Raw genomic sequence first — 140,182 nt, 5'->3', positions numbered from 1 at the left:
TTTGTGATCGGGAACATTGGCAACTGCAAGCTGACACGATATCAGTGGGCAAAGTTGATGGGCACCATGAAGGTGAGGCTGATGTCTCTCCTGGCTTTCCTCCCTCTCACCATCTACCATCGCCTTCATCAGTCTCAAACTTTTTTTTTTATTTTCTTTTCTCCTACAGAGCAAGCAGATATTCCCATTTTTTGATATTCCCTATCAAGGTTTATCCACAGGTGACCTGGAAGAGGATACTAAATTCTTACACTACTTTGTGTCTGGAGGCTTTGAGTTCTTCTGCAGCCAGTCTCTGTCCAGGAATTTTGGCATTTATGGTATGGTATGGACAGAATGAGAAAGGAGGGGTTCTGGTGCTAAAGTGGTGCCATGTCCATGGCAAAATGATGTGTTTGACATCCACCCTATGCAGAGAGCTGAGACCTCCAGCGAAAGCAGTGTGGAGGCACAAGGGAAGAGCTAGACATCAGGTTCCATGGTATTGTCTCAGCTCAGCTACTAAAACTGGCTCCAATTAAATCGCTTTGCCCCCTTAGGCCTCTGTTTCTTCATTGATAAGATGAGGAGGTAGGATTTAGTGAAATTTCAAGTCCCTTCCACCTTTAAGATTCTTATTTATGGCTACTTTTTATGAAAGAAGAGCCTATGGCAACTTCCTGGGGCCTGGATATCAGCTTGGCTGGGCCGGGATGAGGACCCTGTAGGTCATCCCTCTCTTCTGCAAGGCTGAAGGCAGAATTATAGGAGAAGGCCCTGGTAATGGTGGAGGACACTGAGAATGAGGCTGTCTGTCCCAATGCTACAGATGAAGGAGTGGGGATCCTAGTTGTGGTGGCACTCAACAACCAGCTCCTGCTGTGCGCCCTCTCCCAGCTGATGAACTTCGCTCAGGCCCTGTGGCTAACCCCTCCTACCACAGGTGCTCGCATTATCACCTCCATCCTCTGTAACCCTGCTCTGCACAAAGCATGGTAAGGGTAAAGCATGGGAACAGAAATGGATGGGCAGAGCCTTAGGTACCTACAGACTTGCCGATTCACAGCATTCGGCTGGGCGCATCTCTTCCTGCCCATGTTGCCTCTTTACTCCATTCATTCATTAGCATTTACTGAGGATGCACTGTGTTCCAATGGCAGTGGCTGTACCAAGGGTTGCCCTGCCTTAGGGGCATGGGTAATAAGACATTCTTTTTGGACACAGGCTGATGAATTATTTGAACTCTTCCAGATTGCAGGAGGAGATTAAGAAACATCAAGGGCTTGCTACTCTGGCAAAATCTGCCTAAGAGCCTACTTGGCTCACTTAAATTAATGCCGGCTGAAACCCCTCTTCCATTCACAACCATCCCAGATCCCAGGCTCCACTGGTGCACCCTCAGGCACTCTGGTTGAGGAATTTTGAAAGGAAAAAAGAGTGGACTAGAAATGAGGAGGTTGGGAGTGGGGAGAGATCTCACATTCTAATTTCTTGCTGTCTTTCCTTTGGCAGGAAGCAGAGTCTGAAAGGGGTTGTAGAGAACATCATGCTGATCAAGGAAAAGGTTAAGGAGAAGCTCCGGCTCCTGGGAACCCCCGGCTCCTGGGATCACATTACTGACCAGAATGGGACCCATAGCTATCTTGGACTTAACAGTAAGTGTCTAGGAGGGAGTAGCTCTCCCCTTTCTGAACTTGGGCTTGTATTTGAGCGTTAAGCCTCACAGAGTAGGTGATCCCTAACTTCACAGCAGATAGAGATTTTTGTTTTTCCTGAGGAAAGTGGAGCTGCTTTAAAGACCCTCTAGACCCCCAGAAATGCTGGGCTACTTAGAGGAGACTTAGAGGTAGCTACCCCAGGATCTGAGACCTTGTGATTATCACCAGCCAAACAGGTGGAATATCTGGTCAAGAAGAAGCATATCTACATCCCGAAGAATGGTCGGATTAACTTCACCTGTATCAATGCTTGCAACATAGATTACATCACTGAGAGCATCCACGAGGCTGTCCTCTTCACAAAAGGCTCAGAGAGACGTTTTCAGAATGTCAGTGACTCCCAGTTAGAATAAAAACTTTAGTTTTTGCAAAAATCCTGTGCTGATTATTCACTGGTAATATTCATTTCTCTGCAAAGCATTCTCTCTCTCTCCTCCCTCTCTCCATCTATTTATAAAGCATTGGTCTGGCCTCAGCAAAGAAGGGGAAAAAGAAGAGAAAAAGAGAATGCCTACCTTCACATACCATCTCATACTTATTGAACACATACTATGTTAAGGCCCTGATATGGTGTCTTAGTTCGTTCAGGCTGCTATAACAAAATACTATAGACTGGGTGGCTTATAAATAATAGAAATTTATTTCTCATATTTCTGAAGGCCGGGAGGTCCAAGACCAAGGCACCAACAGATTCGGTGTCTGGTGAAGGCCTACCATCTGGTTCATAAACCTCACATGGCAGAAGGGGTGAGGGATCTCTTTGTGGCCTCTTTTATGAGAGTACTAATCCCATTCATGAGGGCTCTACCTTACCCTCATGATCTAACCACGTCCAGATACCATCACACTGGTGATTTGGTTTGAACATGTGAATTTGGGGGAATAGAAACATTCAAACCATAGCGTCTGGACAGTAAAGGGAATGTAAACACATAGGTACAATCCAGTCCTTTTTCTCCAGAACCCTAGTTGGGAGATGGCTTTCATCACATGAAACAGTTAAGTAACATTTTGAATCTGAATGTAATAAAAAGTCACAATAGATTATATAGACGTGATGATTCCAGCCCCCAACTTTCATGTCATCCCAGCTAACTGAATGGAGCCAAGATGAATTGTCCTGCAGAAGCCTTCCCAAATTACAGATTCATGAGCAAATATTAAGACACAAAGTTTTGGAATGATTTATTACACAAGTTTAGTTAACTAGAACAATTATTTTGTCTTTTGTGTCTCTTTTAATCTATAGTTTCCTTCATATTTTTTCTTATAATTCTTTAAAAACTACAGAACTGGGTTTTTTGTCCTGTAAGGTTTCCCATAGACTGAATTTTGCTAATTTTATCCTCATGCTATCATTGAATATATTCCTGTGTCTCTGTTTACTTTGAAAATAAGAATTTAAATGAGAGGCTTGATCAGATTTGGGTTCGTTTTTCTTTGTCTTGGTAAGGCCACGTCATAGATGGTGTTGTGTTTCATTGGGAAGCATGGGATGCTAGTTTTTTACTGTGATGTTAGTAATCATTGATGATCATTGCTGAGCTCCATTAATTCATTAATGTGGTAAACTGATGATATTCTAATTCTAACATCATTTATTCACTTATTAGCTGAAATACTTTTATAAATAGAAATTTCTCCTCGCTGTGATTTGCTTTATGTGAGGTACATTTTATATAGGAAAGGCAGAATTACTGCTTGACTTGTTCTCTTAATTTACCAGTTAAAAAAAGATCTTTATGAATTCATGATTTTAAACTAGTCGATATTTTATTCTCCTGCGTGCATTATCCTTATTGATGTTTAAAATGTCTCATCTTTGACTTGTATGAGGCAATTAAAATTAATTTCTGAGATCTTTTGGTGTAGCTCCAGTACTCTTTGATAGCTTCTTGACTTTTTGGCACAACAAAAAGGTCTAGGAAAATTTTGAACATTTTCTGCCCCAGACCTGGAACCGATCGTTTCTCAAAAGAGTTCTAATCACTTTTAGCAGGTGAAAGTATTTATACACCACAATCTGGGCTCTTAAGGTGCTCATTGCTACTGGATTGGTCATTATTTACAAGTCTTTCCAGTAAGATAAAACACATTGAGTGCCTCCCGCCTTTGCAGCCTAGCCTAGGGCACTGGAGGCATGGGGACTTAGGTTGAGTAAATTGTCAATAAATACAGCTGACTTTTCTAGACTATAAGAATGACCATTGTTACTATTACAGCTAATGGTTGTTGAGTGCTTACCTGGAGCTGTACTGTTCTAAGTGCTTTATGTCCATCATCTCCTTTAATCCTCATAACAATTCAAAGAGTTAGGTTATTATTATTATCATCCTCATTTTACAGTCTTGGCGAGCATCAGTAACCTGCCCAATCAAGATCGTACCCAAGGTAAGGGGTGAGGAGTCCACGTGCTTGGTGCCCTGACTCCTGCTATGGTGCTGCCTTCCTCCATCCAGGCTGCTCCCAAGACCCCTTCATTCTCGCCCCAAAAGGCCTCTTGAACCTAATCCTGAGGAGGTAATAAGTGCCCAGAGCAAACCCAGAGAGAGGACGCTTGGCCACAGAGGAGCCTCCAGGGTATGTGTGCGCCGGAGCTAACGGTGCCGCCTGAGCCAACGGTGCCGCCTGAGCCTTGCAGAGAATGAAGAGCTGCAGAACTTCGTCCCCTTGCGGGAGAGGAAAACTTGCCCACAGTGGGGCTGGTACTCACGAGGAGATGAAGGGACAGGTAGCAGGGTCGGAATGGTAGATACCCTTTCTTATGGCAGGTAAAACCCCAAAAGGACATGCGGAGCCACCAGTTGCTCAAGGGTAGTGGTTGGCCTGCGTGGCCGCAGAAAGGCCAGGTGTCGCTGCGGGGGCTCCAGGCGGCTTCTACACAGACACTGCGGATTCGCCTTTTTGGGAGTGGGTTGACAGTCAGATTCCCCCCTGTCACTGTTGACAGGCGGCCGACGTGGACCCAGCTGGCCGACGTGGACCTGGCTAGCCCAGACTTCTTCTAGAGTCTGGTGTGTGTATGCTGGGGAGGAGGGCTCCAGAATGCAGTTAACAATGCCTGGCGACCCGCCGCGACCTGCCATCAAGGATCTCGGTGGTCAAGAGAATCTGCTCAGAAGCTGCCTGGGAACTCCAAGGTTCTGCCCGCGGGGACACACTGGGACTCCAGAGGGTCCCAGAGGATCCCAGGGACTTTGCGTCCACGTGTTTACCCACGGGTGCAGGTGCCCGAGCAGTTTGTGAGTGCGCGCACCAAGCTTTACCCCGCGTTTCTTCCGCTGCCTTCTCCCCTTTTCAGTTGACCTTGGGTCCCACAAGATCTAGTAGTAAAAGAAAGGGTTGGGGTGGGGGTGCGGGGCGGGTAGGTAGGCCCCACCAGGTTGGCAAGTGGCTGAGGGCGAACCACAATCCCAGGCTCCAGACGCTTCTGCCACGACATCCGGTTCTCTGCTCTCCGCAGGCAAAGATGGCCCCAGGCTTGGCTCCAAATCTGGTGTTTGGGAGGGAGGTATCCTGGGTGGGGAGGACGCCCCAGCCCCATCTGAGAGACAAGTCGAAGATGGTGTTCTGTGGCGGGCCAAGCTTGTGGCCTCCTGGACAGGAACTGGGGGTGCTACCCGTGGCTGAGTTTCCAACCGCGGTGGGAGATTGGGGGCCAACGACCAGCCTGCTTCGTAGGTGGGAACCCAGGGGTTGGAGAAAAGCATTCTCTACCTAGGCATCAGCCTGTGGCCCTGGGCTAGGGCTGGGGCTCCCGTCTCTGGGACAAGTACTGCAGGCAGAACCGCGGAGGAGCCCCCGGCTGACCTCGGGTGGAATTGGGGTAGGGGTGCAGGTGGAGAATGAACTTGGAACTGCTCTGGAGCGCTCCCAGCGCGCCTTCGCTTTTATCCTGGCTCTAGGGTCTTCCTGGGCAGCCAAATCTCGTGTCTTTAAGTCCTGCTCTTCTCCCATGGACATGCAACAGGGACCCTAACCCTACTTTATGATTTAAAATTTAAGCGCCATTCTCTGGTTTGCCCACCACATCCCAGCCACACCGGTCTTCTTCTGGTTCCTGTCTCCGGACCTTTGCACGTGCTGTCTCTTCTGCCAGGAGCACTTTCTCTGCTTTTCGCAAGGTCAGCTCTTTCTCAACGTGTGGGTCTCAGCTCTCAGCTTAAATATCTTTCCTTCAAAAAAGCTTTTTATCTATCCCTCCTACAAAGTAAAGTGTTCCCTTCTCCACACATATTTATTTCCTCTCTTTCTGGTTTCCTTTATATCTCTTGTCATACTTTGTATTTATTCTATTTTATGCTCTTACTTTGACCATTTAAGGTACAATTGGGCAAGGGATATATTTACCTTGATTGGCACATAACACGTTCTCAAATTTTTGTGATAGCACTTTTATTAAATAATTGACTCCTTGCTCCATAGGACAGTAGAGCCAGAAAATGCCTCTAGGAATAAGGCAGCCTATCCAGTTGTTCAGGAATCTGTGCTGCTTGCAGCAGCTCCAGCCTGTCAAGGCATGGGGTTGGCCAAAAAGTGTAGTTTTCATTCACTGGATCTTCCCTTAGAGACTTAAGTCAGCTATCTCTGCAGGACTGTATTCCTGGGCCCTCACACAGAATCTTGTACTCAGCAGCTCAATAAATGTGGGAGACTGAGTAGGGGTGGGCTCCCGCCAGCAGCCTTGGCTCTTGCCCATTGTCTCTTTGAAGCAAACTCAGCACATCACCTTATTCCTCTAAAACTAATCTCACACCACAAAGCTTAAGCTGTCATGGGGACATGGAGAGGTGAATTTATCCCATATTGCCAATTTAGTAAAATCCCTGTTAGATCTCACTGTTCTTCCACTGAAGTCCTGCATGGGCTACCAGCTGCATTGCTTTCCTCTCCTTCCTCTTGCCTGTTTACAACTGAGTGGTTCAGTTCAGACCCCAAGCTTATATCTTTTACTCAGCATAGTCCAGCCTTTAGAAGGCAGTTTAGAGAGTACCTCATGTTACTGGAGCATGCCCTTGGGATGTTGCCTCTCCTACACGCACCTGAACAGCTTATTTAGTATTTCTCCAGTGAAAATGGATTTCCTTGGACAGGGTTAGGAGGAGGGAGGGTGTATTCTGTCCTTAAGGAAGATTAGCCTTTCTCCATTTTATTACAATGTATAAAATAAGGATAGCTTGGTTAGGAGACTGAGCTTTGGAGTGAGGCAGACCTGAGTTTAAATCCATGCTCTGCATTTATTTGACTTTGGGAAAATTACCTATTATCTCTAAGGCTCTGTTTTTCCTTCTGTAAAATAGGGTTTAAAATACCCACTTTCATGAGTTGTGCTGAGGATGAATAACACTATGTCTGTAAAGAACATAAGTGCTCAATAAGAATTATTATCAGAAGTCTTCTAGAATGTTCTGTGGTCACTCAAGTCCCCAAGAAAGAGCTCAAAGAACCACCCAAGGCCATGGTGGGGTGTGAAAGGCCTCTGTGCAGCCTCCTCATGTCTCTGACTTCCCAAGAATGTCTGCACATTATAACCCTTCCCTCGCGATTCCACTTGAATCTTTCTTCCTAGCTCTTTGCTCCAATTTTCCTTTTGTGACATCCTTCCCACTCTGTTGTCCTCACTCGCTCAGTCCACAACTGTGGTCCCATACAAGGCAGAGATGCTGTTGGGCATCATGTGGTTCACAGCCCTTGATTATTCAAGGAAAGATCTAGATAAATGAAAGCCCCAGATGCTAATCTTCAAGGGTGGCTGCAGGTGGCTCTTAGTGTTTTCTGGGTCAAGGATGCCTTTGAGAATCTGAGGAAAGGTAGAGAATGTTTCCCTAGAAAAATACATATTTTCACATGCACATGAAATTTACATGCAATTTCAGGGGCTCCAGGACTCAAGGAAGCCCATCCAGCACCCGCTAAGTATCCTTGGGATCCAGGCAGCCCAGACGACAATTCTTCAGTCTATTGCTGGTCAGTTCCTCGCAGAGCTGCAGCAGCAAAAAAAAACAAACAAACCTCAACTCTTTTCATTTTCCTGCCTTCCCTTTGTCAGGAGGTGCCAAAACCAGGAAATAATAACTGCTTTAAGGAGTGTGTGTGTGTGTGTGGGGGGGGGGCACAAAAAGCAAACAAATCAGTGTTTAAAGACAGCCTGTGGGAAATTGAGAAATGGCTAAGCTAGTGGAGTGCATTTTGTGAGCTCCATGAGATTCACAGCGTCAATGGAAAAAAAAAAAAAAAAGCAATCGAGAACTTGAGATATGAGAGGGGAAATGGCTAGAACTGGGGTGGAGAATGGCATTGAAAATGTTATTGGGTTTCAGATGAAAAGAGTTCTGGAGATTGTTTGCACAAGAATGTGAATTACTTAACACTACTAAACTGCACACTTAAAAATGTCAATTCTATGTAATGTGTGTTTTACTATAATTAAAAAAAAAAAGTTATTGAGCAACATGCCCTGCATGAGAACTTTTATCCTACCAGACCCTGAGCAGACCAGGCCCCTTCCTACCAGGAAGTGCAGAAGCTCCATGGCAGAATTTGGGTTTAGGACCCGTTTTATCAATGGTAAGCTGGTGTTGGAGGGATCATTGATGTAGTGCTGGTGGTAAAATTAGCATAAAGCTCTGAGAAATTGGTGAGTTTAATAGAGGAGGCATTGGAGTGGAGTAGGCAGGGGCCATGGAGTAGAGGGCATAAAGCCTATCTGCAGGATATCCTGTCCTCCGTTTGCCTTTTGTGAGTCTCAGTCACAAAGGGAGGGAAAGTTCCATCCTAAATGTGAATCTGTAAGGCTGACACATACGTGGGCTTTCTCTGGTTTCCTGACTTTTGAGACAGCAGGTGGTGCTGTTTAGCAAACTTGGGAGCCCAGAGGATGAAACCTGAACTTTAACTTGAGAAGTGGGGCACCTCTACCCTGGTAACTCTCTCCCTTCCATCGGCCAGAGCAGAGTAGGGCGTGGGAGATAAGAGTCTTCTGCCTCTTTGCCCTCTAAAGAGCTACTCAGCTGGCCCCAGAGAGGAGGGACAGCTGGGATCTGTTCTTGTGTGTGTTTCCCACGTGTGTTGGTATCCCAAACGTTTTTGGAATGTGGCTCAGGTGAAATCCTGGGTGGTAGCCATGAGTAGCTTGTCTGGGAGGGGTAAAGAAATTTGGAGCCATTCTCACACACCCCAACGTCAGCCAGGGTGATTCACTCTCCACCCAGCCTGGGGAACTGCAATGCCTTTGTCTGTTTCTGCTGCTCCTAGAACCAACGCTCCCCCCTGCCTCCCCCCTTCCTTAGAAAGCTCTATTTTGCTCTGAAGAGTCTGGGACTCCACAGCAAAATAGACCAAACGCTTGGAAAATATCTCTGTAAACGTATTTCTAAATTGCAGGCTTATCTGGTGAGCTCAGGTCCCAGAAAGCATACATGGGGACCAGCTGGTGAGCTGTGGAGCTTTCCATGTGGGTTAGGGCATTGGATTAGGTAGAGGTCTCCTTCTAGCTTGTGAATCTGGATTTGATTGTTCCACTGGGCTTTGTCCCCAACAATGATAGGATTCTGGGGAATGAAAACACAACACTGGTTTGACAGCTTCAGCAAGTTTTTAAAAACCCAACACACCAAAGCCCAACGTGCCTTTGGAACTTCGCAGCGTGCTGGTCTCAGTCTCTGCACGCTTTCCCGATCCTGCTCTTGTTTTTCCTCTGCCTCATCTTTCTCATGGTGTTCTCATTTATGTTCTCATTTAAATCTTTTTTGAAACAGGGCAGGGTACAAATATATAGAAAGAAAAACACAACTTTAAAAGGTTAGATGTTTTGATACCGGCTAAACCTTATGCTACTGTAAGAAAATCACCACTTCCCTTAGTGACTGTGACATTCAGAATCTTCCAAGACTGATGGTAGAGAGATCTTCTCATGAAAAAAGGTGATAGAATCACATAGCCTTGACTTTTGTTCCCTGGCATTCCTGATGGCTTCCCCTGGCATCTTTCTAGGGTTGCTGCTGTTACCACCAAGCTTCAAGGTGCAGTGGGGGCTGGGGAGGCTGAGTCCCTTTAACCATTTTGCCATTTTGGACTCATGTCCTTTCCCTTAACAGTTCCTGCAGAGGTTCTAAAGCTCTAAAATCATAAGGCTGGAACATTTAAAATGACTTCTTAAAAGACTAAAAGTGTAGAAGAAAATAACATGAAATTAGGTCATCTAAGTGATAGTTTGTGATTTTAAATTTTGTTTTCCATTATTGAGGTCCCTCTTCCCTAGCCTCTAGCCTGCCTCAAGATAGTGCTAACATCTTAGGATATACCCAGAAACCTCTTCCAAGTCTAGAGCTGAGAGAGCAAGGCCTGGGCAGAAATAGGAACGTCCCTGTCTGTCAACATTCCCAAGGCCCCTCTCCTGATCTAGTTTCCATCTGAAGATCTGCTTGTTTTCGAGATGATTGAAACCTGTAATGGCTCTCCTTCCAGGGTTGTCCGTATCATAATTATATATCATGTGGTGACCTCAACTTTCATACAAAAGCTGATAAGGGCAGTGGTCATTTTCTTACATTAGTTACAAACCTAAGCAGTTCATAGACTGTGGGACCTCGCTTTCCCTTTCCTCTACAGAGTGGTCCTTCCAACATACCTTCCTAAAGCCACTTTCAAACCAGATGATGTTTCTTAACATCCAGCACCAACCTTGGCTTTCAGGTATGACTCACACTTTTCCCCCCAATCTTAGAAGATGAAAGTAGCCATGCCAAATACTTAGAAGTATTTCTCTGCCTTCTCTGAGCTGTTTCAACCAAAGGCCTGTGGTCAGAGGCATCTAAGTATTGAAAAGTTATTGTTACTATTGAATTGGATTTCAAAGGATTTTAGAGATGTAAGAGACCATAGAGATCTTGCAGAGTACTGAGGCTGGAAGTGATTAAATGACTTGCTGAAAGTCCCAGAACTAAAGAGTCTAAACTAGGATTTCTGCATGTTAATTCCTAGACCACTGTTTTTCTCACTACAATACCCGTATTGGCCTCTTTCACACTGAAATGGATGTGTAATCATGACGAACTTTCCTTATATAGAAGTAGATATGTGTGTGTGTACATATATACACATAAATACATATACGTATATATACACATCTACTTATGTGTGTATACACACACACACACACACACACAAACACATACATGTATACACATGCAAGATAATAGAATTAGTAGTTAAAGTCATAGAGGAATGATTATTCGCATTATGTAAACAACTTTACTGTTTGTGATGGATGTCTTACAATATGCACGGAAGCAAATCTAGACTCATAAAAGATCAAATGAATGAATGAGTCTGAGGGAGAAGAAAAATCTAATTAAAGCCATTGACTACAGAGCTCTAGAAGAAACAGTGAAATTTAGAGATGGTCTTACCCTTTAGCAGTTCATGAAGGGTAGACATATGATTACATAATTCTAATATAAAGCAGACTTTGATTAGCACTGTCACAATTTAATAGCTCAGGATTGCTATATGTGAAAAAATAGTAACACAAATAAAGAAACATATCAGTAATATACAAGCAAATTATGTGTGTACAGGCATGTAGCGGGTATGTATATACATGTATTTAGATATGTAGTGGCTGCCCATTCGCACATGTTATTTTTTCACTGCATTATAAGTATCTAGTAAACAAGGATGGTGGCAGAGAGCGCCAAATCCTAGCCACTAGACCACTGGGGAGGCAACGAATGGTGGCATTGAAATAAACTCTTGTACAACTTCCAGCTCAGCTTCATGTATACAAGATATTTTAATGGTATGTCTCTTTTATCTTGGTTTGGTTCTGTGGTCTGATGAAATATATTCATAGTCCAGACCTCTGAGCTTCAGACCCATATACCCAACAGTCTATTCACATCCTCTTGGTGTCTCAAAGGTACTCAAAGCTCAACATGTCCAAAATGGAACTTGACTCTTCTTCCAGTGTTCCCCATCTCAGTTAATTGCATCATTGTTGCATAGTTATGCAAGCCAGAAACCTGGAGCTAGAACATAATCTCCCTTAGGGTAGGGATCTAGCCTGTCTTGTTTTCTACTGTATCTTTAAGACCTAGAACAGCACATGGCACAGCATGGATATTGAATAAGTCCTATGGCTGGGAAAATGGTAGGATACAGACCATGCCCTATCACGGCCTGCAATCTCTAGATTGCATTCATTTCCCTCCTTCTCTACCACTACTCAGTCCAAGCTGCTGTAACCTCTCACTGGCACTACTGCAAAACTGTCTAACTCGTCTCCCTTCACTCATGCTCAGCCCTATTCAGTGTCTACTCTTTAGCGGGTGATCTTTTTACAACATAAATCTGATCCAAAGATTTATGGCCTTCGAGGTTGGGCATGGTCTGTATCCTACCATTTTCCCAGCCTTATCTTATACCATAATTGTCCTTGCTCTTTGGATCTAGTCTTTAGCCTTTTTACAATGGCTCCCATCACTGCTCTCTCCTGTTACAGGGCCTTTGCGCATATTGTGTTCCTTGCTTGGACCATTCTTCCCTGCTTCACTCATTTAACTTCTACCATCCTCCAGTTTCACTCTCAGAGAAGCTCGGGGTAGGTCCTGCTGTCAAATGTATTTGACAGAGATGTCATAGTCAAAACAACTTGAAAAATGCTGACAAGAGATACCTTCATAGTGCTTGTCATGGTTTCATTTTCACATTTGTTTGTGTAATTATTTTCTGCATAAAACTTTTCACAACTTGTAAGAAGTTTTTGTCTGTCTTCCTGTATGAAATCTAGTTAAGGACTGTTAAAATATGTCACTATTTCTCTCTTTCTTCATGTATTTTTGGAAAGTGCTATTAAATATTTTTACCTGTATTATTTTTTCTATTGCATACAAATCCTCAGAAGATAGATTCCACTCTGTTTTTGAATTAAAGCTTGCAAATATTTTTCTCCAGTACAATATGAATATTTAATAGTTTGATAAAAATACCCCTGATGATAGATTGTGAGGTCCTCCTTAGCTCATGAATGCCTTATGGAATTGGTTAAGTGTAGTCCAGGGTATGGACTTTTAGAAGTCTTTTCTGACCCTGTGCTACCAGGTTTCAGTAAGATTGAGCAAAGAGGGGCCTTTCCAAGTTATCTTTTGCTACCTTCTTTTCTCCAGAAAGTATAGAAATGAATAAGTTGACTGACTCTTACATAATAAGATGATTAGAATCATTCAGGCAGACTGATTCAAACAGAACGTGCATACAGAAGAATTTATTATACAATAAAGAAGGATCGTAAATCCAATAAAGGTGAGGTTATTCAATAAATTATGTTTTAATATTTAATTAGGACTTTGTGGAAAAAAAGTAAAATTTATCTCCATACCACATTATATACCAATATAAATTCCACAGAGATTAATATATAAAATAGTAAACATTCAAGCAAAAAAAAAAAAAAAGGCTATGTAAAAATGTAAGTGAATATGTGTCTGACATCCAGAGGGAAGGAGACCTTCTAAGCTAAACAGCAATGGAAAACATTACCTCCTCCCCACAAAAAAAAATATTTTTGGCTATACAAATATGAAAAACGAATGATGAAGGATAAATGACAAAATGTAGGAAAAGGTAGATTATCAGAAACTATATAAAAAGCCAATATCTACATATGGGTGTTTATAAATTAGTAAAAAAAGCACTAAGACCCATAATAGAGAAATTGGGCAAAGGATGCAAATGGACAGTTAGATGTAAAATAAAATAATTGACACACATGCAAAAATATTCAAATGCTAGAAATCAAATAAATGCAAATTACACTATTTTACAGTTGCATAAGTGCAGGAATTACCATTTTAATCTATCAAATTAATGGATCTAAAAAGTGTATAATATTCAACATTGGTGAAGGTTGTGTGAAATAGCTTTTCCAATACATTGTTGAGGGGAGTAATATTTCTCATTATGTATAATAAACATTAAGAATATTCACAGCTTTTGACCCGTTTTCCAGATTATATCCTAAGGAAAACATTAAAGAAATAAATCTGAATATGGACAGTGTTTTATGCGCAAAGATTTTCATGTAAGTGTTATATATAGTTATTATGTTCAATAATGGGGAGATGGTTAAAAAAACTAGTGTCCAGTTACATAATGAAATTAAGCAATCATTGGAAATTAAATATATGAAATTGTCTAATAAAATGAGAAAACATGGGAAAAAGAGGATACAAAATTGTATATTTTGTACACAGGATAATCCCAACTACATTTAAAGTGTATATAGAAAAAATACTGGAAAACATATACTTAAACAGTAAAAGTTGTTATTTTTTCAAGGTAGAGTATAAGTCATATTTTAAAACTTTTTTCTTCTTTTCTATATTTCCTATGAATGAATCCTCACTCCTTTCCTAGATGAAAACTGAGGCAATGCCATAAACATAAATGAAGTACTGTTACCTGCTAAACCTGGATGACCCTTGAAAACACTAGGCTAAGTGAAAGAAGCCAGACATTAAAGGCCACATATAGCATGATTCCATTTATATAAAAGGTCCAGAACAGGCAAATCTATAGAGACAGAAAGCAGATTAGTAGTTGCCAAGGGATGGAGGAGGAAGAATTGGGACTGTTTTCCATAGTGGCTGCACCAGTTTGCAATCCCACCAACAGTACAGGAGGGTCCCTTTTCTCCACATCCTCCTCAACATTTGTTTGTTGATTTATTGATGATAGCCATTCTGACAGGTATGAGGTGAGGAAGCCCTGTTTCTTATTACCGGTGGGCTCGAAGGACCTCACTGGGTGGGTGGTGTGTACATCAGAGAAGGAGAGGAAGAAGAAGAGCAACACACACATTGCTCTGTGTTTTGCAACTGATTGGCTTCTCTTATGATCAGAGATGTTTTACGAATTACAAATGGCTATTAAAAATGAGGATGTAAAATGATACTACTTATAATAACATCAGAAACATCAACTACATGGAAATAAATCTAACAAAAAACATATAAGACCTTTACATAGAAAACTACATTGACAGTAATTAAATTAAAAGAGGACATACCTTGTCCGTTGTTTGGAAGACTCAATATTGTAAAGATGTTGAATTTCCCCCAAATTATCCTATAAATTCAATCCAATCTCAATAAAAATTTGAGCAGGTTTTTTCTTAGAAATTGACATGTTGATTCTAAAATGTATATGAAAATGCAAAGGGCCAAGAATAGCCAGGAAATTTAGATGGAAGAAGGACAAAGCTGAAGGCTTTACATTAGTAGATATAAAGATATATTGTAAAGCTCTAATAATTAAGACAGCATGGCAGTGGTTCCAGAAAAGACGAATAGACCAATGGAACAGAATGGGGTTCATAAATAAACCCACACATAACAGTGACATTGAAGAGCTGATAGAAGAAAGCTGGGTTTTGCAATAATTGGCACTGGATCTGTGGGATATACTATGAAAAAAGAAGGAGAAGGAGAAGGAGAAGGAGAAGGAGAAGGAGAATCCTGTCTCCTATCTGTTACTGTATGGTAGGAAAATTTTTGTGCTTCAATGGAAAACAGCATTTTCTGTAGCACACCTTCTGGGTTATCCGATTTTGATTTTATAGCAGCTATTTTATAACTCCGTAATGTTTAGATAACTGAACAATGCAAAATTCATGAAAATAAATTCTGTCTGGTGGAGGACACCCTTCCCCCAATCATGGAAAAACCAGTTTTGCCTCAATTTGCATATCGTTTTAATATTCCTGATCTATAAATGCATCGTTCTTTGGATTCACCTTTGAACAAGTTGAAACATCTTGCTAGTTTTCCTTCTTGATAAATTAAATTCTTAAGAAGTTAAAAAAAGACCTGTGTTCATTTTTGTGTTTGTATGAGAGTACCGATTCTATCTTTTTATTGGAAAATTATCTTTTAGCAATACATAAATTAATTCCAGATGAATTGTTAACCTAAATGTGAAAGATAAAGTAATAATGCTTCTAAAAGATTATAAAAAAAGAACGTATCAATGACTTTGGAGCAGTAGAATTTTCTCAAACAGAACACAAAGGCACTAACCATAATGAAAAGATTGATAACTCAGATTTAATTAAAAGTAAGAACCTCTTTCACCCCAAAACAGCACCAAGAGAATGAGAAGGCAAGCCACAGTGTGGGGGAAAATATTTGCATTACATTTTTTGGACAAAGAAAACATTTGCATTACATTTTTTGGACAAAGGTATCACATATATTGTATAAATACATATTACGAATAAATAAGAAGACAGAAAACTAAAAGAAAAAATAGAAAAAAGAAATGAATAGGCATATCACAAAAGACCATATTCAGATGGCCAATAAACAAGCACACATTCTATCAGTTATCAGGAAAATACAAATTAAAACCCCAGCATATCCACCAGAAGAACAAAACAGAAAAGACTGACAATGCCAAGGTTGACAATGATGTAGAGAAACTGGATCTGTCAAGCACTACTGATGGGAGCATAAATTGGTATAACTACTTTGGAAAATTGTTTGGCAATATCTCCTAGTGTTAACCATATATCCACCCTATAATCCAGCAATTCCATTCTTAGGTGTGTGTGTGTGTGTGTGTGTGTGTGTGTGTGTGTGTGTGTGTGTGTGTGTGTGTGTGTGTGTGTGTTTATGTATACATACCAAAAGGTGTACAAGAATGCATAGCAAATTTATTCCTAGTAGCCCTGTATTAGTTTCCAGTGGCTATCATAACAAACTACCACAAAATTGGCTGCTTAAAACAACAGGCTTTATTTTCCTGCCATCAGTTCTAAAGGCTAGAAGTCTGAAATTAAGTTGTCATCAGGGTTGCACTCCCTCCAGAGGCACTAGGAAAGATTCTATTCTTTGTCTCTTCCAGCATTCCTTGGCTTGTGGATATATCACTCCCGTCTCTGCCTCCTTCTTCTCATGGTCTTCTCCCCTTCTGTCTGTGTAACCTCCCTTACCTCATTCTTTTAGGGACACTTATCATTGGATGTAGAGCCCACTTGGATAATCTAGGATGATCTTCTTATCTCAAGATCCTTAATTACATCTGCGAAGACTTTTTTTCTAAACAAAATAACATTCACAGGTTCCAGAGACGAGGATGTGCATATATCTTTTGGGGCGCCATCATTCAGACCACCAGAAGCCCTAAACTAGAAACAACCTAAATGTCTATCAACTGTAGAATGGAAAATAAATAGTGGTATAGTCATATCATGGGATCATATAAAACAATAAAAAGGAACAAATCACTGCTACACGAACACCACTGGTGATGCTCATAAAGATAATACTGGGTGAAAGGAGCCAGACCCAAAATAAATGCCTACTGTATGATTCATTTGTATAATGCTCAAAAATAGCAAGACTGATTTATGGGGATAGAAGTTAGGATAGCAGCTATCTTTGGAAAAGAGACCTAGTGACTGGGAGAGACTCATGGGAAATTTGTGGAGGTGCTGATACTGTTCTATTTCTTGATCTGAGTGGTGGATATTCACCAAGCTGAATATTTTTGTGTACTTTTCTGCATATACTGTTTATACTACATTTTTCTTTCATCTTCTTTTCTTTGTTATAGCTATATTATAATGTTATAATAAAGTTTGTTTTAAAAAAAACCATTCCTATGTTTTACAAACATTTTTCTTGTTTTCTAAATATATTAGATTTTAATGCATATGTTTATTAAAAACTATGAAGGATTACAACAATATTTGCTTTCTCGTTATGAGTTTAGGTGGTACCATCTCTCAGGAATGTTTATTTTTGAGACACATGTAAATATTTTCAGTCTAACCAGTTTTGAAGAAAACTTAAAGGACCCAATTGTGGCATGGAACGAATTGTTTTATAATTTGTTCCTAAACTGTTCTGTAAGATTTTAGTGTCACTGACCTTCCTTGCTGAAATTTGCAGTGTGGGTGGTTGGGGTGGTGATGGGAAGTGCTACTCCGGACTGAATGATTCAAACTTAGGGAAGGTGTGATGCAACTAGAATGGGTAAGGGGTAGGTTTTCCTGAAGATGGGCAGAGATTCATAAGAGGGACTATAGGGGAGGGTAAGAAGAGAGCACTTAAGGAAAGAACCTAGTGTTGCCTCCTAGAGGGGACCCCTAGGTAAAGAGCTTTATTCTGGTGCTCTCCCTTGGACTTTGTAAAATCATGTTAGGCTTGGCTTTAAGCTTCCAGGCCTACATTGTAATTCCTTAGGGTCAAAAGTCAACATACCAACCAAACAAAACAGAAACAGACTCATGGAGACAGAGAAAAAAAAAAACCTGATGGTTGCCAGAGGGGAGGGGAGTGGGGGGATAGATGAAGGAGGTGAAGGGGAATAAGAAGTATAAACTTCCAGTTATAAAGCAAATAAGTCATGAGGATGTAACATATAGTATAGGGAAAATAGTCAACAATGTAGTAATTAACTTGTATGATGAGAAATAGTTACTAGACATATTGCGGTAATCACATCATAAGGTATATAAATGTTGAATCACTATGTTATACACCTGAAACTAATATAAGATTGTATGCCAACTATACTTAAAAAAAAAAAAATCAACGTACCTATCAGCCCTGTGCCATATACTGTATTATCAAAAGGGAAGAGAAGTAAAGGGATGGTGGTCTAGTCATACCTACCTCTTGGCCAGCTCTTCTGAACTGGGGTCTCAGCTGTTGAGGAAGTTGAGGCTTATGGCATGTATGCAAGAGGCCAGAAAGAGACACTGAAGGGGAGCTTCCCATGGAACAATTCAAGGAGGACTAGACACTCAAAATTTCTGCTTTCCCCCTGTGTGTCACGAAATGAATTCTGGACAGGTGGAGTATGACTTGCATATACAATGAACACATATTTCTCTTATAATCAGACAAAATAAACCTTATATTTTTTAAAAAATGGTTATACAGGGTAGTGCTAAAGGTGGCAGTAGCAGGGATGAATGAATTAATGCTGATGGCTTAAGTCATTTCTATCTCTTCTACTTAAACTGCCTTCTATTTGCAGGAAATTGAGAGCTAGAAATGGCGAGGACTATGTTTCCTGCCTTTGAGATATTTAAAAGTGAATAAAACAATTGCTAAATCAGAGTACAAGAAATAAGCTAGAAAAGAAACAATTCTGAAGGGAGAGGTAGAGGGAAGGCTTTGTGCAGAAAGTGAGAAGATAAGAACCCTATAGGCTTTTAGTTATGGGGCTCTGGGGCCTTCTTGAAGGAACTAGACAAGTTGGAAAGATAATACCTTTATGTCATCTATGATGCAAGCTTTGTAAACAAAGCAACACTGTCAACAAGATTGTAGGGGAAATGGTGAGCCATTCCTCTGTCCCTGAGGCAGGAAGCCCTCACTTTTAGAGCCTATACCTAGTCTCCTTGGTCAGCCAAGTGGGCCTGGAGAAGCCAAGGACCTGGAGAGGCCAGAGGGCTATTTATCAAGTACCCCAGTAAATGAGTCATATGTGGACTTTTGTCACCACACCTCAGAGTCTGAGGCAAAGGAAAAAACAAGCAGCAATTCCTCTCTCCTTTCTTCTCATTTCTTGGGATAGCTCATTAGCTCGTCCAGAGTCCCCAGAGATGATTTTTGAGTTGCTGTTCCTGCAGTTAGGGAATACTGAGGAGCTGTGGGCAGGAGTGACTGGCAGTTAGCCAGGTAGTAAAAGTCCCTCCCTTGGTATGCCCTGGCTCTCCACCCCTAGCATCTCTCTACGCAACATCCTAGAGGGGAATTCTTCCCAGCTGCGCCTAAAAGACAATCTGTGCTCACAATCTAACTGCACAGGTGCAAGATGCCTACTGAGAGGCCCAGGGCCAGGCTGGTGGCTGGGAGTCCCTGCTCTCTGCTCTGTTGCTTTGGGAGAGGACAGGTGGCTAGCTAACTTGTCCAGTCTAACCTGCCCTGCGCCTTGTCCACGTGCTCAGAGTTGACTGAAACTCTTTTCCTCTTACAATTAGAGCTAGAGGCGGGGCAGGGTGAGAGGAAAGAGCAGTCATCTGGCCCACCCAGGCTGTGGAAGGTGTTTACAAACGCTCCTGGAATTCTGTGAACTTATGGGATCCACTGACCCAGGACCATGGACTGTGGGTCTGTAATATGGGGAGAAGACATACTCTTAATCCAGGGGGGTCAGTGAGTGAGTCTTGAGGGACAGACAATGTGCTCTGGCTAGAGGAGGGGAGAAGAGGACGACCTAGGCGTCCAGGGAGCAGTAAGCCAGCTCCCAAATATGTCCTGTTCTGCGGCTCCTGGTATCTCTCTTCTCTGACAAATGTCCAATTCTTGCCTCTAGTGAGCCTTGCTCTTCTGAGTTATCCCCTGCCAGTGTCCAGTATCTAGAGAGAAAGACCTTGATCTCGATTTCTCTGGGGTGGCCAGGCAGCCTTGCCTTCCTCCAACGTACCACCTCTGCTTTAACCACAAAGCCTGTTTGTGTCTGACAGAAACTCAAACACATGAGGTCACAAGGTACTCATAATTCTCCCCCTCTTTTGTCCTCTAGTCTTTTTCACGAATGGAAGGAATGCTTCTTGTCATACTCAGTCTGTGAGGCTGTCCAGTTAGGTTTCATTCCTGGCTCTCTTTATCTTGGGGGCTCACACTAACAGTGTGAATGTGGGGAAAGAGAGGGGGCCATAGCTGCAAAACTTTATTCCCAGGGTCAATTTTGACCCTGAATCTCTGACTTTGTCCAGCTAGGATGGAGTGAAGAAATGGACAGGTAGGATAATCAGGAAGGAAGTATGCTTTATTTAATATCAACATAGTATAGACACAAAGGTTAGGTAAGGGCTAGGACAGAATAGGGCTGCAGGCAGATGTTCCCAGGTGAAAATGAAGGAAGGTATCTGGCTGTGACCTGCCATGATATTGGCTGCTGGGCTATTTCTGCTCATACCTGCCTTACAACTTGAAGCACAGCCTGATCAAACGACTGCTTAAAATCCTCTGAAGTCTGGCTCATCTGGTCTAACATGTTGGTATAAATTCCTTAGACTCGTGTTCATAATCTGCATACTCTGGGCCCACCGCCCTTGGCTGTCTTATCTCCACCGCCGTCCCCCAAGGCCCTCCTAAAATATCCCACATTCTAGCCCCAATGGGATACTCAACCCCCAAACATGCCATGAACTCTCTGGACCCCATGCCTTTGCTTAGGCTGTTCTGTTCTCTTCTCCTGAAATGCTCTTCCCTCATGTCCCCTTTCCTGCCCATCAAATCTGGTGTATCCTTTGGGATCCAGCTCAACACTATTCCCTTCATAAAAATCCACTTGCTTAGAGAAATCACTTTCTCCTCAAAACACCGAAAGCATTTTTATTAACACAAGACTTACTGTATAACATTTGTCACAGTGTGCCTTGGAACTGGAACTCTTTGTGCTAGAGAACTTATTTGCACTAAGTAAGTTCTCAACAAATCTTTACAGAGCCATGACGTTGAGTGAGGTTAATAGATCATCAGGAAGGGAAAATAGCACCAAAACAACAGAGTTCTGTTAGGCTTTTCTGCCACTTACATGTCTGGTGCCTCCTTTCCTTTTTCCTTCCAATCACCATTAAATATTTACAACATACTAACTAGGCTTTTCCCACACTATAGCCACTCTCAGTTGCAAACCTGAGGCATAATGTCTGTGTTGTAATTTCCTACATGGTAAAAGAAAACACTGTGTATTCATGGTTGGCTGGAATAACTTGCAAACTCTTCAATTCCACAGCACTTCCGAAGGACCTGATTTCTGCCAGGGGCTGTGGAGGTGACAAGTTAAATAAGTCACCACTTGGTCCCGGCCCTGAAGGGGGCTATCAGAAGCCAAACCTTGGAGAAATCTGCGTGAAGCCTTGCAGTGGGTAGGACTTGGGTAGGCAAAGAAGTTGGCAGAGCAGCCACAGGACAGCCAACTGGTAAAGGCCTAGAGGTGGGAAGGTTATCTGGGATACAGTTTGTTCTGAAAAGAGAGGAGAATGAGTCAGGGAAGGGCCCAAATAAGAATGCTTTGAAATCTCTAAGTCTGAAGTTAATGCAGTTAACGCAGGTGAGGCAACATTGTAGGATTTGGAGAAGGTTAGTTAGTGCAGCAATGTGCAGTGTGGACTGGAGAGAGAATTGCCTAGAGATCGGCGTAAACTAACAGCAATCTAAGATTGGGGTTCTGAGGATTGGAAGAAGCAAAGAGTGCAGCAAAAGCACTGGATGGGAATCAGGACACCTGGGTTCTGGTACTGGCTCCTGTCTCTGTTGTGGGGCATCGAACCAGTCACTTCTCTGCTCTAGGCCTTTCCTTAAATATAAAACCTAAAGACTTTTAAAGTGACCTTTCCAATGTAATGATCGACAGTCGAGACTTTGAAGTAGGATATTGGGAATGGACATTTGGAACAAGGAAGTGACGAACTGGGAGTCCCGGGATAAAAAGCAGGGGGAAACCAAGAAGATCAAGCCAGGAGAAATGGGGAACTGGGGGTGGGCGGGGCCTCTGCTCCTGACGTCTGGTTTGGCAATCCCGTTTTCAGTTCCTTTTTTCTTTCCTTTCTATAACTTAAGTCTCTTAGCCTCACCTTATTTGGTGAGGACAGGGCAAATAGAACACCCCACACCACCTCAGGCTGGGCCCCCCCATTTACCTTCCCCTTTTCAGGCCGTCAAATGATCCTCCTTCTCCACTCACTTGGCACCATCCCAGAACTCATCTGCCTCCAGAGTAATCACCCCTATGTCAAAGTAGAAAGAGCGGGGAATTTAGGATCATGTTCATTATCCCCTCACAGCTACCGTTTATTGAGAACCGCGTGCCAAGATACAATTCTATTTTACAGCTGTAGAAACTGAGACCACAAGATATTAAGTAACACGTGCAAAGTCACACACATGCCAGTGCGCGATGCCAGATTTGGAAATGAGGTGTGACTCTCAAGGCACTGCTTCGGCCAGTTCCAGTAGGGCGGTGCGACCTGTGGCAGTTGAGGATCTCACCCCTCACCTACCACCTCTCAGACCAGAATTCTTCAAGCCCCGCCCCTGCCCTCACCGTGCCAGCGCTGTCGCGGCGCCCTGGCGCCCTGCAAGCCCTGCGCAGAGGAGGCGGGGCCGCGCAGGTAGGGACGGCGGCGCGGGAGGGGCGGGGCTGTGTCCGGAGAGGCGGGCCCTGGCGGGGGCGTGGCCGGAAGCCTTAAAGTGGCCAGGGCGGCGGGGCGGGCCGTAGAGGCCGCGGGTTGCGGCAAGCTTCTCGGTGTTCAGCGGACTACTGTGCGGTCACCATGTCCCTGGCGGCCTCGGCGGGCCGGGGTCCGGGGGCCGTGTGGTCTCCAACACACGTGCAGGTGACGGTGCTGCAGGCGCGGGGCCTCCGTGCTAAGGGCCCTGGGGGCACGAGCGACGCGTATGCCGTGATCCAGGTGGGCAAGGAGAAGTATGCCACCTCGGTGTCGGAGCGCAGCCTGGGCGCGCCCGTGTGGCGGGAGGAGGCCACCTTCGAGCTGCCGCCACTACTGTCCGCTGGGGCCGCGCCCGCGGCCGCCGCCACCCTGCAGCTCACCGTGCTGCACCGGGCGCTGCTCGGCCTCGACAAATTTCTGGGCCGCGCCGAGGTGGACCTGCGGGAGCTGCATCGGGACCAGGGCCGCAGGAAGACTCAGTGAGTGCGGGACGGGGGAGAGGACAAGGAGCAGAGACGCGGGAAGTGCAGGGTGGCCTGGGCGCTGAGATCCTTTTAGAGTGAGCGTGGCAGTCAGGGCGCTGGTGTGACCCTAGAGGAAGTACGGAGAGATGACTTTCAAAAGGAATCCCCTGGACCAGTAGTAGTATTCTCACCTAGCTTTAACGACTTTCGCTGTCCCGCCCCAGCTCTCACAATATGTGGGCTCTGAAAACAGGGAGGGTACCTGGGGCGTTTTTGCATCTGCAGGACGTCACTCGGCGCCTGGAACTTAGTAAGCGCTTTATGAATTTTTGATGAATAGAAATTAATGTGGGCTGAGAATTCCTGCCATTAGTGTAGCTAGTGTGTATACTCGATATACTCATTAGCTTATGTGGAAAGCCTCCTCGGTATTTCACTGGACCGAGCACTGAGATGAGAATGACTGGGCCAGGGCGGCAGAGAGGATTAACTGGAGGAGTGAAACCCACTGGCACTCCCTGGTCCTAGAGGCTGACCAGCGACGGAGCAGGAGCATCACAGTGCAGGGTGGGTGGAGGTGGGGGCCGAGGAATACAGGTTGCCGGGTGATGGCTATCTCTCACCTATACCCCTAGCCTAAAGGGCTGGTGAAGGGAATTTGCCCCTACTCCCTCCCCCAAAATGCTAGAACAGCGTGGTCTTAACTTTCAGACTGAAAAATATTAACCCTGTTTGCCCTGGGCCCAAAATTAGGATTTCTCAGTGATGACAGAGCCAGGGGCTGCCCTTGGCCAAGCTGAACTGGGAGATAGGCATTGTTTTTCTTTGGAGTTTGTCAGGTTCTCTCTGGTCCTACTTGCGGGGTGGGGTGGGGGGGGGCAGCGGCGGAGAGGGATGGTTGCTCACCTGTAGCTCGCTGTCAAGAGTTCTGTATTAAAGTATCTCACTCCTGCAGGGAAAGCTGGGCAAAACCCAGTTTACTCCAAGGTCTTGCCAAATTATTTGTTCTTTTTCACAGGTGTTTGGAATGGACCGTTTGCTTATGGAACATTTGATTATGCTCATCTAATATACTAGCCTCACTTACCTTAAGCTAGCCTCACTTACCTTAATTGGTTGCTTTGCTGGACCTTAAATATGCAAGCCAGTCATGGTACCACCTAGCCCCTACAGTTTATGAAGCACACTGATTCGCATTGTGTATTTTAGATATAAGCAGTATTTTAGCTTTCCCTTGTGAAGGAGACAAGAAAAACCAGAGGATTTGAAGTTACCAGACTCCCTTTTCTGTAGGGTGGGTCTAATTTCAGCATAGATGCTTGTAAATGTAATACCTGATTCGCTTATCTGGCCAAAGGTAAATAGGCATTTCTGAACTCGAGTCAGATAAAAATAGATAGACTTGAGGTAAGGATGGATGGGATAGCTTCATGGCATCAGCTTACAAGCCATAAGGTGAGCAGTGGCTTTGCTAAGGAGGGGCTGAAGCAATGCTAATTTTCCATTTGATTAAATGCCATTTGAGGCCTTGGATTGGCTTCCTTTCCAGCTTCAGCTCGGTGCAGTTAGCAGTCCTTTGTCTGGTCCCAACCTAAGATCCGTGGATATTATCATTCGTCTCTGCCATCTATTTCTTATAGGAACATTTTATTCCCTTGAAATAGAGATCACATCTTCCTGCCAGAGATGGGGACTCTAGGTTCCTGGATCTGGTGCCCACTTTTGTCCTGAGTCATTGTTGGGCTTCAGGCTGCTCGGTCTCTCAACACTCGAGTTTCCCTGTTATAAATGGAGCTTGTTGCCTAACTTAATTGATGTTTGTAAGATGTTTCTGGGTTCTTGGATTAATGGGGCCCGTGTATAGATTCAAAAAGTGCTGTTACTGCTTTGTGAGGAATGAAAACCTCCTGAGGCTCCCTGTTTCAGGAAGGATTTAGTCTCTGCATCTTCATTTTCTCACCCTCTCCAATGTAATCCTAAACTTAGATTGTTATTTCTATCTCTATTATGTGAGCTGATTACCACTTAGTCACAGTATCAGCTTATAGGAAAATGGTGCTTAGTTGATGGGTTTTTAATAATTGCAAAGGAAGCCTTCTTTGCACCTCTAGCAGTAGGTGAAACTGCAAGGTTTCTGTCTATCACTTCCTGGGACTTTCCAAGGTTCTGGGGGGGAACCTAGTTAAACTGATGCCTGGGTATATCACTTGGGCGCTCAGGATGGCCGAGATTTGGAGAATGAGATATACACAGAGAGATGGAAGTTTAACAGAAAGAAACTGGTTGGGCTAGGAAAGTCATTTGAACTAGTTATTAATGGTTTGACTCCACCTTACACATTAAAAACCAGAAAAAAACAAGAGCTCAAATTTTGGTGTATAGGTTTGTGTGTGTGTGCATGTTCATATAGCAAAGAAGATTGTTTCTGCAGAGTATAACTTTTGTCATGGATCCAGAAGCTGAAACTCAAAGCATTAAGAGCTAACTGTGCTAATATTTCCATTTGTTCTCTTGATAAGCCCCCATCTATCATGTATTTGGAATCAAGAGAATATGGTTTTTATAAGGACTCAGATTTTGCGATCTTGAAATTTAATGTGAAGACAAATATCTTTAAAACACCAGACAGAGGCTGACATATAGATAGGATATATTAGCTTATGTGGAAAGCCTATATTTAATAGGGAAGAGTACATAGCCCCTTTAGTTAAGAAATAGAAATGAATTGGTTTTGGCATTTGTTCTTGTTTGTTAAAGACGTGGGGTTCCAGTTTGGCCTTGGCTAAATGGGAATCAGTTAAGTCTCATGGTCATAAAACAGACATGAATCTGAGAGGCAGAATCAGGTGACTAACATGTAGGATTCTCTGCTCAGCTCTCTAGTCTCATGTAGTTTGGGATCCTAGATTGATTTTTTAAAAAAAATCCTTATAGGATACTAAGAGCATCAAAATTTGGGGAAATTATCTTTCGGAGAGAGATTAAAATAAATATTCATTCAGGCTGGTAACTGGAAGGCTGTTGTGTAATTAAGTTTCACGAAACTTAATACTGTAATAGTCTTCCAGATATAAAGACAGTGTGAGTGATGGAAAGTCATTTTCTTATATCTCTTTAACATTTAAGAGGGAATTTGGTTGTATATGAAAGGATTCGGATATTAATAAAGGTTAGCTATTTTGAGGAACTGAAGGAGTAATAAGATGCTGTCATAAGTTGCCAAAGGAAATTTGAATTATTAAAAAGCAGTAAGGGCTAGAGAGTTGTTTTTCTGGGAGAGATGGATACAGGGAAATGCCTTAGAGATGACCGTAGAGATATATAATTCACAAATTATAAACGGTTGTCAATGTTTGTAATTATATCTTTAGGTTTTTAGTAACAGACTGGAAAATTTGAGCAATGTTGGTACTGCTTAAGTTTTTTTTTTTTTTTTTTTTTTTTTTTGTCATCATTTGTTTCGTTTTCATTTTTTTACATTCTACATATGAGTGAAATCATATGGTTTTTTTTTTTTTTTGTCTTGGGATTCCCCTTTAAGATAACATTGGGCCTTACTGGAAACCCTCCCACTTTTGACCTGGTTACAGTCCCCTCCCACTCCAATGTAGGTAACAGATAGCTCAGTACCTAGAACAGTTCTTTGTCTGCTCGGGGATAAACCCTAACCTGCTTATGGCTATGGAATGAAGTGACTAAAAAGAAGGAAGATACTCAAAGTCACTGTTTCAGTCTTGTGAAAGATGTTTCCTTGTGTTTTTCATGCTGTTATTTGATTATGATTTCATTTGTAAGATATTCAGTTAACATGAGGAAAGTTCTAACTGCTTTTTTTCTTTAAAGTTCATACTTTTCATAAATATTTTTTTAATACCTACTGTGTGCCAGCTACTGGTATACAGTATAAACAATGGTGACCAAAACAGACACAATGAACTCCCTGCTTTCTGGAAGCTCAGAGCCTTGTGGTGGGCGGGGGAAGATAGACATTAAACAGATGAACACATAGATAAATAATCATGTACGATGATAAGTACTGTGGAGGAAGAGAACAAGGTATCATAAGAGAAAAGTGCAGGAAGGACATGCTTTTAAAAATAAGATTGCAGATAGCCTTTCTGAGGCAGAAACCTGAAGAATAAAGAGGAATTTTTCTAGTGAAAAGTAAAGGAAGGGGGCTAGATGGAGAGGGAGCACCTGTGCAAAGGCCTAGTGGCAGGAACACTTGGGAAGCTGGAGAGATTGTGTAGATTGAGGCTGAAGAGGAGGGCAGGTCTTTATTTAAGAGCAGTAGGAAGCCACTGAATTATTAAGAGCAGAGGGGTGCTGTGATCCACTTTGTCAAAAATCACTGTAGCTATTGGACGGAGAATGAATTTGAAGCAGGCCTAGTCTGGAATCAGACAGGTAAAATGGGAGTTCGTTGCAGTAGTCTAGATGACCAATGGTGGGCTTGGACTAGGGTGATAGCCATGGAGATGGACAGAGGTAGGTGGATGTCAGAAATATTTTGGAGGCTCAATTGGCCTATGATGGATTGGATGTGGGTGGGGATGAGTGAGAGGAAGTGATAAGGATGAACAAATAAAATAAGGAGAGCTTGCTGTTGAAAATGAACCAGGAAGTGGTGGCTGCTTTCTTTCCCCAACAGTCACTGTGATACTAGGGTGAGGTCACCATTACAAAGGCAGTTTTGGGCAGTGACACCTATGCGTTGAATCTGCTGTTGGAGTGAATTAGTAGAAAACACCATTAAAACTAGGGTGTGTATATGTGTGTCTTCAAGTATTTACAGTTTTAAAACAGGCTAGGTCTTTGTTTTGTAATAGCGTAGCTAGTGTACTCTTACTGGTGTGCTCCAAAACAGCTGATGAACTCACTGCTTCAAGGAATATAGGACTAAGAAAAGGAAAAATAATTTACAACATTAGGAAAAATAAACCCATAAATGAAAAATAAAACTCTGGAAGCAAGTAACTCAGCCATTTAAATGCTTTTCACATTAAAGAAGGTAAATGTACAAGAGCCTTTTTCCTTTTGCTTAAACTTCCTTTTGGTTATAGAGATTTCTATTGTATTTCCATAACTACCATCAGTGGCAGGTTTTTATAAATAGTATCTGATATGTCATTTTAATTATAGTGATTAACTAAAAAATGTTATAATTACATTAAAAGCAATACCTGTGCTAATTAAAATGCCATCAACTCCAACTTATATTTGCTGACATCACTCTGCCTCCCCTTTAACAATAATCTTAGATATCCATTAAAATACTACATTCTAGAAAACTGCTTTTCACCCTATACTTTTGGACAGACACTAGCTCTGGTTTAGTTCCAGAAGGATTAGGAAGCCCTAACCCAAATGCAGAGAATGATAGGAGGTCATTTTAGGCCTTATCTTTACCTCAGAGCAATTCCCTGGGTGGCCTTTTGGTCTGGTGTGGATTTCTATACTTCGCAGGCCTTTGAATTCCAACAAAATCAACTGTCAGATCCTTGTATTAGCCTCTGAAGAAAATTGGTCTGCTGCCAAGACTGTTTGTCTTGGAAAAAACTTGGCAAGTGGGTTGTACTCCTACCTTAAGGTGTCCTGAGTCAAATCTCATGCCCCAGCTGCCTCAGGAGGAGACCAAGCCTGACTTTTGCCTTCTTCCTGGCCCAGGGATCACTTTGGTCTTGTTGTTGCTGTGTGACCGAGCTCAAGACTTATAAAGTGTCCCTGTGAGTGAGTGCTTATAGTCCCTTAGGCACGGGGCAGGTAGACCTTTGCCTATGTGGTTGTAGGGAACTGTTTAATCTTACATTTAGCCCAGTGGATTAGAGACTAGCGGTGTCTGAAGTATGAGGTCAAAGCTCTGCTTTTTCTCTGTCTCAGTTTTGGGTACGGCTCGTTTGTCCATGAACATTGAAGAGGCAGGTTGCCTTCTGCAGCTTGGTGGCTAATGATGCCTTTGGCAAAAGAGCCATTTTTGGTTGCTAATGAGACAAGAAATTCCTTTCCTACAGGGAGAAGTCTGTAGATAATCTATCTGTTAGAGAAAAATCACTGGGCTTTAGTCTCCGGGGTGTCCCGAGGGACACATTTAGGAATGTGCCTGTGGAGAGAGAAAAGGCAGTGGTAATTAAGTGTCTTCTCCTGAATGCTGGGCTTTGAATGGAATAGAGGGAAGGCATTTATAAGAAATCCCAGAAAAATGTTTCTAGAGGTGTGGCTGCTGCATACTTCACTTTTTAAATAAGTACTCTTTTATTAAAAAGGCTAACCTAGGTAGAACAATTAAAGCTTCCAGAAAGCCTAGTCTGAAAAGGACTCTTGTGATCATAAAGAATGGGTGGCCTGTGTGCAGGGCACCAGTGGCAGGCTGGGTCCTGGGATATTTCTTCAAGGGTGTTGCCTCCTACAGTACCAGTCCTGCAGGGTTTTCATTTTACACCAATGGAACTTTTCAGGTTTATAAATCATTTGTTGTTAAAACAGGATTTTAAAATGTTCTTGGTGTGAGTTTTTTTTTCCCCCTTCTTTTTGGGACTTAACCTTGATTTAAAGATAAACCATAGATACTCTGCTTCCTTGCCAAGAACTCTCATAGAGAGGAGTGTGTGAGTCTGTTTGTGGGGTATAGAATAAGGTGAATGTTCTTTGATGTCTGTCATGCTGAAGTTTGTTCGTTTTATTTTGTCCTGGTCAAGAGATAATGAACCAAATGGTGAAGTCATTAAGAAGTACAAATTGGTAATTACAAAATAGTCACAGAGATGTAAAGTACAGCATAGAGAATACAGTCAATAATATTGTAATAACTTTGTATAGTGCCAGTTGAGTACTAGACTAATCGGGGGGATCACTTTGTAAATTATATAAATGTGTAACCACTATGCTGTTCACTTGAAACTAATATAAAATAATATTGAATGTCAACTGTAGTTGAAAAGAAAAAAAGAGATGGTGAACCAAACCATTGCATTTTCTTTTTACATCCTTAAAGTCTTTTTGCATGAGTGATTAAGGACCCCGTGAGACTATCCTTTGTCAGACCAAATAAAATACATCAGTGGCATTTACATGTGGACAGGAAGTGAGATACTTGATCTGATGGTAGAATATTAAGCATTTGTGACTTTTTGAGATATAATCAAGTAAAAACAATTGGCCAATAAATGATCGCAGGTATGGACTTACATGGTTAAAAAAATGTGTTAATTTTTCTAATTCTTAAAGAATCTTAATACTGATACTTGCTATTGTTATAGAACAGAAAAAGTTCATCCATCTGGTGCTAGCAGAGCCAAACACTAAACACAGAAAATTGCAATGGAGCGATATTACCATTATTGATGAATGGTGCCACCCAGGAGAATAGGAAGCTAATGCTCAGAAGTCTGAACTCAATGGCTTGTAGGTTATAGATCGTGTAAGGCAAAATCACAAGACGTTGTGGATTGGGGTTTTGGGGTTGTACTGGGAGTTGACTGGTCGGAGGTGAGGTAAGGGTAATGAATCGTTTCTTCAGGTCTTGAAGACAGTTCTGAGGTCCGTTCCAGTGTCCCCCTGTCAGGTCTCATGGGAAAGTAGCCAGAGAGTCGTTCTACCTTAGGGCTGGGGGGAACTGAAACATAACTTAGGTCAAGATGTCATCTTCAGCCTCCCAGAGGTTACTGTCTTTTGCTGCCTCTGGGGTTGCTGAGTATTGGTGCGGGGCAGGGAGAAGGCTAGGTCTCTGAGCAGAGAAGTAGAGAGAGGTGGTGGGGAGAGAGAGAGAGAATGAGAATGATTTCTAGAGCTAGGATTTAAAACTAAATTTCATCAAAGTCATAAGGACCCCCAGTTTTACTATTTCCTTTAGTCTTTACCCACAAGGAGTTTAGTACTGCTTTCGACTTAGAAAATATGTCTTGATCCTTATACGTCAGTCAATTATGCCATTTTGGCATATCTCTGAAATAGTTTGGAAGCACTCTGTTTTTTGTCTTTCCTACCTATGTAGAAACCCTGAAGAGTTCTATCTGAGGATTATTAAATCTCTCAATAAGTTACAGAAAATATATACTGATCATGATGTTTAAAACATTTTTATATACTTTTTAATTTTGGAAAATGCGTATGTAATACAAACTAATTTTGTCATTGTGTCTTTTCCGATTCCCTTCAAATGTAAATCATTATTTGTATTTGATGGGTAAGTTTGGATACTTAGGAATACAGTCAGTCAGAATGATTGATATCTTAAATTCCCTTTTGAGAACTATCTGAAAGGGTAAACTTTGATACATATGTACTTTACATAGACTATCATACAGTCATTAGAAATTATGAGTTTGGAGGCTGTAAGGCATTGATGTATATATAACATGCTATGAATAAAATTGCATGTGTACTCTGGTTACAACTAAGTAATAATTATAGCTAACACTTATTGAATGCTTATTAATACCAGGCACTGTTCTAAGAACTTTACATATATTAAGCCATTTAATCTTCATAACATCCGTATGAGGTAGGTACTTTTAACTCTGTTTCAGAGCAGCAGCCTGAGCCACAGAGATTATGTAACTTACCTAAAGTCTCTCAGCAAGTCATTGTTAAAACGTACAGGAAAAAGACTTTAAGAAAATACGTGAAAAGGTAATGGTCGGATTAGCATGAGAGTGAGTCAATTTTTTTAAAGTATTTTAAAAAATTTTTTCTATATCCTGTAATGATTATTTTCTAAGAGGATTTCTATAGAGCAAATAATATAGACAGGACCAAAAACATTTTAAACCCCCCCTTTTTTTCTATTATCTCTCCTTTACCATGTCATTTACCAGCTTTTAGGATTGAGTTTGGTGGCTACAGATAGCCTTTTGGTGCCACTAGAATGGCTGTTTTAGGAATTTGGATCAAAAATGATCCATTTGTCACTCTCATGATTTACTACAAGTTCTTCTAAGCAGTTGACCAGTGGGCAGAGGAGAAGGTCAACCTAGGGAGGTTGACTGACTGGTAATTCTCTTTTCAGAGTTAGGTCATGTTGACCAGCCACCTTGGTCAATAACAAAACTGGTTAAACTACATAGCTTCTGCAGGATACATACCGTAAATGTTTTATAGGTCATAAACATTTCTGTCCCTGTTTGCTGTGCTTCTTGGCTACTAAGAGAAGAATCTAAACATTTTACCCATATGCAATCACTTCTTTTCAGAACTCTCTTAGATGTTCTCAACTGCTAACCTCACAGGATTTTTCAGCCTTATTTTTATTCCCTGGGAGAAGACAGTTAATGAACCGCTTTTTAAAATTTCTTCATCTAAGAAAGATCAAGTGTATTTTCTGTCTCAAACACCACATCAGGTGCTGTTCTATTCTTCCTGCTTCTTTCCTCACCTGGGGCCATAATACCCTGTGTCATGATGCTTGGTATGGTGAGATGACTCAGGCTGCAAGTCATGGTTGAGATTTTGGAGGGAAAGGGAAACAGGCAGTCCAACACTGACCCTCAGGTCCAAACTGGACCCATAGACAAGGCTCCCTTGAAATTAATTTAATGTAATTGATACATTAAAATGTTGAAGTAATTCAAACAGCTGTGGTCTTTCTGTGTTCAATGCAAGGATACAATATTAATTCATTTTGTTGGGTCCCTAAGTAAGGTTCTTATAGCCCCTTGGGGTCTAAATTAGCTGAGAACAGTATTTGTGAGAGTCCTCATTTGCAATGAAACTGTAATTTTAGCAGGAGTTTCTTTTCATGTCTAATTATTTTCTCATGCTTCAAAGTTAAAAAGAAAAGGCAGCAGTTGTCCCAGTGTCGCAAACACTTTGCAATGGTGTTTGTAAGCCCACTCTCTATCCCATTAGAGGGTAAGCTTTTTAGGGCAGATCTGGCCTCTTCATTTTGTATTCCCAGTGCCTGGCACGTAAAGATATTTGAACCGAATCCTTGAAGCCATCATTTCTTTGTATGTATCTGCCCTCAGGAATGTTTTAAAGGGAAAACATGTTTGCATCATCTGCAGAAAGATTATTTTTGAGACATACCAGTCAGTCCTTTACAAGTGTAATCCCAAATGCCTGCACTTCTCATTTCCCACGAGCTGGAGCCACACTGCCCTCACCCTACCACATTCTGATGGAAGGCCCCCTGGGATCAGCTGTACCTGTGTTTGAGAAACTGTACATTCTGAGGCAAATCAGCCCTGGGAATTGGGCATGGTTGGATGGTTCAAGCTGTTCTCGAAAGGACTGTTTCAAAGCCCAGGAGATTTTACAATGCAGATCCAGGCAGCAGCTCCCCAACCCGGCCACACGGCCACACGAAGCGGGTGTCGGGTAGACCCTGTGTCCTATATCCTGCTGCTTTTCCTTCCTGTACCTAGTTCATTCTTTTTTATATTCCCTACTGCTCTTAATAAGACATCTTTTTTTAAAGTGTAGAGGACTTAAATGAATTTTTCTGTTTTTACCTGTTGCCTTTCTTATGTTTGACCCCCCCAGACCCCCCAAACAAACAAACAAACAAACAAAAAACCGCTCCAAAACAAAACAAGAAACACACCAAAACCCAAACCCCCTGCAAACAGGAGGGCAGCTTGTTTGGACGCTATGCATTTTTGCTTGTTTATGCCCAAGACCATCACTTGACTGAGGGGCACGCAGGGGTAGGAAGACTGAACTTTTCATTCTATACCATTTTGTATGATTTGAATTTTTACCCTATGTTTGTTATTACTTAAAAACATAGTTTATGTAAGTTTTCTGTCACTTCTATGTATTCAAAGATTCTTTTCATTTTTGAGGAACTGAGTTTTAATTCTAAGTAAAAATCATTATTTCCTTATAGGAGGGATCATTTGATTTTTTTGATAGGTTACAGGGTTTTTCCAGAATGGGCTTAAAAATAAACCTACGACATTGGGATTATGGCTTTCTCTCTGTTCGCTGCCCTTTGGACTAGGAAAATAACCCAGCCTTGATTTCTGAGGTAATGCAAGCTTTCTGGGCTTATGTGAAAGGTAATGCTAGAACACACCTAAACTGATATCGTATGCTGGGGCTTTATTATTTATGAGCTACTTCTCTGAGGTGCTCGAATTAAGTGAACTAAAAAGCAAATGGACAGAAACACTTAAATATTGAATTGATGCTTAAATGTCAAAACCCACAAACGTGTTCTGGTTTGGGATTTCTTAGGGTGAGACGTTTATGGATTGTGGCTCTTACTCTCGTTATCAAATTATGCTGTGTCAAATATCCCTTGCTTAAACTTTTTGAATTTAATGGTAAGGATAATATTGATAGTGGAAGAAACAATTCCTGTTTGCCTTTCTAGCTTTAATAAACCCAGCACAGATTTTTAAAAATTCTGATCATTTGCATGGAATTTGCGTGCTTTCTTGCCTGTGATTCTGTCTGCCCTGTGACGGCTCTTGCCTACCTGGTGTTTGGTTTTAGGTTTGCTTGTGAAAATAGGAGACATGACCAGTTGGCAAAGTTTCTCTTCACACCTCCTAGTGGTGTTGGCAGTTTCCAAAACAAATCCCACTTTAGCACCTGGGGATTGAACCTGTGCATCAGGGAGTAATAGGTCCTCAGGGAGGATTCTATAGTGGTTGTAGCTTCATTCAAAATAAACAGACTTTGGCACTGATGTTTTTGCAAAGGTGGGCATGGTCCCAGGAACTGTCAAGTGGCATTCTTTGAGGGTCTGTACTGTCTTCGAATCCCCTGGGCGGGCTAACAGAAGAAGGCTGTGTGGAAGGGCTGGGAGAGAGTCCTGACCAACTCTGACTCTCCTCCCCTGGACATGGAGAGGTGAAGCTCTCTGTTTGTGGCTGGTGTGGTCATCTGAGCCTCCACATTCAGCTTTTAGCAACTTCCCCTTTTCAGGGGCCTACAATTGGTATTTACAAAAGCTAACCACCCTTCATCACCAAGGCTACCATTTAGCACATGACTGTCAGAAGAGAAAAATACAAATAATCCTCTCAACATCTAAGTGACAAATATGCAAACTATGCCAGGCCAGGTCTTAGAAAATGTATTGGAAAGACACTAGGCTGGCAGTAGGGAGGCTGTCTCTAAGGACCTTGCATCCACCCTCCCTCTCCTGCTGTGAATTGTGGTTTTAAAAACCATAAAAGATTTCTCCTCAAGGTCTAAAATTATAGCTCACATCATTTTCTCAGATCTATTTTGATAATGCAGTTTCAGTTTTTCCTGATGACTTCGTACACTGGACTTTATGAAATCTTATGATTTATGACTGATGGCCAGCTACGGTGGGTTTTCCCCTTCTTCTTCTTCTTCTATTTTTTATCTTCAGACATTTAAATTAAAAGCTTAAACTTTTCTCAAAAAGAATTTAAATTCAAGCTTTCCTCACTGTTGTCGAAAAAGGTGGCCCATCAAAGATAAGTTAGGAGAAGGGTGCGAAGCAGAAATCTTGGTCTATGAGACATAGTGTGAGCGAGCTCTGGAAAAATGCAGAGCTGATTCAAAATCCAGCTATGTCCCTTAATAGTTGTAAGACCTTGTACCATTGACCTCTCTTGTGAGACTCAATTTCTTTATCTCTAAAATGGGTGTAATATCTCATTTTAGAGATAAAGAAATATTCTTGTGAGATTAGTGAGGGTGTTTCTAAGTGTGTATAGTGCCAGCTGTGCTGTAGGTGTTACTTAAGCGTCAGGTTTCTACTTCCCTCCACTCTTTTCCGCGAAGCGTAGAATGAGCTGACATAGTGGGGGTAGTGATCTGCCCTATGAGCAAGACAGGCTGAAGGCGAAAGAGGAAATTGTGCTTATTTGGGCAAACCGATCATTTCCTTAAAGCCCATGGCCCTCAGCTCTTAAATAGGTCATGAAAAAGAATGTCAGAATGTGGGCTGTGAGTTTGTGAGGGTGACTGGGGCTGGCTGTTAGGAGCTGTTTGTTCTGCAGTGGTCGTGCTACCACTAGGCGGGCTCACATTCTTGCAGCTCACCAGCTGGAGAATGCTGGGAGGAGATTTCCTTTTTCTGAAGTTTGTCTTTCAGTGCAGTTGGACTGTATGATATCATTTGCCGTATCTTGAAGTAATTTACAAAGGACCAAGTGAAATACTTGAATAATGTTTGAAATATTCCTCTTTCTGATTATTAAGCTAGGGAAGAATGCCTGCTTTCGATTTCTCTCTTTTTAAATTGTGGTAAACAATCGTGGTACATAACCAATGTACCACTTTAACCAAGTATACAGTTCTGTGGCATTAAGTACATTCATATTGTTGTGCAGCCATCACCGCCATCCATTTCCAAAACTCTTTTATTTTCCCTAACTGAAACTGTACCCATTAAACACTAACTCTCCATTCATTTCTTCCCCCAACTCTTGGCAACCACCTTTCTCTCCTTTCTATCTCTATGAATTTGACTACTGTAAGTACCTCATATGAGTAGAATCATAACAGTTGTCACCTTGTGACTTATATCACTCTTTAAAAAAAATATGTGTACATATGTATTTTTTTACCATCTTATATTTTCCATTACTCCCTGGCAGGGACTGTTCTACAAACTCTTGCTTTTCTTTGAGGTTTACTTGTAAATTTGCATTCTACCTTCTTAACTATTTGTGTATGTATGATCTTTGCATTTTTACCTTATTGAAGGAAAATACCAGTCATAGGAAATGATTTGGTGGAATGTTTATTTTATTTATTTTTAGAAATAGCTCCTTATTGAATCAAGAGTTTAGCTGATGATACACTAGGTACTGATCAGATCCTCTCTTTGCCTGGTGGGTGTCTTCTCAAAAATACAACTGCAAGTTCTGCCCTTGTCCCCCGCCCTGCCTTCCACTCCCCAAAGAAGAGAGGTAATAACAGAGAGGAAAAGCCAGTTAGTGGGGATTGTGAATGTTGTTTTAGGCTCTTCAATTCAAAGGTAACCTCTCAGCCTTTCTCTTTGTAGATGGTACACCTTGAAATCCAAACCAGGGAAGAAGGATAAAGAGCGAGGAGAAATTGAGGTTGACATCCAATTTATGAGAAACAACATGACTGCTAGCATGTTTGACCTTTCCATGAAAGACAAGTCTCGGAATCCATTTGGGAAACTGAAGGACAAGATCAAGGGGAAGAATAAGGATAGCGCATCAGATACTGCTTCAGCTGTTGTCCCCAGCATGACACCCTCAGCCGACAGTGATGATGAGTCTTCTTCAAAAGACAAGAAAAAGAAGTCAAAGATTAAGACCTTGTTTTCCAAGTCTAATTTGCAGAAAACACCGCTTTCCCAGTCCATGTCTGTTCTGCCTACTTCAAAGTCTGATAAAGTTCTGCTTCGTCCTGGAGACTTCCAGTCCCGGTGGGAGGATGATGACAACGAGGATGAGTCCTCCTCTGCCTCTGACAGTGAGTTTCCTCCTCCTCCTCCTTACTTAGCCTCTCTCCTTCTGCTTAGCTTACTTTGCTTTGAGAGAGAAAAAACAAATCTTAAGAGAAAGATTTTAATTCAGCCTCTCAATTACTAAAATGATGGTGATGGTGGTGACAGTGGTAATGGTGATGGATTATCTTGGTTAGGAAGACTTCTCTATTTCTAAGCCCTCTGATTTCTAAGAATATATAAATTCCTTTTCCAAAATGTCTGGCTCTGTAACTGACATACATTAGTACCAGCTTCTGGAGCTAACAGAATGAGTGCATCCAGGTTTTTTTTTTAAACTTAAAGGTAAAACCATTGAACATTACAATAATTCTGATATTTTATTAATTCATCAGGTATTTTTTGAACTCCTAATAATGGGTGTAAACCTCATGGGCTACATCCCTAATAAAGCTAAGGAATCCAGTTCCCTTAACTCTGAATTAACTGTGTATTTGAACTTAAATTTCATTGGCCAAATACCTACTGTTGGCCAGATTCTGCTACTCTACCAAGAGCGCTGTCCTTTTCATTGCTTAAATGAAAGGTTTCTCAGCCTTAGCACTACTCATAATTTGGGCCTGATGATTCTTTGTTGTGGGGAGCTGTCCTATGTGTTGTGTGACCTTTAGGAGCATCCCTGGCTTCTACCTGCTAGATGCCAGTAGCACACCCCCACCTAGTTGCGATGACCAAAAATGTATTCTGACGCGGACAAATGCCACCCTCCTTGCAGTTGTGAACCACTTGTTTAACTTCTGATTCCCTTTGCTTTGATTTTCTTCCTACAGTCGTGTCTCACAAGAGAACAGTAAGTACAGAGCCAAAGCAACTGAACCAGGTCAACTTCAACCTTCCCAAGAAGGAAGGACTCTCCTTTCTCGGTGGCCTTCGGTCTAAGACTGACTCCCTCTCTCGCTCTAATGTCTGTATCAATGGGAACCATGTTTACGTGGAGCAGCCGGAGGGCAAGAGTGAGAACAAGGACAGCACCCCTTCTTCTTCCCCATCCCCCCAGGGCTTCAGGAAGAAGCATTTGTTCTCATCTACAGAGAACCTGGCTCCTCGATCTTGGAAGGACTCTGGAGAAGGAGGAGCAGTGTCTTCTGACAGGAGGCTCTCTGAGTCTTCTACAAAGAACTCTTCGAAATCCATGTCTCTGCCACCTTCCTGGCCACCGGTCAGTGGGGACATTAGGGAAAACACGGCTCCAGTGAAATTGGAGGCTGTGAAAGAAACCAAAGAGAACAAGAAGCATGAGAACAGAAAGTCCTCTTTGCTTTCTCTGGTGACCGGAAAGAAGGACATGGCTAAGGGCAATGAAGGTGAAAGCCCTGCTACCATCCCGGAGAAGAAGGAAGGCACACCTAGGGAGGACAGGCCAGGGCCAGGGCCTGTCGAAGACCTTGCGAAAAGATCTGAGAAAGATACTACAGCTGTTGTCTCCGGACGGGGTAAATCTCTGAACCCCTTTGAAGAAGTGCAGATCACAGACCCGGAAGCCGACCTAGAGCCTAAGTCAGAACTGACGCCACCTGTTGCCTCTGCAAGGGCTCCCCAGACCAAAGCCGTGAAACCTCGGTGAGTCTTGGTCCTTCTCATGCAATACTCAGACCCCAGGGGAATGCCATGGTGTGTAGCAAGTTCTGAGTGTTTTAAGTTGGGATTTCCAGGTTTCAGTTGTGGTACGTGCAGGATCTGTGTTTATTAAGTTCACACATTTTCCTTTGAGGCTGATGTTATCTTTCCTCCTTGCACTTTGATACTGGTTTACTATCATCCTCATGAGGATGATAGTCCCTTTCGAGTACACCTGTGACAGTTCTCTGTGTGTTTACTCTGCACCTTGTTGCAAGAGCCTGAGTCCTTGGGGTCTCTGCTTTTCAGTGTGACTTGCATTTACTCACAGTATTTCTGTGGTCTGGAGTGGGAGAGAGTTGTTTTTGAGATTCTGCTTACTTTGATTTCACACAGACACATAAACTCACATAGACACACACAAAATCTGTATGTGTTGCCTTGTGGTGCATCTTCTCCTGCTTTGAACTTTTTAGATGCTTTTTATGTATCACTAGAAGAAACTGTAGGCTATTGCTTTACCTGGATCTTTCTGTTTCTGTTACAAAGCTCTTTGTCTGGCAAATGTGCTTGATGATAAAAGTGTCTCTTTTATATGTTAAATATTGGTGTTCCTTCTTTAACTTCTTAAGGTTCCTCCCCAAATATAAAAATAAGTTCTTCCTTTTTGAACAACTTTATCTTTACATGTTTTTTTGCCTCTCATGCAGCATCTGCAACTGACCTGCAGATTTTATTTTGTCCTTTTTGCAGACTGGACGTGTCTCCAGAGGTTCAGCCCACAGCCAGGCTTCCTTCTTCCCCTGACTCGCCTCTCTTTTTTTCTGCTGTCTCTTCCATTTCTGGTCAGACACCTGTCCCTTCTCAGCTGGGGCATGAGTCAGAGACACAGTCCTCAGAATCTCCTTCTGTCTTTTCTGCTTTCTCTTCTCCCGTAGCAGCTCCTGTTTCTACATCCACTCCTATTAAAAGCTGGCCTTCCATCGACCAGGGTCGGGCTGGTTCTGAAGAACCATCTTTGCTCCTTGAAGCAGAGTTGCAAAAGGAGAGTTTAACACAAGTTCCAAACACTGTTTCTTGTGCCTTGGGATCACTTTCCAAACAGACACCCATTCCAGAGCGTAAAGGGCCAGAAGATTCTCCAGTGGGGAAGAGCAGTGAGGTAGACATGGAGAAAAATACCAGTGGTGATGAGTCAGAAAAGGCTCTCCTGAATCATTCTGAAATGGGGCAACAAGAAGAAGAAGAATTTCTGAGGTTCCCTCCGCCAAAACAAGACTATATCCCTTCATCCGAAGAAGCCCAAGAAGTAACGTTTGCCCTTTCGGTGAGAAGGGGCAGGGTGGGAAGCTCAGCTGGGAAGCCTCCGACGGAGGTAAACACAGACTTAGAGGGTCAGTCTGGGTCTTCTGAGGAGAACAAAGTTAGGGGTGGCGGAATGACTTCCGCAATTAAACAAGTGGTACCTCCTCTTCAAGTAGGAGGATCAGTCCCCCTACTTGACTCCATGATGCAGAGACACGAAGAGGTGGGTTTGAATGTCAGTGAGGGCCAAAAGAAAATCAAGAAGCATGTGTCATTTTCTGAGCAGCTCTTTGTGGAAGAGGAGGTGGAGAGGTCTCCTGGACTGGTCGAAGAGGATAAAAGTAATCCTCGGGAGCTGAGATGTGTAGGGGCTGCTGCTGGCAATGTGTCTGACAGTGAGCCTGCTGAGTCTCCCCTCATAGAAGACTCTGAGAGGGAAGTTGTGATTGAACCCAGAACACTGAATTCTGGTGTACCAGCTGCCATGGCCGATCACCTTCCTTTCTCCTCTCATGAGGAGAATGCCTCAAAAGGCCCAGTGAATAAAGCAAGCTCAAGTAAAGACATTCTACTCTTTAACATTGAGGAAGACGATACCCTTATGGCTCAAAATCAGAGCAAAGCCAGTGATCATGAAGGTCTGTTGTCTGATCCTTTGAGTGATCTTCAGCCTGTCTCAGACGACAAATCTCCAGTCATAGCTGATCTGGACTTAACCCTTCCTTCCATTCCTGAAGTCGCATCGGATGATGAAAGAGTAGATGAGCTTGAAGAGGATGGAGAGACAGCAAAGGTGGCAACTCTGGAAGCAGGAGCTTCTTCCTTGAGCATGTTATCTGTCCATCCTGAGAAGGAAAAGGCACTGAGTGGCAAGGCAGATGCGTTGGCAGTGCCCACAGAGAGCCTGCATGACCTCGGGTGGAAAGCACCCGCAGCATCTGATAGGCCTTCTTCAGAGCAGACTACAGCTTTAGAAATTCATAAATCCCATCTTGGCAAGAGCTCACACTTGGATGAACAGCTGCCAGTCCCTGGCAATGGCAAGGAGGAAAGCCTGACGGGAAGTGGGAGGCCAAGTCAGCCTCCTGGTGCGGCCCTGGGTCCCCCTATCTCCAGCCCCTCCTTTTCTGAGATCTTTCCTGCTACACACTCTTTCCCCAGCTATCCACACTCTGACACTCACCACACCAGTACAGCAGAATCTCAAAAAAAAGCAACAGCAGAGGGCCTCCCTGGTAAAGTGGAAAAATCTGGCAAGAGGAAGCCGCTTCTTCAGGCCTGGGTCTCACCCTCGGAGACACATCCAGTCTCAGCTGGAACTGGGTCAGCCAAGCACAGGTGAGAGTCGGGGAAGATTGTCTTCATAAATGTGAGCAATGTCACCCTTTGTTTTTGCTTGCAGGTTATTATTAGGGCTTTCTAACTACACAGATGTTTGTTCTGATGGTGCAATCCACCTGTTTTGCTGATACAGCCTATTTTAAAAGGGCTGTCTCCTGTGGTGGGAATACCTCAAGACACTCCTGTGTTTGTAGCAAGAATGTAGTAGTAGTCTTCAGACATAGTTTAGGAATTATTCTGCGCAATCAGGTTTGGAGCTCTCAAATTGCAGAGATGTACTATGACCAGTATCTTTATGGTCTTAGAAACCAGCTGAGATTGAGTGATAAAAACTAGCAGTGTCTAAAGCTTCCTTTAATCACCACCCAGTGTGAAGCTGGCATGTTTGTTCCGAGCTCTTTCTTTGCCACCGAGGAACAGAAGGCTCTGCAGGGACTCCCACAGTGGAGACCTAGGCTGTAATTGCCTCCAAAACTAAGAGACTGTCTTTAATGTTCTCCTGACACTGATAATGAGGACAAGGGGTTTGTGATAATGCCAGGACACCTGGCTCTAAGGGCGTGCTTTGTTGGCTTACATATGGCTGCCTAGTGCTGACCGCTTTCATTTCCACAGGAAATTGGCGTGTGTTAGACCGGAGATGTGAATAGAGCATGTCACCATTCTCCCTCCTTTTCTCTCTGGCTGGCTGCCATCTTTGAGATGGGTTTTGCCATTACAGAAAAGTCTAAGAATCCTTTCCCCTTTCTCTTTAGACTTCATCCTGTGAAGCCAATGAATACAACAGCCACCAAGGTTGCTAACTCCAGCTTGGGAACTGCCACTATCATCAGTGAGAACTTGATCAATGAAGCCATGATGAAGGTATGTCTTCTCCAAGAAGTAGTAGGCATGTTAGTTAGGGATCTATAAAAAAACCTATTGCCAGAGTCACCGTTGTATATGTCTCATTGGGCAGCAGGTAATCTAGGAGTAACTTAACCATATATCTCAGGTCTTTGGATAATCTTTGGAAGCCCCTATGTTTTCCACTGAATAATTACTTTTCCCTTTTAGTAATTTGGTTATAGTTGAATTTTTTGTGTCTCAAGTAATGTGATTGACATTAGTACTTTTCTATAATGAGAAGAAAATGTCACCCACCATCTGGCCCATTCAAATGAAATATTTTCATTTTTCCATGTAACTTTTTTTTATCTTTTGTCAAGAATGTAAAATTCTTGTAGTTGTAATCATTGCACGGATAACTTTCTTGTAACTTTATTCTGAAATAATTTCAAATTTTAAAAAAAGTTGCAAGAATAGTACAAAGAACTCCTGTATACCTTTCATCCCAATTCATCAATTGTTAACATTTTATCAGATTTGCATTTTTCATTCTCCCCCTTCTCTCCTCCCTCTTTGTTCACTCTTTGTATATTCATAATTTTTTTTTCTGAACCATTTGAGAGTAAGTTGCTTATGTCATGCCTTTCTTACTCCTAAATGCTTAAGTGTGGAAATCAACCTCCTAGATGATTTCTGCTTTAGAGGGTTTTTATCCTGCCCTTTCTGGTTCTAAGAATAAGGACTTTTATCAAAATCAAAAAATTTATCATTGATATAATACTCTTTTCTCATTAATAGTCTATATTTCAATTTCACCAGTGGTTCCATTAATGTCTTTTTTAGGGTTCCACATCCAATCCAGGATCACTCATGTTTAGTCATCTTGCTTCTCTAGTCTCCTTTATTCTGGAAGAGTTCCTCAGCCTTTTCTGTCCTTCAAGACATTGCCATTTTTAAGAGTTCAATCAGTTGTTTTGTAGAATTTTCTTCACTTTGGACTCTTCTGATATTTCCTTCTGGTTTGGTTGAGGTTATGCATTCTTGACAGGAATTAATTATATAAAGTGTCCTTCTCAGTGTATCGTATGAAGAGGCACATTATATCAGTTTGTACCAGCAGTGGAAGTGTTAACTCTGATGACTTAGTTCAGGTGGTATCCACCCAGTTTCTCTTTTTCCCTTTACAATTAATAAGAAATTTGCAAGGAATTAATTTCAGACTATGTAAATATCCTGTTCCTCATCAACCTTTGATTTACAGGCTTTAGTATCCATTGATGACTATGGTAGTTGCAAAATGATGATTTTCTAGCTCCATCACCAGCATAGAAACACACAATTCTCTTTTTCACTTAGTGTATCATAAGTATTTTTGCATGTTGCTACTTAATTATTTTTTGAAATGGTTATACCCATATTCACTTAACCACTTCCCTATTATTGGATATGTAGGTTGTTTTCTGTTTTTCTTTGCCTTTTTTTAATTAAATTTACTGAGATAACATTAGTTAATAACATTATATAAATTTGAGGTGTACAGCTTTATAATGTTTTCTGTTTTTGAAGATGAATAACACTATAGTCAGCAATTTCTTACACAGAACCTTTCCCCTTCCTTTAGATTATTTCCTTAAGCTAAATTTCCAGGAAGAATATTGCTGGATTAGAGGGTCTCTTGTCTTTAAAAAGCTTAGGCTAACATTAAAAAAAATACAACAACCTCTGAACAAAAACACAATCAACCTCTTAGATGATCTCTGCTTTAGAGTGTCTTCATCCTACCCTTTCTGAATCAGAAAGGATTTGTTGCAGACCTCTGGTCTTTGACTCATTATCACATGGAGTGGAGGAGAATGATTTACCAAGTGATTGGTGACCATTAGTGGGCAAGGATGTGTTGTGTTTCAAATATGTGGAGAAGAATTTCTAAGTGACTACTGGGGACCGTAGTTGGCAGAAAAACCCCTTTATTTCTCTTTTTGTTCGGGGCATCTGAAAGTTTCACTTAATCACAGATTTTACAGTCCCGTGGACTCCAGGACATCAAATAGTTTTTGTGTTTTTAAAAGAAAATTTTTTGCTCACATCTCCTTCACTCCTGCAAGCATTTTTAAGAGCCGGGTGGCTGTTATTGCCTGCCCTCATTGCACCTGTGCCACCAGGAGTTGGGCTAAAGGTTCACTGAAAGCTGGAGATCTGAGTTTCAGGTAAAGAGGCTAAGTAATAATAATGAATTGTTGCTGAAAATAGGTTAGCATCTTCTAGCCATCTTGCCTTCTCTTCCTTTGTCGTGCATGCTGACAGGTAATTCTCAAAATTACCAGCTGTAGCCAGAACTGTGTACCTACTATGTTTTAGCCCTCACTAAATATGTACCATAAATTGACCAGCTCAGCTGGCTTATGTGGTTGTGTAGAAGAGGCAGCATTTGTCTTCCTGGAGTTACCATTATTTACCAGGAAATTGGGCAAAAGAACAGCATAAAAGGGATTGACTGTAATGAAAACTAGAGTCCTTTAGTGGCCTCCCATCCCCTCTTCCTTTTACTGTGGAATGCAGCTTGGCTCCAAAGAGAAACAACACCTAGCTTTCGGGAAGTGAGCAAAGCCTTTGGCTCCCATTTTATTTACTCTTCAAAGCTTGTTTAATCAGGGGCTTATCTCCTGGCCCTGACTGAGAGAATAACTTGCCTTAAAACAAAGGCAGCTGCTACTTATTTTGCTCATGATTTGTAAGTCCCACTGCTGCCCCTTTGCCTGCCTGAAACAAATCTCTTGGTCCTGAACCATACCTAGTAAATACTCTGAGTAAATATAGAAAGTTTCTTGGAGATTGCTGTTGACTGCCCCTATAATAGACACTTTGTACTAAGGCATAAACAATATTTATAAAAATGACTACTCTTTGGAATGTTGAAAAGTAAGAGAGAGGTTAGAGAAAGAAATTGCATAACTAAAGTTATGAAAAGCCAACCAGATCATTACTATAGTGGATGGGGGCGGGAATTTTTTTTTTAAGGCCTCCATCCTTTACAGATGATTTATAACTAGGGGTGTATTATTTACTCAGGTGGCTTTTAACACTTCCATTTAAAAATAATACGGCCAACTACATCCAAAAATCATCTATCATATTATATGGAAAAAGTTGGATACAATTTGAATATATATCATTATTATTACAGCGATGTGGGGGAAAGCCAATGTAAAAATCCTGGAAGGAAATATGTGACAATAGGCACTGTCGTTTCTTGAATTAATGGGTATTTTCTTTGCACCTCTTCCTCTCCATGGCTGTTGCTCACTTTCTGTAATGCCGAATTATTTTATAGTTTTTTAAATCATCAGATATCTAGAATGATTTAACAGTCCTACATACTTTTCCCTTTGGATTACAGAATCTAAATTGAATAGCTGTTTGACAGTTTGTAAGAACTACCTTACATGGGCATGCCTTTTTAATTCTATGCATTTACCCTAAGGAAATTTTTAGAGATATGACCAAAGATTTATGTTAACAAATTTTCATTGAAGTGTTATTATATAATTGTGAAATTGAAAACAACCTAAATACCCAGCATGAGAGAGATGGTTAAGATATATTGGAATTTTAAACATCCATTAAGAAAGCAGTTTTTGCTAAAATTTGCTGGGAAAATGCTCACAAAATAATAATTTAAAGAAGGTATAAAAACATGTTCTGTATGATGTTAAAGTTGTAAAACATACCATAAAGAAACCCAGGAAAAATAAGAAAGAGGCCCAAATGTTATATGTTGGAGTGATAGGTAAAAATTTTTTCCCTCTTCTGTATTTGAGATTTTCCATGGTGAGCAAATACTTCTTATATAATTAAAAACAAAATCCTGTTATTTGGGGACGGAATTCCATTGTAATTCATCTCCAAGGTCTAGTTCAGATGTCACTCCATCTTTGAAGCTTGTGCGTCACCTGTGTAGCAGGGGTCTCCTGTTTGTTTAGCTCCTAGAGCATGTTGTACCTCTCTGAACTCTAACTTCCTGAGACTTAGATTATGGTCATTGAGCCCCCACGTGTGTCAGGACCTGTGGGGACCTGGCCCCTACTCTCGAGAAACACCTGCTTGGTGCTCCCTCCAGGTGTCAGCTTCATCTGTCTCCCAAACTCTCTTGCAGAGTATCTTATGTAATCAATATTCTTGACTAAATAACGTTCTTATATGATGGAAGCGTATTCTAAAAACCCTTGAAGACGTATTTTTGGCTGTTTACCAAGACTATTTTTTTTTCTCGATAGGATATATAAACAGACACACAACTTTTTTAAAAGATTGCTTTTTAAAAACTTTAAATAGAACATAAAATTTGCCATCTTAACCATTTTCAAGTGTATATTTCAGCTGTGTTAGGTACATTCACATGGTTGTACAACGAATCTCCAGAATTCTTTACCAGACATGTAACCTTTTGGTTGAAGATTGTTTTTGGAAATCACAAATAGAACAGTTGTGGTCCAGAAGAGGTACCCTGTGAATGTATATCTTCAACAAGTAAAAAAAAAAAAAAAAAAGATTAAGGCAGAAGCAGTTTTTCAAAAGTGGTCCAATATCTCACTTATTTCTGTGAAGTCTAGTCTGTTAGGTTAAAACCTTCCCTGTATATGAAAATATCAGTGTCTGTTTCTAAGCTAGTATTGTAATCATTGTGCTTTTCTTCCTAGCCAGGACATGAGGATGGGAATTCACTCTGAATTCTGGCTCGTGTAGGCATTTTTTGTCACTGGACCAAACAAGGCCTTCTGTCATGTTGTGACAGTGTTGACTATGCTCTTGACCTAGCTTCTTCTTGACCGGTTCTGAGCCATTAGAAGGGGTTGGTAGAAGGTGGCCTTTTAGCCTTTCTAAGTGAAACCATTAGACCCTCAGGGCAGTGAAAATGTGATTGCCTCAGAGTTCTGCAGGGAAAATTGTCTTGAGGTTGTCCAAGGACCTTGTTTCTTCAAACTTATAAATCTCCTGAGCCACAGATTTCAGGAAAAGTTAGTTTTGTTTTGTTTTTCCTTTTCCTGGAGACTTGGTATGACATGTTACTTTTAATATAATCCTTATCTTCTGTTTCCTTGTAGTTCCTGCCTGGTCAGTTTGCAGGTGGACTCCAGTCATCCCAGATTATAAATACTGATGATGTAACTCCTATGAGCCAAGTATGGGTTTTACATTTTTAAAAGGTCATAAAACAAAAAAACAAATGAACAACAAAAGTGAACATGCAATGAAGGCCATACGTGGCCTGGAAAGCCTAAAATATTTACTCTCTGGCTCTTTACAGAAAACTTCCATCAGTCACCAACCTGTTTTCCATGTCTGTTGAAAACAGGAGACTCGGATCACTAACAACAGCTTCCTCTTTTGTATTTCTTTTAGATATTTTGACTTCTTTGCTGACTTTATCACTTTTTTCTCCCTTTTTTTTCTCTCCAAAGAAATACAACCCCTCGGACCCTGCTTTTGCTTATGCACAGCTAACCCATGATGAGCTGATCCAGTTGGTCCTCAAACAGAAGGAAACGATAAGCAAGAAGGAGTTCCAGGTCCGCGAGCTGGAAGACTATATAGACAATCTGCTAGTCAGGGTCATGGAAGAAACTCCCAACATCCTCCGAGTTCCAGCTCAGGTCGGCAAAAAAGCAGGAAAGATGTGAATGGCCAGCATACAACACTGATGAGTTTGTTTCAACCTCCTCCTGCGGTCAAGGACTCGGTGTACCTGATAACCAGCGCACAGGCTCCAAGTTAGCGTCTCCCTTGCATGTTATCTGGCAAGAGTCAATTCCACTAATTGAAGCCAGGTTAATTATTACAATGAATCTTTTACTGTACGTTCCCAGGGTTTTATTTTCAAATGCCACTGTGCCTTTAACTATGTTGTAAATATTTTATACCCTGACCAAAGACATGGTCATAAGATCTGATCCTGGTCCAGAGAGTCACATGATGCCAGGGGTATTCATATATTTTAACATTGGGGTTTTCTTTCTTTGATATTGAGATTCTAAAATACATGTTGCCCAGTCATTAAAGCTTGGGGTGAAATGAGAAAGACCATACAATTGCTGCTGTGTTACACACACTTTTGGCTTTTGATTACCTCAAGCATGGCTTTTTGGCTATAAATGCTAAACTTTGAGACCACGTCAACCTTCAGAGCTTCTTAGACTTGGTCTAGTTGTTTGACTGGAGTAGAGGAGTTTAAGAAAAGCTTCTCAATGTGCCATTTAAATTTTAAACGAGCTGCCTTTTCTAAACATCGGCTTCCACTGATCTCTAGCTTTAAAATGTGCCCTGTACAGACCCATGGGGCCTTGTGTGGAGATATGAGAAGTAGAATAGGGGACTGAGAGAGTTACTTTGTACTCAGGGGGAACTGGCCAAAGTCCCTTCTCTCAGGAGAGCAGGGTTCCTGCTGGCTAGAATGGCCCCGTCAGTGCCTTGATAAGGGGTTGGGTGACCTAAGCACTTACTAAAAATGGTTCCACCAGGTATGGAATGATTTTAGTAGGGTTTCTGTGGCCTTTTCCCCCTGTGCCTTGGCTTGGGCCCTTGGTTTCCTCGTCAGTACCTCCTGGCATTCCCTGCTTGCCATTCTAAAATTGCGAAGAGCAAGAAGATGATCCTTATTTTTGGATTGCTGCTGTATTTTTAAAACTAGATTAATATACTTTTTTCTTTTTTTTAACTAAGACACTTGCTCCCTTCTTAACTATTTGCACCAGTTCAGATTCTTTAGGTAATTAGTAATCTAATACTGGAATTAGGATATCTCTGTATTACTCATTTTTTTCTCTTGGTTGTGACAGAATCCCGTGAGATCTTAATCTCTTTCCTGGGGGAGGGATATTATAGGCCAGTAGGGTGGGCAGGTGTCGATCTTAACAGTTATAAATTGGGGAAATCTATGTACATTCCTGTTTTATTGAGGTTAAGAGGCAAGATTGTTGGCAGTGGAATTCCTTTTCAGGATCACGTTTGCTGTAACCTTAGTTGTATTGGAGCACTTTAATCTGAAAGATGATACTGTAACTTGATTTATCTAATTAGCTTTTAATTATCTACAGCTATTTTATTTAATACTCTCCCATAGTACTGGGGACAACTGTAAACTTCTCAGATGACTTGTATTTTTGTAGTGCTATGAAATTTATTTACATACCTACAAAGAGAACGGTATATTCACTTGAACTCTGAAAACGTACATGTATATATTTGTCCTGCAACACGTTTTTTACTTGATATAAATGTATTTTCACTGTGATAACCCAGTGCACTGGGGGACAACTATGCTCTGAATGACTTCTCCTTTGAAGAGCTGGCATGGAGACTTGCACTGTTCATGCGCGGTGGTTGGTTTGGAGATATCTGCTGCTAGGACCTTGGGGATGTACCTTGGTCAGTGTTTGAGAGGGACGTCTGGGTGGAGGAACGAATTCCTGTGCTCTGAAATGCCACTTGGGAACTCTGGAGAATGAAGGACAATTTACTTCAAGGGTGTCTGGCTTCTACTGATGCTGGAAAGAAATTCAACTTATAGCATTCCTGTACCTATCAAAGTACCTGGAAAAAATTCAACTTATAGCATTCCTGTACCTCTCAAAGTAGATAACCTGAAGGTTGTTTGTTAACTGTCCTTGAGGACTCTCCTTTGGGGGAGAATTTATCTAGGAAAAGCTTTAGCCTGTTCTGAGCCATTAGAAGGGGTTGGTAAGTTGAAGTGCTGGTCTCCTATAACTGGCGTATGTCTGAGGGCATGTGCCCACCTACGCAGAGAACTGAGACTTGCCTTAGTTGCTAGAATGCTAACATAGCTGATGGGCGCTGGGAGGAGGCTGTGCTCTGAAGAAGCAGGGGCATCTCCCTTCTTGGCCTTGCATGGCTGCCTCCAGAAAGAGCAGTCGGTACTTTAAATATCAGATTAAATATCAAACACCTTGTAATGAACTTCAGTTGGAGGTCACCTCCCTGAAAAAAAACCATCAATCCTTTGCCTGGTTGTTTCATATCATCTCATTCCTTGGACTTTGATAGGTGTCCTGCCCTCCCCTGTGTTAACCTCATCAGGATAGCAGAATGTAGGAGCAAGAAAGTCTGCCCTTTGCCACACAGCACAGCTGTTGACCTGAGTGGAGAGGTGTGTGCATGTATGCATATGTGAACGGGATATATGTGTATGGTTCCAGCTTTGCTAACTGGGAGCTCAAAAGGGCATAGAAGAAGGAAGGTCCACAGCACTCAGCCACATACTGTATTGAAGGCCAGAGGCAATTTAATGTTAAATTATGCAGGATTGTCCCTTACTGAGTCCCTTCTCCTAATTGACCTTTTTTTTTTTTATTTTCTGGAACTACTAATTAATAATCCTTCAAGGCTGAAAGATTAATTGCCTTCCTTAGGTAGAGAACTTAATCTCCTAGTATCCATACCAACCTCCACTCTGTTTTCTCAGTGTCTATTACATGAACTACTAACTTTACCTCTTCTTCCCTCCAACAGAAGGATCGCCAGTGTTTTTGGATTGTAGAATTATTTCCTGCTTTGTTACTTAGGAAATTTTGAATTTCTCTGATTTTGTTTTTAAGAAATAACTTAAAATTTCCTACAACACTAAATAAAATGGTACCACCTTTCAAAGATTTGTGTCTGTAGTTTAGTATAGGTGCAATAAAAATTTCTTCTGTCTTCCTGGACAACCTCTCTTGGGGGGTGACCAGTGTTTCTCACCCTTTGAGAGTCTCTCTCATCTGGATTCCTGCTGCTGCTACCTTGCCTGGTGCCCAGGGATCCCAAAGCCCTTTCTCCTCCAGAGGATGGGACATCTTTGATCCCTATTCTATGACATATCCTTTATCTTGGCCTGTAGGACCATAGGCTCTCACAGAGTGGAGAGAAAGCTGCTTCTGTCCTTGCGTATCAAGTGCTCACTTCAGGCTGCACCTTGACTGCAAAAGGAAGGCTCATTTTTTGAGTTCCCACTGTTCACTAAGCACATCCACTCCCCTGTCACCCACTTGGGCTGTAGATTTCTCTAATTTCATACATGGTTATTCTTAGAAAAAAAAAAATCTAAGTTCCTCACTACCAAGAGATAACCACTCTTATTTTGATTTGCTGTCCTAGCATTTGACCCTCATGCAGATAGATACACTTTTAAATGAAGATGAGAACATGCAGTACAGACTGTTTTGAACATTTCTGCATGCCTTTAGATAGTCTGCAAGGACTGAGAGTGATTCGGAGGGAGAACCTCCCCCAGCTAACCACCTCCTACTACAGAAGAGCTGTGATGACTGCGAAGGTCACTTCTGGCTCAAGTTATCATCATAGCCACCTCTGGACTAGGAAGAAGACTTGCTGGGCGAACATGCTGCCCTGCACCCCCATGCAAAGCACTTACAGGGTATAGCTACCACTCCTTAACCTTGGCCAAAGCATCAGCAGTGTGGGCTCCCTCAGCCCTTGAACCCAGTCTCTAAGCAAATAGATCCTGTGCCTGAGGCTTCATATAAGGTGACATCTTTTGGGCTCTGCATTCTTTACCTCCCAGGAAGGCAGGAGCTGTCATTTCAAATTCAAAACTGGCTTACTTGAATTCTGTGGAGCCAGTGTATCCCACAGCCACAAAATCTCCTGAGGGAGAATGTTCTCACTTAGCCTTTTGATGTTTGACCATTTCACACAGAAACCTGTATCCTGAGCCCCGGAAATAGTCACCTTAGTGACATCGATAGGCTCTCACAGAGTGGAGAGAAAGCTGCTTCTGTCTTTGCATATCAAGTGCTCACTTCAGACTGAACTGTGATTGTAAAAGGAAGGTCCATTTATTGAGGTCCCACTGTTCACTAGCACTGAGGGGTACTATTTCTAATTCTCATCATGGTAGATAAGGTCTCCATTATGCAGATGAGTCTTAGGCAGTGGAACTTTAGTTTGCCTATGGTCACACAGTGAGTCGTTAAGAAAAGATTTGAACTCACTTTTCTGACTTGGAGATCTAGAACAGAAGGCAGCAAATGTGGCCTGTCCCCTGTTTTTGTATGGCCATCTAGCCAAGTATGATAAATAAATCTAGAGATCTAATGCACAGAATATTGGCCATAATCAACAACACAACATTGAATACTGGAGATTTTTATATTTTTAATGATTAAAAAAAAATCAAAAGGAAATTCAAATTTTAGTAGAATGCAGCCATGCTCATTTGTCATTGTCTATGGCTATTTCCATGTTACATCAGCAGACTACAGTAGTTGCAACAGAGACCTTATCATCTGCCAAACCTAAATAATTGCTATCTGGCCTTTTACAGAAAAGGTTGCTGACCCTTAGTCTAAGATCACTGGGGGCCAAGGAGATAATGTTCTCATTCACTTGGAGGGTTGGAGCAGGCAGGGAAAATGGAGACCATATAGCTCAGTCCTCTCTCGGAATAAGGCCAGGTAAGCCACAGCCTCCCTGAGAAGGGATGTTTCAGATGAGGTGACCGGTCAGCAAATAGGGGCCTATGACCATCTCCTTAGAGTTATCAGATGCCTTTGTTCCTAGGAGCTCAAGAATTGAACACATCAATCCTCAGCCCAGGAGAAGAAAAGTGTGTTGGAGTCAGAGCATAAACAGTGCAAGAGAGGAAAGTGAATATGAGCAAGGGAAGTTACTTGGCACTAGAATTTAGACAGTCCTGGTCATGCTCTGTACTGTGGCTGTCTCACTTGTGAGTGTTGGAAAAGAATGAATATCTACTACAGAGATGAGATAGTAGGAAGGAAATCCTGTCAAAAAGGCTCCAAGGCCTGTGCCAACTGCCAGGCTTTGTGTGAGTTGGCGAGAGTATCCTCAGGGCTCAGAGTGAAACTGGTTTAGAGTGACGACATTTCAGTCAACTGACCTGGAAGGAGCCCAGGGGTAAGGCTGGATTAAGGACCTGAGAGCTGCTCAGCTCCTCTTAATTACTTGCTCTAGATTAGAATGATCCTTCCTCTGTGTTGCTTCTGACAGGCCCGCTAGGACAGGTACTCACAGGAGCTGAACAGCTCTTTACCGAGTGCCATCCCTCACTGTAGGAGGTGCTCATGGGATGCCAGGTCATTTCCACAGAGACTTGCAATCAAAGTTAAGTCAGACAGGCAACAACTAACTAGAATACACACATCTAACCGAGGGAGGACTGGTGAAGAGCTTCCTTCAGCTCCCACACCATCAATGCCTCCTCTTTAGTCTCCTCTCTAGAAAGAACTCTGGCCTTAAGGTCAGTATTTCCCATTTGGACATAGCTGGGATGGCTTTTCCAAAGGCCTCCCAACCCCAGGAGCTTTCTGCTCTAATCCAGCCCATTCTGAGCACTCCGCATTCTAAAAGCCTGTGTGCCAGATACCATGTGACCACTGGTGATACAGAGACAAGAAACATGGTTCCAGTCTCACAGAAGGCGGGTAGGAGTGGGACTGGGGGTGGGGGGGAAGGGGTTTGAGGAGTGTCTTTAAAACAGATAATCAGTATCATTGAATAATGGTAATCTTAGAAGAGTTTGTAGCAGCAGGAAGGGCACTAAGGATGATGTATCTGTCCTGATTTCCTGGAGGAAGACAAATAAATTTCCTAAATAAATTGACTTCTTGAGAAAGCGAACCCCCTGACTTATACGTGTTAGTAAAGTGCGCCATCTTCTGGCTTGTGCCTTGCCCATCTACCAGCCTGTTAGTTTCTGAGGGCAAGGCTTTTTGATGCTATCGCACACTTGTGACTGGAAAAGAGACTCACCCCTCCACTCCTTACAGTTGCTGGTTGGGGGATCATAAAACTTCTCTTCCACTTTACTATGAGTTGTGTTGGGGAAAGCATAATTTAAGGCTTCTGTCATGGTAGACAACTGTAATAAAACCCCATTAAAAAAATGCAGCTAGGTTTAAGGTCTGCACAAAATTAGAGATGAGAGGAGTCTGATGCTGTTCATGTAGGATGACATAGAGAACTACTTCCAATGCCAAATTGTGTTGTTTTTAGGAACATGTTTTCCTCCTAAGTAAGGATGTCAACTATACTGTCTAAAACTAACTCAGAAATTCTGAGGGGTGTGTGTGCACATGAGCATGCAAGTGTGTCTCAATATTTATCTGCTGGAAAACCAGGAACAAATCCTCATCACATAACTCACACTAGTGGGGACATCTAGAAGAGTGGAGATTTGAAATGCCCAAGGTCAATGCTTGGATTATAGGCAAAATGTAATCTTTGTGTGTGTGTGTGTGTGTGTGTGTGTGTGTGTGTCAGATATGTCCTTGTTTTGTACTGCGGGCCAGGGAACTTACAGTCTCATGAGGCATAGAGGGAGTCCTCTGTACCTCACTACTGATTATAGCTCTTTCAAAAGAACCTACACCTCTGTTTGTTCAGATCCATTTTTTTTTTGAGACTCAAATACTGTTTGAAGATTCACTGGATACATGGTCACGCTGTAGCCTCAACTCTTTAGACTTATAAACACCATTTTTCTTTTGATTTTTTTTTTCAGCTTTAGGATGCATAATAATTTATTGATCTTCTAAAGAAGGCAGCTGTAACCTGTATCTTATTCCTCAAGAGAGTATCCCTATCTGTTAAGGGGCTGACAAAACACCATTATCCTTCAATTCATTCTACATAGGAGCTGTCCAATCATTTTCTGTTCTCAGTGGTAAGGTCTAATCTCACTCTCCACCCCAATTCCCATGAGAGGTTGAAAATGAGCCCACTACAGCTTCTAAAAATCTCCCAATGCCAGAGGCTTGCTCGAAGTTCTCCATTGTCAGCCTGAGAAACAGAAATTCACTACACACTTTCATCTCTCACTATCATTACTCCCATCTGCTTTCTTGGAGTCATTAGACCTCTGGTTGTCTAACTCAACATTCTTATTTTTCAGACAGAACTGATCCTAAAATTTTCAAGCATCAAAATCAATATTCTTATAATGAAATTAGGATTTATTTATAAGAAAATATACTCTTTTTGGTGACTTTTAATTTATACTTAAACATAACATACAAAATTTTTAATTTTATAAACATAAGAAATGCCTAAACCTATAGAGAATTTTTATGAGTTTATTTGAGCCAAACTGATCACAAATGCTGGGAAGCAAGATCTCAACGAATTGAGAAAATGCTCCAGAGAATGGCAGTTTTGCAGCTTACTTTATACATTAGAATCAAAGGAGGTAAGGAGGGTTACATGAAATCCATTGGTGGTAGATTGAGGGAGCAGGAGAAAGCAAAGTGGGGAGATCCCTGGGACTGGATAAAAAGTAAAACCAAGAGACACATACTTCTTTTACATTGGTGAGTACAGGATATTTAATCATTAACGTTTACAGCACATAGAGATGGTATTTGAGGAACAAGATAACAATGGGAGGGTCTGTGGTCTTGTGCTCTGGTGTTGCAGTGTACCCTGGGTGTCCAGAAAAGGGATTATGTTATCTTAGATGCAAAAAAGACAATAGCCAAACTTACTTAAGGTAAAGATTGACCTTTGTCAAGGAAGCTACAGGCCCAGGATGTGACTACCTGCCATGACTCATTTTTAGTTAGGAATTTTTATGTTCAGATCATCCTATGTGGTTACTTTTGGTCTCTGTGTTTGTAAGGCCCACGATGCAGGCCTCTCTTGAGCTTGTCAGGTTTAGTATGTGGCCTCTTTTTCGTAAACAATTTGTAAGCTTGGTTCCAGGAATAGCATCAATTTTACTCAAGATTCTTTAATATATACAATACCAAGCTAAGTACTTTGGAGCCAGAATTTTGCAGCACCTTAAAGCTCAAGCTTAAACCCTCCAGTCTGCCAAAAGCTTCACTTCTCCGTATTCTTTCACTCCAACTCCCTTAGACATTTCTTCCCTAGCCTCTGAAAGTATTTGACTTTGCCACTCTGGATTTTAATTACACTCCCTCATTCTACAGTTGAAAAAACAGACTGCAAAGAGAGGAAGCAACTTGCTTGGGGAAGACACTCCAGAAAGTAGAACACAATTTCCTGCTCTTTCACTACATTACTCTCCCTTTAAAGCGCATACTTTGTTCTATAGCCAAAATCAACATTTATTACCAAAGAGAAATAGAGACTCTGCAATCCCATAGCACTTTAGAGAGGAGAGTTGTCTGGGGGAAGGCAACAATTTCTTGTCCACGTAGGTAGAAAGTTCACCCAAATTCAGCCCAATACGCTGGCCCACCTCAAACTAGCTACGGATATCTGGGAACCCAAAGACGCAGTCCAGGCCAGGAACCTCCTCGCCTAGCTTACTTTTCTACCCGAGTCTGAAGAAATACGGACCGGAAGTGTCGTGCAGTCTCCGAGCCAAGGGACCTACCTGTATCGCTGTCGCGCTGGCCGGAAGAGAAAGGTGCAGCCCTTAGAAGGCTCCCCCTTTGGTTTCTGTTTCCGCTCGATTGTTGTGGCAGACGTCGGGGCTGGATATTGGAAAGCCTCCGCAGCACCGGACAGGTTGTGAGATGCCGGGCGGAGGCCGCTGCCCCGACTGCGGCTCCACTGAGCTGGTGGAAGATTCGCACTATTCGCAGAGCCAGCTGGTGTGCTCTGACTGCGGCTGCGTGGTCACCGAGGGAGTTCTTACTACCACCTTCAGCGAGGAGGGTAACCTCCGAGGTACCTGTGCCAGCCTTTCCGGGGAGGTGTGGATACAGCCTGGGGCGGTAGAACGATTGACATTAGGTTCCTCTTATCTCCCGCCCACTCCTTGTCACGTACACACTTAAATATGGGAGAAAACGACCTAGAGTGAACGAGTGAGCTGCAGGATGTCAAGGACCGCCATTCATGTGTTTTCCTGGTATCTAGTACATTATCTGGCATATAAAGTAGGAGGTATAATAAACCTTGAATAAATGAAACAAAGAGAAAGTTCCACTCAACTTACCTAGTCTGGTCATAGAGGAAAGATTGTGGATCAATTCTTTATAAATACAGCACATATTGTTAACCCGAAGTAGTTTTTAGCACTGATTGGCAAAACATCTTTCTTTCTTTGCTTTCCAAGTCCCAGACCCGTGCAGCCCTCAAAATCTGCAGCCAGGCAAATTGCCTGGATTTGATTTACAGGAGGATACAAATTTGTACTGAAATTTCTGAAAATCTGGAACACTTGGAGCCTCTTTAGTGCAGCCCCAATCTTCCTCAGTCTCTGTGTATTTGATGCAGCTTGTGGACATAGAAAATCAGAGACTTTTAACGTGCATAGATGGGCACCTTCTATGAAAAAGGAGCAGATGCATAATGATTTGAATTCTCCCCAGCTTTGTGTAGTGAGAGAGCAGGGGTCTGGTGCATAAAGGCTAAACAACCTATTTGCTGTACATTTTCTTACAGAAGTGACATACTCCCGAAGCACAGGAGAAAATGAACAAGTTAGTCGCAGTCAACAACGAGGTGAGAATCAACCTTTTATGTTACAATGACTTTAAAGAAAATTCTGATGGTTCAGGCCATCTGTTTGCTTTTCTTGATTTCAGTATTACCATGTTAGGTAGAGTAGAAGAGCATGGTAATTAGAAGTAAAAGATAGGGATGGTTCTAGGAGAGGGATCAATTCAGTATAAGCTTTGGGTTTGTTCAGGGATATGTTTGAGGTAGACTTTGGCTTGGCCCTGAGTCAAACCAGCCTCCAAAAAATGATGGGCTGAAATGTGACTTCTTTCCACAAATTTCTTTGTGCTTTCAGAATGACTTCACTAAGTGTCACTACTGTCATTGTAGAAAGGTACTATATGTTATTTGTGCATCTTGTATCAGAGGCAGGTTTAGCAGAAATTGCTAGGAGCTGCACAGAGCTCCTTTGACCCCCGCTAACTCTTGCTGTGGTTTTTCTTAGGTCTCTGCCGAGTGAGGGACCTCTGTCGAGTTTTGCAGTTACCATCAACATTTGAGGACACAGCAGTTGCTTACTATAAACAGGCATACCGACACTCTGGTATTCGTGCTGCCAGACTGCAAAAGAAGGAGGTGTTGGTTGGGTGCTGCGTCTTAATCACCTGCCGGCAGCATAACTGGCCCTTAACCATGGGAACCATCTGCACCCTGCTGTATGCAGATTTGGATGTGTTTTCTGGCACTTACATGCAGATAGTGAAGCTCCTGGGGCTGGACGTGCCATCTCTTTGCTTGACAGACCTGGTGAAGACCTACTGTAGCAGGTACCTGCCTAGTGGGAGACACTGGGATGGGATGAGTCCTTAGAACTGAACCCGTTTACCTTTGGCTGTCTCCCTTTCCTGTGCCTAGTACTAATAAGGTTAATCCCATTTTACATTTCTAGAATGTTATGATTTTCAAATCCTATTATCCTCACAGCAACCTAATGATGTAGGAAAGTAGGTCTTGGCCTTGGCACAGGGCTCCTGAGTTGTACCACTTATGTTGTGCATGGCCTGCATGGCTGTATGCAACAGCCTTGCCCCAGTGGAATCATCTTTGAATGGAGCTAAAAGAATATTAGTAGATGGCAGAGCTGCAGTTAGAAGCTAATTCTTTTTTTTAAATTAGCTATGTTCTTTTTTTCTGACAAATGTAGTAGAAAGCAAAGGCTATCAGTGTCAAATAGTCTGGGGTTTGAAGCTTGTTTGATTATGGGCACGTTTTTAAACTGTAAATGCATATAGCAGGATGTAGAGTAGATTAAAGAACATTTGTAAAGCACTAGAATAATGGCTGACAGGGTGCTCAACAAATGTTAGCTACCTTCTGCATTCTCCTGACCTTCACCTCAAAAGCAGAAGGCTCTTCCTGTTTTATCTCAGTACCTGTATGAAAGCAAGCTTGAGTGTTCCCAAGAGGCTAGAACAGCTTTTCCATCTTGAGCAGACTGCTCTTTCTCACTTTGGAAGAGCAGCTCCATTAGGCATTGAGACTAGATTCTCATTTTGGTTATTTCAGCTTCAAACTGTTCCAAGCCTCCCCATCTGTGCCAGCCAAATATGTGGAAGACAAAGAGAAGATGCTGTCACGAACACTGCAGTTGGTGGAGCTGGCAGATGAGACGTGGCTGGTGACTGGGCGGCATCCCTTGCCTGTTATCACTGCTGCTACTTTCCTGGCTTGGCAGTCGCTGCAGCCTTCAGATCGTCTGACATGTTCCCTGGCCCGATTTTGTAAATTGGCAAATGTGGACCTGCCCTATCCCGCTTCCTCCCGCCTACAGGAGCTGCTGGCTGTGCTGCTGCGGATGGCTGAGCAGCTGGCCTGGTTGCAGGTTCTGAAACTTGACAAAAGGTCTGTGGTGAAGTACATTGGTGATCTGCTCCAGCACCGCCACACATTGATCCGCAAGGCCTTTCGAGAAGGAACAGCAGAAGTGGAGGCCCAGAAGGAATTGCAGGGGATGGGACAGGGGCAAGGACAGGGAAAAGAGGAAGTGGGGAATAGTTCCTTAGATTTTCCTGAGAGGAAGCGATCAGCTAGTCCTGCCCTTCTCCTCCCACCCTGCATGTTGAAGCCCCCAAAGCGGGTCTGCCCTACACCCCCTGTCTCCACAGTCACCGGAGATGAGAACATTTCTGATAGTGAAATAGAGCAATATTTGCGTACCCCTCAGGAAGTTAGGGACTTTCAGAGAGCCCAAGCTGCTAGACAGTTTGCTGCCATGAGTGGTCCCAATCCTCCCTGATGCACATCAGGATGGGGAGGGCACTTCACCCCATTCTGACAGCAGCCAGATAATAGGCCTGTCATATCCAGAGAAATAAGTATATACAAGTCCTTAGGTGTTATCTTTCCTGTTTAAAGGAACCAAGACAGGTTCTGAAGTTAATTGGAGCCCAGATCCTGGAGTAGAAATCAGAAGGAGTGTAGGACGCTTAGGTCGGAGAAAGTCCCCTCCCTTGGTGCCAGAGAGCAAGTTGCACATGCTCACATTCTGTGGGGTGGTTTTTAGACTCTTGGGAGAGGGCCAGGCTCTCTCCTGCTCCTGGTTTGAACTGGATACACTGCTGCTGCAGGCCTGATGGGGCCTCCCCGCTGGTGTGGAGCAATTGGCATTTCCAGTGGTATCAGCCTTCAGAGGACAGGAACTGGGCAACTGCCCTGTGTCCTTTTATAGGCCGTGGGTTCATGTGCATGGTGTCATGAGATCCTCTACCTCGTAACAAAAGGACCATGGGTGGAGCAAGGTTATAGCTTAAAGGGCTTTGCAAAATTTTAATATATTAAAACAAGAGGCATCTGCTAGAAAACATTCTATTGTATAAAACCCGAGCTTTTAAAAACATGTTTTCTTTGGCACTTTTCATCCCCTCCCTCCCCTTTCCCCAGCGTATTGCAAAAAGCTCTCCAGTGCTAAGGCATTGGCAGGGTATGTAAACAGCAGCCAGCATATGTGGAAGAATAATACAAAGCGTTTTTTTTTTTTCTTTCTTTTTTTTTCCTGTCTAATATTGTCTGTGCAGCAAGCATAAATAACAGGATCCATCCCAAGGTGTGTGAGTTTTCTTTCCTCCCCATGTCTTCTTTCACCTGGGTGATCAGGCTGGGGTAACATCAAGACTGGGAAGGGACCTGGACCAGGCCTTGTTTTCATGATACTCTTCGCAAGAGCCCAGGTTCTTTCAACTTTCTGTAGTAAAAGGCTGGTGGCTGCTTTTTAGGTTGGGGGAAAATATGAGTGCTGGTGTTTAAAAGTAGTGGAGGCACAGGCCCCAGGGGAGCTGCAGGGACCCTGCCCACCACTTTGGAGGACTTGGCTTGGCCTTCTGTGAGGCAGGAAGCTGGTTTGATATTTTGGAGCTTTCTCCGTAATATAGAGCTAGAGATCAAGTGATTGAAATAGCTCTTCCACATGGCCTCATGGAGGCAGGGAAGTACTCTTCCTCAGTCCCTTGGTGTTGGAACGCTGAGACTGGGGACATAGGTCTTTTAATTGAACTAGTAAATGCTTCTCCAACACCACCTGCAGCCCTGCGGTGGAGCCCCTCTTCATTGTTTATAGGACTAGGTTTAAGGCATGAATAACTTCAGTGCCAAATTTAAGCACTACTTTCTACTTCCCTCACATTATCCCCAGGCATCTGGCAGAGTCAGCTTCTTAGGTGTAGGACCTTGGCTTTGTCCTTAAGTGTCACCTTGGAGCCCTGCTGTGTGGTGTGTACCAATCCTGTGGGAATAGTGTTCCTCCCTAATTGTGCACCTGCCCCCCTTCCGCAGGACTAGTTGATCTCCCAAACTGCCTTTCACACTGCCCCACCTCCTCTTGCATAGTTAATCTGAAAAGCAGCACCTTGTTACTTCCCATTGGTCCTGGTCACCTGGCTCATCTGCTAGGCTGGCTCCCTAGTTAGGCAAAAACTGGGTCGGGGAGAAGTCCTAAGATCTAGGCACAGATGGCTGACAACAGAGGAGGGCAGTGAGAGAACATTTTACTCAAGCTCTCATCTCTGTTTTCCTGACAAGACTGATGCCCACCAGTGAGGCAGTGCAGACAAGATGTGGGCAGCACCTTGGGAGAAGCCTGCCTGGGCTGTGCTGTGCCCTTCTGTTCATCACTCCACAGACTAACAGGGTCTTCCCCACTACCCTGGATGGCACTCATAATTGCCAAAACTAGCCTGGGCTGGGACGGAAATGTGTGATGCCTGTGGCCCTGGGATTGTCTATGGCTACCCCAGAGGGATGGCTCTCTTGCCAGTGGCAAGCCTCTGCCTCTCCTTTTCCCCAGCCTGCAGGACTAAAGCTGGTGAGCCCAGGTGCAGCCCCCGGCACCTCCACCTCAAGCCTGTTGACGTACCGATAGACGTCTTTGAGGGCCCCCGAGAAGCCAGGATAACAAGCTTGTGTGCCCAGCCTGTCCTAAAGTGTCACCTGCCCTCGCCCTAGACAGTGGTCTCGCTCTTCCAGAGGCCTGTCTTCATGTAGCCACTGCCAGCCGCCTCGGCGCTGCTCATGGTGATGTCGTCGTACTTGCCACCCTTGGGAGCGCCATTCAGACTGGCTGTGTTGAGTGGGTACGAGCGGCGCTTGCTCTCCTTCTCCAGTGCACTGCCCCCGCCACCCTTGAGGTTGTCGCGACTGGCGCTGCGGCGCTGGCCCGGCCGGCACGCCTCGGGGAGCGGCGCAGTGCTTGTGTCGCTGCCCTCAGATGGCGTGAGCGTGTGCTCTCCCTCGAGCTGGAGGCGGGCGCCTGGGCTGTTGCGGCTGCTGCCTGGATAGCTGTCGGACGGGCTGTTGTGTAGGCTGCCGCTCTCGCTGGACAGCAGCTCAGGGGCCCCGGCCATCATGCCCCCACGCAGCACCTTGAGCCGGTTCTTGCCACCTGCCTCCCCTGCACGGTGCCCCTTGGCCCGACTCTTGTGCACTCGGCGCCCGTGGGGCAGGTTGTTGGGGTGGCGTGGGGCAAGGCTTCCCCGGGAGCCTGCGGGCTCTGGTTCCCCTTCCCCACGGGTCACCACTCCTGTCTCGCACACCTGACTCTGGGCCAGCTGCAGGTTGGTAAGCTTGCAGGGGGCCGGGGGCGGCACATGGCCGCTGCTGCTGCTTGGGGAGGACTTCAGGGAGGGGGGCCTCTCTCCGAATACTGGAGAACCGTCCTGTGGGGTGGCGGGCTCAGCCCGGAGTGAGGCACCTGAGGCCGAGGCAGGGGGGCAGCAGGCGCGCCAGGACGCCCTAACGTCTCTGCGCCTGGCACAGTGATGGGTGAAGACGAAGAGGCCCAGGGCGGAGGCCGCCACCCCATACAGACAGCTGCACACCACCCGGGGCAGCCAGTGCTGGGACACTGCCAGAGCCCCACAGGCCCACATGGCCAGGTACAGGAAATGTGTGGTCACCAGCGCCCCTAGCTGGACTCCCGGAGAATAGAGGCTATCGCCATCCTCTGGGGGCCCAGGCGTCACCACCCCTGCGCTGCCGGTAGCCAGAAGGGAACCTGAGTCACTCAGGAGGGGGCCGCTGCTCCTGAGCCTGGTGGAACCCCTCAGCTCCTCTCCTGGGTCCAGGGAGTCCCTGCTGGTGCCCCCCTTTGAGCTCTGTGCCAGAGGACCCCGCAAGTGCAGCCCTGCACACAGGAAATAGATCCAGGTGATCAGCAGAATCAAAGCCACTGGGATGTAGAAGGCTCCTAGGCTTGGACGCCACACCAGCCAGCAGCTGAGGGGAGACACAAGCAGTGGATAAGGATGGGGAACATGTCTGAGGCAGGGCTCATAGGCTGGGTGCTTGGGGATATAGAGAAAAAAGTGAGTTGACAGAGACTGGCTTAGTCAACATGCACGGGCTTGGGTGGGGTCACTGGCTGGGTGGGCCAGGCAGGTGCCCCACCAGTGGAGTGGATGGCATCTGGTGCTGGGGCGGGTAGGTTTGGGTCAGGCAGGAATCGTGCTCACTAGGGGCTGTGGTCCCTGTAGTTGTGGATGTTGACAGCAGCTGTGATGCCACAGACAATGAGTGGGATCCCTCCGGCGATCAAATAGAACCTGGAGAGGAATGGGGTTTGGGGGTCAGAGTGATGGGAAACATAGGGGAGGAACCAGGTGCTCAGAACCCTTGACTCCAGGTTTCTGGCCCATCCTCTTTCCCTTTAAATTGTCATAATTTTTTTTTTTTTTTTTTTTGCTAGGGACACTAGTCTTGGTTGATCCCTAGGGGACTTGGCCAAGACTGTTCTAAGGGACAGAGGCTAGAATTGCTCTGTCACCCTAAACAGTACAGAATTTGGGTATGCCATTCAGGTTCCCAGGATCCCTGCTCAGTGCCCTTCCCTGCTTTGTTGGAGTCACTTCCTTCCCTGGCTTTGTCATGCCTGGAAAGCCCTAAGAATGTACCCACTACATGACCTTGGCAACCTGCTGACGCCTAGGACCTTGCCTCTTCTGTCTTTGGAGAGTGGTCTCTCAGGACCTTACACCCACCCTGCATCCTCCCTGAGAAAACAGATTTTGATGTCCTATGCCCTCCTCTGAGCCCTTCCCCATTGCAAAGCTGAGCATGTACCGGAGCATGGGATGGGGAGCAGGTGGGGCAGAGTCCCCTTCTTGTGGAGGAGGTGCCCTCCAAGTGAGCTCCTTGTGGAGAACGCGGGCCTTCACACCCATCCAGAGCAGTGTGGACAATGAAGAGTAGTGCAGAGTGATGCCCACCTGCAGGATCAAGGCACCGAGGCTGCGGGACTGGGCTGCTACCACTGGAGCCATTGCAGAGCCTCAGCCCTGCAGTGTGCTCCCACTTCTCCCAGGTTCCCAGCCCCCAACTCCACCCAGCTTCACCCCAAGGTTCTGTCCCTGCTCTTACCCTCTCTATTTATACCCCAAGGTTTTCTCCCAGTCTGGTGACTCTCCATGACCCTGTTATTGCTATCTGGTTGGCCCCTGACCTCTCCTCCATTGCAGGTCCCCACTCTCCACTTTGAAGAGCCACCTCCCAGTTTCTTTGCTTCTGGCCACCATCTACTCTTGTGTCCTCCTCCCCTCACAAGTAAGACTTGACACAGAGAGAACAATGGAGCTAGGGCCTATTAGTGTGAACACCCTTTTTCTTCTGCACCTCCCTACTCTGTCCCTAGGCTGTTATCACGAATCTTAGAGCTTCCCCCCCGCCCCCCAGCCCGTTCTGCTTACTGCCTGGCACACAATCTGGTAGTTGGTGAGTGTGATGCCTCCTGCAAAGACGGCGGAGGTCATGGCCATGTGGAAGCACAGGTTCAGCAGCATGTGCCAGCCCTTCCGGGACACGTGGATGGAGCTGTCCCAGAAACAGTCTTTAATTAATGGGCCACCCAGCCTAAGTTCAAGCCAATGGGATCTCAAAGCCATTGGAAGGGCCAAAGAGGGAACAGCAGATATCAGTGTGCATGCATGTGTGTGAATGTGATAAAAGGCCCAGGGCAGGAAGGCTTTAACCTCCAAAATGTATTTTCCAACCCCAGGACCTTCAAAGAAAATGCTCGGCAAGAGCCTGGGAATGTCATGTGGACCCACCTGGGAAAGGAACACTTGCCAGTACTTTGTGAGACCCTCAGCCTTCCCACCACACCCTCCCTTCCAGCAGGAGCTCCCACCTGTGGTTGAGGATGTAGGTGATGATAGTGGAGAAGAGGCAGAGCAGCAGCAGGGCTGTGCAGGGGTACACAACTGGATGCAGCCCTGCCCCTGAGCCCCCCACCTCCCGGGGGAAGGCATTCAACTCCTGGAAAGAGTGGGAAAGAGGAAGTGAGTACTAGGAAGGCAGGAGAAAGGGCTGCCCCATGGAGTCCTGCCCCTCCCCGCCCCCACCAGGTTTCCTCTTCCCAAGCCTGGTTAGCTTTGGTCCTCAGCTTAGTCCTTTTGGATAAACAAAGATGTAAGCACAACATCCACTCTTAGAAAGTTGCTCTAGATCATTTTAATAATCTATTGCCCGCCTTTCTAGGGTCTTTTCAGGTCTCCAGCCTGAAAATGAGAGATGAGGAAAGAGGGGGAAGCTTCTATCTATAATACAGCTGCATGCCTGCTGAGCATCTGGGAAAGCGGGGTGTGAAATGTAGTGAGGGAGGGGGAACTAGATGGCGGTGAGTGAGGAGGGTGACCAGAAAGGAGAAATGTTCCCCAATTCCCCCGCCCCACTTTAACAATCTTGGTCTCAGAGAGCACAGGATGTGAAGACCAGGCTGGGTTGTTCCAGATCCCTCTCTTTGAATGCGGGAGTGGAGGCAGGACCTCCCTGTCTCCAGAAAGATGAAAGGTGTAGGGGGAGACCAGAAGGACATTTCCCTATGAGTCTTGACAGTTATGAGGCTTGAGAAAGCTGCTGTATTTTCTGTATTTCTCTGTGGGCCCAGGGATCAGAGAACCCTGCTCCACCTTGCACATATTCCTTGTTCCGTGGTCTTCCCGCCCCTCGGTCCCACTACACTCACCATGAGCACGGCCACATTGCCCAAGTGCTGGCAGTGCAGGGAGCTGACGTTCGGCTGGCTGGAACGGAGCTGGCAGCCTTCAGAGCTCCAGCCCCCAGCCCCTCCTGGCCCCTCTTGGCTCCACCAAGCTGCCACAGGTTCATCCCCCTCAGCCCAATGCCGCAGTGAAACAGTCACTGGCTCCGTCAGGTTTCCCACGCCACAGCCACCTACAGGGGGAAGGGAAGTCCACAGAGGCATGAACCAGGTCGTGGGAGGCTGACTGGGTGGAACTAAGCAGCAGCAACCGAGCAGACATGGAACACCGCTGGGCCAGGTGTGGGCTGGGCCCAATGAGGACATGCCCCGCTCCAGGTCCTCAGTCTAACTGGAGAAACACCAGGGTGAATCAAAATAAAAGCACTGGGAGGTGGCCCACTCTAAGTGCCAAGAGTGCTGGCGATGCGCCCCAACAGAGAGGATTCTAGGGCTGGGGTCAGGGACAAGAAGGTAGAAGGTAATGCTGAGGGAGCAGAAACCTAGGTGAAGAAAGGAAGAGGTGGCACATGGTTAGGAAGGTGGGAGGGAGAGAAGCCCAGGTAGGTCAAGCGTTTATGCTTATGGCCCTTTTGAAATTTGGCAAATCTGGGATATAAAATCCAGTGTCTATCCAAGCCTTTTCTCTACAAATCCCTTTCTTTGTTGGACGTCTCTGTCCCCCGTCCCCTTGGAAATGGTGAGGGGCCACCTCTTCTGCCACCTCTATGGGGGCGTTAGGGGCCACTGTAGGTTAGGGAAGGGCAGAATGAAGGGACACAGGACAAACACTTGGGAGGGATCCCAGGTGGTATGGGGAGTTAAGTCCCTTACTGGTTCCTGCAAAGATGACAGGGGTGGCTACGCCACGTCTCTTGCCAGGTCCCGAGGCTCCAGGGCGCGAGGTATTACCGTGGCTGCGGAAGAGGCGGCCATTTCGGAAGACGAGCAGTTGCAGGGTGCAGTCTGGGGGGACTGGGAGAGCCAGGGCAGCCGGAAGGGATGAGAACAGACTCGGCGGCAACTGGATGGAGGCCAGGGCCACGCTGTTCTGGGGGGACACAGGAGTTCCTCAGAAACACCCAGATCCACTAGGACTGATGTCTTCCAGCCCCCTCCTCCTGCCTCCCCTCTCCCCTTTTCTGGGTTCTGCCTCCTCTCACACTGTCCACCTCCACCAGGCACCTGCATCTCAGCACCTCCCCTCTTAGCATCTTCCCTGCCCCAGTGCCCACCTTGATGTGGAAGGATGACAGAGAAATGTTGGGCCTCCCAGTAGTACAGCGGAAGCGGAGCTGTTGATCAGCCAGGGGCTCTGGCTCGGGCGAAGGGTCCTGGCCCAGCGCCACAGGCCGGGCGCCCAGCGTGCCTGCCTCCCTCCTCTGGAAGGCGGTGCAGGTCAGGCCCACATAGCTGTGTGGCTTGATGAGGTAGGCCTCCAGTGCCACGTTCCTTGAGTTCTAGGGACAGGGAACTTGTCACTCCACCCTTTGAGATATGTCGGCCCTCCCTTGGCCTTCTCCAGCCCGAGACTGCACAGCCACTTTCTGCAGATCTGCTCAGGCCATGTCCCTCTACCCTTTACTCCTCACTGTCTTCTCAAGGCCTTGCCAATCTTATGGTTGCCATGGAGTCTCCCTAGCCCCTGATCATGGTACCTCCTCCTCCCTCCTAAGGCTCTTCCTCCCACTCATTCACACCCCACCTTGTGTCTTGTTCCCCTCTTAACACATACTAGTTCTGCTGCCCCCACTAAGCCACAGAGCATGGTCCATGTCCAAGATCCTGTATCTCCCGAAGGGACCAGCACAATATTTTGTATGTAGAAGATGCTCTGCCATGGTTGTTAATTGGTTCATGACCCACCATTGGAAATATCCTCCTCTTCTCAGGGAACATAAGTCTCCATTTCTCCAAACTCCATCAAAGTGCTGACCCCCTACAGCTTGGTTCCCCACCATAAAGTCGTGCATAACTTCTCTGGTGTCACTGGACTCCCTCTGTTTGCAATGCCCTGACGACTCAGGATTTGGTTCCATGGGACTGGGAACCTAGAAAAGTTTGGTGTTCCTGCTAGCTGGGCACAGAGCAGGTACACACTTGGAGGACTTGTTGCCTGGGAGAGAAGCATTTCCCTCCTGGATGACTCTAAGGTTCCTCCCAGTGCCAGGCCCCTCAAGGAGTTCCCTCCCAGCTGGCCCACATTACCACAGAGATGTGCTGGGCGTGAGGGCTCAAGGCGGCCCCCCCAATGCGCTCCAGGGCGCCTATGATGCCGCTGCAGGCCTTGTCCTCGCGCTGGGCCAACCACAGCAGGTGCTCGTCTACCAGCATTAGGTTGCTGGCCATGTCCACCATCACCTCCACCAGCTGGAGGGGCAGGTGGGGGAGTCACTGAGGCAGGAATGGGGTTTGGGACCCAGGGGCAGGGGTATGAGAGGGTTGAGCAAACGGTAGAGTTTGTGGGTAGGGTTTTGAGGGGTCCCAGAGGCTCAGTTGAATCTCACCTCTTTGATCTGGTCAACATAACCCAAAAATTTCTGGATCATCTGAGCCACATAGACTACATCCATCATGTCTGAGAAGCTGGCGGCCTCGGCCGTGTATACTCGCAGCTGGTGGGCCAGAGTCAGCGCATTGGAGGCATTGATGGGCATCTGGGGGTATGAGGGAAGAAAGAGGATCATCCAGTCTGCTCCTCCTCCCTCAGAACTGCCCCCAGGGGACCCCTCCTCTGTGCTGATGTTCAGGGCGATAGTGCCTAGGGAGAGTGGTCGAGCATACTGGCTAGGTCTCATCAAGATGAGAGGCGCATGTAAGGAGTGAGCTCATCATAACTCAAGGCCTCACAAATTTTTTCACCATTGGCCCAAGGATAATGGGATGACCTCCCGCTGTCCTTGTTTTCCCCCTTAAGACTGCCGTTGCTATGCTGGGGGATAAAGATGCTTGCCCATACTTCCTTTGTGTGGCCTTGGGGTCTGAATCCCCTGGAAGAAGGAAAGCTGGAGGAGAAGAACCAGAGCCCCTCACCGCACACCCAAGGAGTGGAGCAGCAGCTGTGAGGCTTCTTCCTTCCCCATTCCCCAGGACCAGAGCTGATGGGGTGCCCCCACCCCTCTGCTGTCCTAGCCTCACCAGCACGAAGGTGTAGAGCACCCGGGTGATGTCGTTGGTATACAGACAGTGAGAGTAGTCCCCTGGCTCCCAGCGGCCAGCTCGGTCACAGCGGCGGGAGGCCCGGGTGCCCGGGGCACCCCCGCTCAGCGGCACAGAGGTAAAAGGGTACTGAAGGCAGGACTGGTAGGCTGTGATGCCAGCCAGAGTTCGAGGCCACCTGGGGGCAGAGGCAGAAGCTGTGGATGACCCAAGCTCCTCAGGGTAAGGGACCCTCCCTTGCCCGGAGAACTGTGATGCCAGACCCCTTGAGAGCTGGCAGAAGGATCCAGAAGAGGGGTTTTGGGCCAGGCTTCACGGGGTTCCCAAGCTCCATCTTCTTTTCTAACTGTTTGTTCTGTAGTGCTGTCATGGTGCTATGGGAACTGGACTCTGAGTCCTGAATTCAAATCACTTATCCTTTCTGGGCCTCCGCAACCTCAGCTGTACAATGGGGGAATGGCATCTGTCCTTCCTAACTGAGGGGGCCATTGGGATATTAAATGTGACATTTGTGTGGGAGGGCTATGTAAACTACTAATGTAAGGCAGCAAATAAAAACTTTTTCGTTCTGCTCAGCACATCTCAGGTGATAATTTTATACAAAAAAAGATAAGATCTCTAAATACAACAGCAGGACTTGGAGCTGAATGACAAAAGGAAGTGTGTTCTCCATCTTAAGGCAGATGGGGAGACCCTGGGCACCTGTAATCTCAGATGTAGGAGCTGGGGAGGTCTGGACGATTGGGTCAGGGATGGTGGTTGGGTCTCTGGGGCAGCAGAGCACTCCGAACCTGAAGTCCCCACGGTTGTTGGCGATGCGCTCGGCAGGGCAGTAAGAGGCGGAGGTCTCCAGCACCACAATCTCCACCTTCTTGCTGGCGTTGCCCTGGACCGTGGACACGGAGCACTCCCATTCGCCTGAGGCCCCCACACCGATGTGAGACAGGGTCAGCTCACTGTGGGCAGGTGGGGGTGGGGGCGGAGGGCTGGCTCACTGAGGCACTCTCGAGGCCACACCACCCTCCCTAAGCGCCCCTGCCCTGGCCACCCACAGGCACCCTGCTCCAGGGCGTGTGGGGCATGAGCTTCAGGTTCTTTATTCATTCTTTAACTGAGGGAGGAATACAGGTACATACTCCTTCAATTCTGATTGGCCTATGACACCGTTTTTCTGAGCTTCAATTTCCTCATCTTTATCATGAAGATAATAATACCTCTGTTGCAAGTCCATTGGAGAGATTAAGTCTGATACTATAGGTGAGAGCTGCTACATAGATTGTAAAAGCTCTAAAGAAATGTCAGATATAATTATTTTTTTCTATCAGGCATTTAATTCCTATCCCTTATCTAGACTCTTTGTGACTTAGTCCTGGATTTCCATAAACACACATACATGCACATGCACACTCTTACAGAGATGACATACTCTCAGGAATGTGTCTGGGCATAGCTCCTTTGGAAGGTGGGCAGTGGGTGCTCTGGCCACTCTCACCCCCTGCCCTGACAGAGAAGGGATGGCAGGGCCTGTACCTGGTGATGAAGGTGCAGTCATGGATGAGGCTTTCGGCCAGGAGGATGCCTGCCTGCTCGTCGCCCTCCACTGGGGTCTGGTTGTGGTACCAGCGGATTCGGGTGTCGTTGCCCAGGTAGCTGGCGGAGCACTGGAAGGGCAGTCGGTCACCCTGGAACACTACTTGGCGTAGGGATGGGATGAGGTGATGCGTATGCAGCTCCAGGGCCCCCTCTGTGGGAGGAGACATGAGCAGTGGGGCCTGAGTGCAAAAGCACGTGTGCCTGCACGGGTGTTGGGGGGTACGGTAGGGGTAGCGCCAGGCCCCCTCTGTCTGGAGCCTAGGGAAGGAAAAGGGGGCAGGAGAAAGTCTGCAGAGATAGGAGCACAGGGGAGCAGCAAGAGGGTCTTGGACAAATAAGTAAAAGTGCTCCTTTCCACAGCACAACTGTCACCCCAAGAGGTGAAACCAAATGAAAACATAAAGCAGCATCCCCAAAGGCAGTTTAGAAAAGCTGATGGAGGATGACCCCAACGGGATCTGGGGGAAAGGATGCCCTGGAGAAATGCCCATCACTCAGAAACACTTCAGGCAAAGTGAGCCTCAAGCCACTGGGGCCCTTTAGGAGGAAGGCTGGGGCCTGAGGGGCAGGCAGGGTCCCCGGAAGGAGTGCAGGGCAAGGATTTGCTCACCGCAGCGCAGCTGGGCCTCCTGGAGGCTGCCCAGGGCCTGGGCGTGTAGGGCACTGGGGTAGGCGCAGAGTGTGCGCTCGGACAGCTGCACGGAGTGATTCCGGGCCCAGGACAGCAGCCAGCGCAGGCGGCAGTCGCAAGTCAGGAACTCGGTGCCAAAGTCCCTGCAGAGTGGGTAGAGTGGCCACGGAATAGAGCAGAGAAGTGTAGGCTCAAGGAGTAGGGAAGGAACCCGAGGAAGGGACTGAGGCAGGAGAGGGCAAACTTGGGCATGTGTGCCCCAGCGTGGCAAATGTGGAGTTTCAGCCGTTGTCTGTCCTGCCTACTCATAAGGCTGGCCACGGTGGTCAGGATGCCTAGGTGTCTCCCTCCTGGGTAGAGGAACGAAGCGGGACTCCGTGGGCTGGGGAAAGATACTCACACAAGCTTAAGGGCTGGCAGCTCATCAAAGACCCCAGGCTGCAGACTGGAGAAGATGTTTCCAGATATGTTTCTGCAAGGGGGCAGGGAACAGTCTGAGTGCCAGTGCCAGAGGAGGGAGGGGTGAGTGAAGACCTGTAAGGTTTGGGGGCAGCTTTCTTCCTCCCAAACTCTCCTTCTGGGGTGAGCCTTCCCTCTCCCCTCGCCCCTTACTCACAGTCGAAGAAGCCTACGGAGGCCTTGGAAGGTCTCAGAGGCAATACAGCCAATCCGATTGTTGGAGAGATCTCTAGAGAGACACATACAACCTCAGCAAGTCAGCCATGTGGTAGCACACAGATCAGCTTATGAGGGACACACAAGTGTGGCTGTGGCTTGTATGGGGAGGGGTGTGAAAAAGGAGGGAGATGGGGCTGGGGCTTGAAATGTATATCTCCAATCAATGTGCTGGAGTGGGGACAGCTATGGGTGGGTGAGAAGAAGGGTCAGTGGGGGTGAGTAGGAGGGGTGGTTGCTCATGGGATCCATGGGACTTTCTCCAGGGAGAAGGGATGGGCTGGGAGGTTTTGGGGGGCAGGACATGCCACTCACAAGCGCTTCAGCTCCCCCAGGCCCAGGAAGGCACCGGGCTGCACCGTGCTGATGACATTATTCTTCAGGTCCCTGTGGGAGGCAAGTGGGGAGGCCCTCACACCTCTCCCGCTCTCGGGACAACACTGCTCCCCTTGGTCTGGGTAGTCTCACTGCCACCAGAAGTATTGGGATCTGATTTCCTTCTAAATCCCGGCTCTCCTCAGTACTGGTTAGGAGGCTGGATGAAGAACAGGACTCTTCAGCCTTCCTGCCTGACATAAGGGGTACTGGCTTAAAGACATCAGGGAGAACGTAGATGCCATGAGATTGGATGAAAGGGCCTCGATGAGGAAGCAGAACATGGGGAAACAAGGAATGGCGAGATCACTGGACGAGGAGTCAGGAGGCGTTGGTCTCCCATCATGGCTCCACCTCTGAGCTGCCCTAAGTATCTCATGGGGCTGTTGTGAGAATCATTTCGAAATGGGTGTCCTGGTCTTGAAAATTGATCTACAAAGGTAAAATCTTCTTGAGTCTGGGTGTTGGAAGGTATTTTTATAGCTATCCTACAGATCTCTCCATTTGACAAGTGAGGAAATAGGTCATGCAATGGATTGATGATTGCGTGGATGCTGACCCGGGTCCAACTCTAGGGCAGGGCTGTAAATCACCTGACCTGGCCCCTCAGTCTTTGCTTCCCCTCCCGTCCCAGGGTCTTCTAGGAGCTCGCAGTGCTGAGAGAAAGTGGCTAGGGAAGTACCAACTCAGGGCTGAGCTCCGGCAGGTCACAGACAGGACAAAAGATGGTAGAGTCTCCTGCCACCCCCCTAGCCCAGACTGAGGCAGGGGCCTCTTGGCCCTGCCTGCCAAAGCTTCAGGGACATTTCTGGATTATGGGCAGGAGGGGGTTAACTGAGCTGCCTCCCTGCTGTGGGGGAGAGGAAATGGGTGTCCAGGATGGGGAGGTGCTATCCTACCAGGGGGCCTGTTTTCTCACTGACAGTCTCAGCTGGGGACATAAACACACAGTCAGAGAGAAAGAGAGGACAGGGAGAGAGAGAGAGAGAGAGACAGACAGACAGACAGACAGACACAGAAAGACAGAGAGAGAGAGAGAGAGAACTATCTGCAGTGCAATGAAATACCCTGCTTAGTCCTGCCCATGGCCAGGGGTTCTCATGCCTCAGCTCCCTCTCGTACCAACAACAATTCAGTTGGCCTCCATAACCCTGAATCCCCTTGGGAAATAAAAGAAAGCCACCAGAAGGAGCCAGCTTCCTTGAGGAGTGATGGCTTCCATACCCAGGCATGCTGGGAGGTGCCCCAGTGCTGGGCACACATGGGGAATGTGCAAGTATGCAGACCCTAGGACACTACTGCAGAGTGGAGACTGGAGAGGACTGGATAAGTGCCCCGCCTGCCCAGGGTGGCCCTTCCTGCTCATACCCCCTCCGTTTTGCTGCTCAGACCCCCCCGCCCTCTCAGTCCCCCCTCCGATGCTGTTCTAGCATGTGCCCCCTGGCCCCTGTTGGGGTCTGGCCATTCTCAGGGCTCTGCCTCCCACCCCCATGCGGGGGACAGGCAGAAGGAAACACATTCCTCATTGTGTCACTTCCCTTCATGGGCTGCCAAGGGGCTGAAGCCGCAGCCCCCCGCCCCTTCCCTCTAGCTCACTTGTGTTTATTCTCATTTCCTCCCTGGCCCCCCTCGAGAACTCCCACCCCGCCTGCCCCACTGATGCTCTGCAGATGGGAGCAAGGCGGCCCTCTGAGCCCCAGCCCCTTCCTGCCCTGGATTTCCTGCAGCCAGGCCATGCCGGGGGCCTTCTGAGAGGGGAGCTTCCACCAAGTGTTGGCACTCCTTCCCCCTTGCCTCGTGCCTGCAGGGTAGCTTCTGGGGTGACCAAGGCAGCCTCTCAGTGCCCTCAGGAGTTGGCTTGCTGGCCCAAACCAGTAAGTCTTGGGTCCTCTCCTGAAGGGCACAAGCCAGGGGCTGCTCGCTGGGTTGAGCTTTGACAACCCTGTGGAGTCAGGCCCACACACAGCAGCTGATGCCTCCTGGTCCCTAAGGTAGGGGAAGCAGCTCTGGGGCTGTGCCCTCTCTAGTGGCAGGAGGAACTTGGGTATTTTTTTTGGACCTGTGAGGCCCCTATAGGTCAATGGCTCTGCAGCTTTTTTGCTAAGCACATCCTTTTGAAAATCTGATGATGACTATGGACTTCTGTCCCAGAAATATGTACTACACCCAATATTGTGTGTATGATTTCAGGGACTTGTGGAACGCAGGTTACGAACCCCTGCTCTGGATTGTCTAATCTTATTCCCTCATGATCTCTTTGGTGGGGTCATGAGGATGCACAGATAGATGTTTCTGTGTTGTGGAAGGCTTCCACAGAGTCGTGGTCTTGGAACCTGGAGAAGGTGTAGCGGATTCATGGAGCCTCCTCTCCCTCCTACTCCTTGCCCAATCCAGACCCGCTCCCTTGATTTGGCAGCACTCTCCCTGTATCTATTCCAATATGGAGGACAAGGACTCCTTCTGGCAAAAGTTGGGGTGGAGGGGGGATACCTGGGAGCAAATCATTACTCTATACCCTTCTTGGGAAAACAGAAGCTAGGAAACTGAGTGTGTAAGAGTGAGTGTGCAAGCACAAATGACAAAAAAAAAGCAGACTGATATGTTGGACAATAAAAACTTAAAACTTTTGCTTTTTCAAGGACACCATTAAAAAAGTGAAAGACAACCCACGGAATGAGAGAAAAATTTTTACAAATCGTATGTCTGATAAGGGACTATTATCCAGAATATATAGAGAACTCTTACAACTCAGTAATAAAAAGACTAATAACCCAAATGAAAAAATGGGCAAAAGACATTTCTTCAAAGAGGATACACAAATGACCAATTAATGCATGTAAAGATGCTCAACACCATGAGTCATTAAGGAAATGAAAATCAAAACCACAATGAGATACTACTTCATATGCACTAAGATGACTACAACAAAAAGGACAATCGCAAGTGCTAACAAGGATGTGGCGACATTGGAACACTTATACATTACTGATGGGAGAGTAAATGATGCAGCCACTTTGGAAAACAGTTCGGCAGTTAGAGTTACCATGTGACTCAGCAATTCTACTCCTAGATATATATCCAAGGAAGTGAACATACGTCCACACGAAAACCTACACAGGAATAGTGACTGCAGCATTATTCACAATAAGCCAAAAAGAGGAAAAACCCTGTCCATCAACTGATAAATGAATAAACAAATGTGCTATATTTATACAAGGAACATTATTAGGAGATACAAAGGAATGAAGTACTGATACATGTTATAATATGTACATAACATATACATATAATATATAATATGTATAAACCTTGAAAACGTTATGCTAAGTGAAAGACTCCAGTTGCAAAAGACCGCGTAATCCCATTTACATGAAATGTCCAAAATAGGCAACTCTATAGACACAGAAAGTATATGCGTAGTTGCTCAGGCCTGGGAAATAGGGGGTGGAGGATTGAGGAGTGACTGCTAATGATTCAAGGTTTGAGGATGATGAAAATATTCTAAAATTAGATTATGATGATGATTGCACAACTGTGTAAATGTACTAAAAACTATTGGATTGTCTGCTTTAAATGGGTGAACTTTATGGTATATAAATTACATCCCACTAAAGCTGTTAAGAGAGTGAGTGTGTGAGTGTGTATGCATGTGTCTGTCTGTGTGTGTGCACCACATTTGGACAGGGTGGGGCTACACAAAGTTGGCTCCCTCTGGCCCAAGTAGACCTCCCTGCTTGTGGGTTTGAAAACCAAATTATAGGTTTGGAGGCCACAGAGCAGCTTTCTTTGGGCCCTCCATGACTTCCAAAGTTCATTAGAAAGCGGGGGCTGGCTGAGAAGGGGGCAAGGACACCCCCCCACCACCACTTATAGAGGTTGTCTGGGGGGAGAAAAGGGAGAGATTCTGGTTGTCAGGACTAAATCCAAGATTGTCCTAGTCTCCCTCCCACGCCCAGACCCCCAGCCTCTCTCATCTCTGATATCATCCAATAGGGATTTATTGAACACATACCCTGTGCCAGGCATTGGGGCTACAACAGCAAGCAAGAGGTCTGTCCCGGTACCCATCAGCCTCCCTTCCCAGCCTTCAGCTGCGCCAGAGCCTAGGGCAGCCTCTCGGCCGCATTCCTCCCCAGTGTCGGGGGGATGGGAAGGGGAGGAGGGACAGAGCCCCCTTGGCCCCTCCCACAGATTAATGGAAACCACCTGGCTGGTGAACGACACTCCACCCCCAGGCCCCCACTTGCCACCATTCCCATGAGCATCTGCTTCTAATGAGTGTCCCAGCTCCCCGCATACCAGCCCCTGGGCTCATTAATCTCATTAGGCAATGACAAATCATCCTGAGGCCGAGCAGGCTCCCCGCCCCGGGCCCTTTCCTCCAGGCGCGCACAGCCTCTGGGGGCGGTGTCCACACAGAAACCCTCGCTCGCACGCACGTCCAGTCTTGCTCCCTCAGCCTCTTCCGGGGACCATCTGCCCTGTGGCTGGCTTACTATGACTGGGGAGCCTGCAGAGCCCTGGGAAGTCTACTGCTCCTCTGCGCCCTGTTGAATGCGCATGGTGGGGGATCTTGATAGAGATGCGAGGCACCGGAGGAATGAGCTAGCCTCCAGTACTTTCAGCATCTCCACTTCATCTACCTGACTGCGTGGCCAAGGGTGGGGAACTCTGCACAAATCCTACACAATAAGGGACATAAAATATCTTACAACTTGGAACTCCTCCAAGAAGAAGGGAATGGCCATTTGCTGAAAGCCCAAGCTGCCGAGGCTCTCTTCCTACATGAACTCATCTATTCCAATGACAATCTGTGAAGTCATGCATTGTCCCATTTTTCAGGTGAGAAACCTGAGGCTTGGACAGGCACCCAGAAGGTAAATGACAGAGGCAGGATTCAGTCCCAGGCCTCTTATTACTCCAGAGTTAAGTTCTGCGCCCTGTTATTGCCTCCCCCAGTCACCCCAAAGGTCTTTCCACCGGGCAACAAACAGGCTTATCCATGCTGAGGGGTGGCGGGATACAGAGAGGAGGGCTCAGAGACAGGACATCACACATGTCTGGGCCCTTCTGTACACTCCTTGGGCTGGCCATGAACTGCCTTTGCTGGACCCTGTTTCAGGTTTTCTTGTCCATCCTGCCTGACTGATGAAAGTGTATCCCTGCCCTTCCCCCATCTCTGTCCTCACCCTCAGATTCTCCGGAGCATGGGATCATCTCAGGCACATTCCCACTCCTCGCCCTTTCTGTCCCTTCCCCAGCTTCAGAGCCCTGCCTTGCAAAACAGGTACCATGCAGAGCTGCTCCCCCCTCCCCACACTTACACTGGGCCTGTTCTTAGAGGCCAGAGGGGCGCTCAGCACAGAGAGAAGAGGCCAGCATTTGCTGAAGCAGCCCAGACCTACCATTTCAGTTATTAGACTAGGCCCCAACCCTCCCACGGGACTTATTGCTATGGACTGTGAGACGTTACGCTGCCATGGACTCAGCTGCCCAAGCCTGGATGTCTCAGCCTGACAGGACAGAGAGATCAGTGTTTCCTGGCACCAACTGCATGCCAGGCCAAGGCGTCTCATTTGTGATGAATAGGCCCACAGTCTAGGGGTCATCTGGTCCACTGGTTCCCAGTCCTGGATAAGCATGAGAATCGCCTGTATATCTTGTAAAAATTCCCAGGCCCCTTCCGGCCTGATGAATTAGCATCTCCAGTAGCAGGGCCCAGGATCTCTCCCATCTTTGGGGTAGTGGGTCAGTGGTTGTGATGATTAGTTTCATATGTCCACTAGGCCAGGCTATTGCATCCAGTAATATAATTAATTACTAATCTAGGTGTTGCTGTGTAGGTATTTTGTAGATGTGGTTAACATCTACAATCAGTTGACTTTAAATAGAGAGATTACTTCTGATAATATGGGTGGGCCTCGTCCAATCAGTTGAAGGCCTTAAGAGTGAATACTATTTTCCCGGAGAAGAAATTCTGTCTCAAGACTATAGCATCAACTCCTGCCTGACTTTCCAGCCAGTAGGCCTGCCCTACAGATTTTGGAATTGCCAGTCCCTACATGATGTGAGCTATTTCCTTAAAATGAATTTCTTTTCTTTATAAAGAAATAATTTCTTTATGTATTTATATAAAGGTACACACAAGCCTCCGATTGGTTCCACGTCTCTGGAGAACCCTGACTGATACAGTGGTGATCAGCCAGGCTGGAGACTCTGGGCTCTTCCAGCGCCTGCACTGCCTTGCCATCACTGGGAAGCATGGGCACCTGCTGAACACAGCACTTCCCTCTGCCCAGAGGCCTCCCCTCCTCTGGAATGCCTGGCCACACATCACTGGACTCTGATCTTTTCCTCCTTATGAAGGTCTTGTGGATATCACACATATACATCCAAGGATCACAGAATTTTAAACCCACAATGCACCTTACAAATCACCCTGTCCCTACCCCATCCCCCTTTCACAGATGAAACTGAAGCCTCAAACCTGGCGCCCACCCCTGTAGCACTCTGACCTCATCTCTGACTACTTCTCAGTCACACGGCCCTCTGTTCCTCAGACTCCCTAGGCATACTCTGGACCCAAGGACCTTGCTAACTGCTGCTTTTTCTACCCTCCAGATTCCTCCCAATTCCTCCCTCCCTTGAGGTCTCAGGCTCAGTCACCTTGTCATCAGGACTTCCTTAATCTCATTACAAAAAATAGCACCCCCCATTGCTTTCTTTCTCCCTTACCCTGCTTTGTTTTAGTTTGTAGCACTTATTACCTCTTGGCATATTATACGGTGATTTGCTATTTTCTAGGTCCCATTAGTAGAGAGTAAATTCCATGACAGCAGGCACTTGGTCTATTGTGTTCACTCCCAATGCTTAGAACAGAGCTTGGCACCCAAATTAAGGAGATTTGTAATTTATAAATGAACATCTATTATATATAAATGAATAAAATATAATAAACAAAGGGGGCTCAACAAATTTCTCTAGAATGAATGACTAGAATGGCCCCTAACAGAGCAGGGGCTCAAACTGAGGACCTTGAATTCTCACTCGAGTGCCTTTCTCATGCCCAGCACCCGCTTCCATCTCACATGACTCAGGATTTAGTCATTGTCCTTTGACGATTCTCCCACTTTGACTATTCTCTCTGACTGCCTCCTGTGTTTTGCATGCACCTGCTGTGTGGTGACCAGAGACAGAGTGCTGGGGAGAGGAGTCCAATTCAGTATGTCGGCATGGGTGGGAAGGAAAGGGCCATCTTTTCACCTTCATCAGAAAATCTACCCTCATGAGATTGAGGGACGAGAAGCGGGCAGACCCAGTGGGTCTCTGACTATAGAGAGAATAAAGATGGGAAAGTGTCAGTGAGGCCACGAGAGGCTCAGAGCAGTGCTCGCTCATGCTGAGAAGAGAGAATATCTCTGGGCAGTGACTGGCCCTGGTGGGGCAAAGCAAAGGGTTGGAGAGGCAGCTGTGGTTTGTCTTCCTCCAAAAGATCCTAGAAGGAGTGTCTGGTTTCTTGCCACTCAGCCCTCTAAGACCAAGTCTGGGCTGAGCGTAGGAATCAGAGCTCCTGAATCCTAACTGCTCGGGAGGATAAAATCTGCCCTATTTGTTGGTGCTCAAGGAGACGTTTAAATAACAGCTTGGTGACAGCTCTTTCTACTTGCCCAGACCACCCATCTGTGACCTGCAGAGTAGATGGTCGGAGGGACCTGGCCACGGAGCTGCGTGCATACACCATGGTCAACATCCCGAGACCCCCTCTTACCCCCAACATCCCCCAGATCAAACAGAACATGCTCTGCCTTCCCATCCATTCCGAACCTAGCCAGGCCAACAAGCTTTCCTTGCTGCGTTGGGTGGTGGGTTTGGGGAAGAGGCTTTCCCTTCCTCTGTGAAGTGGGTGTAGTAGAAATAACCTCATAAGACTGTGGTCGTGATTAAATATCTAAACTCATTGTCGCCTAGATATTGCATCTCTATTCTCCTTAACAGCCTTCACTGATCCCTCCTTTGGACTTCACGGAAACTCCGACCTACTTAACTATAACATATAGGGCATTGTCTGTGGTCTCCACTAGACTGTAATCTCTTCGGCTTTTTCGGAGCAGACTTCCTTCTGCCTTATTCTTTTGTACCCTCAATCTCACTAATTCAAGCCTTTCAGGCAAAATGGTACTAGAAAGGGGCAGGGGCCCTGCTGGAGGACTTGGAATGCCCAGCAGGGTGGGAGCAGACATAGGAGAAATGAGGTTGGAGGACAAGGAGATGGCGAGGATCAGTCTCCAAGAGGGATGATAGGCCCAGTTCTTTGGTGGAGGAGACAGGCCCCAGAGATGTTGTACAGGCTGGATTCTGGAGCATGCCAATTCAACAGGGAATTGGGGGTGGGGGGAAGGGGGGTTGGCTCAATCCCCTCATTTGGCAGGTTAAATGACTTGCCTGTGACCGAGTCAGGTCCCTAACTTTGGGAAGAAGGTTCTTTTGGATTGGCAGGGCCCCCCTGAGTCCAACGCCAGGCTGCTGGGTCCTGCAGTGCAGCCTGAAGGCTGCTGCTGCTGCTGCTGCTGCTGTGGCTGCGGCTGCAGCTCTAAACCAGGGCAGAGGGGTAGGAGGTGGGGGTGGGAGGAGTGGGGGGATTTGGATATGATCACTTATCCCAACCCTTAGCCTTGGGCTTTGGCCCCTTGGGGCTTTGTTTGTTGATTTGTTTTTAGGGAAGGAGGAAAGAGGTCTCAGTCACACTAAATCCTCCCTCGGCCCTTTCTTTATTCTGGGCCCCCAGCTGGGAGGGGGCAGAGGCTTCTGGCCAGCTAAGGGGCTCAGCCCTCATAGCTAATTGCTCATTAAAGAGCGTTAATGAGCTTCCCTTAGCCTCATCCCTGCCTAGACCATGAGGTTTCCCTACTTCTCTCTGCTGTCACTGGTGAAGGAGCCAGTCTCTCTCTCAGACCAGTCTCCCTCTGACCTCTATCTGGTGGTCAAGTCCTGGGCAGGGTCCCAGTGGGTCTCACTCTGGGCCCTGCAGAGTAGGCAGGTTCTGGGTTGTGGTGCTCCTTACCAACCAGTGTTCCTCATCCTCCCTGGACTGAGCTCTTGCCCCACCTCCATGCATCCTCCACCCCTCCGCCCCACCTTGCCCCAGCACTTACAACTTCTCCAGCAGGGGCAGTCCCAAGAAGGATCCATTCCGGAGCCCAGTGATCTTGTTGTTGCTCAAGAGCCTGAAGGAACAGGGAGAGCACAGGAGAATGTGCTGTTACAAGCTGGAAAGTGTAGGTGGAGTGAGGATCCAGTCTCTCCATGACAACCATGTTGCATTCTGTATAAATGGCGCCCCCCAAAGTTGTACAAGGCGCAGTGCCACCTCTGCTCCAGGAGATTATAGGGAGGAGCCAGCAAATGGTTTAGGCAGACTGGTCAGCCCACTGAGCCCCAAATCAGGCATTTCTCCTGCCCTGGGTCTCCCCATGGCCTGGATCTAACTAGGGCTCTGTATGCAGGTAGGCTGAGCAGGTGTACAGTTGCAATGACACTTTATACCTTGAGACCATAGTGCCCCTTCCTGTCTTCCACAGCTCTGTCTTGCTCAAGCCCTCAGCCCAGTATTCCGAGGACAGTGGTGGGGAGAATGGCCCGGATTGGGTCAGGACTCTGGCAGGTGGAACAGAAAGTATGGAGATGGGAGGCGCTGCCCCTCCTAGGGGTCTCCAACACTTTGTGACCCGAGGACCTCACTGGAAGGGAACATTTCCATCTCTGACAGGCCCCCAACTCAGAGGGCTTCCGTGCCCCCCATCTGTCTGCAGCCTTAACAGAAAACTGATATAGAGTCCCGGGCCCAAGGGAAGCCCAGGCCTCAGCCCTTCTGCCCACTTGGAGCTGTTTATTTACCCAGGGGATGAGGAAAGAGGCCCCAGGCCAACTGTCTGAATCCACTGTGCCCACCCACTCAGCCTTTCTCTGCCAGGCTCCCTGCTGGGAGGAAGGAGTTCCAGACCGGCCCAGGGGCTCATCCCTTGCATCCCTTGAGTTAATTGCTTATTATAAAGTTTTAATGAGCCTCTCAGTCCAAACTCTTGCCGGCCCTGGGCTGAGGCAAAGGGGTTCCCTTCTTTGCTCTTACTGGGGGACCTGCAGAGGCCAGAGGTCAGGCCTTGGGTCCTCTCTTGAGTGAGCAGCCTCTGGGCTGGACAATAAGGGAGATGGCAGAGACTGGGGACAAAGCATGAGAGGAGCTGTCAGTTTGCCCCAAAGCTCACTGGAAGTGGGTAGGTGACTTTACCAGCTGGCAGTGAGAGGATCCCAGACATGTGACCTTCCAGCTACTCCACGTTCAAGAAGCTTGTGGAGAATAGACAATGGCAGGCAGTGGAAGAGGCTTTCTGGGTCAATGGGAATGGCTGGAGACCTCATCTCCTTCCTCCCTTTTCCCCTCTCCAGATAGACCCTTCCTACCCTTCTGGTCCCCACCTAACTGACCTTCCAGTGGTAGCATTTCCCAGCAAGGCCTGAAGAGTGACTGTGTGGGGGGGGTTCAAGGGGAAATGCTGGGTTTCTGACGTGTTTCACAAATACACATAACATTGTCTTGATATTTCAAAGAGTATCACAGTAGTCATTATATGAGCAATTAGAACTTTCGTGAACCCCTTTATTTCATTGTATAGATTAGGATAGTTTTATTTCATATTGCACATGGTGGTAATAACTCATAAATAATCTCATCAGTGCTTAATGCCTCTAATGGCCCTGGTGGGACTGGGGTGGTCCCCTTGGTGGTGACAGGCTCTCGATGGTGTGACTTTTAAATCAAAGCCCACCTCATCTCATCTCCAGTTAATTCCCTTCATACACCCCAAGTTTGAGGTTTAGAGATTGCAATTAATGTTGGAGAAGGTGAGCGGACCTCTCAGTATCTTAGGAATGTCAGGGAGGTGTCCTGAAATGTCACCTCTCTGACATTGAAAACATGGGTGGAAAAAGGGCATCCATTTCAGCCTCCTCCCAACCCCCATGGTCTCTCCCAGGGATTGCCTCCTCCCTGGGTTCATGGGGAGGGAAGAGGATGGGGATGCTGATAGGGGTGAAGGGCATAGGGGCAAGGTGGGGGAGCGTGGAAAGACAGGGAACAGTGCTGCCAGATTATCACAGCCTCATCCACAAAGGGGGAGGCCTGAGAACATTATTTCTCAAACTTGTGTGAAGTATAGACCTATTAAAGGGAGGGAAAAAGGTATCTTATTCTCTGTGAATATGTCTTGAGGATTCAGTTTGAGAAACATCGACTTTAGAAATGAAAATCTGACACTATGAAAAAGCCGTCTAATAAAAAAATTATCTCAAAATCATCTGTAAAAGATTTTTTTAAAAAGATCATTCATTGAAAACAGAATATTTAGTAATTCTCAAATTCCCAAGTCCTCGAGATTAAAACCTAGGATGCTAATTTGAGAACCCTGTTGAGATAGGTCTAGTGGTCGTGTTGCGGGTTACCCCACTTTCTCCAGACTCTTCAGCCTTTAGCCTTTGAAACCCTTTCACATACCCCAAATTCTTCCACCTAGAGCTGACCTACAGAGGTACAACGCAAGCTACATATGCAATTCAAAATCTTCAAGTAGCAACATTTTAAAAAGCTTAAAAATTAAATTAATTTTAACAACATATTTTATTTAACCCAGTATCCAAAATGTTCTCATTTCAACATGTAATCAACATACAAAATTATTGAGATAGTTTCCGTTTTTTTCCCCTTCTACTAAGTCTTTAGAATCTGTTGTACATGCTACTTTTCCAGCACATCTCAATCCAGACGAGACACATTGCAAGTGCTAGGGAGCCACGAGTGACTAGTGGCTTTAATGCCTATCTAGTCTTCTTGTTGACAGCTCCTCCCCAGGAGGAAGTCTGGTTTGTTCGAGAGATACTGAGGCAACTGGTGGCGGTATGCATGTGTGTGTGTGGAGGGGGTGGGCGGTGGGTGGGAGCAGAGCAAAGGATTGGGGACCAGCCCCTGGCCCAGAACAGCTCATCACTGCGTCCCACCCCTCTCCACTCTGAACCTGGACCCCCTGCAGGCTAGGGCCCCTGACCCCCTCTCTCTGAGTAGCTTCTGTTGTGCTGGGGAGGAGAGGGCAGAATGGGGTGGGGGTCGGCTGCAGCCCATGCTTCCACTTCTGGCTTCCCTAACCTGGTGCAAAGTCCAGCCCTGAAGTCTTGAAATAAGATTTTTTTCTTTTTGCAGACAATATGTCCCTTATCCCCCATCTTCGAAGCCACTCACAAAAGCAGGGACACCAGGCAAACATCATTTCATCCTTCTCCAGTGGGCCCCCTTCTTGCTGCATTTCCAGTTCTTGGACAGACTTCGGGCATGTATCTATATGATTCTAGTCTTTAAATACCCAGAATTGGATCTTTTGGCGTTGATAACCTAGAAAGGGCTGAGGCAATTTTACTTTAGACCCAGATCATCCAGTGAATGGTGTCAGTTGTGCTCGTAGGTTCAGTTCTTCAGAGGTGGCCCAGGTGGGTCTGGTCAGGGAGGAGAGGGCAGTGATTTTGGTCTGGCATTGTTATGCACAGGTGGGAAGCTGGCAGTTACAGGGCTGCTAGTGGGGCAGATGAAAACACACACACACACACACACACACACACTCACTCACTCACTCACTCACTCACTCACTCACTCACTCACCCAAAGGGAAGAAAAATGTTCCCTTCATGCTACGCTATCTCATGGGAGGAAGACAGACAAGGTCGCCTCAACAATCGAGCAGGGAAGGAGGGAGCCTCGGCCCCACAGTTCTTTTCAGCGTCTCAGACACAGTGCCAATCTTGGCCCCATCTTCACAGCCCCTACCCCACCCCCAGACAGACACTTCCTGGGCCTGTACCAGCCTCTAGCCCTGCATGGGGAACCATCCAGGTGGATTTCCTTCCCATCCATGCTAGCTTCACCTCACAGACCCCTGGCTCGCCCAGCCCAGCATCTTCAGCTTCTTTCTTCCCACCCTCCCTCCTCTGTCTACCACTCCAATGCCAAATTTTCATAGGAAAGCAGTCAGCCCCTGGAGTCCCCTGTTCTCTACCCCAGAGTCTGAAATTTGGCCAAGGAGAGGGGGTACACTGAGTCCATTCCAGAACTCTCTCCCAGCTAGGGTCCTATTTTAGGGAATAGAAGCAAGCGGAGTTACCGCTAATGAGGCTGGAGGCCAAGGGAGCGAGTGGCTGGCGTCTACAGAGAGGCTCTGTGGCCTCTGGGAAGCCACAGGAACTCACCAGATCCCAGCCCGGCATCAAAGATGACCCTGTAGGGGTCATGTGGGCACTGCTGTGTGGAGCATGGGGCCAGCACATGCCTGAACCAAATGGTTCTCCCATGTGCAGCAAGAATCATACATGTTAGCCTCCTGCCCCACCCCAATAAACACAGGTGCAAAGACCACAGGTCTGGATGCCAGGAAATCTATGCTCTCCAGGGAGTCTAAGCCTGGAATTTAGGCCCTTGCCAAGGCCCTCTGGGCTTGGAAGGCTCCATCTCCAACACCTGTTGCTGGCACCTTGGCAGTATCTTAGGGAGACCATCAGTAAGGGGGAGGAGGGTGGTCTGCTTGCTGATACTAAAACACAGGCCCATAATCCACTCTGAATCATTGAGGTGACACTGGACTCCCAGCCCCTCCCACAGGTGCAGCTCCCAGAGCCCAAACATTTGCAGGGCTCACAAAGACATCTGAAACCTAAAAAAATCATAATTGCCTCTGAAATCTAAATGGTACAAACTGAGATTAATAAATGCTTAATTAAATAACTACCAAATGTTATGCTATGTCAATAAGCGATAATTATTATGTTTCATGAAGGATGGGGGTGCATTTTTATATAGTTGATATGACGGTAGAACCTCTAAAAGTGAGACTGCCTCTGGTCCACAGGCTCTGCTTTGACACACACCCTCAGGCTAAAGACAGCCCTCCTGTGACTTCCCTTCCCTTCCAGGCTGCCCTTCATGACCATTTAGGCTGATTGTAGAGGACATAAATGTTGGAGGGGACATGCAACACTCCTGTACTTCTTATGATTCTGTCCCTGGGTTGGAAGTCTGTCCAGTCAGCCCTGAATCCCTACTGGTTAGCAGGAGACCCAGGTAGGGCTTTCCTTCCCCAGACTTTACAGGATCATGTCCTGAGACAGCCTCTGACCTCAGCTTTGAAACTGGGCTGTCCAGGTAGGGCCTAAGGTCAAGGTTAAGAGAAAAAACAGTCTTGCAGTGGCTCCTATGAACGTGGCTTTCTTGTCTCCTTTAATCTATCCTCTCTATAAGGGTGCCCTATCTTGGTGGTGAACAGACAGAACCAAGAAATTGGGGCTGAGATGGAGAGCACTGACCGTGAGAGAGTCTGCAGCCTGAGCAAAGGTGCTATAGGTGTTTGTGGTAGGTGGTCAGTGTGCTTTGATGGGGATTTTGGGGCCCCCAGCACCCAAGTCTGACCATATGGAATAGAGTCTGCTGTGATCATTCACACCTAGGCATCCATTCATGTGTTCTTCAAACCTACACTAACACCTATTGTGTGCTCAGCCCTATACAATATATCAGTACTTCAGATACAAATGAGACATGGTGTCTACAATCTTCCATGCATGGAAGGTCGAGTGAGATGTGTCAGGTAGGATGGAATGTTTGTGAGTGTGTGTCCCCCTGACTTGAAGAAGCTGGAAAGTTACTCCCAATCTACCTTCAACATTTCCTTCACGCATGGCCTAAAATCTCACAACCGAGGAGCCAAGTTTTTGGGTGAAGCTGAGTTTCTTTTTAAATACAAGTAAACTGAAAGGATCAATCTGTTATCAGTCTTTTATACCTAAGTATAAGTTAGTCCTTTAATCTTTCTGCCTCAGACATTTTCCTTAGGAGCCCTGAGGCCCTGATCCTGCCCTGCTTTGTTTGTATCCAGTCTCCATGATGAGGCTATAAGGGCAGAGGCTAGGTCTCTTACCTCCTGGCTTGGGGCTGGACACACAGCAGGCTCTGGCTGAAAGAATGAATGGCTATCTGGAGGGACAGAGCTCTAGGGAAGGTGGATGTGGTCAGTGGACAGAGTTCATGCTGTACCCTGGTGTTCTCAGGTCAGGGGTCAGTTTCATCCTACCTCCACTCTCCACCTCCCCACGTGCCCTCTCCCTGCCCCCCAATCAGTCTTGGCAGAGCTCACTCCTGAAGTACAGCCCTTCTGGGACACCTTCCCCATTGGGGTACCATCGTCCAGAAGCTGAGCAGAGAGGAAGAGGAAACATTGGGAGGAACAGTTTAGAGACCACAGTCCTGCTTCTCCTGGATGAGTCTGATTTCCAATACTCAGTGCAGACAGTGTGTACACTGGGCCCTTAAGTACACTTGTACTTGTTAAGCTACCTTTGGGAGTGGGTGACTCTTTTCCCTGGCACAAATTCATGTGGAAGAAGCGGCTTAGCATATCTCCCTGCCCTGTCCCCAGGGAGAATATCTCTGATTGGTCAGTGTGGGAAAAAGTTGACTGGGGTCTGGCTAGGAGCTGTGTGATCCTGGGCAGGTAAGCCCCTCTCTTGGGATTTCCTTCTCTGTAAAAGAAGGGTCTGGACTGAAGACTCACAGTCTTTATATTTGATAGCTTTTCCCATCCTGGATATGGAGACTCCTAGAGCCTGAAGTCTAGGGTTTCTGCCTCGCTACACAGTCCCAGCAGGCAAAGAGCCCTGGGGGTGGGGGGGGTGGGGGCTCTCTGACCTTCCCTTCCCTCTCCAGCTGGGAGATGTCTGGCCCCTCAAGTTCAGGCTGGAACTCCCTCCTCTGACCGTTCTCTCCGCCCCATTCCCTGCTCTTCTGTGACAGATTGGTTCCCCTGCCCCTCACCTGGCCCCATCCATCTTGCACACCCTTTGCTCCCCCTTCCCACCTCTCCCCACTCCCAGGGCCGGCATTTAGCTACACTCCACAATTTCTCTGCTCCCCCACCCCCATCAACCCAGTCTTAAAAACAAAGGAATGTTCTGGAGTTTGGAAAGGATGCCCCCCCTCACCCCCAGGAGGAGGAGGGAGGAAGGGGAGGAGGCAGCCTTGTCCTGTCAGTGTCTGAGCTCTAAATAGAACAGAAAGGCTGGGCTGGGGGAATGAAAATAAACAGCCCCTCTGAGCAGCCCCTTCTTAGCAGTTACCGGATTTTCCTTCTGGTTCCTCAGCCCGGGGCCATTTCCCTCCTCTCTTCTCCCCTGCTCTCTGTCTGGTCCCTGGGAGGCATGGAGCATTCTCTACCTCAGGGTGATGGGGAAATGAGAGGTCCTGGTCCAGTCTGTGTGGCATTAGGGAACGTGCCTCCCCTCTCTGGGCGTTGGCGAGGAGAGCCCACTGAATGGAAAGCCAGGGATCGACTCAGAGGTGGCTGGAACTTTTTCTCCTTCAGGAAAGGGTTCTTATCCCAACGACTCCCACGTGGCATAAACTTAGAAACACTCTCTCCCTTTAAAAACATGACCCCAAATTTAAGGGTCAATTTCTGGTTAGGTTCAAATTACACTGGTTTGCTTGTGCCTTTGGGAGAAATTCTCACACTTACCCCCAGGACTAGGATTGCCCCCCTCCCCAACACCAACACAAAGGGATGATCCATGGTAGCAGGAAGGGACTTTTCTGGGGTCCAGGAGTGGCTGGCTGGGTTCATGCACTGGTTCCAAATAATTCAGGCCAAATAACCCATTCTGGGTCCTGGATCCATTGGGATGCTGAACTATAGGTGTTGTCTTTGGAGCTCAGCACCATGGCTTCTCCAGTCTCTGGTGCAATGAAAACTCAACCAGTGAACCCCAGAGGGCTTTGTTCTCTTCCCAGTGCTCTCCCTGAGATGTGACCATGGGCCTGACAGCCTACCCTAGTGGAAGCCCTAAGGGCAGGGGTTTCCAAGACCTCCAGGAAGTGGCTGGTTGCCTCCAGCTCCTTCAGTAGGTAGGTGGAGAGAGTCAGGGAGGGACGTGGACTTCTGGGTTCCCCGTTTCAGACAGGCGGAGTCCAGGACCCCACATGGAGTGTGGCAGCTGAGACCTTGCACCATTGGAGGGTAAGGGAGTACGTAGGCATCTTCTGCCTCCTCCCACCTCTGCTTCTTCCCTCTTTCTTTCCTTCTTTCTCTTCATTCTCTCCCCCTCCCCCCCGCCTCCCCTCACAAAAGCTCTCTGTACACAGCCACTTCCTCTGGCTGCTGTCTCTGAGCCCAGACCTTATGAGAACCATATGGGGGAAAGAGGCTGGAAGAGAAGGGGGTGGGGAAGCCAGCATGGGCCCGCCCCTCCAGCCAGCATCTTTCCACTCCCCTCAGGCTATGTGCATGGCAGTTGGCACACTTTGCTCCAAACTCCCCTAACTGGATCCTGGTGACTGGGGTGAGGGGCACTGAGGAAAGGGCCCAGTCCAGAGCTGGGGGTCCAGCGGGAGATCCGTGCTCAAGAATCACTTCCCTGAGGCTGGAGCAAACCCAAGAGCTGTGAAGGGAACTCCCCTCCCCCCATGGGGCTTCTGAAGACCACCAAACTCACAGTAAAAGGACCCAGCCACTGCTAGGCACATCTGTGTGGCAAGTGCCCCTTCTCCCTTATGTCAGCAGCCTATGTGGTGGGCACCCCCTGCCCCTTGCCGAACTAGGAGGCTGAGTAGATGAGGATTTGTTGGCTCTGGGAGAATCTGGAGTGACCCGTCCCATGTCTGCCCCCCTCCCCACCCAGCCTTGGAATGTTCCCAGGTCAAAAGGTCCTGGGTCCTGCTGGGAAGAAACGGTGTTTTTTAAAAGCAGCTTTTGTCTCCATTGGGTCTCAAGTCCAGCCAGGTGAACAGCAAGTCTCTGACCTGAGAGGACCACTAAGAGAACCTAATCAGCTAATCCTGAGGCAGGCATCGGTTAGCCCGGTGACTACTGGCAAGACCCTGGACTTCTCCTGTCTGGGCTCATTTTGCTCAGCTGTAATATATAGATGCAGGGTTTGGATTTGCTGATCTCTAAAGTCCTTTTCAGTGCAATTGGACTAGGAATTTATGAGACTGGCTGGTATCCTTTGAGGGGCTGCTCAGATGTCACAGGAGGTCCTCCTAGGAGATTTCCTTCTGGAGTTATCTATTATCAGCCCTTCCCTCGAATTCCTTATGATGCCCCCACCCACTCTAACTGCAAGAGCTAAGAACCAGAAGGCAGGCCCATCAGCTGCTGCCCAAGGGTAGGTAGGGGGGCTCATAATGGTCTGTGTCTCCCTCCCACACCCAGGTTCTCCCTGTAGTAAGCCACTCCCACGAGATGTTCCCCCTTCCCTCATGAAGGACAGGAACATAAGTGCCCACAGCTGTCCTTTGGACTAGGCCTCAAGACTGGAGGATGGGGGTGGGGTGGGACAGATGGATCAGGAAGGAAGCCAAGAGTTCTGCTTTCCTGGAAAACTGCGAATGAAAATGCATTAGAGGGAAGGGACAAAAAGCAAGGGGGGTGGGCACACAGTCTACAAAAACAGAAGGCAGAAGTTGAGATAATAGGGTGGAGGTGGAAGGGTTTTGGTGAGGTAAACAGGGCTGCTCACAGAAATGCCTTTGAACTGCGTGGAGGCCTTCTCTGAGCAGAGGCTCCAGCAGGCAGGTACCTTGACTAGCACAGTCCCAGCACTCAGTGCCTGCCAAGTTTCCCAAGGTGGAGTCCCATGTTCCATGAGGACCTTTTAGCAGGGTGGTATGTGAAGGGGACTGGGATCTGGTGGCTTATTCTGGAGGAAAGCCAGGGAGGAGGAGGGAGGATAAAGCCACAATGCAAAAACTATTGGCTCAGGTCCTGTTGTTTGCACCAGGTGACAAGCAAAAAGGTGTAAGGAGCAATTCTCATGGAAAAAGAAGAGTCTGGGAGGGTGTGGAGGATGTCTTAGTGCTCTTAGTCTCTTGCTCTGCTGCCAGGCTGAGGTGGCATCCCCTTTCCAGGCCTCTCTTTCTTCTTCCCTTAAGATGCATGTTGGGTTAGGGATGGGTATGCTGAAGGGACTGAGATCCAAGAAGAGAATCTTTGCCCAGTTTCTGCTGAAGAACTTGGGTTCTTTTTCTTTCAGAAGACAGCTTTTTGGGGATAGACGGACAGCAATCGGGATCAGGATTATGTGGAGTCAGTGTAGCGAGGCGGGTGGCAAGAGCCTAAGAAATATATCTGCTGCTGGGGTTCATTCAGATTCCAGGCTGATCGGCCAGTAGGCTCTCAGGGGCTTTTCTGGCCTATTCTCTGTGGTGTCTATGGGTATGTCTAGCCAGGCTCCTTTGAAAGATATTTTAAGCCAGCTAGGTCAGTGGCCTGGGAAGAAATGGGGGTTGGGGGGGGGTGCTTCCTCTAGGTATGGTTTGGGATGGGAAGGTGAGCTAGCAGTCATGTCTGATGCCACCCTGTCATAATATATTCTCACCTAGGGTTGGCCCCGCTCACTCCTTGGAGTGGCGTCGATGGAAATTAGCCGTAGCTGGAAAGGATTACTTGCCAAATCATTCTCAGATATACTGCAAAACCACCTTTTAATGTTTCCCCCTTCTTCCTGCCTTCAGTATGTTAGAATTCCCTAATCCCAACAAATAGATATGCAGAGAAACAGCGTCTCCCTCATGTGTGTGAGCACAGCCACAAGTTCCAGTACACACACACACACACACACACACACACACACACCCTCTCAGAACTGAACTATCATGGCCCAGCAGGGACTTCACACAGGCACCAGCTATTCTACACAGCAAGCATTTTTCTCCTCTAGAACTGAGTGGGCTGGGGAATGTCGGGCCTGTCTGGACCCTTGGGCACCAGTGGACACTCAGCGGGGACTTGGAATGAGCAGCCACAGCTGCCTTTCCATGCCATGACCATAGCCCTGAGCTGCTAGGTGGGAGAGAGCAGACACACTGCCTCTCTCTCGCTAATGTGCGCGCACGCATGTACGTACACACACACACACACACACACACACACACACACACACACACACACACACACACACAACTGGGGAAAATGCAGGACAGGCGGCCAACGTCAGAGGCTGACCAGTCGTGTCCTGTCAGGAAGCGGGCAGCCTCTGAACTCACCCAACCAGAGGCGTTACTGTATTGTTCTGTACACAATCGGATAGACTGTGAGCCAGTCCCAACTCGGGCAAGGGGCGTTTGCTACTGGGGTCAGGAGGACAGGGAAGGGGAAGCGGCTTGCAGGCTGGATTTAGGACAGGAGGGGCCGCCGCGAGGGCCGGACCCTCCACTCCACGGCTTGCGTGAAGCTCCGAGCACGTGGTCAGCTCAGGAAATCTGCGGTGGGGAGGGGTCGCTAACTCTCTTTCGGTTGCGGGGATTCAGACCCCCACAGAGGAGGCTTGGGGTTGGGTTGCGACGCAAGGAGACGCGCTCATTGCCAGCAAAGCAAAGGCTTAATAAGGCCCTGGTTGGGAAGGGAAAGCGGGTCGACGGAAGGAGGCTGGGAGGCAGCCGCCTTCCCCTCAGCTAAAGTTTCTTTCTTAGCAATCTTTGCGCAAAAAAGTCAGTTGAGAAACAGCCAACACTCGTGTCATATCCAGGGGAGGAAAAGTAGAGGGTGGGATGCAGAATTCAGCGCAGAGCTCACTTCCCAGATGCGCGCAACGGGAGAGGGGTCCAAGAGGGATCCAGATGCCAGGTCTCATTCAGACCAGAAGCGCCTGCATCCCAAGGGCATGCTTTACCTAGCCTATCCTTGCGCCTGCCCAAAGGAGACCGCCTGGAAGTGGGACTGGCAGGCTTGGGGAGCGTATGGGGCGCCCCCCACTGGAGGAGCCAGGCCTGCCAGGTGAATCTCGGAGACTCCTCCAGTTGGGCTAGGGACGAGTCTGCGGTGATAACAGCCACCTCCTGGGCCGCGGACGTCGATCTTTCCTAAGCCGTCCCTCATCTCACCCACTTCGGGTCCCCGAAGTCCTCAACATCAGCCTAGTCTGGAAATTCAAGAGACGTGGGCGTCCGGCCAGCAAGCATTCCCCTTCACCTGTGCAGGTGAGTGAGCGACCCCCGTGCCTCTCTCTGAGGTGCAACTCCCCCCATCCCCCCAAGGCTCGTCCTCCCTCCACACCTCTGGAGTCCTAAAATCTCCCCTAGCTCTCCAAGTCTCCCTTCTCGGCGCCAGGCCTGTCCTAGAGTATCTGAAGTGGCAGCGGCGTCCCAGTCCCGCTCTTCCCGCCCCTCCCATCATGTCTCCATTCGTCCCCCGGTCTGCGCTCGGGCCGGGCGGGCCGAGTTGGGTACTCACAGGGTGACGGTGCCGTTAGGCAGGAGACCGGGCTCAGGAGGCTCTGGGAGGTCCCCGCCGCCGCACACCACCCTCCTGCGCGCTGGGTTGGGGGCGCCGCCGCTTAGCCCTTTGGGCCGCTCCCCCGAGCACTTGCAGCTGCGGATGGGGACGGGGCAGCCGGGCGCACCCCAGGTCTCGGGTGCCAGAAGCAGTAGCCACGGCAGCAGCGGCAGCAGCAGGCGCTTGGGCGCCCCCCGCATCCTGCGTCCCCCAGCGCCCATCAGCCCATCGCCCCGCGGGGACCCACAGCACTGGGGCCCGTCTGCGCGCGGGTCGCGGGGACCCGGGCGTGCTGGAGGCGTGCTCAGCAGGGGCCCAGAGCGCCCGAGGGCGGGGCGGGGGGCCCTGGGCGGAGGCAAGCCCCGGGGTCCCCGCTGCCGCACCCCGGGGGCATGTCCGGCTAGCGCTCCGGCGGGGAGGACGCGGGCGCGGCTGTCAGCGCAGTGCAGGCGGCCCTCCGCTGCGCGGCCCGAGAGTCCACGCGGTGCTCCCGGGCTGGTGGACAGTGGGCGCCTCCGCTTTGCCTGCTCGCTCAGCGCTGGGCTGGGACCTAGCGGATCGCGCCGGGCTCCTGCTGCCGCCGCCGCCGCCGCCGCTCCGTGCCATGGATGGAGGCAACTCCGCGCGGCGCCTCTCTCGCCGCCGCCAGTCCCCGCCCGCCCTCCCGAGGGGGCGCCCTCCCCTCGCCAGCTTGTCCGTCCGCGAGGCCCTAGCGCCTGCGGATGCGCAGCCAGGCCGCTGCCCTCTGCGCGAGAGCCGGCAAGGCGGCTCGAGGTCCTGCGTGTCTCCTGCTCCCGTCCTGAACCGAGACTCCTTCTTTCTCCTACTCCTCTTCTCCAAGCCAGGACTCTTCCTCTCCTCAACTCATCTTAGACCTTCAAGCCCATCGCCGTCACTTTCCACAAAGCCCTCTCTTGCTCAGGCTTATCCAGTCTGCGCCCGGATATTTCTGGGACTTTGACCTGCAGGCTTGATCAGAGATGTCTGGTGCTCCATGTTTTGCAGTGAACTTTGTTCACTGCTCTGGGACTGCTGAGATTCGGCTTTCCTTGCCCCCTGACCTGATGGGCCAGCCTAGAAGCCGGCTCTCTCTCACAGCCCTGCTCCGGGCCCTGCAGAGGCCCAGACCTTCGTCTGCAGCTGCGACCTTGCCCAGCAGGTGGTTGCATGTCATTCGGCCAAGGTGGGGGCAAAGGCCAAGGCAGACAGGCTCGATCTGGCCTACCTTTTCCACGTGTGTGTGCGTGTGCGTGTGCGTGTGCGTGTGCGTGTGCGTGTGTGTGTGTGTGTGTGTGTGTGTGTGTAGTGGTGGTGGTGGTGATCTAGCAGTGGGAATGAGGGAACCCAAGAAGAAGAAAAGCAGGGATAGGTCCAGGGGGTGGAAAGAGCACTGCACTGTGAGTCAGAAGAATCTCATTCTAGACAGCTCTGTGTAACTTTGGACACAACCCCTAACATCCTGGGGTGTCCAATCTCTGGGGTCAAAATAGGGCCCTGCCGGCACCCGAGTTTATGAATGTAAGTTGTGGCATGAGAATGAGTATGAGAGAGGGGGCACTCGGTTTCCAGAGACAGAGTGTTGGTGGCTTTGGGCAGGGTCTGACTTCGACAACTGGGGATAGGGTTGAAAATTGCCTGTGGGTCTTTGATGGCCTGTAATGCAAGCTGCGAACGGACTGGGGAGAGAAGGAAAGAGAACTGTGGCCCAGTGTTTGCTTCCTCAGTTTCCCCACAAAGGTTAACTTTTCTGCCAATTAATAGAGCCTTGCTTCTGAGGGTCGGGCAGCCCCTGGTGGGGTATCCCTGGGCAGGACTCCAGTGCCACCAAAGTGGTTGCTGTGGACCACCAGCTGCTTTCTGTGTTCTTGGCCTTGCTGGTGTGTGTGTGACGTCTTTTCCAGGACGGTGGTACTTCAGCCGGTGTCCTACCCCCCCTTTACAGGAAAGTAGCTTCTCTCCTTTGCCTATTGGCGCCAGACATGGGGCTCAGACACTGGCTTCTTCACTTTCCCTCTTTGGCTCCACAAGTCTCTCCCAGTTGCAGGCTCTGGTTCCTTCAACTTCCAAAGATAAATAAATAGTGATTGCAAATGGAGGACGAGAGAAGGGCAATGGACTCCCCCAGCAGGAGCCCTCTGCAGGCAGCATGCTGACTGAGGCTGCATTCTTTAGGAAGGGTGAGAGTTGAGCCCAGTCACAGAGACTTGGCCCAGCGGCAGAGTCAGCATCCAACCCTCTTGTTCCCAGGAGAGGAAAACTTCTCAGGGAGAATATAAGAAGAGGCCTCTGGCCTGGGTGGCAGCTTTTCTATCATTTCTTTTTGCTAAATGGAGACGCTCGGAGTCTGGAAAGGAATTCCACTGTAACACCTACTCTCTGAGGTTAAATGATATTAATTAGGCGATGCTTCTCCATAGGTAGGAATGAGGTGCTTGGTGAAGACATTTATAAAACACTGTCCTATCCCATTGGTCATCAGTTTTGACTTCTGTATCCACTCAGGGAGGTGAATGGGGCTGGGATTACTTTCCCATTTGACAAGTGTGGATGAGGAAACCAAATTACTGAGTGATAAAAAGCCAGCGATATGAATTTACCCTCTGATTCCTTTTTATTAAGTGTTCTTTTCTCTGAGCCACTCAAAGCTATTCCTATAGGAAGCTTCCTGGTTATCTGTCCTCAGAGGTGCAATGTGGAGTGAATGAGTGGCCTACATGAAAATCTTTTTGTTTTGATGTTTGTTTGAGATAGAAGAATGACTCAAACTTAGTTCCCAACCTCAGGAAATCTGGCTAGGGAGCTTGCCCAATTAAATACACCCTGATAGTATGTGATAAGCTCTTGAATGGAGTAGGGATAAGGTACTATGATAATAAGAATGAAGCTGAATTAATCCTGACCGAAGCAAGGGAGCGGGGCTTACCATAAGATTTAGTCCAATCTATGGCAGAAATGTAACCTACTTGACTCTTCTAGACCACAATTATTCCTTTAAGGGTCTAAATGCTTACATCTATACCCTTTTCAAAAAAGTTTGCTGTTGTCTGGTGCTAGCTGCGAGTCAACCTCTCTTCTGCCCCCAAATTCAATGCTGATCTATTCCCTCTGTCAAGGAGTGGCTGAGGCCTTTTACCCCATGATAGACCAGGTCCTCCATTAGGAGCAGCTAAGAGTAGAAATGGGGCAACGGTTAGGGTCCTCTCCCTCTGAGACAGAAGCAGACCAGAACTACTGCAGGAGGACCTGAACCTAAGGAGGGTAACATCACAGAGTGCTTTTCATGGGCCAGGCACTTGTTGAGTACATTTTACAAGAATTAGCTCAGTTCTTACAACAGGGTGAGGATGACTGTTTTAACAGACAAGTAACTGTGAAGTGAAGAAGTACCTTAATAGTAACTCGCCCAAGGATACACAGTGAATAAGTGATAGAACCAGGATTTGAACCAGGCACTCTGGACTCCAGGGTTCAAATTTTTAACTTCCATTCTCTATAATTTCTAGGGAAGAAGAAGGGCTCTCAACAACTCCCTCATGAGTTTCACTTCTCTGGAATATTCCTCACTTTGACTCCCTGGACCCTCTCTGAGCCGAACCTTTAAAGATGTCTATTCCCAAACCAGAGCTGGTCGTAGAACCAGGACCCCTTCCCTTTATTTTTCTAAAGGAGTCAAAGAAGACAGAAACTTTTCAAAGGAGCTTCGCTCCTCAGCTAGAAGCAAGTGAGGACTATTAGAAGGCTGTAAATACGTACAGAATCTGAGTCTGGTAGTAGCTCATATTTCCCAGCTCCAGACTCTAATCTCCTCTCCCAGCTGTCTGAGGCCTCATCCTGGATGCTCACCTTTTAATGCTTAGGTTACTAGTTCCCTCTGTGCCTTTTTGACTTTTAGAGGCAGGATCCTGATGTAGACTCAGGACAACAGTAGATAAGATCATAGCCCATAACTGGATCAATAATGCAAATGTGACATTTCTTCAGGGCTCCGTTAGCTTACAGACAGTGGAGGCACACAGCCTGTGCCACCCCCCACCCAATTCTCCCACTTCCTTCCCAGGATGTCCCTACTGGGCAGTCCTTGAGCTCTCTGTCCCCTTCTTCCCTGTCTTGTACCTTCCTGTGGAGACTGTGCTGAGCTGCCTGTCTTATTGGAAGATTTGCACTAAGTGTTCATGACAGAGAAGACAGAGAAATGTTTGGGCCTCAACCAGAAGGAATGAATAAGAATTGTGGAAAGCTACCCAGATGAATATTTAGGGCTGCAAGGGCCTCCCTTTTATGCTCAGATTCCACCACATACAAGGTACCTGTGTATAATTTAAACACTCCCACAAGAAAGTGGGAGTGTTATAATCTCTGTGTCTATTAAAAGCTGATTCATCCTTTAAGTGAAATCTACAAATATTCTCCCAGATGATGGGGGTACATCCTGCGCTATGAGCATAGTGGCTAAAAGCATGAACTCTGAAGCTAGATTCAAATCCTGTTTCTCCATTTTATTGATCCCGTGACTTTTGACAAGTCACTTAATTCACCCAGGCCTCAGTTTTCTCATCTGTGAAATGGGGGATAAAAAAATAGTATTTACTTTCAAGGATTGTGATGATGATATCAGTTATATGTAAATGATATCTATGTCATATGATACTTACTGTGGACGAAAAAGGGGCCACATACTAAACCTGACAAGCTCAAGAGAGGCCTGCGTGCTGGGCCTTACCAACTCAGAGACTGAAAGTAACCACGTAGCATGTTCTGAACATAAAAATTCTTAACTAAAAGCTAGTCATGGTAGGTATTCACTTCCTAGGCCTCTAGCTTCCTTTACAAAGGTCAATCTTTACCTTAAAGTGAGCCTGTCTATCTGTCTATTGTCTTTTTGCCTCTAAGATAACATACCTTTGAAATGTCAGAGTAATCTTCTTTTCCAGATCCTTCAGAGCACACCCACACACCAGAGCAGGAGACCACAGAACCCTCACGGTTATCTTGTTCCCCATATACTATCTCTACATAACGTAAATGTTAAGTTTTAACTATCCTGAACCCACCAATGTAAAAGAAATATGGGTCTCTCTTTTACTTTTTATCCAATTCCAGAAATTTTACCGTGTTTTTTCTCTTGCCCTCTTAATATACCACCAATGGATTTCATGTAACCCTTCTTGTGTCTTCTCCTTTTATTCTGAAGTATAAAATAAGCTGCAAAACTACCATTCTCTGGAACATTTTCTTAATCCATTGAGATTTTGCTTAATTGTCGTCAGTTTGGCTCAAATAAGCTCATTAAAATTCTCTACAGGTTTGGAAGTTTCTTATGTTGACATATATAAATGATGCCTGTGCGGTATGATACAAAAATATATTTGGTCTTTGTCCCTGGTTCTTGACCTAGAGCTCCGAAAACCCTTGGAATTTCCTGAGTAATAGGAATATCTTTTGTTATCCCTAAGGAAACTCTTTGAGCACGCCTGAGTTTATGCTAATGACGTGATGTAGGGTGGTACTCTTAGATAACCTCAAGATGGGGCTAGTCACCAGAAAGACCAAGTGATTAGAGGGTTGGCACTTTCAGCCCCACCCACCAGCCTTCAGGAAAGGGATGGGGGGTGCTTGAGGTTGAGCTTTATAAAACCTCTTGAACAATGAGATTCGGAGAACTTCAGAATGCTGGAATGGGCAAGGAAACCCCACGCCCCCTCTCTCCATACCTTGCCCTATGCATCTCTTCCAGTTGGCTGTTCCTGAGTTATATCCTTTATAAGAAACCAGAAAATATAAATTTTTTTCCCCTGAGTTCTGTGAGCTGTTCTAGGCGGGGAAAATACTGAAGAGGGAGTTGTGGAAATCTGATTTGTAGCCTGGGACTTGCAACTGGCTTCTGAAGTAGAGGCAGTTTTATGTTACTAAGTCCTTAACCTGTGGGTTCTGCACTAACTCTGAATTGTCAATATGGGAACTGAATTAAATTGTAGGACACCAAGTAAGTGTCAGAGAATTAGAGAATTGATTGGCATCAGAGAACACCCCAACCAGGCACATACAAGTCCTCAGTAAATGTTAGCTAACCTGTTGCCCCTAGGGTCTGCTATTTTTCTTATTGGTACCTACATAGTTTTGTCTTATGCTATAGTTCACTGTTTATGTATCTGACTCTTCCACTAGAATGTAAGGTCCCAGAAGAGAGAATTCCTTTCTTTATTTCTATGATTCCCAGCTTGTGTTAGTACCCAACAAATAGAAGAGATATTTATTTAACTTGTTCGGCAAAGTGTTAATGAAGTCTTAGTCATTTATTTAAACATTTATTGAGCATCTACTTTGTGCCAGATACTGTTTTGAGCACTGAAGATATAGCAATAAACCAAAAGGAAATCTGTGATTTCATGGAGCTAACATTATTGCAGAAGGATCGAGGTAATAGGTAAATAAACAAATAAATATGTATGCTCTAGTAGGTAGTATTAGACCAATGAAACAAAATTAAGCAGGGTAAGGGAATGAAGAATGACGGAGAAGACCTCTGACAAGTTGACCTTTGAGCAGAGTTCTGAAGGAATGAGGGAGCAGGCCCCATGAATTTTGGGGGACAGAGCATTCCGTGCAGAGGGAACAGCAAGTGGCAGCAAGGTGGGAGAGCACTTGCTGTGTTCAATCAGGGAAGACTTAGGGACTGGCGTGGTTGGAGCACAGTGAGCCAGAGAGAGAGACATCCCTTCCATCCCACTTGCTACCTTGCTTGGAAGTGGGTGAGTGTAGGCAGGCGTGGATCTCTGGTCTTCCTGACATAAGGCCCAGGCTCATACATCTGTGCCCATCACCCCCAGAGGAGACCTAAAGCAGCCCTGAAATAAAAGAAGAGAAGCGAAAGTTGTTTGGTGGAGAAAGTTGCAGGCGCTGTTCTGGACTGCAGGATAGGCAGAGGCCGAACCAGACAAGCCTGGAGTGCTTAGGAGTGCCTGGGCACTGGGCCCCGTTGGGGCTGGTGAAAAAAAGGAGTGGGCTATCATTTTGCAAGGCACATGGCCGAGCTGAGATTGAGGCAGGCTTCAAACATTCCTGTACAGCAAAGCCTGCTTCTAGCCTCACCCCTACTGACAAAAATTATTTTTATCAAAGCAATACATGCATGTGGTTAAAAAATGAAGTAGCATGGAAGAGCTTCTAATGAAAAGCAATGATCCCTCACAATCCTGCCCCCCAGAGGTGGCTCCTACCTGATCCTACTTTTAGTTTTCTGCTCTTTGTCCAAGCAGCACCAAAGGAGGCTTAGTACCTAGTAGAGCTTCCCTGTCTGGCAGTGGGTTTGCTTGACCAGCCTTCAGGAGCGTCCCCTCCCAGTGACTCTTCATAGATTTCGAAGACTGTTGCCCTCTCCCAATTCCATGGCCCCTGCTCCATGGGTCACTTGCCAGGCTTGGAGCAGGTGGAAAGCCCCTCCAGTCATGCAGGCACCTCAGAGAGATGCCCTCATTAACACATACCTGAGGTTCAGCAGCAGCCTGGCAGATTGGATTTCTAATTTGCTGGAAAAGTCCAGTTTTCTGTGGAACCCCAGTTTCCTGTAGCAGCTGTCCTCTTGGTGCCTAGTGGGCTCATGGCTGGTTTCTGGGGCTGGCCTTTCAGCATTTGTCTTTCTTATCCTCCCTCTCTCTGTGCTTTTCTGTCTTCTTTCCTCTCCTGCCCTCCTTGTGCATTCTTCTTCTTCTTCTTCTTCTTCTTCCTCTTCCTCTTCCTCTTCCTCTCCCTCTCCATCTCCATCTCCCTTTCCCTCTCCTCCTCCTTCTCCTTCTCCTCCTCCTCCTCCTCCTCCTTCTCTCTCTCTCTCTGTGGAAGGTCAAGGTCAGACTTCTGTGCAGGAGGTTGAGCTCTAGTACCTAAGACTTGTCAGGTTGCCTTGGGGCCTTGGAAGGCTGTGGTCATGGAGAGGAGGCTGGGAGAAATGTAAGAGGAGCCCTCTCTTTGGACATCCCAATGAGGACACACTCAGGTAGCTTGGGTGTGTCACTGGAGTCTCAACACCCAGGGTGTGTGAGCCAGAGTATGAAGTTTTGGTTTCACTCTGGGCTGATTTTGCTGTTTTTATGCCCCAGTCCCTAGCTAGATCTTTAGTTAAAAGCAATGGGGATGGTAAGGTAAGGCTTGGATGTCTATATTGGGCCTTTCCAGCTTCCTGTGTCCAGCTGCGTTATGCTAGCTGTACAAGGGAGCTTGTTGTGGGCACTCAAGGCTTTAGTTGCCTCTTGGAGGGACCCTTTCTTCCTCAGCCTTACGGGATCATGTTTCGTTTATAAAGGAAGGCAGCAGTTTTCTGACAGTCCTTATCTGCCCTGTGCATCAGAGCTCCACCCTGTTTTTCCAAGTTGTATCAAACAGACTGTAAAACCAAACCAGGCTGGATCCAGCACACGGGGCTAACATTTACTGAGCTTTTACTATGAGCCAAGTTCTGTGTATAGCACTTCATATGATCACATTTCAACTTAACAACACTGTGGAGCAATTGCTCTTAATATCACCCCTATTTACAGATGAGGAAACTGAGGCATCAAGAGGGTTAAGTCTTTGACTCAAGGTAATTTGACTGGTAAGGAACAGATCTGGGATTCAAACCCAGACAGACTGGTGCCAGAGTCTTGGAGCAAGCGTTGTAGCTGTGAGTGAGTGTGTGTGTGCGTGTGTACGTGCACACGCATGTGGCTCCCCACTGCCAGTGTGGTCATCTTTTATTCTTGCAGCTCCTCTCCCTGTGAGTATGTTCCCAAACTTACTGCATAAAGTCCTTTTGATGCCTGGGTTCCTTGAAGTGGACACAGTGAGAGCCCTGTTTCCCCATCCCCACCCCCTGCCCCAGGCTCTGGGCCTCAGCTCAGAACGCCAAGTGGTACAGTGGCTGCCAAAGTGGGCCTGGGCCTCCCAGGTGAGCAGAGTCGTGCTAGGGACAGCCAACACCATGGCCCAGGAGCATACCCGGTCTGGGAGGCAGGCCCGTGACCAGTCACAAAGGCGCACATAGAGGTGCCTGTGAAAATCCACACTTGCAGAGAGGAAGAAGGTGGCTCTCACATGGACCTACAGCCTTCTGGTCACAGACCTGGAACAGGAAGAGAGCCACACCCAGGCAGAACCACCTTCTGGCCAGAGGGACAGCTGTCTATACTCAGTGCACGCCCCTGAGCCCCAGCACCCTCAGCAGCAGACTCCTGCCCATTGATGGGTAAAATCCTAAGCAAAGCACAGACACTTAGAGACCTCAGTTTCGAGGTTCTTCCTACTGCCAGTGATTTGCAGAAGGGTGATGAGGGGGATCCAAGGGAAAGATAGATAGAAATAGGATTCAGTGAAGAAAAAAGGGAGAAAGGGAGAAGGCTAGGCTCCTCCAGAGACCCCCAAATGGAAGGACATCTTTCTTTCTCCAGTGTCAGAGATGCCCTGCTTTGGAAGCCAGAAACAGGCATGAAGATGACCTGGGACCAGGGTGAGAGCAGGCAGGCTGGAGCTCCCGACCCGAAACATCATGTCTGTGCATTATGACGTCTGCGATGTCTGTGAGGAGCCCTGGGGATTAGCAGCAGCTCCTTGAGCCTGTGGCCCAGCTGGAAACCCCCGCTCTGCAGAGGCCAGCCAGGCCCCAGCTGAGGAGCGCTGTTGGCAGAGGCTGCCTGTGTAGATTTCTGGTTTTATCTTCCTCACACATTGAAACCATCAGGCCGGGCCTGACTGCAGCCTGCCTAGCTCTGTCAGCTAGAGACACTGTGCTTTCATCCAAACCAGACCTTCCCTCCTCCAGGTCTCCACTGGGGGAGGGGGCAGCAAGCACAGCCTCACTCCTGTTACCGCTGAGCCAATTTCAGAACTTTTTGACTTTGTTCTCTACTTTGCTCTCTTCTCTGAAATGTTTATAAGGCCACCTTCCACTCTGGGCCCCCTTGCTCCACCCTCAACCTCCAAAGGGAATTTTAGTCAGTGCTGCAGAAACAGGGAGTTATAGGGGTCCAAAATCTCTTGAGCTGCTCCATCAAAGCGACGAGCACTCCTCAGTGCCTCATGTTCTGGGGAAGCCAAATCAAAGGCAAACCCTGAATTCCTCTTGCTCACGGCCAATAAAAACCTTGCTTCAGTGCCGGCTTCCTCTGCTGAAATCAGATATCCTAGTAATAAACAAGTCCGAAAGGCTGGGGAAAGCTCTCGCTTCTTCTGATTAGTTTTTCTTCCTTTAAAAAAGTTCTCTCCTAGAACAGGATGCCTGCCCCAGAAACTTGAGCACAGAACTGTGCCCTCTCCCGCCCTGCATTCCCCACTCCAGAATCCTCACTCCTGGGCTCCTGCAGGCGAGGGTGGGGCCTGGCTTCTCGAACACTGCATGGCTTAGCTCAAAGGCAGGTCAAAGGGGCTTGTGGAGAATGGGCCTTTGCTGCCTGGGGAGCTGGCTACCAGCTGACAAGGATAGCTGGGATCTATGGGTGCTGGTGGCCTTCAGAAATGGGAAAGTGGAGTTAGGACAAATTGGGACCGCATTTTCAAGGGCAGTCGTTCTGGATCCTCTCAATGTACCCCAGGTCTGCAAAAAGCCCAGCACCATGGGTTAAGTACACAGTTGAGAAAGCCACACAAGGTGGATCTTGAGGAATTAAAGGAGCTGGGAGGACAGAGGACTGGGGGTTTTGCTTCCTGGGGCTGGCCTCACTTTGCACACCATCTCTCTCTGGAGCTCCCCTTCCTGCCCTGTCCTGTCGCTTCCCAGGGTAAGCGTGTCTCCACATGTGGCCTGCTGTGGAGGAGTGCCCTCCCCTACGTGCTGACATGTTTCTCCCCTCAACCCCCCCAAATAGGTTTTTAAGTGACTTTGCTGTCAGAGATGCTATTCTGTTTGTTTTTCCTTCTGACACTATCTCTCCAGAGAATTTCTGGTCAAGAGAATTATGTCGAGGCTGCAGATTGCAAGAGAATTGCGCCTAATGGGGAACAGCCGGACAAGACACCTTTCATGTCCAGCCAAGTTTTTCCCCCTCTTTTTTTCTCTCTCTCCCAACATCTCATCTTCCCTTTTTGGCTTGAAAGTTGGCTCTACTTTGTGCTAGTTTCTTCAGTACAGCTGGTGAATAAGGTCACACATTGATTTTATTTTGGAGATTGGCAGCTGGGTCAAGCTAACTCCGAAGCGGGAGAGCAGCACAGCTCCCTCCGCTGGAGCGTGGGTGGGGGAAGGCGCAGCCAGCCAGCAGGAAAGAACCGTTTAGAAGGCACTCTGGCACTCAAAGGGTGGCTTCCTTTCCTTTATGATCTCGGAGCTTAGGAGCTTGAGCTTGTAAAATTCAGTTTCATTATAAGAAAGGTGCTCAAAGTCCCTCCTCAGTCGCCACCACAGGCCATTTCAGCTCGTCTGTGCTAGACTTTATAAGAAAAAAAGTGTTAGCTCTGAGGTCCCTGGGGACTTTGACGTGGTTATAGGAGAGGAACTTAAGTTTAAGGGCCTCTACCTTGTAAAGAGCTACTCAACCACACTCAGCCACAGAATATGCCAGTTGATGCAGACTGGGTGGGAAAGAAAGCTCTTTTCTTTACCTATGTGCTTCCTGGGGGGAGAGGGCAGGTTAGTAAAACATCTTGGTGGACGGTTTGGATTCTTTGGCCTTGAGTCATGAGGGTGATGTAATAGCATTCAACTGATTTCATGGTAAAGACAGTTCCCAGAGCAAATCATTTCCAATTGCACCGTGACGACATCTACCCTTATCGCAGCTCTTCAGGAATTGGTGGGCGAGTCCCTTCCTCCTTCAGAGCTTTGGTGGGAAGCACAGGGCCACTTCTTTTTGGAAGGACAAAGATGTCTTGGATTTTAAGAATATCCAGTTTTACCTTGTTCCTCCTTATCCAGCTTTGGGCAACAGAACTTACTGCCAGTCTAACTCTAGAGAGAACAGGGCACGGTTCTTCATGCACGGAGCTTTGCAGCCTGTGGGATAGTTTGAATCTGGGAGAGGAATGTGCGTGATAGAGAAATGGGATCACAGAAAGAGAAGGCTAATTCCACTCAGGCTGGGCTTAATTCTCTCCTTCCTTCTCATTCTTACTGCTTGTGGTTTCAAAGTTTGCTCTGCATTAAGATGTGTCAGTTCTCAACAATTACAACAGACTAAAAACATACATTTCTTTTTTGGTAATAAATGTTCTTAAATTAAGCCTAAATCTAAAAATATGACACTTACGATTGTTAAAAAGAGACAACAGAAGATGCTAGTGTGGTGTAGTGACCAAGCTCTGGACCAGGAATCAAATCTTTTGTATATTTTTTGCTCTGCCATCAGCCTGCTCTGACCTCCGAAACTTCTCTGGGCCCTGTCCACAAAGGGACACAGCCAGTTGGCCTGATTACCAACTGTTATGAGGGTAAAATGAGAGAATATAGGGGATCGTGTTTTAAATGCCATGTTTAAAAAAATAGGGAGAGGAGTACAACTTGAGTATTAAGAGGTTGCGTTGGTAAGAAATGCCATCATCAGAATCTCTGAGGAACTTCCTGAGAACAAGGCCTCAGTGGATCGCTGGGCGCCTTTGAGTGTCCAAATCTGAGGCTGGCATCAGACGGTCAAGGGCACACACCACTGACAGCACTCAGAAACTGCTGGGCTGTATGGGTGGGTCTAACCCAGGATAGCATGCTGCTGTCACTCTGAAAATTTGCATGGATGCTGTCATTGCTTGGATGAAAATCTGGGAGGGTTCAGACCCACTGCCCATCACATGTAACAAAAGACAAAGTCACAACTTTGCTCAATTTTCCACCCAAGGTCCTGGCTGCTATGGGTACACTGGACATGGTTTCCTTTCTTTACGTGTTTGAGTCAGCCTCGCATGGCTCACCTACTTCATTGTTCTCGATCTCTAGGCACAAGCCAGAGAGCTCTTTATTGCTCAGACCATTTCACTTTTCCCAAAGGGCTCTAGAGCCACCATCAGGACCCTCAGCTGAGTTAGCAAAGAAACGAGGTTATCTGAAAGAACCTAGTAGCTCTGTAACAATCAGCCCTACCACTTGGGAAAATCATGTCCTCTCTGGCCTGTTTCTGACCCGTAAGAGACTAAGGGTGAGTCCCTTCCAAGGTAATTTGCTGACCGTGGAGCCTGTGCTTGCCTCCCAGGTTAGCTAATGTCGCCATCTAGAGGCAATCTAAAAGAGTTTCTTGCATCAAGAGGTAACCTCTATTTTTGTAATTTCTGAACCATCGACACTTCATTTTCTTGCTCTTAGAAATTCAGAATCCTTCTTTCATCCACAGTGCGGCTTTGGCTGCATCTGTGACCCAAGGGAAGCCCTTCTCCAAAGCTAGCTGGTACAACGCCAGTGACAGGCACGGCTGCTTCTTATTGGTTCCAATGCCCTCTTCTGTTATACTCTCACTACACCAGATCATAAAAAATAAATCTTTTAATTGCTTTGTAATTGGCACAGATGACATAATTCAAAGTCACATTTTTATTTAATAGACTGGAATATCACACTCTAGCTCTGATTGACACAGTACAGGAATCATTATGGTAGAAGTTTTAAAAATTACATTCAGCTGTAGCTTCACGTTCTGAAAGTTATTTCATAAAATAAGAGACTGGGGCTTGAATAAATAAGAAAAAACCATCTAGAAAATAACAACCCCGACTAAAGTTATCTGTCATAACTGAGAATTATGCTTTCTGGTTTTAAAGTATCTTGCTACTTTATTAACAATCAAGAAGAGCTGCAAAATTCTGGCTTATCAATATAGTGGGTGCTCCTCAGAACAAGAACCTCAAACCCAGGCCTTGTTGAAACTGTGAGTCTGAAATGGCTTTGAAGGAATCTTTCATTTCTGAGGAGCTACGAGATTCACGGGTCTTTGATAAGAAATTACCATAAAGAGGATTATGGTGGAGGAGAAATTATATCATTAACTTCTCATTACTGTAGGACCCAGGGGAAAAAGCTCAAAGTCCTGTTCCTACAGGAGGATGTCAGAGAGTCTCAAGTCCTATTTATGTTATAACCTGTAATTTTCAGGGTTAAGATTGCAGAGTGGCCAATGACACAAACTCTCATTAGCAACAATTTGGGTTTACAGCATTAACTTGAGCCATTTCCTGAAGTTACCTGTACTGCTATTCCAGAGTAGAGACAAATATTTACTGGGTAGGGTGGAAACGAGGCAGTGGGGTGCGGGGGTGGGGTGGGAGGGAGGTGGGGGTTTACGGGGCAGGGAAGAAATCACCTTCCTCCAGGGTAGCAGAGATGATTACTCAGTAGGGGTTTGTATGGAGTCTGTAACCACAGGGAATTTTCTATTAAAGTGAACGACAAATGGGAATCCCTCTGACTTTGGAGATTATAGGCACCAGTGACCAAATTTTAACCTGGGAAAGGCATTGATGTGTCAGTTGGTGCTCCCAGGCAGGATTTAATATTGAACTCAGTTCCTGCCTATTGATTTTATATCTGTTCTGCAGAAATGTCTGGATTTCTCAAATCCAATCCAAAGGCCATTACTTGAAGCGAGCTCCCTATGTCAGATACTAAATACAGAAGGTTTCCATCAGCACACAAAATCCTCAGCGCACTCTCTCCAGGTCACAAAGAGAGCATGGTTGTGCTGTAACTTAGGGAATATCAAAATGAAAATCCAGATGGGTGCATAGTTAGTCTTCCTGGACAGGGCCACAGGCTGTGAGCCACTGCTGGCTGTTCCTTGGCTCAGTGTGCCTGTGTTACTTCTATGGGGGCCTTCAGGTCTGCTGCGGACTTGTCCAGGGCAGGCTTCTTTGAGTAATCTCGCTCTCCAAAAATGGTGCTTCCAATGCGGACATTCGTAGATCCTACTTCAATCTGTGGGAAAAAAGAGAAAGTATCCAGGGCTGAGTCTAAAATAATGAACAGCAGCAAATGCTGAAGTTATGCCTTCCGTTCTGGCTCTCGAGGGACCTCTGTGAGAATAATGACAATGCAACTGAGGAAGACTAAAGGGCAGTGGTTCTCTTTGGGGGCAATGTGACCTCCAAGGGGTGTTTCAGAAATAAGTCAGGATTTCTTCAGCCTTCACAGTGACTGGGGAATCTGGCTGGGCAGGGGCGAGGGAAATCAGGCGTCCTGCAGTGTGCGGGATACAGCAGCACCATGAGGAGTTGCCTTGCATTGCACACACCTTTCTAATGTTCCCTAGGCAAGTAGATAAAAACACCTCTTTATCATTGTCTCAGCACAGAGTCTAATTCCATTTTACTTATAAACACAAAGTATTTTTGCATTGTTTTAATATACATAATTTTCTAGGAATGCAACTACTTACTGTCTATGTAGAGGGAAGTTTATGCTTTGATTTCTGGAACTCTATAGAGTTTATTGTTCCAGAAAATCACGTATTTGAGTTACCAATATAGTACACCTATATCAGTATATTTTTATAGCTGTTGCATTCATGGTGAATCTACATGTAAGATTAAGCATCAGACTACTTCATGACTTCTTGTCATATATCTATGTCCAGCATTTATATAGTGAAATGCCTTTTTAAAAAGCATAGTTTAATTTCCTCTTATTTTCCTTTAGATTCCACTTAGGGAATTATATCGAGTTTTAAAAATTATGTCTCAGGCTACAATTTCTACACATTTCATTTAAAAAAAGAAGGGGGGGGGATGTTAGAATAGTTGAGAACTACTACAATAAGGTGCTCCATTGCTCAGTCAGATTTTTCAAAGCTTTCTCAAGCAAAAACTGATTCTTGCTGTGGCCTTTTGGACCTTATCATTGAGGCAGGCAATGGTACCCAGAAGGACACTTACTGCATGCTGGAAGTCCATGGACATGCCCATGCTCAGCTCAACCTGGTCAGCAGTGATGTTCAGTTTTTTACATAGCTCTTCCCGGAGAGACAATAACATCTGACAGAAAGACAAGTGTGATACCTATTTTATTCCTGCCTCTCTAGGATGCCTGAAAGTCACCAAATCTCAACATCTCTGACAAAGATTATTTATTTCTCATGGTTTCGAGGGCTGTCGAAATTGCCAGCAGTTACTGAAAGAGTTTTTAGCAAATTCACCCTTTTAAGAAAATTACCAGAAAAAAAAAAGAGCTCATTTTCTCTAAAGACTGTGTTTTAGCCAGGTTCAAAATGAGTTGAGAAAGGTCTATGAGGTTTCAGGAACATGTTTTTTCCTATTGAGAAGAGTTCAGAACAAGGTTATAATACCTGACAGGCAGCATCTGGGATATCTTTGAAGTTTACTGCAATAGTCAGCCCTGCAACAGCACTTCCCTAAGACGCTTCTTTAGCATGTGAGCAATCCCCCCATACCTGGCCCCCAGTACCTGGAAGTCTGGATTTGGTCCTTGACTAAGATCATGCCCAAAGCTTCCTATGGTCATCAGCCCCACAAATTCCAGGCTGGGGCACTTGGTATTTATGTGTTCCACCATGGCTACTGTCTCTGAAGGTAGAAGGCCATGTTTACCTTCACAAAAAGAAACAGAAGACATTTATAGCAAAATGTTTTAAGTTGCCAGAGAAAGGTTCCATTTTCATCTCTTCCTTTTAATAGAGGGGGTGACCCTCAGACAAAAAGACCTCTGGAAAGAATTTGTCCTCAAGTCCAAAAGAGTTAACTTTATATTTGAGGTCTCTGTCTATGTTTTTCCTATTCTGGTCAGGTTCTGAATTTCTCAAGGAAGAAATACCTCAATATTTGAGCTGAAAACAGCTAGAGTAGAGGGAAAAGAAAAAATATTGCTTTTCTTGGAACACTAAGAAGATTCACATTGCCAAAATGCCAGATTAATCTAAGAATTATTTTTTCAAGTCTGGTATTTCTATAGTTTTATTAATTTATTACTAGAATTATTAAAAAAACCCTTGAAAATTAAGTCTGTATTACACAGTTTTAACTATATATTTATAAAATTTAACTGAACTTGCTAATTAACAAGAGGAGGACTCTGAAGAAAATGATTATTTGTTATGCAGTTATAAAGATTACTGATACTGTCTTTCTTTCACTTATCAAATAGAGAAGCTAAGAATACTCACTTCAATCTTATTAGGGCAAGTTACAGCTAACTATCAAGAAATGATGTAATAGATTTATCTGGAGTCAATTTCAGATTTATCTCTATTGATAATGTAATGTATAATCTGTGCATGTATATACAATAATTGTTAAAATTTACTGAATACTTACGTGCTAGGCACATGTGGCAAATTCTAAGAGCTTTTCATTTAATATAATAACTTTATGAAGTAAGTACTCTTACTATCTCCATTCTAAACATGAGGGAACTGAGGCACAGGGAAGCTTAGGACCTTTTTCAACATCACACAACTAGGAATTGTGAAACTGAGACCTGAACCCAGGTAGCTTGACTCCAGGGCCCATCTGGAAAACAGATGCCTATACTGTGTTCCTTCATGCTAAGATTTGGTGAACACTGGTGCTCTGATGGTTGTAAGGAAATAACTGATCTGTAAACACTTATTCTTAACACATAGCTAACGAGTAAGATGTGCAGGGTTCTATGCCAACAGCCTTAGCTACATTAGCATATTCAATCCTAAAAACACCCTCTGCAGTAAGTACTATTATGATATCATTGTCAGACAAGGAAACTGAGGTACGAGGGGTTCGGTTACAAAGCTGCAAAGCGGTGGAGCTCCAACCCAAGGTCTGTTTGATTTCAAAGCCCACGCTCTGTTCAGTGTGTTATACTGTTAAACCGGAGCCCTAAAAGATATTCACTGACTGGTGCTCAGAGTGATTTTTTTTTTTTTTTCCTATTTTCTTCCCATGTAACACTAAGTAATTTATTTTTAAAGACCTGAGAAGTATTATACATGTAACTTTGCAATCTCTTTCAGGAGTGATGGTGACTTCTGGGAATTTTCAGATCAAAGTCACAATCCCTTTCTTGATTCTCCTTGTCTGTCTCCTCAAAATTTAAGAAATAACAAATCGTGATGTAGTCAAGAACACTGTATGGAGTGGTGTGGACGTCACTGTGCCACCTAGATTGTATAAAACACATCTTACTTAAAGGCCTGTGATTTCTTTCTACAACCTTAGCTATCAGTTACTCAGGCCTGCCACTCTTCCTGAGCTTCAGCCATCCTAAAGGAAGAAAAATCTTCAATACAGGTCTGGTCACTTACTCTCTTCTCCACTGGTGTTAATCTGGACCATAACCTTTAACCTTTCAGAGGAACCTTTTTTCTGCCATGAACTGTTGACTTTGTCTGCCAACTTCATAGAATCCACTGTTTCCAGCATGAAGAGATTGGGGACAGCTGTAATGAGAGAGAGGCAAGGTAATTCTTCACTTATCCTACAGCAGCAAGCCACATGAGACGAATCTTTTGATAGATGGAAAAATAATTTACCGAGAAAGGAAAAAGATAGTTAAGTCTCAGTTCTGCTAAAAAGACTTATGTGAAAGCTTTACTAGATATACAAGTTCGAATTTCAGACCATGGCTGTCCAATCAGCAAAGACAAAGAAGGAGAAATGGTAACACACTACAATTATGCAGCACATGTATACATATGCTCCAAGAAGATGATAATTGTAGAGATCCCTTATAGTAGGCTTGGTCTGATTAAATCTCAGTTCAAACTGAGAGAAGCAGGTCAAGATTACAATAAACAAAGGATAACTAGTGGAAGCAAAAATGCATCTCTGGCATGACATCTCTGTTCTTACACTTTCTGGGATTGGGATGTTACAGATGAAACCATCAAGATAGTGAAAAGACAATCCATGGAATGGGAGAATATATTTGCAAATCATATATCTGACAAGGTTCTGGTACCCAGAATATATAAAGAACTTGTACTATTGAATAAAGGATAAATAACCTAGTTAAAAAATGAGCAAAGGATTTGAATATATATTTCTCCAAAGAACATATACAAACGGCCAATAAGCACATGCAAAGATGCTCAACTTCATTAGTCACTAGGGAAAATGCAAATCAAAATGACAATGAGATACCATTTCACATATTTTTATGACTCTATTTTAACTCATTTGCTGACTTACTACTATAACTTTTTGTTGTGTTATTAACTTATCAAAGTCTAACTTTAAGTGGTGTTATACCACTTCACATAAAGTTTAAGAATCTTAGTGTACTTCTATTTCTCCCTTTCTATTTTTAAGCTATTGTTGTCATGTATGTTGCTCTTACATATGTTATAAACCCTCCATTATTTTTGCTTATGATAACATATTATAATAATAAAACAATAGAGAAAAGTAGATGAAATCAAAAGCTGGCTCTTTGAGAAGACTGATAAAAGTGATAAACCTCTAGCCAGATAGATTAGGAAAAAAAAAGAAAGACATAGATTACCAATATCAGGAATGAGAGCGTTGACATCACTACAGACTCTACAGATATTAAAAGGATAATAAGGGGAATTACGAACAACCTCATATCCATAAATTCATTAATTTAAATGAAATGGACAAATTCCTTGAAAGACACTAAGTACCAAAACTCACCCAAGAAGAAACAGATTATGTGAATAGCCTTATATCTACTAATGAAATTGGAACTATAATTAAAAACCTTCCCACAAAGAAAACTCTAGGCTTCACTGGTAAAGTTTACCAAACAGGGAAGAGATAATACCAATTCTACACAAACTCTTACAAAAGGTTGAAGGAGGGAATACTTCCCAATTCATTCTATGATGCCAGCATTACCCTGATATGAAATCCAAATAAAGATATTTCAAGAAAGGAAAACTACAGACCAATGTCCCTTGTGAAAATAGATGTAAAAATCATAAGCAATATTTAACAAATCAAATGCAACATTATATTAAAAGGATAATACTTCATGACCAAGTGAACTCTACCCCAGGAATGCAGGGTTGATTTAACATTTGAAAATCAATAAATGTAATTCAATACGTTAACAACTAAAAAAGAAAAACCACATGATCATATTTAGAGTTTTATCCTACCCATCAATTTGTTGACATTTTGTTTCTGCAGGTGGCCAATGAAGTGCCATTTGATCTCAGGACATGAAGACAGAATCTGAAGAGAAAAAAGTAATCATGTTTGATTTAGATTTTATGGAGGCCTTGCTGGCTCAATGCCTTAAACACTTCCTTATGACCTTTCATGTCTATGCAGTAAACCACTATCATATCTTCACCCAGGTTCCTAAGGAGAGAGAAAAATCTAAGACTTTTGTTCTTTCTCTCCCTTGTTCCTGTCAACTCCCTCCATCTTTCAGATTTTGTCCATTAAGAATGAACAAAGTTTTCAAACCTCAAAAGGATCCAAGAGTATAGCAAGCTCTTAAAAATCACCATCTTATACCTCAAAGGAGAAAACTACAGTCTTAATAAAGAAAGAAAAACAGAAAGACTGGGGGCTCGTATTGGGTGAATGTAGACGTCTACTGCCAGCTCAACCTCCAGCTCTAAAACTCAACCACCAACATGGGTCTAATTGTCAACTGAAGAGCCAAGAATTAGATACAAACTCAAGAATTCAGAGATTCACTTACTTTAGGATTTGATGCTTTTTCTAGCAGTTCTTGAACCTAAAGGGTTTAAAAAGATAAGTCAGAAATCTGGCAAACGTGACTCTTCCAAAGGCAGTTTGGAAAAGGGATCTTACATAGTTCTCCCCAAAAGAGCGCTGGCCATGACTATAGGCCTCAATCACCATGTCTGCAGGTTTGGTTTTGCTGACTGCTACTAGCCGGGGCTGGATGGCCGGGAGATCCTGTGAAGAGGGAAAGAGCCAGATGAATGAATGTTTGGGAATATTATCCCAGTAAGTCCTGTAAGATAGATCTTGTATAATAGATTGGTATAGATTTTAACTTGGTATTTGGTAAGCTTCATGTTTCTAATACTACAAGGGAGATCAGTATCAAATAATATTGATCAACTGTCTTTCAAATGCATCGCATCTAAATCTGTTGGCTACTTTACTATCTAGCAAAAGACATTTCTCAGGAGAGCTAGGCAGGTAAGTAAAAGCAGTATATTTCCTTAAAATGCAGTCTTTGACCAACTACATCAGCCTCATCTGGGTCCCACTCCAGACCTAATGAATTGGAATCTTTGGGGCTGGAGTTTGAGAATCTCCTTTTTAACAAACTCTCCAGATGATTCTCTTGTATACCAAAGTTGGAAGTTTAAAAATCACTTCATTGAGGGAAAGCATTGCTCTATGACTAGAAAAGAGGTGACTTCTGGATTCTGAAACCCCATAGTTAACAGTTTTGGAAACTCATTCCAGTCCTGGTGTAATTATTAATACTGCTCCCATTCACTTTCAAAAGTGGCCCACTTAAGATAACTATGTAATCTATTGTTTAGTCTAATCAAGAACCAGTGGTGGAACTGAGGCAGGGACACACAAAAAAACTCTGGATTCAGAGTAGACCTATCTGACCCCTGTTCTCACGGCCATTACAGAGCAAGCAAGGCTTCCCCCCATTCTGCTGCAATCAAATCCACAGAGTAAGAAATCCACCTCTCCTTACATAGCTGTTTTCATAGATCCCATCGTCCTTTGCAATATTTACAGAATCACAGTATTCTCAAAAGGCTTGAAGAGTCAGGTCAATTAGCAAAGAGTTCCTTTTCCTTCTGAGGGCTTCATTACTGCCCTCAGAAGTTAAGAGACCACGTCATAACTCCTAGTATCATGTTGATGAATTCATGGTTTCCAAACAGAAATGTAGAACAGGCAGCAAATGTAACTGAGAGTTATGTTGGGAGAACTTCTCAGTGTGATGTTTATTAGGGAAATCCCTAGTTTCTTCTCAGAGAATCATTGAGAATCATAGAACATTCACTCTAGGAGTGAATCAGAGCAATCAGAGCTCTCATTCTCTTGCCTATGCAGATGAGGAAACTCAGGGCCAGAGTAGTTAAGTGACTTGTTCAAGGTAACATCTAACTAGTAGCCAAAGAAAGACTATACTAATACAAGTCTTCTATCTCCAGGCCAATATTCTGATTTCTGACACCACAGATATTTGGTCAGAGAACTCTTTGACCTCTCTGTACGAATGTGTCTCCATACCATTCGGCTTAAACTTGCACTGGGTGGCTGGGTGGGGGCAGATATTAACCCTTGGTCTGATAAAATTCCAAGAGGAAATGAAATACCTATAAGGAAAAAAGTCTCCTCTTAAGGAAATTAAATATCAGTTGCCTCCTGCCCCAACTGAGCAAGTGCAGCTCAGGTGCTCCAAAAGTCCAGCGGATTTACTCTCCCCGTTGCCTACGCGTGGAACTGACATCTACTGAGAATCTTGTAGCTGTTAGACGCTGCCACACACGTGATCTAAGGCGGATCTGGCCTCCTTTCGGGTGCTCTTGTAGTGGAAATTTTCTCCTACAGCTGCTGGCACAGGCCTCGTCCTTCCCCCGCCCGCTGGCGTTATTGATCCTTACACGAAGCGGGATGGGCAAAAGGACGCGATGCCTGGAGACTAGTCATTTCCCGGGGTAGCGGATACCTTCTGCTCCAACTAAGCCAACCTCCAGAAAACCTGACTGATACATCTGAGGTCACTAGGAAAACCCTTAGCTACCTCTTGGGGGCTCTGCAACCCGTGCTAATGCCAAGGCGGCGGACGGGTCCCGCCCCTCCAGGATAGCCCTCTGCGTCACCGTGACGACCTATTCCCACGCAAGTGTCCCCTTCCTCAAAGCAGCCGCCATGCCGTGCCCTTCCTCACCCGCGGCCGCCGCGCCACTGCCTGCTGCACGCGCTCGTTCACTGCCAGCAGAGCGAACGCGACTCCCAGCTCCGCCGACATGCTGCCAGCTCTCCACATTCCCAAGAGACCAACGTTGAGCCCCAGATTCGAGCACCCCCGGCCTGAGACCACCTTCCGGTCCCGCCCACCTCACGTCTCCGTATGGCCCAATCGGTGCTCAGTACCGAATCGTCTCACCCAATCGACGCCGGGCAGAGCGGGGGGCGGGGCGAAGGCGGGCTAGCGGACGGCCCCGCCCCTTGGCGGCGGCCATCTTGGGGAGGTCGCCATGGACTGCCTGGCGGATCGCTGGGCGCAGGGGCGAGGATGCAGGGCCCTCATGGAGTCGTTCCAGTGCCGCCTGAGCACTGCCGCCGCAATGGGGATTTTCCTGACGCAAAAACGCAGCCTGTTCTCGGGGTCCTATTCCTGGCTTTCAAAGAACTATCAACCAAGATTTCTGTGCGTGCGCAGGTACCAGGATTAGAACCCGCTAGAACCGTGGACATCCCTTTAGTAGCTCAGATATTCTTGTGATTAACCGTTAAGAGATATAAAAGACCCAGCATTATTCCAATGTATGGTTATTTTCATCTTGTCATCCTTTAGACCACTGCCGTCCAATAGAAATATGTGGTCCATATATGTAATTTAAAAATTTCGAACAGGCACAAAGTAAAAACTTTAAGGATACATTTTACTTAACTCAATATATCCAAAGTAAGATGTCAACATGTAACCATTAGATAAACGTCAAATGAGATATTTTAATTTCTTTTAATCCTACTTAGTTTCCAAAATCCAACGTAGTTTTGATTTACAACATGTCTCAGTTCTGGCTATCCATACTTCAAGCAGTCAGTAGCCACCTGTGGTTAGTGCTACCTTGTAGGAGCGCACAGGCAGCTTTAGTCTAGCATGAGCTCAGCGCATATTCAGTCCAATTCTCGAGTCTTCTCTTGTTCAGCTCTGGGCAAAATGAAGGTCATAAACGTCATGTAGAGCCAGACAGTAGAGACTAACACAGTAAAATACTGCATTTTTCAGGTGGTGAAGTAGTAGGTGCTGTGGGCAGGTAGAGATCAGTTTTGTTAAGGAAAGGACTTTTGGCTCTACTGTTGATTCTTAAACATTAATTCAACTTAATAAAGTAGGATGCTATTATTTTGGAGAAAGAGCTAAAGTTTATTCTCCAGGTTGTCTTGAGGAGTAACTGGAAAGCAAAGGTAAACTTTCTTCTTCATTGTCTTTCCAGACTCCAGGGCCTGAGATGGAATTTCATGTGTTCTACTCCAACAAAATCACTTTGAGCAGAATGTCATCAAGGACTTCTTTTTGGGAAGTCTTCATTTAGCAGGTACACATAACTGGTTATCTGTAGACTAGGGTTGTCAAAGACATTAGAAGTAATTGTGTTCAAACGCCTCTGGACTTGATAATTTCTATTCCTGCCAAAGTGATAAAAATTAAAAAATGACTAGAATGGCCCTTCACAGTATGAATAGATGTTTGCTATAGCGATACAAAGTTGGAAGGTGCTAGCCATCAGTCAGTGGTGGGAGGAACAAGGAGGTTACAGCAATGGGGATCATGGTGCAGGGATGTCTATAGGAAGTATTGAGTGAGTATGAAACAAAGTGATAGGCTATTTGGAAAACATTTAAACTATCAATACTTCATAGATCTAAAGGATATGTAATCCAGGTGATAGGCGAGTATGACAACAAGTAGGTGTATCTTCCTTTAATAGGTCGGGTCTCTTTGAGTTATAGTCAGCTCCCTACCTCCACCATCATGGCATATATGTGTGTGTGGCTCCCAGAAAGGTCTTGGAAGAATGATTTAAAATTTCAAACCAATTATGGTAGTGCTGGCAAGATTGGGTAGAGGTGGCACAGGAGTGACACAAGTTGAATCCTGGTTTCATCATTAAACTGTGATCTTGGATAAGTAACCAAACTTCTGTTTTTCATTTATAAAATAGAGTCAATATCTTCTTCAGAGCTTGCAGTAAAGATCAAGATATTGTATAACACACTTAGAAGAGTGCTCCCCCCAAACAGGTACAAGTAAGTGTTCAATGAATTGAGTCCTCCTGCCCCACAGTTATCCATTTAGTCAACATTTATTAAGGTATTCCTCTGTAAAGGTACCTTGGGGGAGACCAAGATGAGTAAGACATGAACTTGGATGAGTGGATTCATTTCTGAGACGCTTTTTATCTCTAACATTCTATGACTCTTATGAAAATGGAAATAAGGACAAAAAGATCATGGTGACTACAGTCCCATTTTCATTTCACATTTTCCAATTTCTTCTTAGCTGTGCTTTAGAATCGACTTCATTCTGCTTTTTTCTCCTTATTTTCTTTTTTACTTTCTTCTCTTTTTCTTCCTGGGACATCAACCATCTAATTTGACCTTTCATCCTTCCTTATTACCTAATCCTTGAAAAAATGCAAGTCCAAAATCACTTCATCACCAGTAATTGTCTTTAAATTTCTCCAATAGCTTGCAAGGACAACAGAGAAAAGAGAAAGATTAAAAGCCAAATATCCAGAGGAACAGATTTTATAAATCTAAAACCTAGTATACTTATTCACCATAAATGCTGTCAAGCTTTTAAAACATTCACCCTGTAGTATAGTATAAGGCCCTGAATTATGAGAAAAACATTTATGGATTTTAAAATTGTTTCCTTCCGAGCTTACTGTGATCCTTTTTGGGGAATAAAAAAAAGATAAAATAGAAAATTACTGTTGCCTGGTTACTTGGCTCTGAAGAGAAATGGAGAAATAGTGCCTATGTCCCAGTTTAAATGAATTCAACTAGAGTAGCCATGACAGCAATCCTTCTGCAAACATGCTGTCACATTTGGCTTTTGAAATGTCAATATGGATTCTAGAACCCTAGACCTGGAGAGGACCTTTAGAGATCATTTGATCTTTCATATAGAAAGAATAACATTTAAACTACCCCAAACAGCATAGAATCTCCTGTTTCTGAAGACCATCAAAGAAAAAAATGTTGTCTATGCTAATCCCTGAATTTATTTATTTTCTATTTGCAGATAACCACTTTTCCCCATTTCAAATTTTGGCCAGTCTTAAGTAAAATCTTTAAAAATACTGTATTCTGCAAGCTAATTTCCTCTACTTTGGTCTCTGAGGAGCTAGAAAATACCTAGCCAACCATTATGTAACTTTTATAAGTGTAAGGTTGTTAAAATTCCCTTCTGCCTTTTCTGGGGTAGACCCATGAGCTTTTTTAAACTATTTTTCTTTTGGTTTTAACATTTTGTTTTCTCTCTAGCTTTTTCAACTCTTTTTCTAATTAGAGCCCAGAACTTAGCAATTCGGACTCAACAGGGGCAAACCAGCTTATTTTCTACATGCTGTTTCTGTAGAGCTATGCCGCACTGCAACGTTTGCTGCATTGCAACGTCATTCCCTTCTTCTTCTGTGTGCTACCCCTATCTGTAATCTTATTGTTATCACATCTGTCTGATTTTCCACTTAGTGGTACCCACTTAATAGTTGTGTACTTTCTAGCCTGTTTTTCTAGATAATTGAAAATAAATTATTTTTGAACACATACATGCTAGGCATGGTGCTAACCCCTTAATGTGCATTATTTCATTTAATCTACTTGACCCATTTTACTCAGATGAAGAAACTGAGGCCCAGAGACGTTAAATAATTTATTCAAGACCTAATACCTTGGAAGTGTAAGAGAAGAGATTTGAATCTTGGCAGTCTAACTCCAGTATCTACATTTTTAACTTGCCTATTTAATTGTAAGTCCATATTATTGGTGTAGTAGGTCCTCAAACCAATAGAGAAAGTTTGGGAGCACCATTAAAACACTTCAGAAATCCGAGGCTATGGTTGCCGGATTAAGCAAATGAAAATACAGGATATTCCGTTCAATGTTAATTTCATATAAACAATAAATAACTTTTTTTGTACAAGTATGTCTTTTGCAATATTTGGAAGATACTTATGCTAAAATTATTCATTGTTTATATGAAATTAAATTTAACTGGGCATCCTGTATTTTATTTAGGAATCGTAGGCTGGGCATTTTTTTCAAAGTAGAGACTGAGACTTTCTCATTGAATTGATATCATAATGAGTTTTGGGTCAACTGAAGATTACCTCTGCCTTCTAGAGCAGAAATGCAGTGGTGTATGGATTCTTTAAAATGATAAATCTTTATAGCACCTACCAAGAATTATGCCATGTTCACAAATTAGTTGTTTAGTGTTTCTACATTGATAATGGGGATACATATTCATCCAAATATATTTTTTGGGTGATTTTATACTCAATTTCCTGGGAAGGGATGTTTTATTTCTTTATATTACCTATTCTAATATTAGCTATTGCTAAATTTACTTTAATAAAAGTAAATACAAAGACTCATTTTATTTAGCAAGACTAAAAATAAAATTAAGACATAAATTCACACCTTTAGTGTTGTCCAAAACAATTCCTCCAGCTATCAACCCAAGGCAATTAATCCAGTATATCATTTATCTATAGATTAATATATCAAGAATCATTTCTCAGTTACAAAGAGGGTCATTAAGCCCTCAGGGCTCTTAAGAAGTAGAATTAATTTGATTATTCTATCACCAGCTTACACAAAAGCAGAAATGAAATACAAACACAAAGTGATTGGCTATTACCTCTTTTATAAGGAAACAATAGAAACAGTGGCTAGACACTGAATAGAACTAAAGTACTTAAGTTCATATACACAGAGTAGCCACTAGCCATGATCCCTGACTTATGATTTTTTGACTTTACAATGGTGTAAAAGCAATACGCGTAATAAATTACATAAGACATTCAACACTTTATTATAAAACAGGCTTTGTGTTAGATGATTTTGCCCAACTGTAGGCTACTGTAAGTGTTCTGAGCATGTATAAGGTAGGCTAGGCTAAGCTATAATGAATGATCAGTAGGTTGGGTTAGGTGTATTAAATACATTTTCAACTTAATGATACTTTCAACTTATGATGGATGTATTGGGACAGAACCCCATTGTATGCTGAAGAGCATCTGTACATTTTATCTTCAAACTTAATAGGTAAGTCAGTAAATATGACAATCTTATTTTCAGTATTTACTCTATAAATGGTACACTTACCAGTGTTGAAAGACAGACCCACAGAAATTGCAACAGATCATTTATAAAACATCTACTTTTTTTGGATCAATGTACAGTAAGTCCTCAACATCCTCAATAGGTTCTTTGACTTTAAGTGAAACTGCACAAAATGAAACCAATTTTACTATAGGCTAATTGATATAAACAAGGGTTAAGTTCTTACTGTCTCATCATTATAATGAAATTATGCTGTATGAAATGATGTTATTTGAGGACCTGCTGTATTGCTAAAATTCCTTCAGTGATTTTTTTCCTCCTTCAACTTAATATGATTATAGATCCCTCCAAATTAATATTAGTCATATAAAAATTAACAAATGCTTCCTTGCAAATATTCTGTCCTTATATAAAAAGTAATTAAAAACTGTACTGAATATACATCACTTCTGCAAAGTTTAATGAGTGAGAAACATTCAACCAAGATGACTTTTCCTTGGAAAATCCTAAAAAACTATTTTATAAACAGTTACTTATTTTGAGAGAAGTTCCATTTATAAATAGCAGCCGTGATTTTACTGCCTACAAAATTGCAGGCTGTCACATTTCACAAGTTTAGAATTCAAATGTTAAGATCAGATTTTCTAGTGTTAAAGAAACAAAGCCACACAAACAGATTGGTTAGTTTTCCCATACTAAGGAAACAGCTGACTTTCATGATCTTACTATTCAGGCAGGTACAACCATTGGATTTAAACAAATGGGTACTACAACATTTGTTTTTTGTTTAAAGAGGAAGCAACGTTAACATTGAGGAGGCAGGTGCAGGACTTCACTAAGGCTCTTCTGTGGTCAAAGAGTATCTAGTGCAAGCGATAAGCTATCATAGGATGTTAGTATTAGAGAGACTTTCAGGGTAAGAACCTGAGCAAACGTGCTATTCGGAGACTGAGTTATCCTTGCTCCTTATCCTACCTTAGTAGAGTAGTGTTTTCTGAGGCCTACTTAACAAGTCTCAGAGTAAAGGGAGCAGACACATATGTAAATCAGGGATGCTGGACATGTTGCTTCTAATAAGTGATCAATGGCATTGAAATGAGAGGAAGGCAAGTATATATTAATAATGGATATCCTATGTTGGTCTTGGGAGACTGCCTTCTGCGAGGACTCCTGAGCATATACAAAGCCATCACTCCCAGGAACATTTGGCTGCCTACACAAAGTGTGATCAAAACCAGTGGTTTCAAAACTCTAGTCCCAAGATTTAGAACAAAGAAGGGTAACATCTGAATTAAGAGGAGTTAACACTTTGTTTCTTCCTAGGCAGGCTGAATGCTATCCAAACTTGCTACTTAGGAGCAAGCTGGCCTGAGTTCTGGGGCCATTTGATGAACCAGAAGTCTGGGCATGGGACCAAAAATGAGGTGGAGAATCTGTGCCAGAAAGCAGCAATCACAGTTTCACTGAGGGAAGAGGGGTACAGTGGGAGGTTTTTTTTTTTTTTTGTAGGTAGAGGCGGCGTGGTGATGGTGGTGGTGGTGGTGGTGGTGGTGGTGGTGGTGGTAGTTAGGAGACAGCTAATAACAAGGCCAAATTCTAAGCCAGAGCCTGTCATGGAGAATACTAACATGCTTGCAAGTTAACTTAACTCCGGATAGCTGACCTCCACTTAATTTGGTACACAACTCATGGGCTATACAGACTGGATGCCCGCCCCACCCATGACTCCAGTTCCAGGATATAAGAAAACCTTTCTTTCATGTTTGGTCTCCCCCATCCCAAATCTCCCAGAGTGACTCAAACTTTTAATTAGAAATGAAAAAGAAAACATTTGAACAGATTTTGGTGCAGTCTTTCCAACCCAGGACTTGGGACATTCACTCTGACCTATAGCTACACAGCCGTCTCTGGAGACTGAACAATCACTCTGATCTTCATGTGGCTGCCTGGAGCCCTGGAATTAAATACACGTGCTACTTAGAGAAGGGGCTCCATTTTATCACTGTGATGTTCATACTCCCAGCACAAGCCACAGGCATTAGACTAGGAAACCTTTTGGATGGCCCTCCTTTCTTTTCCAGAAGAGCTCGTCAATGTAGAATCTCCACAGCAATAAAAAGACACTTGATCTCAAGGAACATATAGCGTTTGCCAAGCAAGTACCAGAGTGGCTAACAGACATAATGTTCCCACTTCAGCAGCTATTAAGACACTTGAGTTGTTTGTTCCCATCTTCTTAAGGCTGACTGGAGCCAATGGACAGATTGAAAGAAAAAAACAAAAACAAATCATAGAATAGGTGAAAAGTTTTAAAAAGAATTGTGTGGTGGTGACCAAACCCTGACTCTGGCAATGCAGTCAGAATCACCACTTTAAGCCCAGGGCAAGGAGGGTAGTGTATAGAAAAGCTTGCAAAACCTAGCACCAGTTCTGCCTTAGGAGGGCTCAGGAAGTGCTCCTCTAAAGTAACAATGTATGCGCTGACAAAAACGCCAGGAAAGCCAAACACTCTGCAGCTGTTTCCCCACAGCTCCTGGCAAACTTACAAGCACATATTTGCTCAGTTGTGAGCCTTGCCCACAGGCATCTCCCACCTCAGAGGCAGGGTGAGAAAACTGGACTGCATTTTCTCAAATAAGGGAAGTCGAATCACCTACAGGCAACACCCTCTATTTCTCCCACTCCTCAATGACAGCATCCCTAATTAAGCCAGCTTCGAAGGTCAAAAATTAATATATGGAGGTCAAAGCTCAACCCTATGGTTTACAAATCTTAACAGAAGTCATATAACCTACTTACCTGAATAAAACTCCAAATCATCAATCCCTGCCCTCCCTTCCCGGGGGAATAGAGTCCATTTCTTCTTTTTGCACCACAGTACATGGAAGAGAGTTAAAGAAGGTAGTGTAGGAGGGAGGGTCATCCTAGTTCATCATTAAAAAATAAAGATCTCTTTATGTGTCATCTGAGGTGGTATAAATTTTTTTTTCAATTCTCCTCAGTGTCTGCCTCCAAGGCCTCATCTTCTAAGCCAAAACTCAGCTTGTCAGCTAGCCCCTCAAACTGCTTGCCCAGATTGCCTGCAGAGTCCACGAACATGTTAGGGATGTCTTTGCCAAAGTAAATCTTGCTGTTGGAAGCAATGGCCTTGAACTTCATAAGCTGCAGATATTCAGGGGTCAGTTTCAGCTGTTAAAAAAAATAAGTAAAGAAGACTTAGGTAGAACCAGATTGAGAAAACTTTGGGTGGCACCCTTTTGGTTCTCATAAGGAGAGGGTCTCTGTCAAAGACATATATGCCCTCTCTACTTTTTCCTGGTCTCACTGTTACATTAGTAACAGGGTAACCACTTCGCTAAGAGAAACTAATCTCAGATCTTTAAGGCTGGAGCTGCAATAGTTTAGGAATTTTCATGTTCAGCACAAAAATTACATTTCTATCAAGGCACTGCTAAGGAAAAGGGAAGTACCTGTCTGATAGAGCACAGGAGTCATCACTTCTGGCCACGAGGGCCTTTGGGTATTGGTGGTCATCCAACACCCGGAACTCAAACACCATCAGCTTATACCCAAATATATCTTCTCTTCGCCAGAAGGCACTGGGCCTTTACCTTATTTGCTTCGGCAATTTTCATAGCAGTATAGCACTCAGCATCAGCTTTTGCCTTCTCCCGGGCTAGAAATGCAGCATCTGCGGGAGAGAATGCAGTGAACTGAACTGCAGAGGCTACCAGAACACTGGGTCTGGAGTCCCTGTAACTTTCCCCAGTTGCCTCTGTGACCTAGAGGAGATTGTTCTTTTTACTCTGTCCTTTGGTTCCCTCATCTGGGAAATGGGGAAAAAGGCATTTTTTTTTTCCTATTTCACCAGTTGTGACACTGAACCGGGATGAAAAAGTGCTTTGATAGCATCTCCCTGTGGTGGGGACTAGTTATGAGCAAGTCTGTTGCTGTGCCTAACATCTCTGACAGCATTACTGAGAAAAGCACTGCTGCCCAGAGACACGTCTTGTTTCTACACACCTGCCACTCTGTGTGTAGCTCCAGGACGGGGAAGGGACTCCGCCTAAACCTCTAGTCTCAGAGCTTTCCACCTCACCCCTCCTGTGCTACACAGCAAAAGCGAGAGATGCCCAAAGGAGGTTCTGAATACAGCCAGAGGCGGATCTACCCTAAAACTGAACACCATAAACCAGTGGTCCCCAATCATTTTGGCAGAGACTGGTGCTCCAATGAGAATCTAATGCCTGATGATCTGAGGTGGAGCTGAGGTGGTGATGCTAGTGCTGGGGAGCAGCTGCAAATGCAGATGAAGCTTCGCTTGCCCACTGTTGCTCACCTCTTGTTGTGCAGCCCGGTTCCTAACTGACTGACCATGGACCGGTACCAGTCTGCAGCCTGGGGGCCCCTGCCATAAACAATAGTTCAGTCCCTCTCTAACTTTATTTCCCTTTTATGTCCATCGATCATTTCAAAAAGGTTCGAATTAACAGTTGTTACACTGGCACAACTCTAAGAATTACAAGCCATGGTCCAGATTAACACCTGTTTGGATTAAGACCTATTTAAACTTCTACTATGCAAGCAATATACTTTCACACTCCACTGAGACTAACTTTCTGTCAAGCTGATGAGAAATTTTTGATATTTACTTCCTTGCCTTGGGAATGAGGCCAGCATCATGTGAGTAATATTTGTAGCAAAAAGCCTATGAAGAAAGGTCTGTCGGGTTGGTTCTTACTGCACTCCCTCAGCATGATCCTGGGTGGAAGGAGCCTGTCGTGTGACTGGGATTCTGGCTGCATGCGGCTGACTTAACTGGTCTCAGCACCTGATGACGTGTATTAATAAGAAATAAATATGTGTTGTGTTGCTAAGAGCTCCCTAATGAGGAGCTGCTGATCTCACTGGGCCCCTGAAAAGCCCGACAGGCCCCATAGTGAATACAATTGGACACAGCACTTTGTAACCTGAAGCTGGGCCTTGATGTCCCATTTTTGTCCTAGAATTTGCTTGATATAAAGCATCACATGAAGAAAAAGGTGGGTGGTGGGAATGAGGTGACAGCTGAGGGGCAGGGAACTGAAGGTAAATAATATTCAGAGGAGCCAGCAAAGGGACACTTCTCTCCAGCTCCAGTGTTGTTGGTGCTGAAAAGGCATTTTCTTCATACCTAGCTTAATAGCTACAGGGACTGTGGGAGCAGACTCAGGGCTCAGAGCTATGGTGTTTACTGACTTCTGAGGAGCAGGTAGGGCATGAGGGAAGGGGCTGCTGTTTGGCCTGGCGTCCTAGTTTATTTCCAATGCCAGATATTGAACTCCAGGATGCAGGGACCGTATGATTTTCTCTTTTCTGACACCTAACATAAGAGTGTCTGATGGCATGCAACTAACATTTGTTGAAAAAATGAATGCTCCCTGAAGTGGAAAACTGATGCTAGCCTGACCCATGCCTGTCCCAAAGTCAAAGCATGAGAAAAAGTGATATTCCAAAGAAATCATGACAGAGAATTAAAAGCAAAGGAAGGGACTGTCCCACCCGCTTGTTACGAGGTGGGGTCTGAGGAAAACTCGAGCATTAATTTCACTTCTGCTCACCTTCAATTTCTGAAATCTTCTTTTCGGTCTCCTTCTCCATCACTTTCTGTCCATAGGTGATTTCTGCAACCTGAGCCACTTTTTCTGCCTCTATGTTATTGAAGTTGAAAAAAGGCTTAGAGCTCTGATATTTCAAAAGTTTGATTCAATTTCCCCTTTCACCTGATCTGAGTTCCCGATGCATGAGCGTGGGTAAGCTCAGAGAGCCACTGGCCCCAGAGGGCAGTCCTGACCGGCATACACGGGCAGAGATGAAGTGTACCACTGAGCACAAACAACGATGTCAGCACGAGATAATAATTGGGGAGATGTAGGCCCAAAGGAAATGAATCATTTCTCCAATGAAAGCAAGGAATAGGCCCTAACCTCTCTCCTAAATCACAGGATATTTCTTTCAAAAGAATATTTAAGGAGTAAGATATCCTCTAAAAAGTTTCCTCCTGCCACTTTAGTTAAGGAAGCAGTCAGGTTTGTTAATAGGTTAGTGTAGTGGTTAAGAACCAAGGTTCTGGGGCAGAGTCCCTGTATTTGAATTCCAGTTCCACCACTTACTTGCCATATATGACTTTGGACATATTATTTAACCTCTGTGCTTCGGCTCAGTAAAGTGAGGTTAACGATAGTGCTTCCCTCACCTGGTTGTGAGGAGTGAGAGAATTCACATATGAGTACTTAGAAAAGTACATGGCTCATAGTAAGTGCTCAGTAAGTATTAGCCATTATCATTATGAATTAAGAATTAACAGGAAAGGCTCCTTTCATTTAAGAGATATGTGGAAACTCAAAACTCATTGCCCTTGATCATGATCTGACAATGTATTTAGGAAAGAAATATGCGCTGTTCAGCTTTGCTTCCAGGAGTATGACTGTTAACCCTATATGTGGAAAGGGCTTGGAGAACCATGTGGTCTAACAGTGCCTGAGGCTTCCTCGAATCTTCCCACCATCCCAGCCCTTCTGCCCTGAAAGGGGATCACAGAACCCCATTCCGACCAATGAGGGCCTTCTTCCGTTCTGTCTCAGCTTCCTTCTCCACCACCTTTTGTTTCTGGGCTGCAATGAGAAGCTTTGTCTTCTCGCTTTCCCTGAAGGGGAGAAAAGTATGCAGTTGTGAGGCCACTGTGGAAAAACTTCAGAGAAACTTCACTGTCCTCTGGAGAAGCCAAACTCTCCTGCTGAGGAGAGGCAAACTCTGATTTCTTACTCTCTCCTAGGCCATTCCATGTCCCAGGTAAAAGCAGATCTGTTGCTGACAATAACATGGCTCTCCTTCTCCAAAATAACTCATTTGTGGGAACTAACGCATAATTTATTTTAGTAAAATACACCTGCCTGCCTACTTAATCCTATTTCCCTCCTATCTTCTTTGGTATGAGCCATGAAGCACAAACAAGGCCCCCTGGCCCCTTTAAAAGCATCACTGCTCAAAAGGGCTGCTCTGTGGTTCTCAATCATAGTTATAGGGCCCAGATGATTGTCCTGACATGCCTGCTTCATCCTACAGTTTAATGGGCTATGACAAATACTCAAGAAGGGGAATAAAAGCCTGGCACGACTTCAGTTAACTCTGAGATGTGATGAAATGGGAAGTGGGAGAGAGTGGTGGTGATAGCTTAGGCAGAGGATATACTCACATCAACTCGTAATTTCTGCGGATTGCTTCAGGTATGTTGGGCTTTGTCACTCGCACAGCCTGGAGAAGGATAAAAATAGCACCTGATGGGAAGGTGAGGGCGGTGAGGAACCTAAGCAGCTCCCACTGGTTCTCGATCTTCCTGCACAGAAAGGATATCCCTTGGAAGAGGGGATGCACTTTCATCAGGGGACGCTCCCATGGTGGCAATGCTTACTTGGATGACAAGCCCAGGGGCCATGGAGGTCAGGTCCTGTTGCAAAGCCAGTTTGAGATTTTCATCAATCTGATCTGGAATCAAGAAAGACAGGAAAAGGAGTTGTCACGCTTTCTAGGCAAGGTTGATGGAAGTACAGGGGGCAGAGTACAAACTAAAACATCAACTCAGGAATGACAGGCAAAGGTCTTCCCAAAGTAAAGTGCTTACCATAGCCCGAAAATCTAAAGATCCCCAGCAAGACTTTTGGAGCAACATGGCTACACAGTCCCTTTACATAGGCTAGATGTGAGAGTATTCTTTTCCTGGGTCCTCAAGATAGAATCACCTAGGTTGTTGAAAATATCAACCTTGCCCAAAAGGGAATTGAGTTTTTTTAAAAAAAGAACAAACAACAATTCTAGCATATTTCTTGAGTCAGGCGGCAGCTTTTTCCCAGACAGCAGGAGCAAAACAGAAGGCAAGAATGCAGTTTTCATGAAGAAGGAAGGTAGAATGGCTATGTTAGGTATTTTGAAAAGAGCCGAGCACATTAAATCTAGTAATTTTAGAAGTTTCTAAAAGAGCAACAGATTCTGACGTCAAGAAAAGCCCCAAGGAAGACTATTTCCATTAGGAACTCCATCAAATAACACAAGGGAAAAATAAAAATTTACAGTTCTGGAAACGAGCCCAAGTCTTTTGATGTGTTGTTTGCTTTGGTCCTGATTCCTTTGTCTGGAAAGCACATACGAGCTGTTTCACAGTCAAGTGTAGGAAGAGCTATAACTGACCTCCCTTCCAGCTGTGATCCCAGGACAGCAGCACCAGGCTGCCTTCTCTGGCCTGGGCCTTCTCTTCCCTGCCCCCTGCCCATGAGATTATCATTAAGATCCTAAAAGGACACGAAGAAAAAGAATCCACGAAACCAGGCCGGGACAGGTAAACTTAAATCACCTCCCTATTGTCAGCTGCCATCTGCTCTAAGTGGCCATTCTTGGTCACCTGTGCCCAAACGGGAGCCTCTGAGAAACAGCAAGTATAACTCCTGTCTTTATAGATGCTGAAACTGGTGCTGCCCATGTCATTTCAGAGATGTGCTCAGGCTAGTTAATAAAAACAATAAAAACAATAATAATAAAAACAATAAAATGAAAACAATAATAATAAAAACAATAAAAACAATAATAATAAAAACAATGAACTTACTTAATTATTATGCTTTCATGGTTAGGGCATAAAACAGTGTTTTCTTCAACTGTCATATCATTAAGCAAGGGATTTTAATGGTTCCATATACTGGATATACTCTCAAAAGCTTCTCAGCAGTGAGGGAGAAATGCCCATAAAGGCAGTGCCTCACACTTGGTATGGGCCTAACAATTTGACAACTAGAGATAAACATCATATTTCATATTTTCTATTTTAAATAGGAAACTCACCAAACTTTAAGTAAGATGGCTTGTACTCACCTTGAGTTCATAATAACACAGTCATTTATTAGACCAAATTATATCTGACTCAAGGTAGAAACCTGTGGCTCTAGGCTAATAACTTTCCAGGAAAATCTGGAAGAAATATTTTACAAAGTAGTTTCTCACCAAAGTAATACTGGCAATAAGTTGTCTATATGTTACAGTTATGCTGCTCAATGCTGATTAAGTTGTATCACTAAGTATACACAAAAAGGTTCTTCAGGTGAACTTCTGAACAAGTATTAGATAATATTTTTATAAAATGTGCAAAGAGGATGCATCAGAATAAGCAGTGATGAGAATTATGCAGTTATGTTGAAAGTCAGGGCTAGGAATCCTCAGGGGAAGGTAACTAGAGAAAAACCTTTGACATTTTAGAAATAGGATTAGAGACAAGTTTCTCCTTTACGGAAGCAAATACCTTCTAAGCAAAACAGTGCTTGCTGGCAAGAATGAACTTTAAAAAGGAAAAAATTTCAGACAAATACATTTTCCCAGCTCCTCTGTACAAGAAGCTATAATTTACTAAGCTATCAAGTTTATCTTTAAGACAGTAAGAAGTTTTCTAATGCAAAACAATTTCACCTTTTAATTTTCTCTTCATGGAAATTAGAGATCTTTTGTCTTTTGTTGTTTCAAATGTGTTGAAATGTTCATTTAATGGCACAAGTTCTAAAACAATGGCTAGAGAGAAAACTAATATTTTATAAAATTCTATCAGTTTGAGGTAAAAAAAAATCAATAGAAAATTTATAAAAATTTTCTTAAAAGCACACTGAACCCAAACCCAGTAAAATAAATCTAAATCCTATAGAGCGAATTTAGATTCATTTTCTACAGCAGAAAAATTAAAAGTGATTCTGACAATTCCCCAAATCTGAAACATGGTGCAGAGGTTGTTTGCTTAATTAAGATCACGTGTAATGTCAATGATTCCTCCTGTCTACTTGAAAAAATATTCTCACTCAGGGTTTTTTTATGAAGATACCTGGGAAATATCACTATCTAGTCCTAGTATCAAGAACACTTATGCTATGGGTTGAAAAATCCATTTACTTTTAGCACTGGCTACTAGAAAACTTCTAGCAGAAAGTTTAAATAAGAATATTCTACCACAAAAGAACTGTAACATTGCTGAAATGTTTCTTTTGCTGCTGAAGTTAGGCTATGTTTACTTTGACCAGGTAAACAAGATGAGAAGTGTCTACTTAAGCACGTGGATCCTTTTTGTTTTAAGCTTTTTCCTATTCATTTCTATAGGTATAGGGTAAACAAATAAACAAACAACAAACAAAAAAACATAAAGGTCCTAGGAACTGTAAGTAGCTATGTTCCTGGTCTCAGTTCTAGAATTAAATGTGACGTACCATTCTCATCACTCTCCTGGGTGCCCTTCATTCAGTGTGATGTGGTGGGAAGTATGCAAAGTGAGAGCCAGGAGAGGGAAATTCTAGCTTTAGCTACTACAAATATCTCTATGACTTTTTCTCTTTGCACCTCAGTACTCTTATCTTAAAATGAAGACGTTGGGCTGGATAATCTCTAAGGCTCTTTTAGAACTGAGGCTATCTTCAGTACAGAATGATGTTTTAGGGACCATGGAAACACATTTCCATTCTGGTCCTCTGAGTCAAGCCAGAAGTGAGTACTGTAGTCCACTGTTACTCCTGTGCCCAAAGGTCAACTACTCTCATGACCTTCCACTGTCATCAGCATTTTCTAGGAATGCCCTTTGTGAGCACTGGCTTCTTTGACACCTCCTGTCTATCAGTACCCATCCTACTCTGTGGGTATCTCAGAAGCAGGCAGTGCAAAGGAGCAGGGCTGCTAAGGCAGGCTATGACCAGAAGAGGCTTTCTTACCAAAGAGCTCTATGTAGACCTCTTGAAGCGTATGCACACTGCAGAACTGGTTCAGTTCATGGTGGATCTTGTTGAAGATGAGAGCCTTGTCATAGTCAGCAGTATAGTTCTTCACTATATCGTACACTGGGAGGGAAGGAGAAATTTCAGAATAGGAAAAAGAAGGACTCAAAACTTCCTCAGACGGTAGTTTTCCTTTCCTGAGGTGTTGCAGCAGACACTGGGGTGGCATGCTGGGGAAAGTACGCTAGGTACTTCCAGGGTAAACTAGAAAAACGTACCTGCGTTTGGGACCAGGAAGTTGACCACTTCAATTCTGTCAAAGTAGATCATCACACCACCGCTATTAGAGGAAGAATGGACAAACAACTCATTAATAAGCTCTGGAATAGTGCAGTCTCCTAGGTAATGGAATAAGATGTGTGACTTAGCAGAAAAGGAAAACAGTTCACAGGAGCTCAGAAGGCATATCAGATCTCCAAGTAGATCTTCAGAGCTTATAGCAAGAATACACTCCCGAGGCAGCACACTTTCTAAAAATAATTCCGCCAAGAAAAAAGTGAAACTTTTGAGATGCCAGTGAGAAAAGAGTAGTTCATATCTTTTGAATCTAAAATGCCTTTTGATTAAAGCAACCAATTGAAAGGAAAAGACTAAATAAAGTTGAGGAGTTCTCAGAACTTAAAAGGTCACTGGAATTTTATGGTCACCGTTTCTCACTTCCCTGTTCATAACGGTTCAGCATAGTTCAGCACTTCCCTGTTCCCCTAGTCATTTAAAAAAAATTTGAAACATACAGAAAAGTTGAAAGACTAGCAGAACACTCATATGCCACTGCTGAAATTTAACAACTGTTCACATTTTACCTTATTGACTGATCTACTTTTTTTGCTGAACATTTCAAAGTTATAGTCATGATACTTTACCCCTTAACATTTTAGCAAACATCACCCAAGAATAACGACATTCTCTTACACAGTCCCAAAACCATTTCCAAACCTAAGAAAATCAACAATAATTCCTTAATATTATCTAATATCCAATCATTCAAATTTCCACAATGATTCTTATTATGAACTGAATTATGTGTCCTCCAAGATCCACAGGTTGAAACTCTAACCCCCACAGTGACTATATTTGGAGATAGGGCCTTTGAGGAGGTAATTAAGGCTAAATGAGGTCATAAGGGTGGGGCCCTAAACCAATTGGACTGGTAAAGGAAAGGAGGAAAGGACACCAGAGATCTTGTTCTCCTGTGCGTGTGTATAGAGGAAAGGCCCTGTGAAGACACAGCCAGGTAGCCACCTTTCAGCCAGGAAGAGAGGCTTCACCAGAAACCAACCCTGCTAGTACCTCGATCTTGGACTTTGAGCTTCTACAACTGTGAGAAAATAAATTCCTGTTGTTTAAGCCACCGAGTCTGTGGTATTGTTACGGCAGCCCAAGCTGACTAATACAGTTCCATCATGTCTTTTACAGCTGTTATTTTTGGACCAGGTTCTAATCAAGGCTCGCCATTACATCTGTTTATGTCTTTTAAGTTTCCTTTTCAACCCAACGCCCCTCCAAATACGACTTTGTGCCGAGAATCAGGCCAGTTATCCGGTGGGATGTCCCAATTTGAGATTTGTCTGAATGTTTCTCTGAGGTGTTGTTTACGTTATTACTCTATCCCAGATGAAACTTTCTTTACTTTTCAGTGGGACCAATTATAGTGGTGTCATCTTTAGAATTCCTGCCCCTAAGTCCTCCCCCACCATTAAGATATTCTCCATAGTTAGTTACGTTAAAGTTATCTTCCTTTATCAAGTCATTTATTTGCTAAAAGTCTTTAGAGGATCCTCACTTCTAACAGAAAAAGCCTAAACTTCTTATCATGACATTCAAGGCCCTCTCAAACCTGTCTACCTTCTGTGATTTTTCTCTGCATTCTACCACTTAGTTGAATCAGAACAAAGGGCAGGGAACTTGGTAAAATCAAGAAGGGGTGCCTCTCTTTTCACTGTCTCTTACTGCAGCCAGCCAGATAGCCCTTCCTTTTATTTGGGTTTAATGGCTTTATTCCAGGTATCTTACCTAGTCCCACAAGGTACATTCTTCACCTCATCTGTCTGCAGCGTGGTCTGGAAATATAAGAGACATAAAATGCTGTAAGATGGGCAGTGACGAACAAAGAAACTTATTTTTGGAATCCCAAATGGCCTTGTCCTTGAATACCTATTTGGGTTGAGCTTTGTCTTCGCTGAATCCTCCTGACTTATAGAATGTGAGACTAACCAAGCAAAGTTCCTACCCGGCTTCATTGTAAGTGAACCACCAAATGAATTAGCTGGGTAATAATGGTTCAGTGAAAAAGACCCTGGACTAGGAGTCCTAAGACCTCTTCTATTTACTGTCCTTGAAATAGCAGATTCTTTACTTAACCTATCTCAGCCTATAAGACCTGCTCAGCTCATTCTCAGGATTACTGTGAAACTCAAATGAGATAATGTGCATGAATGCACTTTGAGAACCATAAAGCAGAGTACATGGTAGAAGAAATTTATAAGAAAAATGCTGATGAGGAATCCCAGGATATCTGACATACTTCAAAGATGGATAGTCTAACCTAGGTAGGCTTTAGCTTTGTCATAATTAATCCTACTTCTATTTTATATGTAATTTCTCTTCATCAAGTTCAACTTCCCTTTTCCCTACCCCCAAAATTATGTTCACATCTCTGAAGTTCAAACAAGAACTAGCAAAATGACCATGTTTTATTTCCATCTATTTTGGTAGCCCGCAATTTAAAACACACAGACACATACACCCTACTTTTCCTTCTGTACATTCACAACAGATTCCTCTCTAGATTTGTCTTGAAGTGAAGAAATAATTCCCAGCTGAGCCTGATGGGCCAAGGCAAGGACTCCATTTAACTATTTCAACAATCAAGTAAAGCTCCAGAGTGAATGGCCCAGAGCCTCATTCTACACATACGTACGTGCGCGCGCGCGCGCATACACACACACACACACACACACACACACACACACACACACACACACACACACACACACACCTTATTCTTAAATGATTCCTTGAAGAGGCATTATACTCATCCAATTGCTAAATAATTCCAAATCATGCATTAGTCAACATCCCAAACCTGCAGTCATCCAGCCATACCACATAAGCCAAGGATACCTGCACAGACTTATATGATGTGATGAAAGGGAGCATGAGATGGAAACCAGGGCCGCTGGTGGAAGTCAGCAGGGCACCACCTCTGCAGAGGAGGAAGAGAGAAGCAGGTTCAATTTAGCAAGAGGTACCTATTACATTAATACTGAGTGGGCCAACTTTCCTTTCAGCCCCATAAATGTTTAGTATAGAGTGACAAGTGCCAGAGCCATGTCTATAGATCCCTTTCTTCCTCCTGGCTAGACCCTGATATTCTAGGAAGCCTAATGGTAAAACATAAAATCATTATTCATGCTTTTGCAGCAAAAAAAAGTTCAGCACAGAAGTGAAATAAAGGGAGCAGAATCCCTGGCTATACTTGAGAGGAAGTCTGTTTTACTTTGTTATATCCGTTGAGCTTGTGGCAACCCATTTAGGCAGTTAAATCCAGGAACACAGTTATCTATGAATTGCACTAATGTTGCAGTCCAGTGACATCAACGACCAAAAGAATAATTTAAAGCACGCTTTATAAGTCGTTTAAATATTTTTTTGGCAATAAAGTTACCTTCTTAATCAAGTTATATGTAAATGATAATAAAATTAAAGGCATTTTTGGGGGACATATAAGCAGATGGTAGGGAGAAATAATTAAAGGAGAGAGGAAAACCCAACCAGACTTTCAGAACTTACTAGAAAGCAATCCAGAAATAAGCATCACAGGGTACATGTAAGAAGGGGTCATAAAGACTTAAAGCAAAAAACTTGGTTATGGAGTTTACTAAAAGGAAAGTAATCCGAGATTTATAAGAGCTTCTTTGCTTTACATTTTGAAGGAAAAGATACATTAAAAAAAGCAATAAGATAAACAGTGACGTAATAGGCTCCTTTATTGTAAGAACCACTATTCCAAGGCTTGCCTTGATTGATACAAATCAATCTGCAGGCTCTTTCATTTTTTCCAAAATGTTAATTTTGAAGAGTAGGTCCAAATTTGCAGAGCAGGCTATATTAAGTTGCCATCAAAAACTGGTATTCCTCAGAGGTAACCTTGTGGCACCAAGATGCCCAAAGGGGTGTAGGAGAAAGCATTTCAGAGATGATTTGGTGTCCTTTAGGTTTTGTCTCTAAATCACTATCAATGGCATCAACTTAGGCTACTAAATTTTATATTTACATTTATATATGTATACGCACATACTTCATATATGTACTCCCCTCCCCACGGCAACTAACACAAAAACACAATCTAAAAGACTCCCATATTTAACAAAACATAAACATAGCTATTTAGCACAACCTGCTAGACAGTGACTAGGAAAGAGTCGTTTAACAGGAAATTGCAAGCTTCTCCCTGTCTCTGCCTTACCTGTAATATACCCCAATATGTCCCTCTTCTATCTTGTGCACAGCTGAGAAGAGAGATGCACAAAAGAAACTGGCAGCCACAGCCACAACTGCTCCCAACTGAGCCATCAGTGAAGGTTTATCCTAGGGAAAAAGATATGGGAAAACGTGTATGGTTTGCCCTGCAGGAGACAAGCTATGACAGAAGAGTACCTCACCAAGCTGAGTTCCCTGTAGTGGCTCATAACGGCCTGTTGGTAGTATGAACACAAGGCTAGATCTACAACTCTCTTCATCCTTGCTCTCAGTAAACAGTCCCATTCCTTAACTGTGGAATTCTGTTCTCCACCTCATTGAAGAAGCAGGTTCTGGATATAGCCATGACCCAAGGCGGAATCAATGCTAACTGGGCAGCGTTCAGAACATAGCTTTCTTTCTGTGAACATGAATGTGCCATCACTGGAGCCACTCATACTAGTAAAAGGAAGAGAGGCAGCTGCAGTATGTTGGTCCAAATTACAGGGGAAGTCAAACGACAGGCAGTTGTGGCATGTAATTCTGGTCAGAGCCTCCCAGTCCTAATTGCCTGCCACTTCAAAGGAAACCATTATTTACTCCTTTCAGATGCTGGAGCGACAGAGACAGCATGCTAGCAGAGTCCCAGGTGAGATTCTCTGGCCTTCCGTCTGCTCACCTTCCCAGTTATTCCTTTGGCCCTATTAGGGAGAGGGCTCTGAATAAGACTGAAGCCACACTGCCTCCCATATACTCGATTGGTACTTTGCACCTGACAGGTCCCCAAGCCCATGGTTAGGGGAGAAAGGAGGTTCCCCAGACTGCAAAGACTCTAGACTCCTGGGTCTGCGTTCGGGCACCAGGATGAGAAACAGTTGGCTTCTACAAACTCATTTCTTGAACACTGAAGGCTCTGCAAAAACTAGGGTAACTGACAGCAAAGTTCACAGTCAAGCGTGCCTGGGCCAACCCGCGCAGGGCGTGCATTCTGCCTCCTGGGTCCAACAGAAGTCGGGCGCAGACATCTTCGAGGCGCTTATTTTACTGTGGCGGCCTCCAGCTACCGATTTGCAGCCATGTCCTTTCTGCAAATGCCCTTCCCTTCCGAGATCACTCCCGCCCCACCTCGGGCCCCTTCCCTGTCCTCTTCAGAGAGGTCACGCGTTCCAAGCGCCCTGAGTAGGGGCTGGGGCTCCAAGAGCCTTAGCGCGATCCCGCCTGGGTCATTGAGGGAAGGGACGGGACAGAGACGGATTGCTTTCTTGCCCCAGAAGGAGAAAAGGCTGCTGGGGCGGGGGCCGAGGAGAATCGCCGATCAGCTCCGCGGAGGCCGCAGCTAGGCCCAGTGCGCTCACTAAGGGGCGGGGGCCGCGTACCAGGCTGTCCCTCCAGGCGCGCCGTACTCGTCCGAACCCCAGTGCAACCGCAGAAACCGCCACACCCCTCAGCCCGCCACTTCCTTCCGGGCCCGTCGCTTCGATGACGCCATTAGTTCACGCGAGAAGACCACACCCCCTTCTCTCCCTACTTCCTCAGCCCGGCCCCCGCGTTCTGAAAGGTCACTGTGCGCGGATGGCCGCCAGGGGGTGCCTGGGACAAGATCCGGGCCGTCAGAGACCTGGGTCTAGGATTTCAGGGGTGGGGGTGGTGCGGAGCGCCTGGGGAGTGACCCCGGGGAGGACGCGAGTGGCTGCGGGTGGTGAGCTTGTCACTTTCTGAGGTTTTGACTTTGGAGATTGCTCCGATTCCCCTCCACGTTGTCAGGCCTGTTTGTTTGTTTTCGGAGCAGGTACCAGCTATTCGCAACCATTCTCTCTGCTCTCCGCTTCTCTATAGCACCGTTGAATGAAACATATCTTTTAAATGTGCTAATTAGCGCCATTACGTCGCTAATCAACAGTCCCTACTTTGAATCACCCTCTTTTTCTAGGAGCGTTGGCCTTTGAGATCCGCACAGCATCATAAAGTAGATTAAGAAGGAATTATTATTCCAATTTCAGTGAACAAAGTCTAAATTCAGTGAAGTGTGAGAGTAACAATGGATGAAAGCCTACCCGGTGCTTCCTTAACTCAGGAGCTTAACTGCCTTTGTAACTTCTGCCATAGATCACCTGGCTTGTGCACTTCATTTCTCCCTAGCTAGACTGTAAGTTCCCTGAGGGCAGGGACTGCATCTTCCCTTCAGCATTCTAGGTGCTTAGGTGCTCAGTGAAAACAGAAGGAAGGCACAATGGAACCAGGACCAGGATCCAGGCTTGTGTTTCCTCCTCTAAAGGCCTCATGTCCTCTCCACAGTTTTCACTGTTCAGCAACATTGCATTGGGCATTTATAATTCAGCCATTGAAGTTATGTTGTTTGCAGAAGAGAAAAGAGTCCACTTAATTACAGCCTTCAGTAAAAGAAAAGCTTTTACACAGGGCAGATGGCTGGTGGTGGTAGATTTAGGACTCAGGGAAAAGGAAAGTGTAGGTTTTCCAGGCATGGCTGCTTGCGATTTACTTGGAATTCACCCCGGGTTTGTTCTGGGTGAGT

General features: G+C 45.2%; 6 protein-coding genes and 1 long non-coding RNA gene across 14 annotated transcripts in view; 4 read left to right on the top strand and 3 right to left on the bottom strand.

The window, feature by feature from the left end:
* Positions 1-4,705, top strand: part of GOT1L1 (glutamic-oxaloacetic transaminase 1 like 1) — a 6,635-nt gene extending 1,930 nt beyond the window's left edge. The window contains exons 5-10 of the mRNA XM_011373345.1: positions 1-72; positions 170-320; positions 809-974; positions 1,492-1,634; positions 1,866-2,026; positions 4,538-4,705. The exon at positions 1-72 is cut by the window's left edge and continues 21 nt beyond it. Coding sequence (XP_011371647.1) covers positions 1-72; positions 170-320; positions 809-974; positions 1,492-1,634; positions 1,866-2,026; positions 4,538-4,705 — 861 coding nt within the window. The remainder of the gene's footprint in view (positions 73-169; positions 321-808; positions 975-1,491; positions 1,635-1,865; positions 2,027-4,537) is intronic.
* An 18,218-nt stretch (positions 4,706-22,923) lies between these two features.
* On the top strand, positions 22,924-51,456 carry RAB11FIP1 (RAB11 family interacting protein 1). Of its 2 annotated transcripts, XM_011372236.2 has the most exons (6): positions 22,924-23,369; positions 37,288-37,730; positions 38,535-39,324; positions 40,075-41,964; positions 42,723-42,831; positions 48,255-51,456. In XM_011372236.2, the coding sequence occupies exons 1-6, from the start codon at positions 22,993-22,995 to the stop codon at positions 48,471-48,473; spliced, it is 3,828 nt and encodes a 1,275-aa protein (XP_011370538.1). In that variant the 5' UTR covers positions 22,924-22,992; the 3' UTR covers positions 48,474-51,456. The 2 variants fall into 2 exon arrangements, with proteins under 2 accessions (XP_011370538.1, XP_011370546.1); XM_011372244.2 differs by lacking the exon at positions 40,075-41,964.
* A 5,747-nt stretch (positions 51,457-57,203) lies between these two features.
* On the top strand, positions 57,204-61,281 carry BRF2 (BRF2, RNA polymerase III transcription initiation factor subunit). The gene is made up of 4 exons (XM_011372223.2): positions 57,204-57,462; positions 58,183-58,242; positions 58,685-59,006; positions 59,746-61,281. The coding sequence occupies exons 1-4, from the start codon at positions 57,309-57,311 to the stop codon at positions 60,473-60,475; spliced, it is 1,266 nt and encodes a 421-aa protein (XP_011370525.1). The 5' UTR covers positions 57,204-57,308; the 3' UTR covers positions 60,476-61,281.
* Positions 61,140-95,138, bottom strand: ADGRA2 (adhesion G protein-coupled receptor A2). 3 transcript variants are annotated; one of them, XM_011372200.2, is made up of 19 exons: positions 94,445-95,138; positions 82,289-82,360; positions 73,077-73,148; positions 72,703-72,774; positions 72,487-72,558; positions 72,066-72,229; positions 71,393-71,606; positions 70,654-70,818; positions 69,842-70,040; positions 69,211-69,360; positions 68,912-69,073; positions 67,939-68,163; positions 67,538-67,754; positions 66,689-66,897; positions 65,852-65,979; positions 65,412-65,535; positions 64,789-64,934; positions 64,182-64,271; positions 61,140-63,945 (listed from the first exon to the last, which is right to left on the bottom strand). In XM_011372200.2, the coding sequence occupies exons 1-19, from the start codon at positions 94,705-94,707 to the stop codon at positions 62,673-62,675; spliced, it is 4,017 nt and encodes a 1,338-aa protein (XP_011370502.1). In that variant the 5' UTR covers positions 94,708-95,138; the 3' UTR covers positions 61,140-62,672. The 3 variants fall into 3 exon arrangements, with proteins under 3 accessions (XP_011370502.1, XP_023394234.1, XP_011370511.1); XM_023538466.1 differs by having other exon boundaries at positions 67,616-67,754; XM_011372209.2 differs by lacking the exon at positions 73,077-73,148.
* A 12,807-nt stretch (positions 95,139-107,945) lies between these two features.
* On the bottom strand, positions 107,946-117,388 carry PLPBP (pyridoxal phosphate binding protein). 2 transcript variants are annotated; one of them, XM_011372189.2, is made up of 8 exons: positions 117,225-117,388; positions 115,142-115,249; positions 115,029-115,064; positions 114,475-114,550; positions 112,657-112,791; positions 110,826-110,968; positions 110,297-110,395; positions 107,946-109,340 (listed from the first exon to the last, which is right to left on the bottom strand). In XM_011372189.2, the coding sequence occupies exons 1-8, from the start codon at positions 117,321-117,323 to the stop codon at positions 109,209-109,211; spliced, it is 828 nt and encodes a 275-aa protein (XP_011370491.1). In that variant the 5' UTR covers positions 117,324-117,388; the 3' UTR covers positions 107,946-109,208. The 2 variants fall into 2 exon arrangements, with proteins under 2 accessions (XP_011370491.1, XP_023394220.1); XM_023538452.1 differs by lacking the exon at positions 110,297-110,395.
* A 159-nt stretch (positions 117,389-117,547) lies between these two features.
* On the top strand, positions 117,548-120,840 carry LOC111747450. 2 transcript variants are annotated; one of them, XR_002783537.1, is made up of 2 exons: positions 117,548-117,707; positions 118,501-120,840. It is a non-coding gene; the product is annotated as an uncharacterized LOC111747450 (long non-coding RNA). The 2 variants fall into 2 exon arrangements; XR_002783535.1 differs by having other exon boundaries at positions 117,548-117,719.
* A 3,311-nt stretch (positions 120,841-124,151) lies between these two features.
* Positions 124,152-139,154, bottom strand: ERLIN2 (ER lipid raft associated 2). 3 transcript variants are annotated; one of them, XM_011372172.2, is made up of 12 exons: positions 139,026-139,154; positions 137,657-137,778; positions 136,312-136,393; positions 135,202-135,248; positions 133,407-133,468; positions 133,126-133,251; positions 129,810-129,883; positions 129,594-129,652; positions 128,953-129,044; positions 127,960-128,049; positions 125,971-126,050; positions 124,152-125,548 (listed from the first exon to the last, which is right to left on the bottom strand). In XM_011372172.2, the coding sequence occupies exons 2-12, from the start codon at positions 137,761-137,763 to the stop codon at positions 125,348-125,350; spliced, it is 1,020 nt and encodes a 339-aa protein (XP_011370474.1). In that variant the 5' UTR covers positions 137,764-137,778; positions 139,026-139,154; the 3' UTR covers positions 124,152-125,347. The 3 variants fall into 3 exon arrangements, with proteins under 3 accessions (XP_011370474.1, XP_011370467.1, XP_011370460.1); XM_011372165.2 differs by lacking the exon at positions 139,026-139,154 and adding an exon at positions 138,610-139,002; XM_011372158.2 differs by lacking the exon at positions 139,026-139,154 and adding an exon at positions 138,329-138,535.
* Between the last annotated feature and the right edge of the window lie 1,028 nt (positions 139,155-140,182).

The sequence above is a fragment of the Pteropus vampyrus genome, unplaced genomic scaffold, assembly GCF_000151845.1.
Source record: "Pteropus vampyrus isolate Shadow unplaced genomic scaffold, Pvam_2.0 Scaffold8, whole genome shotgun sequence".
Taxonomy (NCBI): Eukaryota; Metazoa; Chordata; class Mammalia; order Chiroptera; family Pteropodidae; genus Pteropus; species Pteropus vampyrus.
Note: the sequence above shows the minus strand (reverse complement) of the source record. Positions and strands in the feature narration are given on the sequence as shown.

What these genes read in the sequence shown, in the direction of transcription:
- RAB11FIP1 (XM_011372236.2), top strand. Translation starts at nt 22,993, where the DNA reads ATGTCCCTGGCGGCCTCGGCGGGCCGGGGTCCGGGGGCCGTGTGGTCT. An exon ending in CAGGGCCGCAGGAAGACTCA is followed by an intron (nt 23,370 to 37,287) that starts GTGAGTGCGGGA and finishes TTCTCTTTGTAG; the next exon opens with ATGGTACACCTTGAAATCCA. An exon ending in ACCAAAGCCGTGAAACCTCG is followed by an intron (nt 39,325 to 40,074) that starts GTGAGTCTTGGT and finishes TCCTTTTTGCAG; the next exon opens with ACTGGACGTGTCTCCAGAGG.
- BRF2 (XM_011372223.2), top strand. Translation starts at nt 57,309, where the DNA reads ATGCCGGGCGGAGGCCGCTGCCCCGACTGCGGCTCCACTGAGCTGGTG. An exon ending in CGAGGAGGGTAACCTCCGAG is followed by an intron (nt 57,463 to 58,182) that starts GTACCTGTGCCA and finishes ATTTTCTTACAG; the next exon opens with AAGTGACATACTCCCGAAGC. An exon ending in TAGTCGCAGTCAACAACGAG is followed by an intron (nt 58,243 to 58,684) that starts GTGAGAATCAAC and finishes GGTTTTTCTTAG; the next exon opens with GTCTCTGCCGAGTGAGGGAC.
- ADGRA2 (XM_011372200.2), bottom strand. Translation starts at nt 94,707, where the DNA reads ATGGGCGCTGGGGGACGCAGGATGCGGGGGGCGCCCAAGCGCCTGCTG. An exon ending in CCTAACGGCACCGTCACCCT is followed by an intron (nt 82,361 to 94,444) that starts GTGAGTACCCAA and finishes CTGTTCCTTCAG; the next exon opens with GCTCTTGAGCAACAACAAGA. An exon ending in GACTGCACCTTCATCACCAG is followed by an intron (nt 70,819 to 71,392) that starts GTACAGGCCCTG and finishes ACCTGCCCACAG; the next exon opens with TGAGCTGACCCTGTCTCACA.
- PLPBP (XM_011372189.2), bottom strand. Translation starts at nt 117,323, where the DNA reads ATGTGGAGAGCTGGCAGCATGTCGGCGGAGCTGGGAGTCGCGTTCGCT. An exon ending in AAATGTCAACAAATTGATGG is followed by an intron (nt 112,792 to 114,474) that starts GTAGGATAAAAC and finishes CTCTCATTACAG; the next exon opens with CTGTCCCCAATCTCTTCATG. An exon ending in GACCAAATCCAGACTTCCAG is followed by an intron (nt 110,396 to 110,825) that starts GTACTGGGGGCC and finishes TCTTTCTGTCAG; the next exon opens with ATGTTATTGTCTCTCCGGGA.
- ERLIN2 (XM_011372158.2), bottom strand. Translation starts at nt 138,442, where the DNA reads ATGGGCTTGGGGACCTGTCAGGTGCAAAGTACCAATCGAGTATATGGG. An exon ending in CATCATATAAGTCTGTGCAG is followed by an intron (nt 135,249 to 136,311) that starts GTATCCTTGGCT and finishes TTATATTTCCAG; the next exon opens with ACCACGCTGCAGACAGATGA. An exon ending in GAAGATTTCAGAAATTGAAG is followed by an intron (nt 126,051 to 127,959) that starts GTGAGCAGAAGT and finishes TCTCTCCCGCAG; the next exon opens with ATGCTGCATTTCTAGCCCGG.